The 121896-nt window shown below is 48.5% G+C and overlaps 7 protein-coding genes and 1 non-coding gene across 30 annotated transcripts in view; 6 read left to right on the forward strand and 2 right to left on the reverse strand.

Moving 5' to 3' along the window:
* GLTPD2 (glycolipid transfer protein domain containing 2) overlaps positions 1-907 on the forward strand; it is a 1944-nt gene extending 1037 nt beyond the window's left edge. Inside the window, exon 4 of the mRNA XM_053570364.1 lies at positions 86-907. Coding sequence (XP_053426339.1) covers positions 86-623 — 538 coding nt within the window. The 3' untranslated portion in view covers positions 624-907. The remainder of the gene's footprint in view (positions 1-85) is intronic.
* Positions 908-7154: 6247 nt separating this feature from the next.
* On the forward strand, positions 7155-9731 carry PSMB6 (proteasome 20S subunit beta 6). Its single transcript, XM_053570367.1, has 6 exons — positions 7155-7313; positions 8273-8340; positions 8670-8801; positions 8920-9049; positions 9240-9384; positions 9516-9731. Exons 1-6 carry the CDS (start codon positions 7212-7214, stop codon positions 9656-9658), a joined length of 720 nt encoding a protein of 239 aa, XP_053426342.1. The 5' UTR covers positions 7155-7211; the 3' UTR covers positions 9659-9731.
* A 4313-nt stretch (positions 9732-14044) lies between these two features.
* C18H17orf114 (chromosome 18 C17orf114 homolog) lies at positions 14045-14913 on the reverse strand. The gene is made up of 2 exons (XM_053567945.1): positions 14832-14913; positions 14045-14336 (listed from the first exon to the last, which is right to left on the reverse strand). Exons 1-2 carry the CDS (start codon positions 14902-14904, stop codon positions 14170-14172), a joined length of 240 nt encoding a protein of 79 aa, XP_053423920.1. The 5' UTR covers positions 14905-14913; the 3' UTR covers positions 14045-14169.
* A 5953-nt stretch (positions 14914-20866) lies between these two features.
* PLD2 (phospholipase D2) lies at positions 20867-36321 on the forward strand. 4 transcript variants are annotated; one of them, XM_053569198.1, is made up of 25 exons: positions 20872-21010; positions 21564-21673; positions 21763-21893; positions 21984-22126; positions 22460-22565; positions 22659-22724; positions 23146-23204; positions 23344-23436; positions 23528-23680; positions 24557-24706; positions 30175-30258; positions 30403-30481; positions 31224-31334; positions 31496-31666; positions 32016-32142; positions 32326-32444; positions 32539-32652; positions 32785-32889; positions 33101-33189; positions 33299-33412; positions 33575-33624; positions 33848-33982; positions 34200-34353; positions 35160-35274; positions 35533-36321. In XM_053569198.1, exons 2-25 carry the CDS (start codon positions 21565-21567, stop codon positions 35755-35757), a joined length of 2802 nt encoding a protein of 933 aa, XP_053425173.1. In that variant the 5' UTR covers positions 20872-21010; position 21564; the 3' UTR covers positions 35758-36321. The 4 variants fall into 4 exon arrangements, 3 of the variants coding, with proteins under 3 accessions (XP_053425175.1, XP_053425173.1, XP_053425174.1); XM_053569199.1 differs by lacking the exon at positions 20872-21010 and adding an exon at positions 21028-21145; XR_008375541.1 differs by lacking the exon at positions 35533-36321 and having other exon boundaries at positions 20868-21010; positions 33288-33412.
* A 10781-nt stretch (positions 36322-47102) lies between these two features.
* MINK1 (misshapen like kinase 1) lies at positions 47103-108736 on the forward strand. Of its 16 annotated transcripts, XM_053568801.1 has the most exons (34): positions 47132-47401; positions 89242-89307; positions 91894-91950; positions 92039-92164; positions 94469-94579; positions 94973-95063; positions 95806-95936; positions 96251-96305; positions 96439-96517; positions 96775-96950; positions 97359-97428; positions 97808-98018; positions 100203-100319; positions 100749-100835; positions 101043-101264; positions 101492-101665; positions 101989-102249; positions 102669-102754; positions 102915-103025; positions 103166-103278; positions 103521-103609; positions 103834-103857; positions 103984-104147; positions 104525-104630; positions 104715-104852; positions 105078-105186; positions 105848-106015; positions 106101-106244; positions 106377-106511; positions 106707-106807; positions 106887-107036; positions 107123-107282; positions 107380-107519; positions 107893-108736. In XM_053568801.1, exons 1-34 carry the CDS (start codon positions 47345-47347, stop codon positions 107974-107976), a joined length of 4113 nt encoding a protein of 1370 aa, XP_053424776.1. In that variant the 5' UTR covers positions 47132-47344; the 3' UTR covers positions 107977-108736. The 16 variants fall into 16 exon arrangements, with proteins under 16 accessions (XP_053424782.1, XP_053424786.1, XP_053424785.1 ...); XM_053568795.1 differs by having other exon boundaries at positions 103834-104147; XM_053568796.1 differs by having other exon boundaries at positions 103834-104147; positions 104528-104630.
* Positions 84812-84969, forward strand: LOC128571462 (U1 spliceosomal RNA). The gene has a single exon (XR_008375870.1). It is a non-coding gene; the product is annotated as a U1 spliceosomal RNA (small nuclear RNA).
* A 28-nt stretch (positions 108737-108764) lies between the features above and the next one.
* On the reverse strand, positions 108765-114436 carry CHRNE (cholinergic receptor nicotinic epsilon subunit). Of its 3 annotated transcripts, XM_053568814.1 has the most exons (13): positions 114414-114436; positions 114059-114172; positions 113370-113512; positions 113196-113240; positions 112962-113071; positions 112684-112839; positions 112276-112376; positions 111720-111920; positions 111528-111642; positions 110127-110241; positions 109864-110050; positions 109670-109776; positions 108765-109573 (listed from the first exon to the last, which is right to left on the reverse strand). In XM_053568814.1, exons 2-13 carry the CDS (start codon positions 114069-114071, stop codon positions 109385-109387), a joined length of 1482 nt encoding a protein of 493 aa, XP_053424789.1. In that variant the 5' UTR covers positions 114072-114172; positions 114414-114436; the 3' UTR covers positions 108765-109384. The 3 variants fall into 3 exon arrangements, with proteins under 3 accessions (XP_053424789.1, XP_053424788.1, XP_053424791.1); XM_053568813.1 differs by lacking the exons at positions 114059-114172; positions 114414-114436 and adding an exon at positions 113750-114004; XM_053568816.1 differs by lacking the exons at positions 113370-113512; positions 114059-114172; positions 114414-114436 and having other exon boundaries at positions 112684-112859; positions 113196-113238.
* C18H17orf107 (chromosome 18 C17orf107 homolog) lies at positions 110200-111525 on the forward strand. 3 transcript variants are annotated; one of them, XM_053568818.1, is made up of 4 exons: positions 110200-110493; positions 110624-110833; positions 110927-111205; positions 111287-111525. In XM_053568818.1, the coding sequence occupies exons 1-4, from the start codon at positions 110200-110202 to the stop codon at positions 111383-111385; spliced, it is 882 nt and encodes a 293-aa protein (XP_053424793.1). In that variant the 3' UTR covers positions 111386-111525. The 3 variants fall into 3 exon arrangements, with proteins under 3 accessions (XP_053424793.1, XP_053424792.1, XP_053424794.1); XM_053568817.1 differs by having other exon boundaries at positions 110624-111205; XM_053568819.1 differs by having other exon boundaries at positions 110927-111525.
* Positions 114437-121896: the final 7460 nt, after the last annotated feature.

Here is a 121896-nt window from a genome sequence, read left to right on the forward strand (position 1 = left end):
GCCCCTCCCCCAGCCTGTCTCCTCCTCCTTGTGGGTCCATCGCCCTTTCTCAATGGTTTCCCTCATCTTGCCACCAAACATACAGCTTCCTAACTCCCCTCGGCTCCATCTTCACCTTCGCCACAAGCGAGGCCTTCACCAAGGTGACAGCCCTCGAGGCTCGGGTGCACGGCCCAGACGCGGAGCACTACTGGTCGCTGGAGGCCATGGCGGCGTGGGAGCTACAGGCGGGCCTAGTGGAGCGGCCCGGGACCGTCCTCCAGGACTCGTCCCAGTCATCCGGCTCACGCACGCTGCTCTTGCTGCACCGCGCGCTGCGCTGGTCCCAACTCTGCCTCCACCGAGTGGCGACCGGGACGATCAGAGGCCCGGACGCCGGCACGCAGTGCAGCGACGCCTACCGCACGGCCCTGGGCCCACACCACCCGTGGTTTGTCCGTCAGGCCGCCCGCCTGGCGTTCCTCGCCTTCCCGGGTCGCCGCCGCTTGCTGGAGCTGGCGTGTCCAGGAACCACAGAGGCGAAGGCGCGTTTCGCTCTGGCCCGGGCCGCCGGCACCCTGGAGAACGTGTATAACCGCACCGAGGGCCTGCTGGCCGAGCGCGGCCTGCTCCGGCTGGCCTGAGGACAGCGGCTGCAGGGGACCGGCGGGGAAAGTAGCGTTCGGGGTAGGGCCAGCGAAGCCCAGACTTCAGGCTGACCGCCTAGATAGCCCGCCTCTGTAGTTACGCCACCTCAGCTAAGGCCCGCCTCCGGCGGGGGATGGTTGTGAGTTCCTCCCTCTACCCCAGTCTCAGACAGATGGGAGGAGCTGTGAAGGATAAAAAGTATTCTTTGGCAGCCGTCGATATAGGGCGTGTTGTGTGATGACGGCAGCTGCTTAAGGGAAATAAAAAACAAATGTGGGAAGATGTGTCATCCCTGTTCCCAGCTGCAGAGAGACTCATGCTCCTCCTGGCCTATCTCAGCCACTTCCTGCGGCTTTAGTTGCCAACCATAAGCCAAGTCCCTAGCCCAAACCTGTCCCAAGCTCCACTCCTATACGTCTATGTATGTTTCCCGGACACTTCCACAGATACCGCAAATGCAACATGTCTAACATAGATCTCGCCAACTTCCCCCTAGAAGTGCACCACTTCCTCTGTTCCCTATTTCTGTGGCTAAATGGCAACCTCTCCCTTAAACTACCCTGTGCACCAAAAGGGCACGGTGGCTCATGCCTGTAGTCCTCACCATGGGAGGCCGAGGCAGGTGGATTGCCTGAGCTGAGGAGTTGGAGACCAGCCCGAGTAAGCCCGAGTAAGAACAAGACCCTGTCTCTAACTGCAACAACAACAACAAAAATATATAGCCGGGCGTTGTGGCGGGCACCTGTAGTCCCAGCTACCTGGGAGGCTGAGGCAAGAGAATCGCTTAAGCCCAGGAGTTGGAGGTTGCTGTGAGCTGTGTGACGCCACGGCACTCTACCGAGGGCCATAAAGTGAAACTCTGTCTCTACAAAAAAAAAAAAAATAGAAAAGCTAACCAGGCATGGCTGGCCCCTGTAGTCCCAGCTACCCTGGAGGCTGAGTTTGAGGTTGCTGTGAGCTAGGCTGATGCCACGGCACTCTAGCCTGAGTAACAGAGCTAGACCCTGTCTCAAAACAAACAAACAAACACTTGTGCATCATGCCACACTGGGTAGGTGGTCAAACAAAGTATGTTTATTTAAAGATCTCTTGGTCACTCCCACAATAATGACCATGAAAGAGCTTGACCATTTCATATGCTGATAATTCCCAAATCATAACTCCAACCCACTTTCTCCTGGACTCCAAAATCCTACATGTACAACTGCCTGTTCTCCTAGCCTGAGCAAGAGTGAGAACCCATCTCTACTAAAAAGAGAAAAAACTAGCCAGGTGTTGTGGTGGGTGCCTGTAGTCCCAGCTATTCAGGAGGCTGAGGCAGGATTGCTTCAGCACAGGAGTTTGAGGTTGCTGTGAACTATGACAGCACAGCACTCTACCCGGGGCACAAAGTAAAACTCTGACTAAACAAAAATAAAAGTAAACCTAAAAAACAACTGCCTATTCAGCATTTCCACTTGGATATCAACTAGATATAGCAAACCTAACATATCCAAAACTAAGCTTCTAATAACCACTTCCCCACAAAGAGTTCCTTTCATTGTCTTTGCTAGCTCAGTAAATGACAAATCCATTCTTCCAGGTCCATAGACCAAAAGCTTTGTCACCTTGACTTTTCTGTTTCTCTTTTATCACACTGACATCCAATCTCTGAAAATATGACCATTTCCCACTTTCTGCACTGCTGCTACTCTTGTCCAAGCCAGCCTACTATATCACCTAAACTATTACAATAGTCTCCTAATTCTCTCTCTGTCCATCCCTTCCCTCCCCATAATGTATTTTCAACGGAGCAGTTAAAAGTCATTCTTTAAGATGTAGATCATATCATGTCGCATCCCTGCTCAAAATCTTCCAATGGCTTCCCATTGCACCCAGACTAAAATTTTTGAAAGCTTAAGCAGATTTTCTGGATTGTTTTTAGTGAGAATGCTTTGTAAAGATCCTACATTATCTTTTCTACCCAAATTTACCTCAGTATTCACTGAACATGTCAGGCATGCCCTTGCCTAAAGATTTTTGCATCTGCCATTCCCTCTGCCCAGAATGATTTTCCCTTAAAGAGACAAATGGCTTCCCTTCTTAAACTAGAAAAAGAAGAGAAAACTAAACCTAAAGAAAGCAGAAGGAAGGAAATAAAGATTGGAACAGAGATAAGCCAAATAGAGAATGGGAAAAAAGAAATATCAATAAAACCAAAAGTTGATTCTTTGAAAAGATAAAAAAATTTACAAGCATTAGCTAGATACACCAAGGGAAAAGAGAGAGAAAACTGAAATTACCAAAATCAAGCAAGAAAAAGGGGGCTGGGAGCAGTGGCTTCCTAGCATTTGGGAGTACAAGGCAGCAGAATTGCTTGAGCCCAGGAGTTTGAGACCAGCCTGGACAACATTGCCAGAGCCTGTCTCTAAAAAATAAAATAAAATAAAATAGAAAACTAGCTGGGTATAAATATGCCAGCTACTCAAGAGGCTGAGGCAGAAAGATCACTTGAGTTTAGGCATTAGAGGGTTTATACTGCACTGAGCTACAAGGCTACTACTGCACTCTAGTTCAGGCAACATTACAAGTCCCTGCCTCAAAAAAAACAAAAACAGGCCAGGTGCAGTGGCTCATGCCTATAATCCCAGCACTCTGGGAGGTGGAGGTGGGCAGATTGCCTGAGCTCACAAGTTCAAGACCAGCCTGAGCCAGAGCAGAACCCCACCTCTAAAAATAGCCGGGGGTTGTGTCAAGCACCTGTAGTCCCAGATACTCAGGAGTTCGAGGCAAGAGAATCACTTGAGCCCAAGAGTTAGATGTTACTGTGACCTGTGACACCACCATACTCTACTGAGGGCAACAAAGTGAGACTCTATCTCAAAAAAAAAAAAAAAAAACTCACAAGGAATAAATACAAAAACTATAGACCAATATATTTTATGAAAATAGATGCAAAAAATTCTCAACAAAATATTAGCAGTCCATGTATGTAACAAGGATTACATACCATGACCAAGTGGGATTTATCTTAGGAATGTAAAATTAGTTGAGTACAGCAATATAATACACCATAGTAATAAAAGAAAAAAAACAGCTGGATGTGATGGCTCACACCTGTAATCCTAGCACTCTGGGAGGCTGAGGCAGGAGGATCTCTTGAGGCCAAGAGTTTTTTTTCTTTTTTTGAGACAGAGTCTTAAGCTGTCGCCCTCAGTAGAGTGCCGTGGTGTCACAGCTCACAGTAACTCTTGGGCTTAAGAGATTCTCTTGCCTCAGCCTCCCAAGTAGTGGGACTACAGGTGCCCACCACAATGCCCAGCTATTTTTTGGTTGTAGTTGTCATTGTTGTTTGGCGGGTCTAGGATGGATTAGAACCTGCCAGTTCCAGTGTATGTGGCTGGCACCCTAGCCGCTTGAGCTACAGGCGCCAAGCCATAGTCCAAGAGTTTGAAATCAATCTGAGCAAGAGGGAGACCCCATGTCTACCAAAAATAGAAAAAAACTAGCCAGGTGTAATGGTACATATCTGTAGTGCCAGCTACTCAAGAGGCTGAGACAGGAAAATTATTGAGCCTAGAAGTTTGGAGGTGCAATGAGCTATGATGATGCCACTATACTCTAGCCTGGGCAAAGGAGCAAGACTTTATCTAAAAGGGCAAAAAAATATTAAAATACTTGATAACAAGTATTTCAGTTATTATCAGTTAAACTGGGAACAAATTTAACCAAAGTACAAGACTTTCACACTGAAAACTATAAAACATAGTTGAAAGAAATTAAAGCAGACATAAATAAATGGAAAAAACATTTCATTTTCATGACCTGCTAATCCTAAAATTTGTAAAGAAATGTAAAGGACCCAGAATAACCAAAACAATCTTGAAAAGGAAGAATAAAGTTGGAGGATTCACACCTCCTGATTTCATAAATCATTACATTTAGAAACCAGATATAGTGATTATGATTGCACAACACTGTGAATATACTAAATGATGCTGAATTATACACTTTATGTGTATAATGAGACAGACTCACTTTGTCACCTTCGGCAGAGTGCTATGGTGACAGACTCACTATGAGACAGACTCACTTTGTCACCTTCGGCAGAGTGCTATGGTGTTATAGCTCACAGCAACCTCAAACTCTCGGGATCAAGCAATTCTCTTGCCTCAGCCTCCCAAGTAGCTGGGACTACAGGCGCCTGCCACAACGCCCAGCTATATTTCAGTTGTAGTTGTCATTGTTGTTTGTCAGGCCCAGGCTGGATTTGAACCCACCAGCTCCAGTGTATGTGGCTGGCACTCCAGCCGCTGAGCTACAGGCACTGAGCCTTAATTTTTTTTTTTTTTTTTTTAGAGACAGAATCTCACTTTGTTGCCCTCAGTAGAGTGCCGTCACATCACAGCTCACAGCAACCTTCAGCTCTTGGGATTAGCTGATTCTCTTGCCTCAGCCTCCCCAGTAGCTGGGACTACAGGTGCCTGCCACAATACCTAGCTATTTTTTTGTTGCAGTTTGGCAGGGGCCAGATTCGAACCTGCCACCCTGGCTATATGGGGCCAGTGCCCTACTCACTGAGCCACAGGTGCCGCCTGAGCCTTAATTTTTTAAAATGTACTAAAAACTACAGTAATTCAGGCAGTGTGATGCTGGCATAAGCATAGACATATAAATTATTGGAATAAGACAAAATCCAGAAATAAACTTACACCTGTATGGTCAATTGATTTTTTTTCTTTGTGTGCAGTTTTTGGCCAGGGCTGAGTTTGAACCCGCCACCTCTTGCATATGGGGCTGGCACCCCACTCCTCTGAGCCACAGACGCCACCCCTTGGTCAATTGATTTTTGACAAGGGTGCCAAAGATCTTTTGGTGAGAGGAGAATAGTCTTTTCAATAAATCACTGGAACAACAGGGTATCCACATGTCAAAGAATGAATTTGAACTCCTCCTCCACATCACATTCAAAAATTAACTCAAAATGGACAACAGACCTAAACATGTAAGAGGTAAAACAATAAAACTTTTAGAAAAAAATAAGTATAATATTTCTGCCCTTGAATTAAGGCAATAGTTTTTTGTATATGAACTCCAAAAGCACAAAGGAAAAAATGGACAAATTGGACTTCATCAACATTTTAAAATATGTGCTTCACAGGTCACCAATGAAGTGAAGCCAATCCAATGGAGAGAAAAATACTTACAAATCACATATATGATTTTTATATTGTGAATATAAAAAGAACTTTTTCAACTCAATAAAAAGACAGAGTCAGGCAACAGTGGCTTAAGTTCAGGAGTTGGGGGCCGTGCCTGTGGCTCAGTCGGCAAGGCGCCGGCCCCATATACCGAGGGTGGCGGGTTCAAACCCGGCCCCGGCCAAACTGCAACCAAAAAATAGCTGGGCGTTGTGTGGTGGGCGCCTGTAGTCCCAGCTACTCGGGAGGCTGAGGCAAGAGAATCGCTTAAGCCCAGGAGTTGGAGGTTGCTGTGAGCTGTGTGAGGCCACGGCACTCTACCAAGGGCCATAAAGTGAGACTCTGTCTCTACAAAAAAAAAAAAAGTTCAGGAGTTGGAGGCTAGTGCCTGATGTTCAAGCCTGTGACTACCCACTGCACTCCTGGGCAACAAAGCGATGACCTTCCTCTTTAGAAAATAAAATAAAACTCAAGGCCCGGAGCAGTTGCTCATGCCTGTGATCCTAGCACTCTGGGAGGTGCAGGCGGGTGGATTGCTTAAACTCAGGAGCTGGAGACCAGCATGAGCAAGGGCGAGACCCCTCGCTACTAAAAATAGAAAAACTAGCCGGGCATTGTAACAATGCCTGTAGTCCCAGCCACTGGGGAGGCTGAAGCAAGAGGATATCTAGAGTCCAGGATCTTGAGAGTGCTGTGAGCTATGACACGGTACTCTACCCAGGGTGACAGAGTGAGACTTGGTCTCTAACAAACAACAACAACAAAAAAACCCTCAAATAAAAAAGAACTTGAATAGTCATTGTTCCAAAGCATATGTATATAAATAGCAATTCACATCCAGAAATATGTTCAGCATTACTAATCATGGGGAAATACAAATCAAAACCACAAGATGCCACTTCACACCCACTAGAATGGCTGTAATCAAGACGCGGCACAAGTATTGACAAGGATGTAGAGAAATCAGAACCTTCATACATGGCTGGTGGGAATGTAAAATGGTGCAGCTGCGGTGGAAAACGTTCATCGGCGCCTCAAAATGTTAAACATAGAGTTACCATAGGACCCAGCAATTCCACTGCTAGCCCAAGAGAAATAAAAACATGGTACCGTTTATTCTGACACACTCTCAAATCTATCTCATGGGCCCTTTGAACTGTAACTCCAATCAGATCAGTACAAGCGCAGGCCAATAGGAATGGTTTTTGCAGACTTTTTTTGTTGTTGCTTGCCAACAAGTGCTCACTGTCGCAAAAGAAACGTACCCAGGCGGTACTATGCGTGTTCCTTTTCCCTCTGTCGTCAACCCCAGCGTAGCTTCACTCCGAGAAGGCCTCCCAGGGCAGCTAAAGAGTGACAGAGCGCTTTACGACAGTTGCTTTGAGGCAACACCGGAGGAGGAAGATGGCAGCCACCTTGGTAGCTGCTCGCGGACAGGGCCCGGCCCCGGCCTGGGGGCCGGAGGCCATTGCTCCAGACTGGGAAAACCGGGAAGTTTCCACAGGGGTGAGGAAGGAGTCAGAGTTGATGAGATGTGCATAGAGCCTGACGCGATGGAAAGATAAAACCCGAGTAGTTTGGGAGATCTGGTGGGGACGGAGGGAAGATGGACTGCTTTGTGCTGGAGTCAGGGGAAAAAGTGTCCTGAGGATGTTAGTGTGGTGCGGTACGTTCGTAGCTGAAAGGGTGTATTGAAACGTGGAATTCTGAAGTCCTGCGGGGCGAGGGAAGCCCCTGGGCTTAAAGGAGGGGATGAGTCCTTTCGGATTTGAGCATCGGAATTCTGGTTTTCTGAGCGGTGTTGAGGCCCCTATGAGATTTGAAAAAGGGTCGGCGGGCTTGGCGTCTATGGCTCAAGCGGCTAAGGCACCAGCCACATACACCTGAGCTGGCGGGTTCAAATTTAGCCCGGGCCCGCCAAACAACAATGACGGCTGCAACCAAAAAATAGCCGGGCGTTGTGGCGGGCGCCTGTAGTCCCAGCTACTTGGGAGGCCGAGGCAGGAGAATCGCTCGAGCCCAGGAGTTGGAGGTTGCTGTGAGCTGTGATGCCACGGCACTCTACCGAGGGTGACAGCTTGAGGCTCTGTCTCAAGAAAAAAGAAAGTGAGGCTGAGGCAAGAGAATCGCTTCAGCCCAGGAGTTGGAGGTTGCTGTGAGCCGTCTGAGGCCACGGCACTCTACCGAGGGCCATAAAGTGAGACTCTGTCTCTACAAAAAAAGAAAGAAAGAAAGGGCGGCGCCTGTGGCTCAAAGGAGTAGGGCGCGGGTCCCATATGCCGTTGGTTGCGAGTTCAAACCCAGCCTCCGCCAAAAACTGCAAAAAAAAAGAAAGAAAAGATGGAAAAAGTGTCGGCTGCACACGAATTCCGTATTCCTGGAACATGGAGAGAGGGATCGTTAGGGTTTGTGTATGCTGAAGGATGTGGAAAGGCCCAGACTCACTCATTTCTCCCTTTTCCCAGACCACTATCATGGCGGTTCAATTTGACGGGGGCGTAGTATTGGGGGCGGACTCCAGAACCACCACTGGGTGAGCTCAGGACGTCTTTGTGGAAGGTCTTCCTGCTTTCCTCGTCTTTCCTTTGCTTCCCTGTCTGTCAGGCCACCCTTCCCCTTCACAGACTACTGTGGAAGGGAGGTTTCTTCCTCCCCTAAAGATTTGTCCCAGTTTCTACTACTAGTTCTCCTCACCATTAGGTGAAATCCTTCAAAACTGTTCTCCATCCAGCATATTTCAGTTTGGTTGGGAACTAATAGATTTATACTATAATTCCTATCCCTGACCCTAAGGAATTAGATAGTGATGGATGGAGGTGGGAGGCAGGTCGATCCTTCCCTCACTATTCTGCCATCCTGCAGGTCTTACATCGCCAATCGAGTGACTGACAAGCTGACTCCTATTCACGATCGCATTTTCTGCTGCCGCTCAGGCTCAGCAGCTGATACCCAAGCAGTAGCTGATGCTGTCACTTATCAGCTTGGTTTCCACAGGTGCTTATGGGCAGGGGGGGAGCATGTATCTGAAGGGAATTTGGAACTTCTGAAGAGCTATATGGCCTGACTTCAAGGTCCTCACACTTCTTTCTCTGTGACTTTCCTCAACATCTAGCATTGAACTGAATGAGCCTCCATTGGTGCACACGGCAGCCAGCCTCTTTAAAGAAATGTGTTACCGATATCGGGAAGACCTGATGGCGGGAATTATAATCGCTGGCTGGGACCCTCAAGAAGGAGGGCAGGTCAGACCTTCTCCTGCAGCCATACCTTTGATCCCAAGTCTTTTTTTAAATTTCTCTTTCTGGCCTCTGACCCACTTACTCTTAACTACTAACTCTCTCCAGACCAGTACCGCAATGGAAAAGTTAATATATATGTGTTGGCAGGAGGGTACAGGGTACAAATGGTGACTCTTCTCCCTCCCTCTGGCAGGTATATTCAGTGCCCATGGGAGGTATGATGGTAAGACAGTCCTTTGCTATTGGAGGCTCTGGGAGCTCCTATATCTATGGCTATGTCGATGCTACCTACCGGGAAGGCATGACTAAGGAAGAATGTCTGGAATTCACAGCCAATGGTAAGAATCTGGGCTTCTGGGCTGTGAGCTTAAAGCTTTCCCTCCCCCAACCCAAGCCAGGCCAACATTCCTCATTCCTTGCAGTGATCCCATCATCTGACTCTAAACCCACCTTTTCCTTTTATCCACAGCTCTCGCTTTGGCCATGGAGCGAGATGGCTCCAGTGGAGGGGTGATCCGCCTGGCAGCTATTGCAGAGTCAGGGGTAGAACGACAGGTACTTTTAGGAGACCAGATACCCAAATTCACCATTGCCACTTTACCACCCCCTTGAATCCTGGGACTCTAGAATGCAATATGAGATACCCCATACTAACATAAAATTTAATAAAGTTTGTCAAAGAGAATCTGTGCTTTGGGATTCTTTTGACCTCTAGCATGAATTTATCTGGCCCACAGACTACAGACTATTACACTGATCTCGGAGAGAGAGAGGAGATGAAGAAAGTTTATGAATGCTTTCCATGGGTGGTTTTCAAACCTCTCCTCCAGACCATCTTCCTGCAAACTGTCTTTCCCACCATATCCAGGTTCTTGAGCCATCAGAGTGTGGGTGATGTGGGGGCTACCAGCATTACCCACTGCCTGTTCAAGCCCAAGGTGGAACTCAGAATTCTGACTGATAACTGGGGCCACCTTCCCTCATCCTGCTTCCTGCCAGTACTCTGGAAACAGTCTCACTTTGTCGCCCTCAGAATGCTGTGGTGTTGTAGCTCACAGCAACCTCCAACTCTTGGGCTCAAGTGGATTCTCTTGCCTCAGTCTCCCAAGTAGCTGGGACTACAGGTGCCCACCACAACGCCTGGCTATTTTTTTTTAGAGACTCGGTCTCACTCTGGCTCAGGCTGGTCTGGAACCTGTGAGCTCAGGCAGTCCACCTGCCTCAGCTTCCCAAGTGCTGGCATTACAGGCGTGAGCCACCATGCCCTCCTGCCCCTCTTTTTTTTTTGAGACAGAGCCTCAAGCTGTCGCCCTGGATAGAATGCCGTGGCATCACAGCTCACAGCAACCTCCAACTCCTGGGCTCAAGCGATTCTCCTGCCTCCACCTTCCAAGTAGCTGGGACTATATCTCATCACAATGCCCAGCTATTTTTTGGTTGCAGCCATCATTGTTGTTTGGCGGGCCGGGGCTGGATTCGAACCCGCCAGCTGAGGTGTATGCAGCTGGCGTCTTAGCTGCTTGAGCCACAGGCACCGAGCCACTTTTTTTTTTTTTTAAGGTGAGCATGTAACAAAGTTTATTGAGGAAGAAAAAGGTAGGTTTACAGAGTAGGAGCAAGATATAGACTTATAGAGTAAGATACATTGGCCATGGACACCAAACAAGCCTTCATTGCCAGGGCAAGTAGACAAAGAGGACTGTCAGGACTCTTCTCCAACCCAACCTCATGGTCTCTCTTCACACTTACTCTGTCACCTCATCTTGTGATCAAAGCAACAGTTTGACTTCCTTGGCTTTTGGGAGAAAAGCGGGCCTAGTCTGCAAATGGAATTAAAGTGAATGTTGGGTGGGAGAGGGAAGTCACTAGAAGTTGCTTTAGGCCAGCTTTGGAAGCCACCATTCCCATAGAGAATGTAATAATAAGGCAGTCCTCAGCCACTTGAATGGGAAGCTGAAAATGGGCTCTCTGGCCCCTCTGAAATTGTTCTCACTCAAGCTAGGCACCTAAAGGAGCTCAGTGGTGTATTCCATTGATATAACACATTCTCGGTCTTCCCCTAGTCTTTTCTCCAATCTGTGGATCAAGGAACTGTGGAAGCCACATTTGAAAATGTTCTAGATTATGTCGTCCCCTAGAAGGTTTCAGAGGGTAGGAAGAAGGCTTCCTTAGGAGGTAGAATGCTCTTACATTAAGTGAAGAAGAGCAGAGAAGGACCTCTAACCCCAAACAGTACCTCTAAATTAAATAAAATGTAGAACTTTTGATTTTTGTGCTAAAACCTGTTCCCTCAGTCCTCCCTATTTCAACGCATCCATCTTTGGTCCTTTTTTGTTGTTGTCGTTGAGACTGAGTCTCACTATGTCACCCTCAGTAGAGTGCTGTGACATCACAGTTAATAGCAACCTCAAACTCATGTGCTCAAGCGATTCTCTTGCCTCAGCCTCCCAAGTATCTGGGACTACAAGTGCCCACCACAATGCCCGGCTGTTTTTTGTTACAGTTGTTGTTGTTTAGCTGGCCTGGGCCGGATTTGAACCTGCCAGCCTCAGTGTATGTGGCTGGCGCCAGAACCACTATGCTATAGACGCCAAGCCAATCTGTGATCCTTGTACTCTACATTCAATCAGGACAGTATGTTCTGAAAACTTTTTTTTCTTGAGACAGAGCCTTACTCTTGCCCTAGGCAGAGTGCCGTGGCATCATCATAGCTCACAGCAATCTCAAACTTTTAGGCTCAAGAGATCTTGCCTCAACCTCTCAAATACATGGGACTATAGGCATGCGCCACAACACCTGGCTAGTTTTACTATTTTTATTAGAGACAGGTCTCACTCTTGCTCAGGCTGGTCTCGAACTCCTGAGCTCAAGCAATCCACCCACCTTAGCCTCCCAGAGTGCTAGGATTACAGGCATGAGCCACTGTACCTGGTCTGAAAACTCTGAAAGTATATTTAGAATCCATTTACCTCTCATCATCTCCATACAATGACTTTATTACAGCCACCATAATCTCTTGCTTGGAGGATGATAACAAACTTGTTAATGGCCTTGCTGCTTACACATTTGCCTATATACCATCCTTTCTCCAAATGGCAACCAAAGTGTTCTTTGTAAATGTTATGTCTTGTTCTTTCCCTGCTTAACAGTCTTCATCATCTTCCCATTTCACCTAGAGTAATGTTTTGGTTCCTTGTCCTGGCCTACAGAAGACCTAACAGTTCCCCCAGTCTTTCTTTCTTTCTTTCTTTTTTTTTTTTGAGACAGAGTCTCAAACTGTCACACTGGGTAGAGTGCCATGGCATCACAGCTCACAGCAACCTCAAACTCTTGGGCTTAAGTGATTCTCTTGCCTCAGCCTCCCACGTAACTGGGACTACAGGTGCCTGCCATAACAATGGCTATTTTTTGGTTGCAATTGTCATTGTTGCTTAGCAGCCCTGAGCTGGGTTCGAACCTACCACCCTAGGTGTATGCGGCTGGCGCCCTGCTGCCAGTTCCCTTAATCTTGACACTCTGGTATCAAGATTTTTCTGGTGAACAGCTTTTTTTCTGTTTCCTAGAACTCCCCGGCAAAGTTTTGTGTTGACACTTGGCTGTGTTTTCTGCCTAGGACGGCTCTTCTGTAAATTTTTTTTTTTTTTTTGAGACAGAGTCTGTTTGTTGCCCTCAGCAGAGTTCTGTGGCATCATAGCTCACAGCAACCTCAAATCCTTGGGCTCAAGCGATTCTCTTGCCTCAGCCTCCCAAGTAACTGAGACTACAGGTACATGCCACAATGCCTGGCTATTTTTAGAGACAGGGGCTGACTCTTGCTCAAGCTGGTCTCAAACCTGTAAGCTCAGGCAATCAACACTCCTTGGCCTCCCGAGTCCTAGGATTACAGGCATGAGCCACCGTGCCCAGCTGCGTAACTATTTTTTAAATTAACTTTATTTTTTAGAGCAATTTTACGTTTACAACATACTCGGGCTTCGCTTCAGATCGTATAAATCTTTCGCCTTTTACAACAACATTGAGTGGAAAGTACAAAGATTTCCCATGTGTCCCCTGTCCCCACAGATGCACAGCCTACCCCAATATCAACATCCTGCACCAGAGCTATACATTTGTTAGAATTGGTGGATGGACCTATGTTGGCATCATCTCCCAGTTCTCACGTGACTGTTCATCATTCAGGTCTCAGCTCAAATGTCACCTTATCAGAAAGACCTTTCCTGATCATATGTAATTAAAGAAATACTACCCTCCCCTAACACATTATCCTGTTTAATTCTCTTTTTTCTTTTTTTTTCTTGAGACAGAGGCTCACTTTGTTGCCCTCCGTAGACTGCTATGGCATCATAGCTCACAGCAACTTCAAATTCTTGGGCTCAAAAGATCCTCTTGCCTCAGCCTCCTGAGTAGCTGGGACTATAGGCCCTAGCCACAAGGACCAGCTCGTTTTTCTATTTTTAGTAGAAGTGGGGTCTCATCCTTGCTCGGGCTGTTCTCAAACTCCTGAGCTCAAGTGTCCACCCTCCTCAACCGCTCAGAAACCCTGTTTATAGCACTTAATACTATCTCATATTGTCGGGCTGATTTGTTTACTTGTATATTATTGTCTACTTTCCCCTTCTAGAAAGCTCAGTGAGAAGAGAATTCTTTCTTCCTGGTTCATTGATACATCTTCAATGCCTGGGAAGGGGTAGACACTCAGTATTTATTGAATCAACATGGTCCCTAACCCCATCTTCTGTCTAGCCTAGCCCCCACCCTCCCTAAACTGCTCTCCATACTCAACTCTGAAGCCTGACTTCTGCAAACTCCTACTTTCTTCCTAGCCACAACTGGGCTCTGCATTAGATCAACTGCCTTGTATTCACCATTCCTGTGTCCCCACTCCTACCCCAAGCAACATTTCCCATCTCAGCCCCATGACCCAGTGCTAGCACCTTGCACCCACTTCTGTCTGCACCCCAACCCAACCCCCCCACACCCACATACACACAACACTGGGCAACTCTGAAGGTATTTAATGAAAGGGTTATGAGGGACCCAGGGAACCAGACAATGGGATCACAGAAATATAGGGAAGGAAGGTTGCCAAGCCTTCCTGGAGTTTCAGCCCTTGGTTGTCCTTTTCAAATAGTGGAGTCATTGGCTGATGCTATATCATGCAGCTGGTGGCGGAAGGAGAGCCGGGCTTTCCTGCTGAAGTAGGCACCAGCCTCCGATAAGGGTATCCCTCCCTCAGCCACAGTGGGGGCTGTTGCTGGGCTGGGATCTGGAGGGGCAGCAGGACCCAGGCCTAAAAGGGAGGTCAGAGAAAGAGAAGGAAGTTGTAGGTCAGAGTTCACCCTCCCACCCCACCCCCACCTGGGGTTGAGGAAGAACCAACGTAGGGAAGACACTTAGGGACCTGGGGATGGGTGAGGAATGCTGGTGGCAGTAACAGGGAAATAAAGAGGTGATGTTGCCCAGCAAGTAAGGCTAGCTCACTGGCGTGCCACCTGTGCAGCTGCACAGGGTCCTCCCTACTCAGAAGAGCTGCCATGTTTGCGTAGTGCTCTGCTGTCACCTTCTCGAAATTCTTGAATTTTTAACAAGAGGCTCTACTTTTTCATTTTGTACTAGGCCCTACAAAGTGTTTAGCCAGTCTTGTGAAGACTTGAGGGATCCATCTCCCACCCAGGAAAGAGATGATCCTTTTTCCCTTTGCTGGTTTGACCATTTATCTTTCTTCCCAATGCAATTATCTGTCTGTCTGCCCAATACCCCCTTTTCCTTCATTCCACCCCTGTACCTGCACCTCTTTCAGTCCCCCGCCGTCTTCGGCACCCGCACCATGGGAAACACCATGCCCCCTTCAGACCCATCTCAACAGTGGAGGAGGCTGAGATGCAGGGAATGGCCAGGAGGGCCCCAGGGGCAGGGGTGTGGTTCCTAAGCCCCCCCACCATGGGCAAAACTACCACTTAGCCTTAGAGCCTCAGACCGCCCGGTGATTATAGGCTCCAGGGATGGAAGGAGGAGAGAAGGGAGGGGGGAAGGGTGGGGGATGCTCCCCTTCAAACACCTATTCTTTTGTGCCCCCTTAACTTGGGGGTTCTCTCTGATCCCAATGGAGAAGCAGGAAGAGACTGGGAGGTGCGGTATGGCAGAGACAAACACAGAGGTTCTGGGACAGATGCAGTGGAAGTTCAGCACAAAACCCAAAAATTTGGTGCCAGACTGGACACTGCTGGGGATTTGTTTGTATTTTAGAATGAGAACGGAAGTGCCCAAGATATAAAGTTTTGGTTTATTTTTTGACCGGGGCTAGGTTTGAACCCACCACCTCCGGTATATGGGGCCGGCGCCCTACTCCTTTGAGCCACAGGCGCCACCCTAAGATGTAAAGTTTTAAAGAATTTTTTTTAGAATGATAAACTTTACTAGCCAAGCAGATAGATCTTTATGTTCTCATTAAATGGTCTGATAGCTCTTATCCCATTATAAAGATGGTTGTAACTGATTAATTATGCTGTACCAGGTAAATGCCATGAATTTTTACGTACTATCCCATTTAACCATATCGATGATCTTTTGAGGTAACTGTTATTACTATCTTGATTTTATAGATGAGGAAAGGGAGGCAACTGAGAAATAAATAAATCTGCCCAAGGTCACAAAGACAGTTATCAGCCAAATAGAAACCATGACCCCTCACACTCCTTATCCAGAGTCAATCTGACCCCAGAGTCTGCTCTCTTAATCAGCACTCTGAGCTTCCCAAGCATGTCCACAGTCACTGATGCCCTCAGCCAGGTCCGGGGGTGGCCAGAGCCCAGGCTGGGAGCCTCAGGCTCAGAGCACCCTAGCCAAGGTCTCTAAATGCCCTCCAGTAAAGCTGTATAAATGCTCTATCATTCCCTCCGGGTGCTACCACTCTGGAAATGTTAGGATATACTGCTGATTATATTGTATTGCTTGACTTAGAGAAATCTATGTGGGTTTTGTTTGTTTGTTTCTTTTTTTGTTTGGTTTTGAGACAGAGCCTCAAGCTATTGCCCTGGGTAGAGTGCTGTGGCATCATAGCTCACAGCAACCTCCAACTCCTGGGCTTAAGCGATTCTCTTGCCTCAGTCTCCTGAGTAGCTGGGACTATAGGTGCCTGCCACAACGTCCAGCTATTGTTTGGTTGTAGTTGTCATTGTTTGGCAGGCCCCAGGGTAGATTCAAACCCACCAGTTCTAGTGTATGTGGCTGACACCTTAGCAGCTTGAGCAACAGGCGCCGAGTCTGTGTTTTGTTTTTTAAGAGAACTTTATTGAGGTAAAAATGTACATACAATATCATACACATGTATGTTTCATGTACAGTTTCATGAGTATTAGTCAGTATATACACCCATTCAATTGCCAGTGCTATCAAAAAAATAGGACGTTTTTATTACCCTGGAATGTTCTCTGGTATGCCCCTTAAAGGGACTCTATTCCCCACACCCTGCCTCAGGCAACTACTGATCTGATTTCCATCACTGTAGACTGATTTTGTCTGTTTTAGAACAGACAAATGGAATCTTACTGTATTTCTCAGTGACTGGCTTCTTTTAGCATAATGCTTTTGAAATTTACTCATGTTGTACGTATTAACATTTTATTAATTTTATTTATGTTTTTATAAACAGCTTTATTGAAATATAATTCACATACCATAAAATTCACCCTTTTAAAGTATACAATTCAGTAGTTTTTCCTATATTCACTGAATTATACATCTATCACAACTATACAACATTTTTATCACCCCCAAAAGAAAACCTTGTATTCATTAGCAGTTACTCCCCATTCTCCCTTCTCCCCAGCCTCTGGCAACCACTATCTACTTTCTGTCCCCATGACTTTGCTTATCTTGGTCATTTCATATAAATGGAATCTTACAGAATGTGGCCTTTTGTGTCTGGCTTCTTTCACTTAGCATAATGTTTTCAAGGTTCATCTATGATGGTAGAAGCATGTATCAGTACTTAATTTCTTTTTATGGTTGAATGATAATTCCCTTGTACATGGCTCTGCGCCTGTAGCTCAGTAGCTAGGGCACCAACCATATACACCGGAGCTCGTGGGTTCGAATCCAGCCCGGACCTGGCAAACAACAATGACAACTACAACCAAAAAAGAGCCAGGCGCTGTGGCAGATGCCTGTAGTCTCAGCTACTTGGGAGGCTGAGGCAAGAGAATCACTTAAGCCCAAGAGTTTGAGGTTGCTGTGAGCTGTGATGCCACAACAATCTACTTAGGGTGACTGCTTGAGACTCTGTCTCCAAAAAAAGATACTCCCTTGTATACTACTTTGGGGGGGGGGGTAGAATGGGTAGAATGCCATGGCATCATAGTTCACAGCAACCTCAATCTCGTGGACTAATGAAATCCTCTTGCCTCATATTCCCGTGTAGCTGAGACCACAGGCCCCTGCCATAACACTTGGCTTGGCTAGTTTTTCTTTTTTCTTCTTTGAGACAGTCTCACTTTGTCAACCTCTATAGAGTGCTGTAACATCAAAGCTCACTACAACCTCAAACTCTTGGGCTCAAGCCATTCTCTTCCCTCAGCCTCCCAAGTAGCTGGGACATAGGCGCCTGCCACAACACCCAGCTATTTTTTTTTTTTTAAACACAGTCTCACTGTGCTGCCCTTGGTAGGGTGCTATGGCGTCACAGCTCACAGCAACCTCCAGCTCTTGGGCTTAAGCAATTCTCTTGCCTTAGCCTCCCAAGTAGCTGGGACTACAGACATTGGACACAACGCCTGGCTATTTTTTTGTTGCACTTGTTTAGCTGTCCTGGACCAGGTTCAAACCCGCCGCCCTTGGTGTACGTGGCTGGTGCTGTAACCACTGTGCTACCAAGCCAACACCCAGCTATTTTTTAGAAACGGGGTCTCGCTCTTGCTCTGGCTGATCTTGAACCCATGAACTCAAGCAATCCACCCACCTTGGCCTCCCAGAGTGCTAGGATTACAGGCATGAGCCACTGTGCCAAGCCTTTCTATTTTTAGTAGAGATGGGGTCTGGCTTTTGCTCAGGCTGGCCTCAAACTCCTGAGCTCAAGTAGTCCACCAGGGTCAGCCTCCCAAAGAGTTAGGATTATAGGTGTGAGCCACTGCACCTGGCTACATTTTAGTTAGCCATTTATAAGTTGGTGGACATTTGGGTTATTTCCACTTTTTGGCTATTATGAATATAATGCTGTTGTGAATGTTCATGTATAATTTTTCTGTGGACATAGGTTTTCAATCCTCTTGGGTATATGTACCTAGAAGTGGTTGCTGGGTCATATGGTAACTCAATGTTTAACATTTTGAAGAACTGTTTTCTTTTTCTTTCTTTTTTTGAGACAGAATCTCAAGCTGTCACCCTGGGTAGAGTACGGTGGTGTCATAGCTCACAGCAACCTCCAACTCTTGGGCTCAAGCGATCCTCTTGCCTTAGTTTTTCTACTTTTTTTTTTTAATTGGTAAATAAAAGAGGTTTATTTGGCTCATGGTTCTGCAGACTGTACAAGAAGCCTGGCACCACCATCTGCTTCTTGTGAGGGATTCAGGGAGCTTCCTCAAGACAGAAGGTCAGATGGCGCCTGTGGCTCAGTGAGTAGGGGGCCGGCCCCATATACCAAGGGTGGCAGGTACAAACCTGGCCCCAGCCAAACTATCACACCCTTCATCCAGATCTTAGCAATCACACAAACAAGAAGCCATGTGAGTTTTTCTACTTTTAGTAGAGACAGGGTCTCGCTTTTTGCTCAGGCTGGTATTGAATTCGTGAGCTCAAGCAATCCATCCACATTGGTCTCCCAGAATGCTATGTTTTACAGGTGTGAGCCACTGCACCCAGCCTGAAGAACTGTTTTCTAAAGTAGCTGCACATGGGCAGTGCCTGAGGCTCAGTGGGTAGGGTACCAGCCCCATATACTGAGGGTGGTGGTTTCAAACCCAGCACCAGCCAAACTGCAACAAAAAAACATCCGGCCATTGTAGCTAGTCCCAGCTACTGGGGAGACTAAAGCAAGAGGATCACCTAAGTTGGAGGTTGGAGTTGGAGGTTGCTGTGAGCTGTCATGCTGCTGTGAGCTGTGATGCCATATTTTGGAGGTTGCTGTGAGCTGTGATGCCACAGCACTCTACTGAGGGCGATAAAGTGAGACTCTGTCTCTAAAAATAATTAAGTAAAGTAGCTGCACCATTTTAGATTTTATTCACCTTTATTGCTGAGCAATGTTTTACTATTAGAAGATACCACAGATTAATCAAAATCAAAAACTTCTGGGGCAGCACCTGTGGCTCATAGGAGTAGGGTGCTGGCCCCATATACAGAGGAGGTGTGTTCAAACCGAGCCTCAGCCAAAAACTGCAAAAAGAATAAAAAGTAAAAAACTTCTGTTCTTCAAAAGCACTGTTATTGAGAAAATAAAAAGACAAAGCCACATTCTGGGAGAAAATATTTGCCATACATATATAAAGAACTTGTAGCCTAAATATATAGAGAACTCCTACTATTCCATAATGCTTATACATAAACTCCTACTATTCCATAATATTTATACTAAACCATAAATAATATGGTTTTTTTAATTAGTAAAAGAAGGGCCAACACTAGAGATGGACAAACACTGGCTATGCTGTGGAATAACTGGAACTACCATACATTGATTTTGGAAATGTAGAATGGAACAATTATTTTGAAAAACGGCTTGGCAGTTTCTTACAAGTTACACCTACACTTATATGGTAAACATACACTTTTTTTTTTTGTAGAGACAGAGTCTCACTTTACTGCCCTCGATAGAGTGCCATGATGTCACAGGACTCACAGCAACTTCCATCCCTTGGACTTCCGCGATTCTCCTGCCTCTGCCTCCGGAGCAGCTGGGACTACAGGCGCCCGCCACAACGCCCCGCTATTTTTTTTGTTGCAGTTCGGCCGGGGCTGGGTTTGAACCCGCCACCCTCGGTATATGGGGCTGGCGCCCTATTCACTGAGCCAGAGTGCACTTAAGTTAAACATACACTTGTAAGTTAAACACACACTTATATGACCCCACAACTCCACTCCTAGCTATTTACCCAAAAGAAATGAAAACATATATCCACACCAAGATTGGAATGTTTGTAGGAGCTTTAGTCACAACAGACAAAACTAGAAACAACCCAAATATCTCTCAGAAGAGAGAAAGAAGTATGCTTTTTAAAAAAAGATTGAAATATCTTTTAGTAACAAATAATTTCGTTTCCCCTTGGATTGTAAATCCTAGGAGAGCAGGTTCTTTGACTATTGTTATTTACTACCCACGCTCAAGTGTCTGACACGGAGTAAGCGCACAATTATTGTTTGGTGAATGAATGAAAGAATACAAGCATTCATGCATTAATGAATCTGCAGTCATCATTTTAGGGTCTTTTATCCCCTTTCTTCTCACGTACAAACTCTCTGGGCTAGGGCCGCCCTAGTTAGTAGCCAGCCTGGGAAGGGCACATCGCAGGTCCCGGCTGCGGAGGGGCATCCCCGGTGCCTGGCCCAGGCAGCGCAGGCCAGTGGAGAGGCCCAGGGTCCGGCCCCGGCGGATGAATGAGCGCAATGTTGAGCGCATATAAGCCGGCAGCAGGGCACGCTTGGACCGACGGCGCGGGACAGACGGATGGACCGACACACTGGGGCCCCGGCCAGCCAGATCCAAGTAGCAGACCGCGCGCAGGGCAGGACAGAGGGCGGCCCCAGGCCAAGGGCGGTGCGCGGGACGCCGGGGCGGGCCGAGGGCGGCGAGGGCGGGACAGGACAGACGAGAATCCCGCGGAGGTGAGGCCGGGGGCCGTCCCGCCCCCGAGGGCAGGCCCTGGGCCCCGGCCCCGCCTCACCCCGGGCCGCTGGGGTGTGGGCTCTGGCTTCAGCTCGGTTTTGGCTCCCCTTGCTCGCGAAACCGCGCGGGCGCCGGCTCCTGCTGCCAGGGTGAGGGGACCGGGGAAGGGGCGCCGCGGAGGTCCCGGGCCCCGGAAATCGGGCGGGGACGGGAACTGGCTTGGGCTGCGGGGCCGCCTGACTCAGCTGCAAGCTCAGATTTTGGGTTTCTCTCCCGGGCCGAGAGTGCGTAACTTCCTCATTCCCTCCTGGACCCCCGCTCCTAGCCCTCCTGGCCTGGCTTGAGCCCTGGCATCCCGTCCCGGCTTGACCACCCGGGGCTCCTTCCCCCAGCCTTCTGCGCCTCGGCACTTCGGGGCCATCCAGACTTGGCTGGGTGTTCCCCGAAGCTCTGCTTAGGGCCGGGGGCGGAGACTGAGGGATTGGGATGAGGGACCTAGGTAGGGGATGGAGGTCAGAGGGGCGTCGGCGGAGTATCGCACACTGGTGGGGCCGTAAGGAGGGAAAGTTTAGGAGCCAGTGGGTGCGAGGTGGGAGAGGAGGATGAGCACCTGCGGGAGACGGAGGACTTGTGGGAGGGAGTGAGGATGGGGCCAGGTTCTGCAGGGCACATCACCTCCCTAAGGCTTTCGCATGTTCCTAGGATGACGGCGTCCCCTGTGAACCTCTTCCTTTCTGGGGATGACCTGGACTCCAGCCAGTTACAGATGGGATCCGATGAGGTGGACACTCTGAGGGAAGGAGAGGACCCAGGTACATAAGGAGTAGAAATGGCCTTCAGGGAGGGGACGGAGGAGGTGGAGCCTCCTGGACTCACTCACATGGACTTTCTTTCCCCCAAGCTGACAGGATGCACCCTTTTCTGGCGATCTATGACATTAAGCCTCTGAAAGTGTACCCTTTGGTGTTCGCCCCCGGAGTGCCTGTCACAGCCCAGGTGGTGGGCACTGAAAGATACACCAGTGGATCCAAGGTTGCTGGTTGGCACCAGGGAGTGAGGAAAGGGAGGGCTGGCCAGACTGGGGCCCAACCGGAGCCATAGCTCAGTTCCTCACATCCCCAGGTGGGCACCTGCACTCTATATTCTGTGCGCTTGACTCACGGTGATTTTACCTGGACAACCAAGAAGAAGTTCCGTCACTTCCAGGAGCTGCATCGGGACCTCCTGAGACACAAACTATTGATGAGTCTGCTCCCTCTGGCTCGGTGAGGGGGACCATACTGCCTCCTATGATGGGCAGGTGCCCCCATCCCCCATTCTGGCCACTAGCCCCTCTCCCTTGACCCCAGTCACTAGGAAACCGTCCCTGCTCAGCTCTCCCTGTCCATGGTTATGTGCCAATATCTCAGCAGGGCTGGATGCCCAAAATGCCCTTGGCAGCCTTTCCCTTCTCTTGTCTCCATTCCCAGGGTAGAGGACCTTCTCTCTGCCAGACTCTAGGCCTCCTCCCCTCCTCCAAAATCACATCTCAAGTGCTTCAGGATCCAAGCTCCCAGCCTCCCAGCCCTTCCCTGACCCTCACCCCGTCCCTTCTGCAGCTTTGCAGTTGCCTCTTCTCCAGCCCAAGAGGCAGGTGACAGAGAGATACCTTCTCTGCCCCGAGCAGCTCCTGAGGGCTCTGCCAGACATGCAGCCAGCAAACAGGTGCGGCCAGATATCAGGTCCTCTGAGAAAGTGATTGGTGTGCAAATGGTTCTGGTCTCATCTGTCTCTCCCTCTCTCCCATTCTCACTTCAGAAATACCTGGAGAATTACCTCAACCACCTCCTGACTATGTCTTTCTACCGAAACTACCATGCCATGGTAAGCTCCAGGGACTGGACGCCTGGGTCTTTTGAGGTAGAGCAGGATAGTCTGACCCTCAAGGGGGCAGAGGGCTGGGTTGGTGGGGGATCAGGGGCTGAAAGCCGGGTCTCTTCACTGAACGTTTTTTTTTTTGAGACAGAGTCTCACTATGTTGCTCTCGGTAGAGTGCGGTGGCATCACAGCTCACAGAAACCTCAAACTCAGGGGCTTGAGCAATTCTCTTGCCTCAGCCTCCCGAGTAGCTGGGACTACAGGCACCTACCACAACACCCAGCTATTTTTTGGTTGCAGTTGTCATTGCTGTTTAGCAGGCTCAGGCTGGGCTCAAACTCCCCAACTTCGATGTATGTGGCCAGCACCCTACTCACTGCGCTATGGGTGCTGAGCCTGTCCTCTGAGCTTTTGTCTTCCTCTACAGACAGAGTTCCTGGAAGTGAGTCAGCTGTCCTTTATCCCAGACCTGGGCTGCAAAGGATTGTGAGTATCTGACAGCCTTCACCCAGGCATCTGGAGACATCACTCTAGATTTCTCTCTGCCTGAGAATGGGGCAAGCAGTTCAGGGCGGGTGGGGCTCTGGAGTTCTTATGCAGCACCTCGTCCCAATTGTCCGCATAGAGAGGGAGTGATCCGGAAGCGCTCAGGTGGTCACCGTGTTCCTGGCCTCACCTGCTGTGGCCGAGACCAAGTTTGTTACCGCTGGTCCAAGAGGTGAGGGCTGGGGCTAAGCAGCTGGGCAGTGGCTGGGTGAGGAAGGAGATGGCGAGGGCAGGGAGGAACGCACGGAGCCCTTCTGCTCCAGGTGGCTGGTGGTGAAGGACTCCTTCCTGCTGTACATGTGCCTCGAGACTGGCACCATCTCATTTGTTCAGCTCTTTGACCCTGGCTTCGAGGTGCAAGTGGGAAAAAGAAGCACAGAGACACGGTATGGGGTGCGGATCGACACCTCCCACAGGTAAGGCCTTCCTGGTGTGAGAGACACCTGGTGAGTAGAGAGGAAGCCCGTAACCCTGAGGGAAGTTGAGTGGGAGAAACGACAGAAAAGAGGAAGGCTTTTCCACCCCCTTGTACCTGGCCATAGTTTTGCAGTTTTTTTTATTTTTTTGGCTGGAGCTGGGTTTGAACCCACCACCTCTGGCATATGGAGCTGGCGCCCTACTCCATTGAGCCACAGGCGCCACCCCTGGCCATAGTTTTGAACCAGGGAACTTATCTAGGTAGATGCTTGAGACTGCTCTTAGGTCTGGGCTTCAAGAAAGGGGGTTAGTAGAAGCCCAGGAGAGGAGCTCCCAATATAAAAGAAAAAAAAATTAGGCCAGGCACAGTGGCTTATGCCTGTAATCCTAATACTCTGGGATGCCAAGGCAGGAAGATTGCTTGAGCTCAGGAGTTCAAGACCAGCCTGGGCAAGAGCAAGACCTACCCCATCTCTACTAAAAATAGAAAAACTAGCGGGGCATTGTGTTGGGCACCTGTAGTGCCAGCTACTTGGGAAGCTGAGGCAAGAGGATCACTTGAACCCAGGAATTTGCAGTTGTTGTGAGCTATGATGCCATGACACTTGAGCCTAGGGCAACAGAATGAGACTTTGTCTCAAAAAAAAAAAAAGAAAAAAGAAAAAGAAAAATTCCATTCTTTCATTTGTTCATTCCACAAACCTGAGTGACTGGTACAATACTTAGTTGCTGAGGATCCAGCTGTGAATGAGGCAGAGATAATAGGCCAGTGATTAAGGACTAAGGGAGGAAGTGGGAAAGAGGGGTGGGGTCTCTGGGCAGGAGCACAGTATGGAGAATGAGGATTAGTGGTCCTTCTGCTTCTTCCTGTCCAGGTCCCTGATTCTCAAGTGCAGCAGCTACCGGCAGGCGCGGTGGTGGGGCCAGGAGATCACTGAGCTGGCACAGGGCCCAGGCAGAGACTTCCTACAGCTACACCGGCATGACAGCTATGCCCCGCCCCGGTCTGGGACTTTGGCCCGGTGGTGAGACACTGACATCCCTTCTGGGCTTGTCTATGACCCTTTGGTATTCTCTGAGCCCTTGATCCTTTCTTTTATGTCCTCTGACCCTTCTCTTGTGACTTCTCTAATCTTCCTGATTCCTGACTTCTTTAATCGTGTTGGTCTCTCTGATTTCCCTCTGATCGTTCTGACTCCCAAATTTGGTAATCTCTTCTGACCTTCTTATAAGAGTGCCCCCTTTTCTTTTCTTTTTTTTTTTTGAGACAGAGTCTCAGTATGTCACCCTTCACTCTCAGAAGAGTGCCATGGCATCACAGCTTACAGCAACCTCAAACTTTTGGGCTTGAGCGATTCTCTTGCCTCAGCCTTTCCCAAGTAGCTGGAACTATAGGTGCCCCCCCACACACACACACACAAATGTCCTGTTGTCGCTGCAGTTGTCATTGTTGTTTAGCAGTCCTGGGCCGGGTTTGAACCTGCCAGCCTTGGTGTATGTGGACGGCATCCTACCCACTGAGCTACGAGCGCTGCCCAGAGTGCCCCTTTTAAACTCCTTTACCACACTGACCCTCTCTGTTCTCTATGATTTCAAATCTCTCCTTTATTCCTTTATTTAATAAACATTTTTCCAAGCAGGTACTATGTGCTTAGAATAGATGCCCGCGGCGTCTGTGGCTCAGTGAGTGGGGCGCCAGCCCCATATGCCGAGGGTGGTGGGTTCAAACCCAGCCCTGGCCAAATTGCAACAAAAAAATAGCCAGGCGTTGTGGCGGGCGCCTGTGGTACCAGCTGCTTAGGAGGCTGAGGCAGGAGAATCACATAAGCCCAAGAGTTAGAGGTTGCTGTGAGCCGTGTGACACCACGGCACTCTACCGAGGGCGGTACAGTGAGACTCTGTCTCTACAAAAAAAAAAAAAAATGAATAGATGCTGGCAATAAGACACAGACTTCTCTGGTTTAGGGAAAGGGATGATCTTGTCATGAAACAATGTGGACTTGCCATACGGGGTAACAAGCACAAAGCGGGAGCAGCTACCCCAGTGTGGGGCTGTCGGGCGTCCAGGAGGTGGTAGCCCGGAGGATTGCCTTAGCAAGATAGAGAAAATGGGGAAGAACATGGGCCGGGCTTGGTGGCTCACACCTGTAATCCTAGCACTCTGGAAGGCTGAGGCAGATGGATTGCTTGAGCTCATGAGTTGGAGACCAGCCTGAGCAAAAGTCAGACCCCAGCTCTACTAAAAATGGAAAAATTAGCTGGGTGTGGTGGTACATGCCTGTAGTCCCAGCTAGTCAGGAGGCTGAGGCAAGAGGATTGCTTGAGCCCTGGAATTTGAGGTTGCTGTGAGTCATGATAACACCATGGCACTCTACCCAGGGCAATAGAGTGAGACCGTGTCTCAAAAACAAACAAAAAGCAAAACCAAAAATTAAAAAAAGGAAAATGGGGAAAAACAGTCCAAGCAGAGAAGATAGATGGAGCCTGGCGTGTTTAGGTACCACCAGGAATGATTGTTGTTGCAGAGTGAGGAGGAGCACTCAGAGAGTCAAGGAGTCAGCAGGATCCTGATCAGTGGGCTAAACTGAGGAGGCTGAACAGGCAGAGGGAGTCATGAAGGAATTTTTTCTCAGAGATGCTGTTGGTGTGTGTGTATACATATATTATATATACATAAATATGCATATATAATATGTGTATATATATACACACATGTATATATATACATATAATATGTATATGTACATATTTTTTTTTTTAGATAGTCTCACTCTGTAGCTCTGAGTACAATACTGTGGAGTCATAGCTCACAGCAACCTCCAACTCCTGGGCTCAAGCAATCTTCTTACCTTAGCCTTCCAAGTAGCTAGGACTACAGGCAACCACCACAATGCCCAGATAGTTTTTTTTTTTATATATTTAGTAGAGATGGGGTCTTGCTCTTGCTTAGGCTAGTCTTGAACTGCTGAGCTCAAACAATTCACCAGCCTCAGCCTCCCAAAGTGATAGGATTACAGGCATGAGCCACCACCATGTCAGGCCTTGATGTGTGTGTGTGTGTGTGTGTGTATATATATATATATATATATTTTTTTTTTTTTTTTGGCCAGGGCTGGGTTTGAACCCGCCACTTCCAGCATACAGGCTGGCGCCCTACCCCTTTGAGCCACAGGTGCTGCCCCTTGATATATATATATATATTTTTTTAACATAGAAGTAATAGCCCAGGCTTGGCCTGTGGTAGTAATCATACTATGCACCAGGAACTAAGTGTTCTACACCTATTAATCTATTGGATCCTCATAACAGCTGTGTGGGGCAAGTACATTAGTTATCTCTACTTTACAGATGAGAAAATGGAGGCAAGGGGAGGTTAAGTAATTTGCCCAAGGTTATACCTTGTAAACAGTAGAACAAAGTTTCAAATCTAGTCAGGCTAGGTCAAGATTCTGCTCTTGACTGGGTGTGGTAGCTCAGCCTGTACTCCCAGAGCTTTGGAAAACTGAGGCAGGATTGCTTATGAGGCCAGGCATCTGAGAGCAGCTTAGGCAACATAATGAGACCCCCATCTCTACAAAAAATAAAAAAAGTAAATTGTATATAAAACTAACCACATTGTACCCCATGATTGCATTAATGTACACAGCTATGATTTCATAAAAAATAAAAAAAGTAGCCAAGCATGGTGGTACACACCTGCAGTCCCCACAGCTCAGGGTGAGGCATGAGGATCACTTCAGCCCAGGAGTTCAAGGTTGCTGTAAACTATGATGATGCCTCTGCACTCCAGCCTCTGTGACAGAGCAAGACTCTCTCTCTTTAGAAAGAAAAAAGACTCTGCTGGGTGGCGCCTGTGGCTCAGTGAGTAGGGCACTGGCCCCATATACCGAGGGTGGCGGGTTCAAACCCAGCCCCGGCTAAACTGCAACCAAAAAATAGCTGGGCGTTGTGGCGGGCTCCTGTAGTCCCAGCTGCTCGGGAGGCTGAGGCAGGAGAATCGCAGAAGCCCAAGAGCTGGAGGTTGCTGTGAGTCCTGTGACATCATGGCACTCTACCAAGGGCGGTAAAGTGAGACTCTGTCTCTACAAAAGAAAAAAAAAAGAAAAGACTCTGCTTTTAACCACCATGCTAGACACCAGGTATTAAAAATTCAATACAATTGGCTCAGCACTCATAGCACAGTGGGTATGGCACTAGCTACATACACCAAGGCTGGTGGGTTTGAATCCGGCCTGGATCAGCTAAACAGCAATGACAATTGTAAACAAAAAATAGCTGGGCTTTGTGGCGGGCACCTGTGGTCCCAGCTACTTGGGAAGCTGAGGCAAGAGAATCGCTTAAGCCCAGGAGTTTGAGGTTGCTGTGAGCTGTGATGCCACAGCACTCTACCAAGGGTGACGTAGTAAGACTCTGTCTCAAAAAAAAAAAAAAGAAAGAAAGAAATTCAATAGAATAATACATTGAGTAAAAATGTAAAGGTCCCACTCACCACACAGCTCTTTACCCTCCTTACTCCTTCCCTGTAACCCCTCCTGACAACTCCATTTTCCTTCATGAAAGTAACCCTAGAAGTAGTTTAATATTTATCCTCCTAGAATCTGGGGCCTAGATCTTTCCCTGCATATTTTGTACGTGCATGCACATGTTACGTTTTGTTTGAATTTAAATGAGATCATGTACCCCTTTTGTCCTTTATTTTTTTGTGTGGTTTTTGGCCGGGGCTGGGTTTGAACCCGCCACCTCCGGCATATGGGACCGGCGCCCTACTCCTTGAGCCACAGGCGCTGCCATCCTTCATTTTTTTCAATTAATACATGTGTAGAGATTAGACATTTAGGCTATTTCCCATTTGTCTTGCTTTACGAACAATGCTGTGATGAATATAATCTTTGCCTAAGCATGTTATAGGATGAATACTAGAAATAGAATTACTATGAGAGTTTAATGGTATTAAAGGGTGTGTGCATTTAATATTTTGATAGACACTGTCAGATTGTCTTCTAAAAGGTCTAAATAGGCGGTGCCTGTGGCTCAGTTAGTAGGGTGCCGGCCCCATATACCGAGGGTGGCGGGTTCAAACCCAGCCCTGGCCAAACTGCAACAACAACAAAAAATAGCCGGGTGTTGTGGCGGGTGCCTGTAGTCCCAGCTACTTGGGAGGCTGAGGCAAGAGAATCGCCTAAGTCCTGGAGTTGGTGGTTGCTGGGAACTGTGTGACGCCATGGCACTCTACCGAGGGCAATAAAGTGAAGCTCTGTCTCTTTTTTTTTTTTTTTTTTTGTAGAGACAGAGTCTCACTGTACCGCCCTTGGTAGAGTGCCGTGGCGACACACAGCTCACAGCAACCTCTAACTCTTGGGCTTACGCAATTCTCTTGCCTCAGCCTCCCGAGCAACTGGGACTACAGGCGCCCGCCACAACGCCCGGCTATTTTTTTGTTGCAGTTTGGCCGGGGCTGGGCTTGAACCTGCAACCCTCAGCATATGGGGCCGGCGCCTTACCAACTGAGCCACAGGCGCCGCCCTGAAGCTCTGTCTCTTAAAAAAATAAAAAATAAAAAAAATAAAAGGTCTAAATAACAAGTATATATACCTGTAGTTTATGAGAATACCTGCTCTCCCCTATGCTAATATTGAATATAACCAATGATTTTAATTTTTGCCAATTTGGTAGATTTTTTTTTTTTTTGAGACAGTCTCACAATGTCACCCTCAGTAGTGTGCTGTGGCGTGACAGCTCACAGCAACCCCCAACTCTTGGGCTTAAGCAATTCTCTTGCCTCAGCCTCCCAAGTAGCTGGGACTACAGGTGCCCGCCACAACACTTGGCTATGTTTTTTGTTGTTGTTGCAGTTGTCATTGTTATTTGGCAGGCCCTGGGCCGGGTTCGAACCCGCCAGCCCTGGTGTCTGTGGCTGGTACTCTAGCTGCTGAGCTACGGGCACCAAGCCCTGGTAGATTTTTATTTTTTTTTCAGTTTTTGGCTAGGGCCAGTTTGAACCTGCCACCTCCGGTATATGGGGCCGGCGCCCTACTCCCTTGAGCCACAGGTGCCACCCCTAGATTTTTTTTTTTTAATTTTATTTCATTTTAATTTCAGTGTCCTATTTACTAGTGAAACGGAACATCATTTCTCATGGACCATTTTAATTTCCTCTGTGACCTGTCAGTTCTTAGTCTTTGCCCATTTTTCAGTTGGCCTATATGTCTTTTTCTTATTGATTTGTTGAAGCTCCTTACATATGATGTATTAATTCTCTCAATCTTTGGTCAGTTTCTTTCATTTATTGCATCCTTTGTAATTTTTATTTTGATTTAGCTCATACTGGCAATCCCCACTTTGATATATCTGATATCATCTGTCTGTCCTCTCTGATCATTCCTGATCTTTGACTCTGCTGTCACCTCTGACCTATGGCTGTCCTCCGGTCTTCATTCCCCAGAGCTTTCTGGCTTCTGGCTCCCCTGACCTCCTTGGCTTGGGCTCCCCCCAGGTTTGTGAATGGGGCAGGTTACTTTGCTGCTGTGGCAGATGCCATCCTGAAAGCTCAAGAGGAGATTTTCATCACAGACTGGTGGTGAGTATGGAAAGGCCTAAGCAAGAAGGGGCAACATCGGGCCTGGGACCGATCAGCATATGGGTCAGAGGAGGGAGGGGAAGAGGAGGTGTGACTGGTTATCTGTGGCTTAGCTTGCCCCTCAGCCCCTGTTCTCAATCCCAGGTTGAGTCCTGAGGTTTACTTGAAGCGTCCAGCCCATTCAGATGACTGGAGACTGGACATTATGCTCAAGAAGAAGGCGGTGAGGAGAGTGGTCAGGCTGTAGGGGATGGGGTTGGCCTGTGGGTAGATGTTGATGAGAAGGACTGCAGTGTGGGAGAAGGCAGGGAATCTGAGGCTCCAGGGGAGGAGGACATGACCATCTTGACTCAGTGCCTTTCAGACTTCACCTCCTCCCTCTCCCTCTTCCCTGAGGAGGACCAACACTTCCTCTTCATGCTCCCCTTCATAACATATACTGTGTTACTTGTTACTCTCACTGGACTAATTCATATTAGTAGTTCCAGTCCAAGGCACAGTGCCTTCCATGTAGGCGGCATGGAAGGACCTGTGGTTGTTGATGGACTGGAGGAAGCATACATGGTTGAAGGAGGGTGGGTGGTAAGTGGATGGATAGATGAAAGAAAGGGAGGTGGATGAGAGGATAGGAGTTGGAAAAGTGGAGGGACAGGAGGGTGAGGGTAGATGGATGGATGGATGATAGACAGTAGATGAGGGGTGAGTAAATGGTTGGAAGATGGATGGATAGATAATGAAGAGTAGGTGGACAGATGTGTAGATGGATGAGTGGGAGAGCAGACAGATGACATTCAATCTAAGTTTGCTGCACAGAACAAAGCAGGGTGTATGTGGCAGAGGCTCTAGGATCTCCAGGCAGGATGGAGAGATATGCAGGAATCCTGAGCACAGGAAGGGTTTGGGAGGCTGGAAAGGGGCCTCCACTCTGGGAGAGCCACTAGGATCTAATTCCTCACTCACCACAGGAGGAGGGCGTCCGTGTATCAGTACTACTGTTTAAGGAGGTGGAATTGGCCTTGGGCATCAACAGTGGCTATAGCAAGAGGGCGCTAATGCTGCTGCATCCTAACATAAAGGTAACCCTCTCACACTAGAGCCCTCCTTACCACATGTTCCCAGCCCCCAACCCTCCCTCTCCCAGAAGGTCTCATCCTTCCATCTTCTTTTTCTCCCTCCTAGTGCCCCCATCTTCCCTCACCTAAACCCAGCCTCACGAATGCCTCTATACCTGCTCCAGGTGATGCGCCACCCAGACCAGGTGACACTATGGGCTCATCATGAGAAGCTCGTGGTGGTGGACCAAATAGTGGCCTTCCTGGGGGGGCTGGACCTCGCCTATGGCCGCTGGGATGACCTGCAGTACAGACTGACTGACCTTGGGGACTCCTCTAAATCAGCTGTCTCACAGGTAGCTCCCCAGAGGCCTTCCTGAGTGCCCCCAAACTCAGATAACCTGGATCCACATCCCTTCCCAGCTCCAGTCTTCCCTGAACCCCGTCACTCCAGGTGCTGCCCACCTGAGAGTTCCTCACCCTTTCCGGGACTGAAGAACACACTTAGAGAAACTGTAACCCAGCGCCTTCCCCATTCCTCTGAGGGTATTGGATGCAAGTGCAGCCAAAGGGGAGGGCTGAGGACGAAACTCTCTCTCCATCTCTTTCCCACTCCTTCAGTGCTCCTATCTTCTCTTTGGCCCTGGCTCTGTCTGGACCCCATGACCTTCTCTCATCCCTGGCTTGGATGTATTTCCCCTGTAGACCCCTGACCCCTGCCCAGATTCTCCATCCACCCCAGACCTGTCTCACAACCAGTTCTTCTGGCTGGGCAAGGACTACAGCAATCTTATCACCAAAGACTGGGTGCAGCTGGACCGGCCTTTTGAAGGTAAGCCTCGCTCCTCCAAAGACCCCCAGAACTGGAAGCAGCGGCAGAAGTTGGGGCTGGGACTGAAGATGGGCCAAAAGTAGGGCAGCCTTCCCTCTAGCAGGCTCATCCTCCTCCTCCCTGCCCTAAGTATCACTGAGAGACCAGCTCCAGCCACTCCCCTGACTCTCCCGAGACCCCCAGATTTCATCAACAGGGAGACTACACCCCGGATGCCATGGCGGGATGTTGGGGTGATTGTTCATGGCCTGCCTGCCCGGGACCTCTCCCGGCATTTCATCCAGCGCTGGAACTTCACTAAGGTTCTCACCCCTTTGGGATAGGGGGGCTGGAAGTCTGGAGGGAGGCAGGGTCAGCTTACCAGCTCCTGCTGACCCTGCCATCCCTCCACCTCAGACTACCAAAGCCAAGTACAAGACACCTATGTACCCCTATCTGCTGCCCAAGTCTACCAGTACTGCAAACTTGCTCCCTTTCACACTCCCAGGGGGACAGTGCACCACTGTGCAGGTAAGGCTCTCCACTTCAGCCAGCACCCTCCTTCCTTTCAGCCCAGCACGCCAGCCCACTCTGCTAATGTATAAACCCCCCATATGACTCCTCTCCTGGGGTTGGGAACACTTCATATTCACTGTCCCCTAGGTCTTGCGATCAGTGGACCGCTGGTCAGCGGGAACTCTAGAAAACTCCATCCTCAATGCCTACCTGCACACCATCAGAGAGAGCCAGCACTTTCTTTACATTGAGGTCTGCCTGGGTGAGGGTGGGGGCAGACAATGGGTGGGATGTCCCAGGAGAGAGGCCTGGGAAGTCAGTAGGGCCTGTCATGGAGGGCTGCCGCAGCTGGGCTGAAACCTAGGCATGGAGAGCTGAGAGCTGAGCATGGGGGACAGGGCTGGGAGTTGAGGGCAGGGCCCAGGGCCAGGCTGCTGATGTCTGTCTTGGGTTCCTGCTACAGAATCAGTTCTTCATTAGCTGCTCAGACGGACGGACGGTTCTGAACAAAGTGGGTGATGAGATTGTGGACAGAATCCTGAAGGCCCACAAGTAAGGTTCACTGTCAGGAAGGTAGGGGCTGTGAGCGTGGCTCAAGCCCCAGTGGGGGGTGCTGGGGTTTGAGGGACCGGTCACACCTCTGATGCCAGCCTCTCCCCAGACAGGGGCAGTGTTTCCGAGTCTACGTGCTTTTGCCCTTGCTCCCTGGCTTTGAGGGTGATATCTCCACAGGTGGGGGCAACTCCATCCAGGCCATTCTCCACTTTACTTACAGGTAAGCCCTCCCCCACAGGCTGTCTGTGCCTCACAATTCTCCCCCACCCACTGTACCCTCTCCTGACGCTGTCCTGAACCACCTCTGCCCTTTGAGGGCCTTGTCTCTTCTGACCTGTCCCCTCCCCAATCTGTACCTCCTTCACTCTTTCTTTTCTCTCAGGACCCTGTGCCGTGGGGAGTATTCCATCCTACACCGCCTCAAAGCAGCCAGTGAGTGCCAGAGTTTCCCTGGGGAGAGGGAGATTGGGGCACTGGAGGCCTGCGAGTGGGGAGAAAGGGGTGGTCCTTCTTATGTGCCTCTGAGGCTACTAAGCCCAAAGATGGCCTTTCACTGTAGAAAGGATTATATACACTAGACTGTATTAAGGGCTCCTAAAGTGAGAAGAGAGAGCACTTAGCTCCTACACCTCTATCCCATCTCTCTTGTGCACAGTGGGGACTGCCTGGCGAGACTATATTTCCATCTGTGGGCTTCGAACTCACGGAGAGCTGGGCGGCCATCCGGTCTCAGAGCTCATCTACATCCACAGCAAGATGCTCATTGCGGATGACCGGACAGTCATCATTGGTCAGAGCTGGATCTGGGCCCCTGGCAGTGACAGGAGTGCAGGGAGAGGCAGAGGGATGAGGGGGTGGGATGACAGGATGACAGGGACTGTGGCTGAGGTTCACTTTAGGGTGGAAGTGAAAGGAGGTATGTTGCCCACAGGTCATTGCTCTGGTAAATGGAGCATAGGGGTGTCCCCCTGGGCCCAGACAGACACATGTCCCACACCTAACCCCAGGTTCTGCAAATATCAATGACCGGAGCTTGCTGGGGAAGCGGGACAGTGAGTTGGCTGTGCTGATTGAGGACACAGAGATGGAATCATCCCTCATGGATGGGGCAGAGTACCAGGCCGGCAGGTTTGCCTCGAGTTTGCGGAAGCACTGCTTCAGGTAGAGTCTGACCACAGGGTGGGGTGCAGTGGGCTGCCTTTTGAGCCAGATGTGATGGCTGCTTAGAGGTGGTACTGGCAGACACCCAGCTTAAGGTATGAGCAAGCCACTAAGGCGCCAGCCACATATACTGACCTGGCTGGTTCAAATCCAGCCCGGGCCTGCCAAACAATGACAGCTGCAAACAAAAAATAGCCAGGTGTTGTGGTGGGCGCCTGTAGTCCCAGCTACTTGGGAGGCGGAGGCAGGAGAATTGCTTGAGCCCAGGAGTTGGAGGTTGCTGTGAGCTGTGATGCCACAGCACTCTACCCAGGGTGACAGCTTGAGGCTCTGTCTCAAAAAATAGTAATAATAATAATAATAGGGTGGCACCTGTGGCTCAGTCGGTAAGGTGCCGGCCCCATATACCGAGGGTGGCAGGTTCAAACCCGGCCCCAGCCGAACTGCAACAACAACAAAAAACAGCCGGGTGTTGTGGTGGGCACCTGCAGTCCCAGCTACTTGGGAGGCTAAGGCAAGAGAATCGCCTAAGCCCAAGAGTTGGAGGTTGCTGTGAGCTATGTGATGCCATGGCACTCTACCTAGGGCCATAAAGTGAAACTCTGTCTCTACAAAAAATAATAATAATAATAATAATTAAAAAATATCAAAGTAGAGAGAAATCAAAGTCTGTTGGACTCTTCCACTTATCTTACAGTTTTATATTGCATTTATTTCGAGTTACCTGAGTGGGGACAATATAACTTCTGGTACTCAGTTTCTCTCAGTATCTTAATCTGGCCCTACTGGGACCCTTTCTCCTGTAGTGTGATTCTTGGGGCACATGCCCGGCCAGACCTGGATCTCCGAGACCCTATCTGTGATGACTTCTTCCAGCTGTGGCAAGAGACCGCTGAGAGAAACGCCAATATCTATGAGCAGGTGGGAGCTCAGGGGGATGGCCTGGAGATATTTGTGGATTATCCTGCTCAGGGTGGGATGGAGAGAAGCCTCGCCACATAGTCATCCTCGAAAGGGGAAAAGTGTGGGGACATTTGCTACTAAAGGTTTCAGTGGCCCAGGGTCAGTGTCGCAGTGTTCAGAGGTGGTATCAGGAGTGTACCAGTCCCCCCCAGTGGGGCTTGGATTCTTGGGAGAGTCTCCTTGAGCTTCACTGGCTTCCATGCTCCCTGCCCACAGATCTTCCGCTGCCTGCCATCCAATGCCACACGTTCCCTGCGGACACTCCGGGAGTATGTGGCCGTGGAACCTCTAGCCACAGTCAGCCCTCCCTTGGCCCAGTCTGAGCTTGCCCACATCCAGGGCCACTTGGTACACTTCCCCCTCAAGTTTCTGGAGGATGAGTCTTTGCTGCCCCCCCTGGGCAGTAAGGAGGGCATGATACCCCTAGAAGTGTGGACATAGCTGAGGCTCCACATCAGGAGAGGTCACCAGATGCTGGGCTCTACCAGATCTGGCTCCCTGCCCTTCACCCTGAGGACAGAGGGCAGTGAGATCTTTTGAGATCTGGGAGGACAAGAATCCCTGAATGGGACTAGAGAAGTCACAGAGGACCCTTACCTGAGAAGCAGCCAAAGAGGGTACTCCCAATACAAGGCTGGGAAGGCAGGAGAGGATCCAAGAGAAGCTCATCCACAAGGCTGCCTGGTTCAAACCACTACTACAGAAGAAAAGCACAACTCCTGCCAGGGTGATGAGGGTCAAGCCTCTTACTCCAGCAGGAAGGGACTCTGCACTAGGCCTTCCCCATTTCCACCTTCCTCCTCCTGCCCTTGAACTCCCTCCCTGCCCCAGGGCCTCTCCCCGCCTAGTGCTGCCAAGGTGGACGGAAGGATAAAGCCATTTTTGTCCTTAGCCTCCACCAGGGGTGGGAAGGAGGGTACACTAATTCCCTGTACCAACCTGCTGACAGAGACACTAACTTTGTATCAGTTCAGTAATCATTTCATAAATAAAACTGTAGAAAAGTGTGTGTCTATTCCTTGGAGGAGTGCTGCTCTCGGCCTCCCCTCGCTGCATACACAAGGTACTAGTCCCCTCGACGTTATCTCCACCCCACTCCTTTCTTCTCTCTCCTGTCTCCACCTCTGTCCTACTTGTCTGTGGTTCTGGGAGCTTCGCCACCTGGCTCCTGAGAGGAGGTGTTCATGCAGTGCTGCCTAGGCAGGGGCCATACCAGGGGAACTGCAAAGTTAACACTGCAGCTACAGATGAGGGAGGTGCACTGAGAAGGGCCTGTTGAGGCTTCTTCAAGTGAGGAAGTCCTCATGGAGGCTGCTGCTGCCTTTTTTTTTTTTTACTAAACCATTTTATTTATTTATTTAGAGACAGACTCACTATGTAGCCCTCGGTAGAGTGCCATGGCGTTATAGCTCACACCACCTCAAACTCTTGGGCTTAAGCGATTCTCTTGCTTCAGCCTCCCTAGTAGCTGGGACTACAGGTGTCCACCACAATGCCCGGCTATGTTTTATTGCAGTTGTCGTCGTTTAGCTGGCCTGGGCTGGTTTCGAACCCGTCAGCCTCGGTGTATGTGACTGGCACTGTAACCACTGTGCTACAGGCTCCAAGCTCCTTGTAGAGGCTTCTGGAGGCCCCTTTGGGAGTGGTTAAGAGTATAGGCTTGAGAACAGGGAGAACTAGGCCCAAATCTTAGACTCGTCAGTTGGAATTTAGATGACCTCGCAGCCCAATTCATAATTGCTAGGTCATGGAAAAAGCCCAAGTGCCCATTGATCCATGAATGGATTAATAAATTGTGGTATATGTACACCATGGAATATTATGCAGCCTTAAAGAAAGATGGAGACTTTACCTCTTTCATGTTTACATGGATGGAGCTGGAACATATTCTTAGTAAAGTATCTCAAGAATGGAAGAAAAAGTATCCAATGTACTCAGCCCTACTATGAAACTAATTTATAGCTTTTATATGAAAGCTATAACCCAGTTATAACCTAAGAATATGGGGAAAAGGAGGGGAGGGGAGAGGTGAAGATGGGCAGAGGGAGGGTAATTGGTGGGACCACACATACGGTGCATCTTACAAGGGTACATGTGAAACTTAGTAAATGTAGAATATAAATGTCTTAACACAATAACTAAGAAAGTGCCAGGCAGGCTATGTTAACCAGTGTGATAAAAATATGTCAAATGGTATATAAAACCAGTGTATGGTGCCCCATGATTGCATTAATGTATACAGCTATGATTTAATAAATAAATTTTTTTTTATTTTTGTAGAGACAGAGTCTCACTTTATGGCCCTCGGTAGAGTGCCATGGCCTCACACAGCTCACAGCAACCTCCAACTCCTTGGCTTAAGTGATTCTCTTGCCTCAGCCTCCCAAGTAGCTGGAACTACAGGCGCCCGCCACAACGCCTGGCTATTTTTTGGTTGCAGTTTGGCCGGGGCCGGGTTTGAACCTGCCACCCTCGGTATATGGGGCTGGCGCCCTACCAACTGAGCCACAGGCGCTGCCCATAAATTTTTAAAAAAGAATTAGATGACCTCATCTAGTCACATCACTTCTCTGGGCCTTAGTGGTCCCCACTGGGAAATGAAAATAATACTTACATGACTGGCTTATTGTAAAGACTCAGTCACTGGCTGGGCATGGTGGCTCATGCCTGTAATCCTTGCATTCTGGGAGGCTGAGACAGGTGGATTTCTTGAGCTTAGGAGAGCTCAGGAGATAGTGACCAACCTGAGCCAGAGCAAGACCCCGTTTCTACTAAAAATAGAAAAACTAGCCCAGCATTATGGAGGTGCCTATACTCCCAGCTACTCAGGAGGCTGTGGGCAAGATGATCTCTTGAGCCCAAGAGTTTGAGGTTGCTGTGAGCTATGATGCCACAGCACTCTACCCACAAAGACAGCGTAAGACTCTGTCTCAAACAAAAAAAGTCTCAGTTGGGGGTGGTGCCTGTGGCTCAAGGAGTAGGGCGCCGGTCCCATATGCTGGAGGTGGTGGGTTCAAACCCAGCCCCGGGCAAAAACCACAAAAAAAAAAAAAAGTCTCAGTCGGGTGGCACCTGTGACTCAAGGAGTAGGGTGCCGGCCCCATATACCGGAGGTGGCAGATTCAAACCCGGCCTGGCAAAAAAAAAAAAAAGTCTCAGTCATTGACTACCTTCTATTTGCCAAGTCCCTACCTTCTTTTAACCAAGTCCCTACCCTTGTGGCACTTATGTCCAAAGCTTCAACTTTCCAATACAGTAGCCACTAGCCACATTTGGCTATTTCAATTTAAATGAATTAAAGTGAGAAGAATTAAAAATTGAGACCCTCTCTCATACTCCCCACATTTCAAGTGCTTAGTAGTCACTTGTTGCTAGTAGCTAGCATATTGGACATTACAACTATACACCATTTCTGCCACTGCACAGGGAGAGCACTGGTTCAGAGGGAAGAGATGGAACAAATGGCACAGTCTGTAAAAAAGCACAACACACACTGAGTTGAGGATGGTTACCTTCCAGGAAAGGTATAGTTGGTAACTCTCATTTCTTCTTTTCTTTTCTTTCTTTTTCTTTTTTTGTAGAGACAGAGTCTCACTTTATTGCCCTTGGTAGAGTGCTGTGCCGTCACAGCTCACAGCAACCTCCAGCTCCTGGGCTTAGGCGATTCTCCTGCCTCAGCCTCCCCAGTAGCTGGGACCACAGGCGCCCCCCACAATGCCTGGCTATTTTTTGTTGCAGTTTGGCCGGGGCCAGGTTTGAACCCACCACCCTCGGTATATGGAGTTGGCGCCCTACTCACTGAGCCACAGGTGCTGCCCAAGTAACTCTCATTTCTTAAGCTGATTAAGTAAGTGGATTTATACACACCAAACACACACACACAATTTTTTGAATGTCTGAAATACACGCATATACATATATACATATGTATATATATATACTTTTTTTTTTTTTGAGACAAGTCTCTGTGACCTGGGTAGAGTGCATGGCATCATAACTCACAACAACCTCAAACTCTTAGGCTCAAGCAATCCTCTCGCCTGAGCCTCCCAAGTAGTTGGAACTACAGGTGCCTACCACAATACCTGGCTAGTTTTTTCTATTTTTTAGTAGAGACAGGTCTCATTCTTGCTCAGGCTGGTCTTGAACTCCTGAGATCAAGCAACCCACCTACCTCGGCCTCCCAGAGTGCTAGGATTACAGGCATGAGCCATGGTGCCCAATCTGTCTAAAATATTTTTTGACTAGAAAAGTTTAGGACAGGCCAGGAGTGGTGTCTCAGCACTTGGATGGCTGAGGCAGGTAGATTGCCTGAGCTCACAAGTTCGAGACCGGTCTGAGCCAGAGCAAGACCCCCATCTCTAAAAAATAGCCAGGTGTTGTGGCAAGAATCTGTAGTCCGAGCTACTTGGGAGGCTGAGGCAAGAGGATCACTTGAACTCAAGAGTTTGAGATTGCTATGAGCTAAGACACCACAGCACTCTGCCAAGGGTGACCAAGTGAGACTCTGTCTCAAAAAAAAAAAAAAAGTTTAGAATAGGTCCTGACTCTCTCCCCTCACCCCCAAGGCTCACTCCCTGAGTCTCAGACCATAGAAGCAAGAAAAAACCAATGAGTATAAAGTAAGGACTTTAGGAAGCCTTCCTCGAAGGGGACTGTGCTGGGTGGGTGATGATGTGAAGAAAGAGATAATTAGGCCGGGTGCAATGGCTTACACCTGTAATCTTAGCACTCTGAGAGGCCAAGGTGGGTGGATGGCCTGAGCTTTCGAGTTGGAGACCAGCCCGAGCCAGAGCGAGGGAGACCTCATCTCTAAAAAAAAATAGCTGGAACCTCAGCCCCAGCTGAACTGCAACCAAAAAATAGCCGGGCGTTGTGGCGGGCACCTGTAGTCCCAGCTACTCGGGAGGCTGAGGCAGGAGAATCGCGGAAGCCCAAGTGCTGGAGGTTGCTGTGAGTCCTGTGACATCATGGCACTCTACCGAAGGCAGTAAAGTGAGACTCTGTCTCTACAAAAAAAAAAATAGCTGGACATTGTGGCAGGCGCCTGTAGTCCCAGCTACTTGGGAGGCTGAGGCAGGAGGATCCCTAGAGCCCAAGAATTTGAGGTTGCTGTGAGCTGGGACACCATAGCACTTTACTGAGTACGACAAAGTGAGGCTGTGTCTCAAAAAAAAAAAGAAAGAAAGAAAACAAAACAAAACAAAAAGAGAATTGTTGTCTTGCCCCATCCAACTTCCTGGCTCAAGGCTTGTAGCATGTGATTATGGTGCTGGCCACATACACTGAGGCTGGCAGGTTCAAACCTGGCCTGGGCCAGCTAAACGACGACGACGACTGCAACAACAACAACAAAAATAGCTGGGCGCTGTGGCGGGCACCTGTGGTCCCAGCTACTTGGGAGGTGTGAGCTGTGATGCCATGGCACTGTACCAAGGGTGACATAGTAAGACTCTGTCAAAAAAAAAAAAAAAAAAGGGCGGCGCCTGTGGCTCAGTGAGCAGGGCACCGGCCCCATATACCGATGGTGGTGGGTTCAAACCCAGCCCCGGCCAAACTGCAACAAATAAAAATAGCCGGCGTTGTGGCGGGCACCTGTAGTCCCAGCTACTGGGAGGCTGAGGCAAGAGAATCGCCTAAACCCAGGAGTTGGAGGTTGCTGTGAGTGGTAATGTCATAGCACTCTACCAAGGGTGATAAAGTGAGACTCTGTCTCAACAAAAAAAAAAAAAAGCCACTTCCAGCAATAAATCCCCCCTCCCACATATACTGGTCTCTAGGTACTAATTGGTACTTTGTTAATTAGCCTCATTATCAGCACTAACTGCCTCTTTTCCTGAGGGGACAATTACCTCATTAACTGTGGAGTAGGGCAGAGGGAGCAGTGCCCCAGGCTGGGCCAGGGAGTAGGTGGGTTTCTGCTCCACAATGTCCATCTGTCCATCTGTCTTCCCCTCCTTAGTCCTGGAGTTTCTTTTCTTTTCTTTCTTTCTTTTTTTTTTTTTCCAAACAGAGTCTTACTTTGTCACCCTGGGTGGAGTGCCCATGGAGTCACAGCTCATAGCAACCTCAAACTCTTGGAATTAGAGATTCTCTAATTCTTAAAAATTAGATTCTCTAATTCTCTCTTTTTTTTTTTTTTTTTTTTAGACAGAACCTCAAGAGATTGCCCTGGGTAGAGTGCTGTGGCGTCACAGCTCACAGCAACCTCAAACTCCTGGGCTTAAGTGATTCTGTTGCCTCAGCCTCCCAAAATAGCTGGGACTACAGGTACCGCCACAACACCCAGCTATTTTTTGGTTGTAGTTGTCATTGTTTGGCGGGCCCAGGCTGGATTCGAACCTGCCAACTCTGGTGTATGTGGCTGGTGCCTTAGCCGCTTGAGCTACAGGTGCCACCTAATTCTCTAACTCTTAAGTGATTCTCTTGCCTCAGCTTCCCAAGTAACTGGGACTACAGGTCCCCACCACAACACCCGGCTATTTTCAGAGACGGGGGTCTCACTTTGGCTCAGGCTGGTTTTGAACTTGTGAGCTCAGGCAATCCACCCACTTCGGGCTCCCAGAATGCTAGGATTACAGGTGCCAACCACCACACCCAGCCCCTATTTATTTATATTAGAGACAGAGTCTCACTATGTCACCCTTGGTAGACTGCCGTGGTGTCACAGCTCACAGCAACCTTGAACTCTTGGGCTTAAGAGATTCTCTTGCCTCAGCCTCCCAAGCAGCTGGGACTACAGGCGCCCACCACAGCACCAGGCTATGTTGTTGTTGTTGTTGTTGTTTGGCAGGCCTGGGCCAGGTTCGAACTGGTTCAAACTCCCTACCCCCTGTGTATGTGGCTGGCGCAGATCCTATTTATTCATTTTAGACAGAGTCTCACATTGTTGCCCCTGGTAGAGTGCTGTGACGTCATAGCTCATAGCAACTTCAAATTCTTGGGCTCAAGTGATCCTTCTGTCTCAGTCTCCTGATTAGCTGGAACTACAGGTGCCCACCACAACCAGCTATTTTTAGAGATGGGGTCTTGCTCTGTCTCAGTCTAGTGGACAACCTTAAATACATATGAAAGTAGAGAATAGGGCGGCACCTGTGGCTCAGTCGGTAAGGCGCCGGCCCCATACACCGAGGGTGGCGGGTTCAAACCCGGCCCTGGCTGAACTGCAAACCAAAAAATAGCTGGGCATTGTGGCGGGTGCCTGTAGTCCCAGCTACTCAGGAAGCTGAGGCAAGAGAATCGCTTCAGCCCAGGAGTTGGAGGTTGCTGTGAGCTGTGTGATGCCATGGCACTCTACCGAGGGCGATAAAGTGAGACTCTGTCTCTACAAAAAAAAAAAGAAAGTAGAGAATAAACCCTCACATATCCAGGTATATACATGTATCCATACTCCAGCTTCAATAATTATCAGCATAGGACCACTCTTGTTCTCTGTCCTTCCCACCCTGAGATTACATTGCCTCTTAGAGCTGTGTTGGTCATTTATCCCATCTTCATGATCTTGATCTGCTCATTCACTCATTTAGTATCTATCTAGTAAACATTCTACAAATCGAGCTTAGTAAATTTATTGAGGACCTCGTACATGCCAAGTGCTTTACATACATAATTTTATTTTATCCCAACCTCCCTATTATCTCTACTTTACAGATGATAAATTTGAGCCTCAGAGAGGTTAATGATATGCCTAGAGCACTAATTTCAGATTCTGGGCTTTTCCTACTCTGCCAACATCTTGACCTTGAGGTACTACAATGCCTCCCTAGACAACAGATGCCTTCATTAACTGATTTTCTAGTAGGTGTCAGGCCCTATGTTGAACAAGACTGACATCATTCCTGCATTTAAGGAGAGTCAACAGACATTTACAATTCACAGTGTTAAATATTAATATGGCAAAAGCCAGGCAGCTGAAACAGAAGAGACGAACTCAGTCTTGGTGGGTTAAGGAAGGCTCCGCAGTAGATTTTTAGACATGTAGGACAAAGCAAAGGCCAGTGAGTATGGGTGTAGCTGAGAGGCTAGGGAATATTCCAGGGAGAGAAAACAGAAAGTGCAAAGGCTCGGGATAGAATATTGATCTGGGTACTGCAACCAGAGTATTTCAGTATGGCTGAAAGATGTGAGGTTAAATAGTGGTGTATTTAGCCAGGTGTTGTGACGGGTACCTGTAGTCCCAACTACTTGGGAGGCTGAGGCAAGAAAATTGCCTAAGCCCAAGAGCTCGAGGTTGCTGTGAGCTGTGTGACGCCACAGCACTCTACTGAGGGTGGCAAAGTGAAACTCTGTCTCAAAAAAAAAAAAGGGCGGCGCCTGTGGCTCAGTGAGTAGGGCGCCGGCCCCATATGCTGAGGGTGGCGGGTTCAAGCCCAGCCCCGGCCAAACTGCAACAACAACAACAACAACAAAAAAATACTGGAGTATTGATAAATAAGGCAAAAAAGAAAAAATAAGGCAGGAGAAGTTGGTAGAATCTTGAAAGGTCTTTGCTACTATACTTTAATCAGAAGACAGTGGGAGCCAAGAGTCTTTTTTTGAGAATGAGAGTCCAACTGTCCCCCAGTCTAGAGTGCTGTGGCATCATAGCTCAGAGCACTTCACACTCCCACACTCCTGCCTCAGCCTCCCAGGTAGCTGCATCAACAGGCATGCACCACCATACCTGGCTAATTTTTCAATTTTTAGTAGAAAACAGTAAGAGGCAATGTAATCTTAGGGTGGGAAGGACAGAGAACAAGAGTGGTCCTATGCTGATAATTATTGAAGCTGGAGCTCAAGCAATCCACCTGCCTCATCCTCTCAGAGTGCTGAGATTACAGGTATGAGCCTCTGCACTTGGCCAACAAAGAGTCCGAAACAGGAGAGTGATACCAAATTAAATTTCTTGGAAAAATCACTCTTATGAAGAATTGACTTGAAGGTGTTTGGCAGGGAGACCAAGTAGGATATACTAATGGAGGTAAATGGGGATTGTAGCTTGGAAAGGACAATGGCAAGCAAAATGGGTTGGGGTGGGGGGAGGAGGACAACAAGATTGAATGTGCATCCAGATGCTAAGAAGAGTCCAGTAGGAGAGTGTTCAGCTCTCCTCATTAATTTTCCGGCAAATGAGAAGGGTAGTGGACTTGAGGATCACACAAGCTCAGGCAATCTCATTCTGCCTTCCCACTCTAGAGTACTCTGGAGCTCACAGCAACCTCAAACAGTAGCTGAGACTACAGGTGCCCATCACAATGCCCGGCTAATTTTTCTATTTTCAACTTTTTCCCCAATTTATTTAATTTTTTTTTTTTGAGACAGAGCCTCAAGCTGTCACCCTGGGTGCATCACAGCTCACAGCAACCTCCAACTCCTGGGCTCAAGCGATTCTCCTGCCTCTGCCTCCCATGTAGCTGGGACTACAGGTGCTGGCCACAGTGCCAGGCTATTTTTTGGTTGCAGCTGTCATTGTTGTTTGGCTGGCCAGGCTGGATTTGAACCCACCAGCTCAGGTGTATGTGGCTGGTGCCTTAGCCGCTTGAGCCACAGATGCCAAGCCAATTTTTTTTTTTTTTTTTTTTTTTTAGTAGAGATGGTGGGGGAGGGCTTGCTCTTACTCAGGTGGTCTCAAACGCCTGAGCTCAAGCAGTCCACCTGCCTCGGCTTCCCAGAGTGCTAGGATTACAGGTGTGAACCACCACACCTGGCCTATGAGCTATCTCTTTAAAACCCCCTCACCCAGGCAGTGCCTGTAGCTCAGTCGGTAAGGCACCCGCCTCATATACGGAGGGTAGTGGGTTCTAAACCCAGCCCCGGTCAACTGGCAACAAACAAATAGCTGGGCATAGTGGTGGGCACCTGTAGTCCCAGCTACTCTGGAGGTTGAGGCAAGAGAATCGCTTAAGCCCAGGAGTTGGAGGTTGCTGTGAGCTGTGTGATGCCACAGCACTCTACTGAGGGCCATAAAGTGAGACTCTGTCTCTACGAAAAAAAAAAAAAAAAAGCCCTCACCCTTTTTTGGGAATTAAAACCTGCATTGTTGGGCAGTGCCTGTGGCTCAAAGGAGTAGGACCAGGGCCCCATATGCTGGAGGTGGTGGGTTCAAACACAGCCCCCGCCAAAAAACTGCAAAAAACAATACAAAACAAAAAACCCTTCATTGTTGCCTGAGGTCAGTAATCCAAGGGGAAGGGGAGTGTTCTTGTTCTTTGTACCACTGGAGATGGTAGAGGTCATGAGGTTGTCTTCACCCAGGTAAGGATGGCTTCACTGAAGATGCTCTAAAGTTTAGAGCATCTAAACTGTTTAAAGTCTGGGTGGCACCTGTGGCTCAGTCGGTAGGGCACCGGCCCCATATACCGAGGGTGGCGGGTTCAAACCCGGCCCCGGCTGAACTGCAAACAAAAAAATAGCTGGGCATTGTGGCGGGCGCCTGTAGTCCCAGCTACTCAGGAGGCTGAGGCAAGAGAATCGCTTAAGCCCAGGAGTTGGAGGTTGCTGTGAGCTGTATGATGCCACGGCACTCTACCGAGGGCCATAAAGTGAGACTCTGTCTCTACAAAAAAAATAAATAAATAAACTGCTTAGAGTCTAAGCAGCAACAGCCTGAAGCTGAAACCCTCTTTGAACACTCTGTATTTCTGCTTATAGTTAAGACAATGAAAGACTAGAGTCCACTATCCTTATTTGCTGGAAAATTAATAAACTTCTCTTACCTTTCCTTCACCTCAAACCGCTTGTGCTCCTTAGGCTGCGTTGTGTTTATTTGGCTGTGGGACAGGACTCCAACTTTGAGTAACAGGGTGGGAGTTTTTTCAAAGATACTGTTGGTACAGGAAGAGATCTTGAGGATCACACAGCATTCCTCCTCAACATCACAGTAAAAGAAAAGCCCAGGGACGCGAAGCAACTTGCTCAAGGTCAAACAGCATGCCAGTGGCAGAATAACTCCTTGTTCTTACATAGCATTACTGAGCCTAATAGCTGGGGGTGCAGTGCCAATATGACTAGATCTAAGGTGACCCAAGACTTGAAGGGATTGAACACAGATTTCTCCTCTTCCCCTCTGTTACCCCTTTCACCACGTGCCACTCCAGGAATGGTCAATGAGTAATTGTTAAAACAGTTCCTTTGCTGCAGAACACTTTGTTAACAGAGAGGTGCACTGATGCAGCTCTGCGGTAGATCTCAGCTCTATCCTGAGATCTCAGATCCCCTCTTTACTCCCCACTCCAGCTAGGGAAGGGAGTAAAGGGCATTCCTGAGACAGTCAGTGCCCTCCCCCACCTCCCACGTGGTTTCTCCAGCCAAGTTTTCAGAGAGGCCCCTCCTTCAGGGTTCCACTGTTGCCATGGCAACTGGGTGGGTGGACAACCCGTCCTATCTGGAGGCCACCCAGCCCTCGCGTGGGGAGTTACCATAACAACCCCCCTAGTAATAGAGGGGGTTGGGTCCCGCCTCCCTTCCCCCGCAAATAGAGAGGTGGGTGGCTTGATTGGCAGCTGGCACACGGAAAGAAGGACGGAAAGGGAAGAAAAGGCGTCAAAGGAGATCCAAGAAGGAAACAGGGGAGAGAAGGGGCAAAAAGCAGGGACGTGAAAGGAAACGCGTATGCGCACGCGCCAGCTGGTGGGCGCGCTCCGCGGCCACCTCGGCCGCCGCCCACTTCTTTCACGCCAGGCTCGCGCGGCCGCTCAGTCCTCGCGCGCGCCTTTCGCTGTCGGTGCTGCGCCTGCGCGCAGGTGTCGCCGCCTAGGGGGAGGGGGACCCGACGCGCTCACGTCACGTTCGCTCTTCCACCCTCCCTGGGCGCCGTCGCTCCGCGCCTGCGCAGGAGAGTGGGGAGGCTCGGGTTGCAGGCTCTGGGGCGATATAGCTCCTGTCAGTGGGTGGGTCGGTCCTTCCGCCGGCCCTCCCCTCCCCGGTCTCCGGGGGAGGCGCGGTGGAGTCCCCCCCAGGGCCCCCAGATGGGGGAGAAGCGGCGACGGCGGCAGTGGAATAATCGAGCCGGAGCGTGAGCGGCCCCGGGGCTCAGTTCCCCGCGGAGGCCATGGGCGACCCAGCCCCCGCCCGCAGCCTGGACGACATCGACCTGTCCGCCCTGCGGGTGAGCGCGCCGCCCCCCCCCCCAAGCTTCGCTCAGGGTCGCGTCCCAGCCACAAGGGAGGGAGCTGGATGGCTGCACGCCTCACGTTCTCCCTGGGCGCCCCCTCCACCAGCTTGGTTCCCATCGGCGACCCATTCCCCTTTCCCGGGCTCCCGCCGCTGCTGGGCGCCCGCCCTCTGCTCCCCTTCTCACCACTCACTGCAGATTCTGAGAGCGAGTTCGGTCCCCACCCTGTGGTGCCCCGCCCCCACACTTCCCTGACATCCCTGCCTTTACTCTGGGGTTCAGAACCCCTTCTCCAACGTGTTTGAGGCTCAACTTAGCCCCCTTTATCACCTGCAGAATCTTTACTGTGGCCTCTTGGCCCTCTTTCCACCTTTGCTCTTACTTACATCTCCAACCTCCCCCTCTTTCTTTGCTCCTGGAATTTTGACTTTGCAACTGTTTGACGCCTCCCCCTCATCCCTCTTTCTCTTCCTCGCCTACCCCTGAATTGTATCCCTTCCCTGGTCGGAATTTCAGCCTCCCCGCCCCACCCCACACCTCCTGCCTCAACCCCGTGTTCAGTTTTCCCTGTCTCTTCTCTCCTGTTTCAAGTGCAGCAGTCCAGGACCTGGCATTTCCGGTCTCAGGGTCCCTGAATATTACATTGCCAACTCTGCAGCATTGTGGCGCTGGAAGGGCAGACAAGTACGCTGGGGGGAGAAGGGGAAGCATTTATTCTTTTTGGAACTCTAGCCCTAGCCTGGGCTGGGAAGCGGATGTTTATATATGCACACACAAAAAACACATACTGCATGTGGTCAGGCTGGAGGTTTGGAAAAGCTGTGGGTGGGTATTTATTTGTATGTTCGCTGAGGGGTGGAAACAATGGAGATCTCTCAGGAGAGGGACTAATTAGGAAAGGAGTTGTGAGGAAACAACTGCAGGAGGAATTTCTTCGAGATACCCATTTATTGTCCCTTGTGGGGCACTTACATGCTCTGGTTTGGGAGCTTTCAGCAGCATTTATGTGTTTTTCTTCAGCAGGGAGCTTTGGCTTTAGGAGCAACTTAGTGATTTCAAGGTGAACACTCAAAACCATTACCCAGGTGGTGTTTTGATCCTGTGCCCTTTCTAGCTCTGAACAGGCCCGGGTGTGGGGAGAGCAGGATTTCCCATGTCTAGGTCACTTGCTCTGGAGGCCTCTGTTCAAATTGTCTTCTGGCTTTTGAGTTAGCCAGGGAATATGGCCAGTTGTGGGAAAAGGCGGTCAGCCACATAGGTGCCCCGGATAAGACTGGAGGGGAGAGGGGAATTGAAGAGAGCAGAGTCATGTTGTTAATTGGGTTTCTCTAGGTGACACAGTTTTTTCTTGCCATTCAGGTCATAATTTGTTTGGTGCAATGTTGGGCTATGAGACCTGACTTGCTGGAGATAAGAGGTTGGGAGGGAGATAAAGCATTAAATTTCTTTGTGTGTGTGTTGATGGGGAGAAAGTCTGAAGGCTTTAGGGGGGGAGATTCTTAAGATCAGTTTAGCCAGGTTTAAACTGAGATGCTCACATCAGTGGGGATATAAGATGGAAATCCATACTCTGAGTAAAAGTCTCTTAATGTGCTCCACTCTGGGATGAACCCCCACTTTTCTGTCCTTAGTTGTTGATTAACTCCGGCTACAGTTCCTGTGGCTGTGTTGACTGAAATATAATAAAAAAATGGGTAGGTCTAGACCATGACCTTTGTTTTGAACCTTGTGGGACTCTGCTTGGGCTTCTCTTTTCTTTTAGCCTCTTCTGGTAGTTTGGCCTGTACCCTCAACATGAGATTTCCAGCAATTCTGCAAACACCTTCTGACCTTGGATATAGTGTTTCCCTTCTGGACTTGAAGCATTGTTAGCTTCCTTCTTCAATTGCCTTCTCCCTTATTCTCTTTTTGCTCTGCTCAGGAAGCTGGGTGGCCTGCTCCCAGTACGTCTGTCTGTCCTGCCTTATGCTTCTTAAGGAAGCATTCTGTGTTCCCTGCTTCCACCTCAGTAGTCCAGGGCTTGAGGAAGAGCTGTACTTTCTTTTAAATGGCCTAGAGAGAGCCTGCTTTCTCTTTTCTCCTTGCTGCCGACCTTTTCTCCTGTTGTCCCCTCCACTCCACCTAAGAGGGCAGCTGTGGCACTGTAGAGCACTCAGTCATCTTTTGTTTCTGTTTTCCAGTGAGAAATGATATCTCTCTACTAAACCATCTTGTGTTGGGGGCTGGGGAGGGGGATGGCAGAAGAACATATTCAGCATTTGTTAGCTGTCCTGAAAGAGTCCAAAGTGCCTTTCTGCTCTTGTTTTAAGATAAGGCTTGGTTTTCACTGCTGGTCAGAGTAATAGACTGATATTAAGGAAGACTGAATTGTATCATTCTCTTAGCCACATATGGGGAGTCCAGTGGACCTCCCCACTTTGTGACCACACCCACACTTCACCTCTTTGAGGCTCTTTTTCTCTACTAGCATAGTAGTATGGCATGGCGAGAGGAAGCATGGGGTTTGCAGTTGTATTCCTGAGTTCAAATTCTGGCTTCCTCACTTACTTACATCTTTGGCCTTGCTCCCCTTACTGTAGATTCTGCCAAGAGTCTTACCTCTCTTAAGCTCCATTTTCTCCTGTTTAGTGGGTGTGGTAATAGTAGTAAAATCAGAGTTGGTGAGGATTAAATGAAATACTGCACAGTAAATGCTTAATCCAGTTCTGAGCAAATAATGATCATATATGTGGTAGCCCTTATTGTGGTTATTGTTATCAAATTGCAATTAGAGAAGGCTTCCAGAGCAACTCTGTCTAAAATAGCACTCCTTCCTTTGCTTTATTTTCATATAAAATTTTATGTAGCATTCCCTTAGTCTGCTTTATCTTTCTTTATAGTATTCATCACCAGCTGGCATATATATTTATTTCTGTCAACACCAACAAAAATGGGGGGTGGCACCTGTGGCTTAGTGAGTAGGGCGCTGGCCCCATATACCGAGGGTGGTGGGTTCAAACCCAGCCCAGGCCAAACTGCAACAACAACAACAAAAAAAAAAAAAATAGCCAACAACAAAAAAAATAGCCAGGCGTTGTGGCAGGTGCCTGTAGTCCCAGCTACTAGGGAGGCTGAGGCAAGAGAATCGCCTAAACCCAGGAGTTAGAGGTTGCTGTGAGCTGTGATGCCACGGCACTCTACCGAAGGTGATAAAGTGAAACTGTCCCTAAAAAAAAAAAAAAAAAAAACCAACAAAAACGTAAGTTCAGTGAAATTCCCAGTGCCCATACCAGTGTTTTTACACATAGTGGGGGCTCAAATGTTTGTTGAATAAGTGTGTATTTGTATTATAACAAGTGAAAGTTCTTAGCGTAATACTTGCTTAGAGAAAGTATTGAATAAATTTAAGTTTATTCTCAGCCTTCCTCTTGCCCTTCCCTCTTTTACATATACATTAAGAATATTTCCTTTCTGAGATGTTTTTGGAATCAGATGTTGTCTAGTAGTAAATAGGGTTCTAGAAGCCTTCATATGAGTGTTGCCTTTGAAGTAAAGCTAGGACCATCCAAGAGAAAATTTGGGCCTCTTGTTTTAAACCTTCTTTGTGCCCAAGCTTGGTTATATTCCAGAAGAATCTTCTGATTCTTGGCTTCTCACAAAAGATAAATATCGGCGGAAATAGATGGGACAAGGAGAGGCAGACCCCAGGCTGACTGCTTTCCTTTCACATTGCTCCTTTTGGTTGACCCACTTCATAAATCAAACAGCTTCTTTCTACTGTCCAACTTGTTAGAAGTTTTAGACTGCAGTGTCCTTGAGACTGTGGAGTTGTGTTTCATGTCGCTATATTGAAATAATACCATGGAGCACATTGAAGAAGGACTTGTTGCTAGGTGGTAACTGCTGACAGAGATGTTCTTTTTCTTTTTTTTTTTTTTTTTTTGTGGTTTTTGGCCAGGGCTGGGTTTGAACCCGCCACCTCCGGCATATGGGACCGGCGCCCTACTCCTTGAGCCACAGGCGCCACCCGAGATGTTCTTTTTCAAGTGATATTTTGTATTGTGTCCGTTCTTTGGAGAAGTCTCCTTGCCTTCCTCCTCTCTTCATGCTGCTGTAGAGCCAGCACACTTGGAAACTGGCAGTTCTGGGCATGTATTTCTAGGCTGCTGAGCAACATGCGACTGATACTGTGTTCTGATGCGCTTGCTGTCCAAATGTTGACGACAAATGACTTAGTTAGGGGAATGGAAAGACTGACCTCCCGCAGCAGAAGTAAGTGCTTTATGTGGTGACTTTTTCCCCTAGAGAAGTGCATGTGCAGGCTGGGCCATTTGGGGAGCTTGTGGCATTTGGCGTGAAGTGAAATGCTGCTTTGGTAAAATGATGGAAGAGAGATTCTGTAGAACTTTGCTAAAACTGTTGAGCGATTCCCCAACACCATCTTTCATGCTATGGATTAGGACAGATTGCTGTGGTCCTTAGTGATATACATGGAGGGGAGGTTCTTGGGGAAAGTGAGGGGTGTTTGTTTGTTTGTTTTCTGGGACAGAGTCTCACTTTATCACTCTCTGTAGAGTACTGTGTTGTCATAGCTCACAGCAAGCTCAAACTCTTGGGGACAAGTGATTCTCTTGCTCAGCCTCCCAACTAGCTGGGACTACAGGTGCCCACCACAATGCCTGCCTATTTTTTTTGTTTTTGTTTTTGTTTTTGTTTAGCAGGCCCGGGCCAGGTTCAAACCCACCAGCCCCCTGGTGCATGTGGCTGGCACCCTAACCACTGAGCTACAGGCACCCCCCCTGTTTTTTTTGTTTGTTTGTTTTTCTTTTCTTTTCTTTCTTTCTTTTTTTGAGAAAGTTTCGAGCTGTTGTCCTGGGTAGAGTGCTGTGGCGTCACAGCTCACAGCAATCTCAAACTCCTGGGCCCAAGCGATTTTCTTGCCTCAGCCTCCCAAGTAGCTGGGACTATAGGCGCCTGCCACAATGCCCAGCTATTTTTTGGCCTGAGCTGGATTTGAACCTGCCAGCTCCAGTGTATGTGGCTGGCACCCTAGCTGCCAGAGCTACAGGCGCCAAGCCTGTTGTTGTTGTTTCTTTCTTTCTTTTTTTTTTTTTTTTTTTTTTGAGACAAAGTCTCACTCTGTCACCCTGGGTAGAGTGCTGTGTCCTCATAGCTCACAGCAACCTCAAACTCTTGGGCTCAAAAGATCCTCCTGCCTTAGCCTCCCAAGTAGCTGGGACTATAGGTGCCTGCCACCATGCCTGGCTAGTTTTTTATTTTTAGTAGAGACGGGGTCTGGCTCTTGCTCAGGCTGGTCTCAAACTCCTGAGCTCAGGTAATCCACCTGCCTCGGCCTCCCAGAGTGCTAGAATTAAAGGCGTGTACTACTGTGCCCGACCGGGGAAAGTGAGTTTTGATAATTAAAGATAACAGTAAGATAGCCGGGCGTTGTGGCGGGCGCCTGTAGTTCCAGCTACTTGGGAGGCTGAGGCAAGAGAATCGCTTAAGCCCAGGAGTTGGAGGTTGCTGTGAGCTGTGTGAGGCCACGGTACTCTACCAAGGGCCATAAAGTGAGACTCTGTCTCTACAAAAAAAAAAAAAGATAACAGAATATCAGCAAGAGTCCACTGGTCCATCCCTATCCTCTCATCCCAAGAACTCCATTAACCTATGTTGTATAGAACTCCAATTTCAAATCCAGCTTCCATTCCTCTCAGCTTTGGGCTGTGTACCTATGCTTGGACATGGAGAGCATCCTAGTTTGTCATTTAGGGACATGTTAGCAGGAAGTGTGCAACAGTTCTTGATAAGATTGCATTCTGGGCCAGGCTCCAAAGCAGAAGGATCAATTGATCTTAGGAGTTCAAGATCAGCCTGAGCAAAGTGAGACCCTATCTCTACTAAAAATAGAAAAATTAGCTGGGTGTGGTGGCGCATGCCTGTGGCCCCAGCTACTTGGGAGGGTGAGGTAGGAGGATGGCTTGAACTCAGGAGTTTGAGGTTGCTATGAGCTAGGCTGATGCTGTGGCACTGTAGCCTGAGCAACAGAGTGAAACTGTTTAAAAAAAAAGAATGCATTCTGGCATATTTCTAAAAATGAGGAAAACAGTAACCTTTCAACATAGAAATGTAAAATTCTTTTGCACTGAAAGCATCTCTAGACACCCTCTTCAAGTCTATCTAATCTTTCTGTCTCCAGACAAAATTGAATCAGAGAAAGTTATCAACAATATCTTTTCCTTTTCCAGTCACCAAGCATTGTCAAGCTACTGTATGGAAAAATTAGGTTTTCTCTCAGAGGTGGGGAACCTGTGGCTTCAACTCACATGATACTATGGCAGTGGTTCTCAACCTTCCTAATGCTGTGGCCCTTTAATACAGTTCCTGTGGGTTAAGACCCACAGGTTTAGAACCGCTGTACTATGGGAAGAAGGCAATATTGTGCGCAATACTAAACAAAGCTATTTAACCAGAACTCAGGAAGCATCTACCTAAGAAATGCCTTTGCAATCTTACACTCTGTTTTCTTTACTGTTACTGCTTTTCTCAGTATCTTAGAACCCTAATGGGTGGGACATTTTGTTAAATCTGATTGCCATGAATTACACTCATTTTCTGTTATCCTATGGTCAGTCCTCTTGAAATCTGATGCTCGGTCCCCACTCACTTCAGCACTCACTTTTTACCACTGTCCCTCTCAGTCTTTTATTCCCTACATAGAAGAGATAGAACAAAAAGTAATTGTGTTAATGAGTCAATTCCAAAAGCATTTCTTGAATGCCCACGGAATATAGGAAAATACATAAACACCACTTGGTAGAAGTCTTGGACCCTGTCCACAATTCACATGCATTTTCTCCTCTCCAGTTTTTCTAGCCATTTTCCTCCTAGCCACCAGCCAGTCGTGGAGTATGGGTTTCTCCCATCTATGGGAAGTTCCTCATGAGGGTATCCAATTTGCAGTCTATGGGCTGCTTGTGTATTATTTGGGACCTGTTTTGCTTATCTGTGGTGTCAGATATTATGGAAATTGTGCGTGGACCTTTTTTATTTTTTTTGCGCTCATCAGCTTTCGTTAGTGTTTGTGTATTTAATGTATGGCCCAAGACAACTCTTCTTCATCCAGTGTGCAGCAGGAAAAAAAAAGTTAGACACCTTTCTACAGGGTAGTTGAAAAGGTTCTTGGGGGTGGCGCCTGTGGCTCAGTGAGTAGCTCACAGCCCTCAAACTCTTGGGCTTAAGCCATTCTCTTGCCTCAGCCTCCCAAGTAGCTGGCACTACAGGTGCCCACCACAACGCCCGGCTATTTTTTTTTTTATTGTAGTTGTTGTTGTTTGGCAGGCCCGGGCTGAATTTGAACCTGCCAGCTCTGGTGTATGTGGCTGGTGCCCTAGCTACTTGAGCTATAGGCGCTGAGCCAGAATGGGGCTATTCTTAAGGTGGAACATTTGGTCAACAACCAAGGGCCAGGAGCCTGAGGATGGGGCAGAACCTCCAGGCTTAACTTCCAAAAGGATTTCTTCTGAACCTTTTTGTGAGAAGGATAAAAAATTGTTTCAAAAGGTAAAGACATGTATATGGAAAGGGCATATAATTCGTGCATATCACCCTCATTTTTACTTACTGGGAGAAGAGTCTGTGGACTTACATGTGACTCTGCAGAGGAGGGTGTATGAGGGAGAAGAATGTATCACTACACATGTCATAAACCTAAGTGGTGACTAGGGCTGGGAAGATAGGTGAGTTTCACAGAAATAAGAACAAGTAGGCCCAACCCTGGGCTTAGCTCTTGTGGTCTGTGGGAAGTAGGATTCTTTCTAATATTAGAAAGAATATAAATAGATGAATATATAAAAGTATATAAATAGATGAAAGTCTGAATTTACATTGTATACAAGTAAAGCTTGAGTGGGGTGTGTAGGGGGAGTGTTAACTGATTTTGCATGTTTGAAATGAAACGAGTTGGGGAAACCACTAGTCTTTGACTTCTTGGAGGAGCCAGACTCCAGGAGCAGCTTGAATGTCAAGAGGACAGCAACATAGAAGGTGGTGGGGTGGGTTGTGAGAAAAGTTTGGTAGTACAGCCTGTGGTAGGGGCCCGAGTAGCTGGAGAGAAATGAATGGAGGAAGTGGGGGCCATTTGCCTAAGGGTAATTGGGAATACTGGGAGCCATTGGAGCAGTGGTTCTCAACCTTCCTAATGCTGCAGCCCTTTAATACAGTTCCTGTGGGTCACGACCCACAGGTTGAGAACTGCTGCATTTAAGGATGGGATTTTAAGGGCTTGGATTACTTGCACAAAAGTAAGTAATCTGTGCATATCACCCTGTGCTCCTGGAGCCACAGGCTTAGAGGAGTTTTCCATGAATAGCTGTCCTTACAGGGACAGATTGAGAATTAGTAGAACTGAGTAAGGAAAATTTCACCTCTTTAAAGAGCCACCTCAACTTCTGTTTTTTTTTTTAACTTCTGGATTTTTTTAATACCAAGCCTCCCATGACTATGCCAGCCTTCATTGATCAACTTATCCACTTTCTCATAGACCTTATCATTTGCCATTTGATTATCTATTGCCTTATATGGAATAATGTCTTATGGTCTGATTTTTCTTACCACTTCTTTTGGTATAAGGACTATGATCCATATTTCTTATTGATCCCTCACTGTGCCCCTAAAAATGCTAAACACACAGTAGGAGTTTGGTAATTATTGCTTCGTAAGAAATACGGATCTAAGTATTTCTGCGACTGATCCTTCCCTACTAGAATCAGTGCACTAACAATACAGGATGCCAAGTATATGCTGGGCCCCAAGGGATACAAAATAGTACAGGCACTGACTCTCAGCCAGGGTGCCTCTGCCCTCTGGGGGGTGTTTGGAAGTGTTGGGGAAAGAGGCTGAACTGTCACATTGCCTTGGGAGCACAAATGGCGTTTAAGGTATCAGGGATGGTAGTCATCCTGCAATGTTGGGAAGGGAATAGTCCACCGAAGAATTTTTTTTCCACCCAGATTGCTGTTAGTGTCTCTTGTGAACTTGTTATGGACATGAGAGAGGCCAGGAGAAGGGCTGGACAGGTTTCCTTCATGAAGTAGGAAGTAGTTCCCAACTCTCCCTGGTTTACTTCTTTCTGGATGGAGAGAGGAACGTAGGTTCTAAATTACTTTTGTGCATGGCACATATCACCTTGAACAGCTTTTATTTGTCTGCCAGCATACCTCTGAAGGTAAATGGGTAGGCTCCCAGCCAGACTGTAAGGAAGATTTTCATGTTCTCTTTTCACCACCCACCCACTTTCTTTCAAGGCACATTTGTACGAAAGTGGCTGCAGCATGCAGTACTTGGTCTTTAATTCAGAGTGGCTCAGGGAAGCGTCTTCAATAAAACAATTGGACAGGGACCCCGAAAGCTATAAGCAGCATGAGGCAGATGCAGGCATGTGCATGTGGGGCTTGAGAGAGGGGCCAGTGCATTTGTCTTTTTTTGTGGGTATTTTCATTGCACAGTTGTACTTTTTTTTTTTTTGTAGAAACAGAGTCTCACTTTACCGCCCTTAGTAGAGTGCCATGATGTCACACGGCTCACAGCAACCTCCAGCTTTTGGGCTTACGCGATTCTCTTGCCTCAGCCTCCCGAGCAGCTGGGACTATAGGCGCCCGCCACAATGCCTGGCTGTTTTTTGGTTGCAGTTTGGCCGAGGCTGGGTTTGAACCCACTACCATCGGTATATGGGGTCGGCGCCCTACTCACTGAGCCATAGGCGCCACCCGCACAGTTGTACTTTTGAAGATTGAGGGGTGGTGCATGAATATCATTGCTCACATTGCAAGGGAGTGACCTAGGCAATGTGGGAAGAAGAAGGTACTTTGCCCAAGTGTATCTTTTGGAGGGTGGTGGCTGGGAGCAGAGCATCCAAGCAGGACATACTGAACCTGCCCAGCAAAGCTGCTATCCACATCTCTGTGACTCCAGATCTGAGTCAGGAGAGCAGAAGTTGATCGGCTCCTGGCCTTATCTAGCTAAGGTATGGAGAAGCTGGAGAGAGTCCCTCTAACCTTAGCAAGTCCATTCCTCACAGTGGGACTACCCTGTGCCAAAGCAGCATAGGAGGAATAGGACGTGTGTGGATCAGAGTTGATTGGTTCTTTATCCTTCTAGACCTCTAGGAAACCCTATATTTTGCATCCTAACAACCTGGATGGCTCAGGAGAACATTCTCCTGAGTAAAGGATCACAAGATTGGGGAAAAAAGCATCACATGTACTCAATACCAATTTGAAATTGGGGATTAATAATCGCAAAGCAAAGAAAATCTCAAATTCAAAAAGGGGGAAAATGGAAAGGGGTTCAGGTTCAATAGCTTCCCACCCAGTGGTTACAGTGCATGGATATGTGGCACACTCCCTGGGTGTAGGACACAGCTACAACTCTGACTTTAACCTTTTTTATTTATTTATTTATTTTATTATTATTTTTTAATTAAATCATAGCTCTGTACATTAATGCAATTATGGGGGTACAATGTGCTGGTTTTATATACAATTTGAAATACTTTCATCAAACTGGTTAACATAGCCTTCACCTCATTTTCTTAGTTATTGTGTTAAGACATTTATATTCTACACTTAGTAGATTTAACATGTACCCTTGTAAAATGCACCATAGGTGTGGTTCCACCAATTACCCTCCCTCTACCCATCCTCCCCCCCTCCCATCCTCCTCCTCCTTCTTCTTGACTTTCATGTGTAATTTATACAACCCAATTGTTTGTACCCTTATATTAATCTGAAGTAAAAAAAATTCATTTTTAAAAATAACGTTTTCCAGGCAGCCCCTGTGGCTCAGTGAGTAGGGCGCCAGCTCCATATACTGAGGGTGGTGGGTTCGAACCCAGCCCTGGCCAAACTGCAACAAAAAAATAGCTGGGTGTTGTGATGAGCACCTGTAGTCCCAGCTACTCGGGAGGCTGAGGCAAGAGAATCACCTAAGCCCAAGAGCTGGAGGTTGCTGTGAGCTATGATACTACGGCACTCTACCGAGGGTGACAAAGTGAGACTCCGTCTCTAAAAAAAAAAACATTTTCAAAGGCCGGGCGTGGTGGCTCATGCCTGTAATCCTAGCACTCTTGGAGGACAAGGCGGGTGGATTGCCTGAATTTACAGGTTCGAGACCAGCCTGAGCAAGTACAAGACCCCGTGTCTAAAAAAGCCAGGAGTTGTGGCAGGCACCTGTAGTCCCAGCTACTTGGGAGGTTGAGGCAAGAGAATTGCTTAAGCCCAAGAGCCTGAAGTTGCTGTGAGCTGTAATGCTACTGGCACTCTACCGAGGACGACAAAGTAAGACTGTCTCAAAAAACTGTTTTCATTTCAAAAGGGGACGTTGGGGCTGGAATAAGAATAGCAATGAAAACTTGCTATGTGGTAGGTTATTTCTTTATGTAATCTCATTATCCCTCACAGTAACCCTTTGATTTAAAGGGTATTGTCCTCATTTTCTAGATGAAAGAACCAAGCTTAGAGAAGTTAACTTGGAAGTTAATTAACTTGCCTAAGCTTGGACAGCCAGTAAGTGGCAGAGCCCAGTTTCAGACTCAAGTTTGACTCATTCCAGAATGGAGCTTGTGTTCACTCACTGGCTCCCCGGTGGCAGGGTATATGTGAGGATAAGGCAGGAGGGCAGTCTGCAGCTAGCATTCTAGACTATGTGCCACTGGTGTTGTTTTCTGTGTGATTTAATTACAAATGTGTAATTTCTGTGACCTGTGGTAAACAGGCTTTTTGGGTTGGCTGAGGGCTATAACACCATCCATGATGTTTCTTGGTAAAGTATTTGGAGACTTTTGGATTATGGCTTGTTTTGTGGATTGAAGACAGCCTGTATGAGAAATAGTTGCGCCCTCCAGGAGCACGTGATCTAGATTGGTGTCTTGGTAGAGGATTAGAGGACAGGTTTTATTCTTTTTTTTTTTTTTTTTTTTTTTTGTAGAGACAGAGTCTCACTTTATGGCCCTCAGTAGAGTGCCATGGCCTCACACAGCTCACAGCAACCTCCAACTCCTGGGCTTAAGCGATTCTCTTGCCTCAGCCTCCCGAGTAGCTGGGACTACAGGCGCCCGCCACAACGCCCGGCTATTTTTTGGTTGCAGTTTGGCCGGGGCCGGGTTTGAACCCGCCACCCTCGGTATATGGGGCCGGCGCCTTACCGACTGAGCCACAGGCGCCGCCCAGGTTTTATTCTTATACCTGGGACTTTTTCTGAGGTTAGAAGGGAGTAAATGCCTTCAGCCAAGGCTTTGGGAACTTCTGCTGGACTGGCATTGGTGGGCACATACTGGGAGTACAAAGCTGAGTGGGGTTTGTGTCCTGAACTGACAGATTTCTGAATGTTTGGCTTCTTAGCAGAGCATTCTGATGACGAGAAGTACATGCAAAAGAATTCAGAAGATTTAATCTGGAGGAAACAGAGTTGAATAATTCATAAGAAAACCTGTTATTCCAAAGGAGGAGGAGTTTTTTTTTTTTGCTGTGGTTAAATGTACATAAGACTTGCCATTTTAACCACTTTAAAGTTACAGTTCTGTAATGTTAACTATCTCTAGAACTTTTTCATCCTCCCCAAATAAAACTGTCCCCATTAAACACTGATGCTACATCCCCTCCTCTCCCAGCCCCTGACGTCCACCGCCCTGCATCTCATTTTCTTTTGGGTATGCAGAGTTGAGCAGAGGGTCTGACATAGCAGATTCTTAATATTTGTCGAGTGAGGCAAGGTAAACAGAAGTCCATGTGTCATCAGCCAACCCAGAACACACCCCTTCCTCCTGGCTCTAATGCCAGAGGATAGGCCTCTGTAAGGGATTTTTTTTTTTTTTGTAGAGATAGAGTCTCACTTTATGGCCCTCGGTAGAGTGCCGTGGCCTCACACAGCTCACAGCAACCGCCAACTCCTGGGCTTAAGCGATTCTCTTGCCTCAGCCTCCCGAGTAGCTGGGATTATAGGCGCCCGCCTCTGTAAGGGATTTTAAATGAAATGGCTGCCTGGAATCACGAGGCGATTGGGTACAGCAGAAGAAGTTAGGGTTTCTCTTCTGCATTCAGCTCCTTTTACCATCCGCAATCTATGACTCGCTTTCTGGTTCTTTTATTGTGCTTCTTGCTTGTTTTCAGCCTCTTCATCTCATCCTGGGGTCTAGTGGGCAGGTGCTAGAGGAAATTGGAAAGGAGGGATGAAGATAACATCATCTAACAGCATTTTTTTTTTTTTTTTGAGGTAGTCTCACTTTGTTGCCCTTGGTAGAGACTGTGGCATCATAGCTCACAGCAACCTCGGATTCTTGGGCTCAAGCGATCCTCTTGCCTCAACTTCCTGAGTAGCTCAGACTATAGGCTCCTGCCACAATGCCCAGCTATTTTTTTTTTTTTTTAAAGAGATGGGGTTTCTTGCCTCAACTTCCTGAGTAGCCGGGACTACAGCTGGCTATTTTTTTTTTTTTTTTCAGTAGAGACAGGGGTCTCGTTCTTGCTTAGGCTGGTCTCCAACTCTGAGTTCAAGCAATCCAGCCGCTTCAGCCTTTCAGAGTGTTAGGATTACAGGTGTGGGCCACCACGGCCAGCCATGTAACAGCATTTCTACATTTGTGTGTGAGGGGTACATGTGTTAAAAGGGGAGCCCCCCTCCTGGACCTCCAGACCTGTACAGTTCAGAACCAGGTCAGGCTTTGTTTCCCTCTATGGTGTCCATACTTCTGGACAGACTGAAAGGATGACCTAAATTGAGTTGGAGTTTTCTTTTGTTAAAGAGATAAGGTCTCATTTTGTTGCCCAGGCTGGAGTGCAGTGGCTATCCACAGGTGGAATCATAGCTTGCTGCAGCCCCGAACTCTTGGGCTCAAGCCATCTTCCTACCTCTGCCTCCTAAGTGGCTGGGACTATAGGTGACCAATTTGATGGCCTGCCTGGCCTCCTTACTTTCCCTCATCCATACCATTTGTGGTTTCATCATTGACCTTCAGAGTTGTGAAGGGGAAAAATGAGGGAGAGACAGGCTTGGTATTCAAGTGATCTACGAAGAGGAGAAGGTAGGAGAGACCTCTGTCTTAGTGGTCAAAATCCAGGCCACATAGGTCTCCAGCTGGCAAGATTGGGGTAGTTTATTAGGGTACACTATTTAGGTTTGTGCCCCTAGATTACTAGGCAAAAGCCTGCAGCACAAGAGACCTCTGCATTTCCTCAAAATAATGTCAAATATCAAGGATTGAGGGAAAGCTTAAAGACTCATAAGGTCCTCTGTCTTCTGTGTACAACCTGAGAGGAGGCTGCACGTATTTAACATTACTCTACGGTTGCCCAATCCTGAATGGCCCTTCTCACCACAGTTCCTCTCACTGCAATCTCAAGTCTACTTTTTCTTAGATTGAGCCAGGTGTGAATTGGGATCAGTTGTTTTCTTTGGACTGAGTCTAGTTTTCCCAACTCTGGTGGCTCAACACTTAAATGAAGGAATGTTGCAATTGCTGACTGGTAGGAATAGTAACATTCTTAGGTGTTATCCCATAGTCTGGCATTAAGGACTGCTTGGATATTGTTATCATCACCATCACTAGTAAAAGTAAAAAGTGTCAGCCTAGGCAATAGCAAGACCCTGTCTCTGTAAAAAAAAAAAAAAAAAATGACAAACTGGCTGCACATGGTGGGGCACTGGATCTCTTTTGAGCCCAGGAGTTTGAGGTTGCAGTGAGCTATGGTCACTCCACTTTACTCTAGCCTGAGCAACAGAGTAAGACCCTGTTAAAACAAAGTGGGGAGGGGGGGCGCGGGATGGAGGTGCCGGGTGCCGGGTGCCTATAGCTCAAGCAGCTAAGGTGCCAGCCATATACACCAGAGCTGGAGGGTTTGAATCCAGCCCGGGCCTGCTGAAACAATGACCAACTACAACCAAAAAATAGCCGGGCATTGTGGCGGGTGCCTGTAGTCCCAGCTACTTGGGAGGCGGAGGCAGGAGAATCGCTTGAGCCCAGGAGTTGGAGGTTGCTGTGAGCTGTGACAGCACAGCACTCTACCCAGAGCAACAGCTTGAGGCTCTGTCTCAAAAAGAAAAAAAAAGAGATAAAAAGTGATTTAAGTGCTTTAAAGCACAGTATCTGGGGGTCATCTTGCATTTTAAGACGTGCCAGCTGGGCGGTGCCTGTGGCTCAGTCAGTAAGGCGCCGGCCCCATATATCGAGGGTGGCAGGTTCAAACCCAGCCCCTGCCAAACTGCAACCAAAAATAGCCGGGCGTTGTGGCGGGCGCCTGTAGTCCCAGCTACTCGGGAGGCTGAGGCAAGAGAATCGCTTAAGCCCAGGAGTTGGAGGTTGCTGTGAGCTGTGTGAGGCCACGGCACTCTACTGAGGGCCATAAAGTGAGACTCTGTCTCTACAAAAAAAAAAAAAAAAAAGACGTGCCAGCTGTAGGCCAAGTTCTCAGAGCTAGTTAGAGCTGATTTTACATACTCCCGTGCTTAATCACCCTGCTGTATTGCCCAGTCCCCACCAGGAACGAAGAGCTCACATGACATTAGTCAGCTCAGGGTCTCAGGTGCAGTCTTCGCAGATTAGGTGTGTATTACAGTTAATGATGAATGCCCCAGCTGTTACCCCATTCCTGCCCGGATCTCATAATCTCCTCTGATGGATGAAACTGACTGTCTCTAAAGAACTCTCAGTTGAAGGCCTGCTGATGCTGGGGCTATTCAGCTTTAGTAGCTGCTTTTGAGGCAACATGATCCATGGAGTGAGCATGGTTTTAGGAGCCAGGAGACCTGGCACTAGTTTCAGTTCTATTTCTATCTATGTCTTCTGGGACTTGGTTTCCTCACCCACAAAACAAGGGGATAGGAATTCAGTGGCTTTATGTTAGCAGCTCAATCAGAATCACCCTGGGTAGCCTTTTAAATCTACATGTACCCAGGCCCTGCCCCAGAGGTGATTCAGTGGATCCAGGGTGGGGTCCTGGTGTGTGTGCTGTCCCTGTTGAGCTGATGCAAGTTTCCTGCTCAGAATTACAAGACCAGATGATCCCTAAGATTCCTCCAGGCACAGGAGTCATTCTTTCCTACCTTCCTTCCAAAACATCTTTGAGTGCCTACTATGTGGTTGCACTGTTTGTTCTCTCACTGAGTTTAACATGAGTGGATCAGATGTGCAATTTGCAGTGTTCTCTGTAGAAGGAAAGGTGCACGTGTGAGTTGATGATTGGAGTGGAGAGAAACAGTTGTGGGTAGGGTGCTGCCCAGGGTGGGACAGTGTCTCTGAGCTGGTCTGGGAAATGTCAGTTCCTACTGCATGGAGATCTCAGGGTGGCACGAGGCCGGAGTGTGGGTGTGGGGCCAGGCATCTGTGGGAAGGACATAAAATAAAGGAACAGTTCAGAAAAAGGTCTGAAGGACTATTTGAAGTATGATCTTCAAAATATGTACACTCCCGAGACTATTTCCCAGGTCTGTTCCTGCTGAGGAAGAAGAGCAGTCAGAACCAAGTGGGAATTAGCCTGGAAGATAGGAAATTTTCACTTGGGTTTTGAAGTCAGGAGGGGACCTGGAGGGAGCCCCCCAGGTGGGGCCTTCCCCTACCATCATAGCAGCAGAGGCCCTGGAGACAGACTTGGATTCACATCCCAGGTCTATCATCTACTGCAGCCGTTCTCAACCTTCCTAATACCTCGACCCTTTAATATAATTCCTCATGTTGTGGTGACCCCAACCATAAAATTATTTTTGTTGCTACTTCATAACTGCAATTTTGCTACTGTTATGAATCGTAATGTGATGTAAATATTTGATATGCAGGATGTGTTTAGGTGACCCCTGTGAAAGGGTTGTTCGACCCCCAAGGGGTCACGACCCACAGGTTGATTTCCTGTGTGATGTTTGGTTAGTAATTAATACCCCTGTGCCTTATTTTCATCCTTTGTAAAATAGGCCCACCTAATAGGGATATTAAGAGGATTAAATAGAAGTGATGTAAAGCTCTTAGTCTGGTAATGTTCATTGGATAGGTGGTAGCTACCCAACTGCTTTCATAGAAAGTGCCCAGAGAGGGTGTCTCCTGGGGTTCTGTTAACATTCCTGTGCTCTTGACTTAGTGTTTTGTTTAAGAGAAAACCACCCAACCTATTGATTTCAATCTTAATGGCTGTAGGTGAGTCACTGAGCCCCAGATTTTGTGGGCCTGGCTTCCCTTTTCTTGTCCTAGAGCCTTCTGTCATCTCCTGAAAGTCTTCCAGCATCACTGGAAGAAAGAGTAACTTCAAAATCTTGTATCTGAACATGAAACTCCTGTTTGTCCTGCCCCATGAGTCAGGAATTCCAGCAATCACTGGACCGTCCCTTTGGCCCTGCTTTGTGAAAAAGCTCCATACCCCACCCAGAAGAAGCCCTCAGCCTGGGGGAAAACTGTGCTTCACCTTTGGGGGGGCTTTCTGATGGAGATGCAGGGTTTTGTTGGGATGTTTGAGACCAGACACAAAGTGAAGAGCTTTATGGAAGGCACAGAGTCAGGACTGGGTGGTTCTATGGTGTGGCTCCCCACACTGCCTTTTCTGGATATTGAATACCCTGCTCCCTTAGACTCTTGGGCCCTTCCCAACCCCACCTTTGTGTGGTTAAATTCTTGCTTGTCCTTTTAGCCTGGGCCTAAACATGACTTCCTTAGAAGGTCTTCTCTGGCCTCCTTCCCATCATGACCTCCCCTTAATCTTTCTGATGGCACTCCATACTCTTTCTTCAGTCCTTCTTTGATGTCTGCTTCCTTGTCTAGACTGTAAGCTCCATGAGAAAAGGGACCATTTCTGTTTTGCTCATTGCCACATTTTGGTATCTAGCAGTGCCTGGTGTACAGCAGACACTCAGTATTTGTTGAATGAATGCTTGAACTGGTTCATTGGATCCTAGAATTGGCATGAAAGGAATCAGGGAAAGTTTCTTAAGAGAAAGAGCAGAGACAGGCTTGGTGAAGAGTTCGTGAACATGTTTGCTCCATCCTGCTGGTCTCACCTCTGTCTCTTCAACTGTAATTTATTCTGGGTTGGTTCTTGGTAGAGCTGGAGAGATATCTAGTCTCCACGCTTTGGAGAGTAACCCTGGTCTTCCTTTCAGAGTGTGTGATTCAGACAGTCCTTCCTCCTTTCACTGCTGCCCCCACCCTCCACCTCTCCTTCTACTGCTGACTCAGATTTGCTTTTACTATCCTCTTGTCTTTCATAGCCTGTCTCCCAAGTTCTCTCTCATGGCATCTTGGTCTTCTAATGGAGTTAGAAGCCATTTGGGGGCAAGACAAGTCACAGGTTTTCTTGGTTATAAAGCTTCTCCAGTCTCTTCCCTTGACTCACAGAAAGAGGACACTTGACTCCCACAGAAAGAGGTTGGCAATGAGGTCAAATGATTTGTTTGTGCTACAGTTGAAAACCAGCAGTGAGAACCCTTATTATTACCCAGCCTGTGATAACTGTGCTGTCCTCCTCCATTAGCTTGGATGGGCCTGGTTCTCCCTTCCTGCTTCCATGCTGTGACCTTCCTTGCTCTCTGGGGGTCTGCTCCCCAGGGATAGCCCCTCCTCCCTGCTCCTGTCAGCCCTGCCTCCAAGGCCACACGTCCTTTCTTCTCTCTTCTCTTATACCTGCCTTCTCAACTATACTTTTTTTTTTAGTGTTGTTTCTTCTCTCCTGAGCTGCAACTTCTCACTCTAAATCTCAGTAACACTAACAGCCTTAATATATCACCTTTTGCCACAGTTTTTCCTTGCTCTGTGGGAGCCAATTTCTTCATAATGAGTCTATTCAAATTTGCAGCACTTTATGGATTTCAAAATGTTTTTACATCCATGAATTGTGAGATGAGATCGGGTAGGTAAGGAAAAGAGGCTCCTAGAACTTAAGTGATTTGCTGATTTGCCTAAATTATATGGAAGAATCAGGCCAGGATGCGGTGGCTCACTCCTATAGTCCTAGCACTCTTGGAGGCCAAGGCGGAAGAATCCCTTGAGGTCAGGAGTTCAAGACCAGCTTGAGCCAGAGCGAGAAGACCCCATCTCTACTAAAAAGAAAAATGGTGGCAGGCCCCCGTAGTCCCAGCTACTCGGGAGGCTGAGGCAGGAGGATTACTTGAGCCCAGCAGTTTGAGGTTTCAAGTAAGCTGCGGTTACTCCATGGCACTCCTGGCAACAGAGTGATACTGTTTCAAAAAAACCCAAAACCCCCCCCCCAGTTAATCAGAACCAGCACCTAGGACTTCAGATTCTTACTGCAGTAAACAGTAACCATTTCCTTTCAGTTCATTTCATCCCAGTCCTGACTTCTTTTCTGCTTTAGCTAAGAAAAACTGCTCTTATACCTTGAACCTTCCCTTAAAGTGTCTTCTAACTGAAGTGGGCTGGTTTCTGCCCTTTTCACCCAACCCAGTCTCTTGCAATTTCTCCTTTCCAAAATGCTGAACTCTTTTCTCCAGGAAGCCTTCTTTCATTTCTTCTTGCCCTGTTGCCTACTATGGTCTTTGGGCCCTTATTAGTCTTCCTGTTTGGTTTTTGCTGATCACATAGGATTTCCCCTGCTTTAAGAAAGTCCATTTTCTTGTAAAACATATTTACCACGCTTATAAATTTTAGGGTGCTGATTCACATGACGAAAAGAAGATTCACTTTTAGTAGCTGCCTTAATGCATTCACTTAAGTGAATATTCAAGGATCATTTTGGAAGGTTGGAGATAATTAAAAACTAATGTTAGTAACCACTGCATTGGCCGGGTGTGGTGGCTCACAGCTGTAATCCTAACACTCTGGAGGCTGAGGCAGGTGGATTGCTTGAGCTCAGGAGTTACCAGCTGGAATAAGAGTGAGACCCCCCCCATCTCTACTATATATAGAAAAACTAGCCAGGTATTGTGGTAGGTGCCTATAGTCCTAACTTCTCAGGAGGCTGAAGCAAGAGGATCGCTTGAATCCAAGAGTTTGAATTTGCTGTGAACTGTGACACCACAGCACTCTACCCCAGGGCGACAGAATGAGACTCTGTCTCAAAAAAAGAAAGGAGAAAGAAATACTGCATCAGGCTGCATTCAGTGACTCACGCCTGTAATCTTAGCCCTCTGGGAGGCCAAGGTGCAAAAATCTCTTGCTCAGGAGTTTGAGACCAACCTGAGCAAGATCAAGACCACACCTTTACTAAAAATAGAAAAAATGATCGTGCTCCTGAGTCCCAGCTACTGAGGAGGCTGAGGCAAGAGGATTGCTTGAACCCAGAAGTGTGAGGTTGCAGTGAGCTATGATGACTGCACGCTAGCTGGGACAATGAGAGAGAGACTCCAAAAAACCCCACTGCCTTAAGGAATGAGTAAGGTCTTTCTAGATAACACCAACTTTCTTTTATTTCTGTATTCATTCATTCCACAGACAAGTATTGAGTGAGCCCTGACTTTCAAGAACTTAGAGAATCAATCACAGAAATGTAAGTGCAAATGTCAGTACAGGATATTGCGGGAGCCAAGGATACTCAGGGGCACTTCCTGGAAATGTCTCAGCAGAGGTCTGGAGGGATGAGCATGAGGCATCCAGGTAAAGAGGAAGGGAGTGGTGAATTGGAAGAGTGAGAAAGGGCATGGCATATTAGAAGAACTAAGAGAATGAAGTGAGTGCAGGGCTTCCTGTCCCTCTGCCTGGCCCCTTCATCAGTAAGAAACAAAAGGGCACTGAGGTGGGGATTGGTCAGACTACCCATAAATTACACTTGGGACAATTATCCGTAAGGCATTTACATTTGAGACTGAGGAAGAACCTCTCTAGTCATAGATGGTAAATGGAATTTAGGAGAAAAAACTTGGGGTAGAGGGCGGTGAGGAGTGTGCCACAAGAAGGCTAAACAGGCTTGAGTTCTCGCTTCACCTTCACAAACATACCACTTGTCAGAGTCTTGGTCTTCTTCTCTGTGGAATGGGGTGATAATTCCTGCCCAGCTTCCCTGTGGGTTAGAGTTGTAACTGTGATAATGACTGTGAAAGCACCCTGTACCAATGGTGTCCAATCTGCAACCTGCCGCCTGCTGATTTTGTGAGGACGTTTTTTACCTGTGGTGTTGGATATCATGAAAAGTATGCACAGACCCTATATTTTTTTGCTAATCAGCTTTCGTTAGCGTTTGTGTATGTGATGTGCGGTCCAAGACAATTCTTATTCTTCCAATTAAAAAAAAAAAGACAGAAAAAGGGCGGCGCCTGTGGCTCAAAGGAGTAGGGCACCAGCCCCATATGCTGGAAGTGGCAGGTTCAAACCCAGCCCCAGCCAAAAACTGCAAAAAAAAAAGACAGAAAAAAAGGTTGGACACTCCTGCTTGTAGACTATAAAGTGCTGAGCAATCAAGTGGCGCCAGAGGTGGCAGCAGCCATGAGAGGATGTAGTTGACTCTGCTGACCACAGACAAACTGAATTTTGTGGAGGGAGACAGAATCAAACTGCTCTGACAACGTTAACATTTTAAAAGCTACAGGCTTTACAGTTCCCTGGGGTGAGACTTGGGAAGGAGCACTGGAAAGATAAAGGCAGGAGACCATCTCAGCTGCCTAGAAGACTTTGCAGAGTCCTCTGCTTGGGGACTGTAGAATGACCTCCTGCACTCTTCAGACTCTAGGCTAGGGCTGCCCTCCCAGGCCTACAGTTAAACTGTATTTTCTCCTAGAAGGTTCTAGAGGCAGGCAGAACCTCAGGGGAAGGAAAAAAAACAAAAGCTGTTTATTTTTTAGGTTTTTCGGTTTATTTTTAAATTTCTGGCTGTGGTGGTGTTTATTTTTTCCTTTTCCCTTTCCCCACTTCCCAGCTCAGCATCAGAAAGGGACCATCTGTCTCTTGCCTCGCTTGTGGCCATTTTAGAACCAGTGCAAGGCTGCTCAGTGCTGGTCCCCTCTTTTTCCGTCCCTCCCTCCCTCACTGCCTGCCTTTCTCTGCTCTGCCCCCATCACCTCATCTTGCTCCCAGCATGTGTCAGCTACCCACCTTCTCTAGGCCTCACCATCTGTGGAGACCTCCAGGTTGAATAAAGCCTCCAGCCCAGGGACCTGGTTTAAGGCGGACAAATCTGTGGGGAACTAGACACTGAGGTTGCAAAATCAACTTATGGAAGGAGGAGGGGAATTTTTGTTGACTCCTTGCTCCAGGCAGGGCCCCCTCTGCTCTGACAGGTTTCTGATGAGAGTAGAGAATGGTATTTGTGTTCACGGATGTGTCAGGTCCTAACTCGTTTCTGCTGCTGCATGTATCTGCAGGTCTACGCCATGTGTGTTTCACACATCCTTCTGGCTAGAGACCGGGAGGAGTGAGTTATAAACCACCCCTCTTCCTGTACATGAGTACTTTTCCTGGTTTCTTTCCCTCCTCTCTACTCTTAGAACTTGACTGATTTCCTTCCCTCCTGTGCTTCATTCCTGTAAAAAAAAACAAAAACAAAAAAAAAACACTTCAAAACATGGATAGCAGTCGGTAAACAGAGGACTAGTACTTCTCAGTGTGCAGTCAGAATAAAGGGAGCTGATGGCTTTCCACAGTGTGAGAGGTTAGCCGCGTGGAGAGTCAGTTTAGAGAATAAGGAAAGCTGGGGAAAAGAGTTTTTTAAGTCTTTATTTAAAAAAAGAGTGCAGTGTATTATGGTATGTGATGAACAATGGGAAATTGTTGGGTTTCAACCTTCTCTTTTCCTTTTGGTTTATTGGGTCAGTGAAGCGGTGCTCTAAAGGGCCGGGCGTGGGGGCTCACGCCTGTAATCCGAGCACTCTGGGAGGCCAAGGGGGATGGATTGCTTGAGTTCACAAGTTCAAGACCAGCCTCTGAGCAAGAGTGATACCACCCCACCCCACCGTCTCTAAAAAATAGCCAGGCATTGTGGTGGGCACCCATAGTCCCAGCTACTCTGGAGGCTGAGGCAAAAGAATCGCTTGAGCCCAGGAGTTTGAGGTTGCTGTGGACTATGACGCCACAACACTCTACCAAGGGTGACAGAGTGAAACTATGTCTCAAAAACAAGAAAAAAAAGGTGCTCTGATGGTTCCCCTTGGTCCTTCCTTTCTCAGTACAGGAGTATTTAATCTGCCCCTTGCTTGGCTTTGAAAGGGTAGATGGGACTTCCTCAGGCCCTGGGTCGGGGGTTACAGCCTGTTGCCAAAGTCCTACATCTGGCTCTCTGCTTTCCTTGTGGGTTCTTGGGGGCTGTGCCTGGTATCTCTGCTTGGGTAGGAAGGGAGGATGTGATCTCATAAGTCTTTTCTTGACACTTCCCAATCCCCACTCTTGTTTTCTCTCTCTTACACACACACTCACACTCTTTCTCTCACATACACATCCTCCTTTTTTTGTTGTGTGCTCATGTGCACGTATACACATATCCTTTAGCTGCTCATACCTAATTGAAGGATATCTAAGACTCAGCCCCCGTACCAAAATACTTGCCCCTTCTTCCGCATCTCTGCTGTTACTGGGTAAGGCTCTGATTATGGCTTCAGAATATCTCCTGTAGAAGGGGTTTAGGGTTAGTAATCTGCTTAGTAGGACTAAGAAATGGGTTTTAATGCTGGCTAGTGTTGATAGTAACAGTTTGCACTATGTACTGGGTGGGACTAAACCCACATTCTAGATGTGGTCCCCTATTGTATGTGCAGTTATGTCTACTAAGGGGGTTTCTGCAGTTGACATCACTGTTGTCTCTTTCCATCTGCACAAAGCAATAGGAGTCATTATACATTGCAAATTTGCATAGCAGTCACTGTTTTAATACTTAGATTGTTGGACTTTTTGGAGTGGCTTTGAGAGAGCTGATGACTTGAAGGGAGGTTGGAGGCCCCTCTCGCAAGCTGTCCCTTGATACTGCCCTGCCTTTGCCCCCATCTTCTTTTTTGTCTGGGCCTTCTGGATTACAGGAAGAGCTCAGGAAAACAGGCCTATTGTTTTCATCCAGGAGAGAGGGAAGGCCTCTGCGTCCAGCCCAGGCTCACTCTCCTCTGAAATGGCACCAAATAAATAGAGGCTCCAAGGCCTTGGCAGCCAGCTCTTCCAGGGCAAGGGAGTTGTTTGACTCAGGACTTTATTATGCCAACTCGTTTTGGTTCTCTCTTTAGACCACAAGTTCCCATTCTTTCCCTAGTGGCCCCCTTGGTTTTCTCTCCCTTCTCCATCTGTTTTTCTCTGAGTTTTTTTCATCCTGTGTGTGGTCCTTGTGCGGCTGGTAATAGGAGAAAGTCTGCCTTTTGCAAGCGTGAGGAGATGAGAGATGAGGGTCTTTCCCAGGCAGGAGGAGTTTCCCCACCCTCTTGCCTTACTTTTGGCTTACTGTGCCTTATCCTCTTATCCCTCTGCACGCAGGGCAGCCCCACCTCCTGGCACTATTCCTCTTTTGGGGGTGGGATGGCACTTTACCTGGCTGGGCAGCAGCAGGACCTGCCTGGGCATATCTGAATGAATAATCATTGCCTGGCTCGAAGCACAGGAGAGACCAGTCCTTCCCTTGTCTCCACTGGGATTTTTTATGTTTCTTGCCCAAGAACTTTCATTTGTTCCCCAGACTTATGGTCCCAGTTCTTCCTACCATCTAGCAGCTTCCTAGAATCTCCTGGAATGTTTAATGGCCCCTTTCAGCTCTGAAATTGTATAAGACTGATGAATCAGCAACAAAGTGGGGGATGCATTTTCTTAACCTATCTGCTTCTCCTGCAGTTGTTTCACCTGCAGTCTTACCCTTTATATTTTAGTGCATGTAACTCAGGTCATTAATTCTTTTTTCTCTGTGTTGGTATCAGGTTTTTAAGTGTCCAAAAGGTAGAGTCAGGCCTTAAGAAATTATCTATTGCCAGGCATTTAATAAAAATGCTGGCTAATGTTGATAGTAACAGTTTGCACTTGCTTAAAATAAGAAAAAAAAAAACAACTTTACCCCTCAAGGGATTTCATCTACATGCAAAGCCAACAAGCACAGAGATTACCTTGACCATCTGGAGACAGGTAATCTAGTATGAAGGGAAGGAGCATATTGTTAAAGGAGGTATTATTAGTGGAATGAGGACTGGCAGCTAGAGATCTAACCTGCCAACGCTGGACTACTTCCAGGAAATTTTACCCTGAGCCTCAGGTGCTTGTGTCCTTTTGCTTATTCTATCATCTACCCTTTTCATCCCCGCCCGTGCATTTCCTGGTTTCCACATGCTCATTGTGAGGGTTATCAGTGGGGTTTTCTCCTCCTTTCTCCTGGCCCCACAGCTTTGGCTGGTGCCCCCTAGTGCTGAGCTTCCCTTAGTATCCGTATCCCCACTTCACCCAGCCTCTAACCCAGACTGTGTTTTTTTTTTTTTTTTTTTGTAGAGACAGAGTCTCACTGTATCGCCCTCGGTAGAGTGCCGTGGAGTCACACGGCTCACAGCAACCTCCAACTCTCGGGCTTAGAGTGATTCTCTTGCCTCAGCCTCCCAAGCAGCTGGGACTACAGGTGCCCGCCACAACGCCCGGCTATTTTTTTGTTGCAGTTTGGCTGGGGCTGGGTTTGAACCCACCACCCTCGGCATATGGGGCCGGCACCCTACTCACTGAGCCACAGGCACCGCCCCCAGACTGTGTTTTGATAGTCTGGAAACAATTTATGTATAAATCTTTCTGCATTTTCTCTTGGGAAATAGGCAAACCTTTGACCTAATCTTAAATCTATCCTACTATTGCATTAAAATGACTTTTTGGTTTTGGAGAAGAGAAAGGAAAATGTCAGTTGATGCTGGCCCCAGGCCTTGGAGGTAGAGTATGCTTTTATTTCCCCCTTGTTCTTTCTCCAAGTGTGAACTGTGGAAGAACTCCAAGGATCCCCCTGAGGACCACCAGTGAGGAAGAAAGAGCTCAAGGCCATTTGTGTCTGGTTCTCTCCTAGTCAGTTCTAGGGAGTAGAGTCAGAGCGAAGATTAAGTCAGTGTCGAGGGAGGGAGGAAGGTACTGTGCCTAATCCTTGTTCAGCACCAATCAGGCCCCAAATGCTGGTGAGATTCTGAGGCATAAGGCAGTGCCTTCAGGAAGTCCTGGGGGCTGTAGCTGGGAAGACTAACACACTTGAGGTAATTAAAGAGGGGATGTGAAACAGAGGAGCACAGTCAAGGGGAGAGCTTGTACCCTCTTGTCCCTTACAGGCTGTAAGTTTCCTCTTTACCTGCCCAGTTTTGTGCGACTTCTCTCCTTACAGCCCTTGAGCCTCACCTTCTTCCAAAAATCTTCCTTGACCAAACCCATTTCTGCCTTGCATTGTCTGGCATTTAAGTGTTACATTGATGAGCATTTGAGTACCTGGTATGTACTTAGAAACATACCTGGAGCTTCGCAGGAAACAGAGGAACAGAAAATAGTTCCTGAGTGAGGCAGGGTGATGTCTGAGGGAGCTGCACATCACTGACTGTGTGCCGGGTGGGACTAAACCCACATTCTAGATGTGGTACCCTATTGTATGTGCAGTTATGTCTACTAAGGGGGTTTCTGCCGTTGACATCACTGTTGTCTCTTTCCATCTGCACAAAGCAATAGGTGTCATTATACATTGTAAATGACTTCATACGGTGCAAAGCACAGTGCCAGGTAACACCTCCCTATAACTGTTTTGATCCACAGTAGGGGTCTGTCTGTTGTCATGGAGCCCCATCCTTCAATAATTGAGTCTAATACTTACAGTGCTTCTCCATTACCAAAGGCTTCATGAAATTTTAATATATGTAAAATATGGGAAGATAAGAAAAGCTTAGTAATATAAGCTCTAGTGAGTGAAAGAAAACAGCCACAAACTGTTATCCCACATGTTCACTATGCAACAAGAATAGTTTTGTATAAGCTACAGATTGAGAGCTGCATGGAAAAAATACTGCTATTCTTGTGTAGGCAACCATTCTCAGTCCAAGTCTGCATAACTCTCATACTGTGTGTTACCCCAGTACCACCTCGACATGGTTCCTGCCCCTCTCAAAGAGCTGCTCTTCTTGGGGAGATGAGACATAATCCCTTGAGAGGTCGAATAGTGATGTTGTGATTTGGCGTGTTTGGTTGCAGGGAATCTTCTCTAGCTAGCCAAATAAAGGAATAGTTGGGAGGCATGGTGGCTCACGCCTATAATCCTAGCACTCTGCGAGGCTGAGGCAGGTGATTGCCTGACCTCACAGGTTCGAGACCGGACTGAACAAGAATGAGATCTTGTCTCTAAAAATAGCCAGGCATTGTGGCGGGCTCTTGTAGTCTCAGCTACTTGGGAGGCTGTGACAAGAGAATCACTTAAGCCCAAGAGTTCTCTGTGAGCTGTGATGCCATGGCACTCTACCAAGGGCAACATAGTGAGACTCTGTCCTCAAAAAAAAAAAAAAAAAAAAAGAATCTTGTAGGAATCTGGGCACCAGAACTGCAGCATAGACAGTTCCTTGCTGTTTCTGGATTCATGGTAACACTGGGGATGGCTAAAGTCAATCAGTCACTCACTTTTGTACTTGTCTCCTCTGCAGCTCTCATTCCCTCTCTGTCTGCTGAGTTCTCTATAGTCTGGCCCTCTGTGCTCACACAGGGCTCCTGCTTGCCTTTACCTGAGATAATAATGGCCTCCCTACCCCTAACCCTCTTATGCATTTACTATCTAGCATCTACTCTCTTAGTTGACCGGGGTCAAGGGGAAATTTGCCCTAGGTCATCTTTTCCCTTCAGTTTTGGACCAACAGCCTTGGGTCAAGAACTCACCTCTTGGACTCTTGCTGGGGCAAAAAAGGGGACCAAATAGTTGAAAACGTGGTCTGTTAGGCAACAGGAGCTATGTCTGGCAAAGCACACTACAGGCCTTGGAGTCAAGTTTTTTAGGTCACATCTTGGCTGTAATATTTCCAAGCTATTTGTAACCCAGGGCAAGTCATTTAATTGCAATAAATTTCCTTCCCCTGTGAAATGAGTGTAACAATAGTACGCACCTCAGCGTTTTTTGTTAAGATTTCATTTTGTCTGTCTCTTTCTCTTTTTTTTTTTTTTTTTTGAGACAGTCTCACTATGTTGCCCTTGGTAGAGTGCTGTGGCATCACAGCTCACAGCAACCTCAAACTCTTGGGCTTAAGCGATTCTCTTGCCTCAGCCTCCCAAGTAGCTGGGACTACCACAACGCCTGGCTATTTTTTGTTGCAGTTGTTATTGTTGTTTAGGCTGGCCCGGACCGGGTTCGAACCCACCAGCCTCCGTGTATGTGGCCAGCGCCATAACCACTGTGCTATGGGCACTGAGCCTCTTTCTTTCTTTCTTTCTTTTTTTTTTTTTGTGGTTTTTGGCCAGGGCTGGGTTTGAACCCGCCACCTCCGGCATATGGGACGGGCGCCCTACTCCTTGAGCCACAGGCGCCGCCCTCTTTCTTTCTTTCTTTCTTTTTCTTTCTTTTCCTTCCCCTCCCTTTCCTTCCCTCTCTCCCTCCCTTTTAGAAAAGGAGAGCTTTATTCCTGCATATCACATAAGAACCATACTCAGGGATTAAAATGAGTGCTTGAGTGTATTACAATTAGGTCGTATATCCCAGAAGGTGAAGCAAGGGCACAGGGCACTCAAATGCATATCAGCTCATAATTGATGGTCTCTTGGGAGGAATATTAGATGAATTAGAATTGTCTCAGTATTGCTTATCCCAAAGGCCAGTGCTTGTTTAGCATTTATGTGCACCTTGTTCTTTCCTCAGATCTTGAAAATATAAACAAATGTTTCTTTTTTTTTGTTTGTTTGTTTTTTTTTGTTTTTGGCCAGGGCTAGGTTTGAACCTGCCACCTTCAGCATATGGGACCGGCGCCCTACTCCTTGAGCCACAGGCACCACCCTAAACAAATGTTTCAACAAGTGATGATTCTTCCTATGTCCTGTACAGAAATCTTTATGAACCCTCAGTTTCTTCTGAGATTATATTTTCTAAAGGTCTCAGCCATACCAGGAGCAAAGAAAATGCTCAAAAAGTACCAGTTGTTACAGTTATTAAGGGGACTATGGAGAGAGTGGGCAATAGGAGTGATCTCTGAGACACCAAGATAATGAAGATAAGGGCCAGAGGGATGGGACAGACACTGGCACTCATTCAGAGGAGGGTGCTGGGAAGGCTTTTTAGATTGCAGCTTAAACTTCTCTTCAGAAGAGACTCTCCTGATTCCCCAGACTTGGTCAAGTATGTGTTCTCTTGGCACCCTGTACTTCTCCGTACCACGTAAGACTTACCACAGCTATAATTAAATAATTAATTATAGAGTTATTTAATATCTGCCTCCCCCATCAGAATGTAAACACCAGAATGGCCAGAACTGCCCCATTTTATTCATTGTTCTATTCCCCAGCCTCGGACAGTTTCTGGCATACAATAAGGAAGGAATAGTCTTTAGGTTGGCAGTTTCATGGAGTGTGGACCTGAGAATTTGGAATCATAGAGTTAGAATTGGAAAGTTTTCTTATCTTTCTTTTTTTTTTTTTTTTGGCGGGGGCTGGGTTTGAACCCACCACCTCTGGCATATGGGGACGGCGCCCTACCCCTTTGAGCCACAGGCGCCGCCCTTTTTTTTTTTAGACAGTCTCACTGTGTCCCTCTCTGTAGAGTGCAATGGCATCACAGCTCACAGCAACCTCAAACTCTTGGGCTTAAGCGGTTCTCTTGCCTCATCTTCCCAAGTAGCTGGGACTATAGGTGCACATCGCCTGGCTGCTTTTTTGTTGTTGTTGTTATTGTTATTGTTATTATTGTTTAGCAGGCCTGGGCCAGGTTCAAACCCACCAGCCCCAGTGCATGTAGCCAGTGCCCTAACCACTGAGTTACAGGTGCCAAGCCAAGTTTTCTTATCTTGTTGAAAGGGAACCCAAAGAAGTTAAGTGGCTTGCCCCTAAAGAAAAAGAAACCTGGCTAAGCACCTGTAGCTTAGTGGTTAGGCCACATACATTGAGGCTGGCAGGGTCGAACCCAGCCTAGACCTGTTAAACAACAATGACAACTACAAGAAAAAAAATAGCTGGGCTTTGTGGCAGGTACCTATTGGTACTGGGAGGCTGAGGCAAGAGAATCGCTTAAGCCCAAGAGTTTGAGGTTGCTGTGAGCTGTGATGCCATGACACTCTACTGAGGAGCAACATAATATTCTATCTGAAAAAAAAAAAATGAAAAAATTGCCTAACTCTTAATCATATGAGTTACTATATTTTATTATTTTCCATGCTTATCTCAGGACTTTTTTCATGTATTACATGTTCAGAAACATTTTATGGGTTTCCTTCCATGTTAGTAGAGTAGCTTTCCTGGAGTGGAAACTCTCATTAATAAACAGTAATTTATTGGCCGGGCATGGTAGCTCCCACCTATAACCCTACCATTCTGGGAGGCTAAGATGGGAGGATTGCTCGAGCTCAGGAGTTTGAAACCAATCTGAGCAACAATGAGAACCCATCTCTAAAACAACAAACAATAACCAATTTATTGAGCACTGTGGTAAGTGCTCTTAGAATTTTCTTTATGTTTTTACAAAAGCGATACTTAATTGTACATATTTATGAGGTCTGTGATATTTTGATACATGCACTCAATGTGTAATGAGCATATATCAAGGTAATTGGATATCCACCACCTCAAACATTCATTTTTTTTTTTTTTTTTTTGAGATGGAATCTCACTCTGTTACCTGGGCTAGAGTGCAATGGCTCAGCCTAGCTCACAGCAACCTCAAACTCGTGAGCTCAAGCGATCCTCATGAGTAGCTGAGACTATAGGCAGGTGCCACCACCCCTGCTAATATTTCTATTTTTGGTAGAGATGGAGTCTCACTCTTGCTCAGACTGGTCTCGAACTCATGAGCTTAGGCAATCTACCCATCTCGGCCTCTCATATTAGGATTACAGGCGTGAGAGGTATGTGTGATACAGGCCCAAATGACAGGATTTTCATTATTTTTTATGGCCAAATAATATTCCATTGTGTATATGTTTGTGTATGCACACACACATACATAGGGGGTGCCAAAAAATGTATACACATTTTAAGCAAGAAAAAAACTATCAAAATTATAATACTCAAGTCACGTTTGACTTCTGCAGTTACATGAGATATATGACTTTTACAGTTACATGAGATTTATCAGTATATATTGAATATTGAATTTTATTTTATTTATTATTTATTTTTTTTATTGTTGGGGATTCATTGAGGGTACAATAAGCCAGTTACACTGATTGCAATTGTTAGGTAAAGTCCCTCTTGCAATCATGTCTTGCCCCCATAATATGTGACACACACTAAGGCCCCACCCTCCTCCCTTCATCCCTGAATATTGAATTTTAATACAGTTTTTTTCCTTAAAATGTGCATACTTCTTTGGCAGGCACACACACACATTTTCTTTATTTATTCATTCATTCATTCATTGATGGACATTTAGGTTGATTTCATATTTTAGCTGTTGTGAGTAGTGCTGTGATAAATAATGAGAGTGCATTCATGTTTTAAAAGAGGCTTTATAAGGGTGGCGCCTGTGTCTCAAGGAGTAGGGCGCAGGTCCTATATGCCGGAGGTGGCGGGTTCAAACCCAGCCCCAGCCAAAAACCACAAAAAAAAAAAAAAAAAAAGAGGCTTTATTAAAAAAAATGGCTAAACATGAAAGTGCAGATATTTTCTTTATTTGGAGCACATATACCCAGCAGTGCAATTCCGCGATCATTTGATAGTTCCATTTTCAGGTTCCTTTTTTTTTTTCTGAGACAGAGTATTGCTCTGTCACCCTGGTTACAGTGCAGTGGTGTCATCATAGCTCACTGCAACCTCCAGCTCCTGGGCTCCCAATAATACTCCTGCCTCAGCCTCCCAAGTAGCTGGGACCACCATGAACCACCATGCCCAGCTAAACTATTTTCAGTCTTTTGGGGAACTTTCATACTGTTCCATAATGGCTATACTAATTTACATTCCCACCAGCCGTACATAAGAATTCTCCTTTCTCTGAAACCTGGTCAGCATGTTATTTTTTGTCTTTTTGCTAATAGCCATTTAAATGGGGTGAGATAATAGCTCATTGTGGTTTTGATTTGCATTTCCCTGATGATTAGTGATGTTGAAGGATTATTATTTTTAATAGCATCTTTATTGAGGCATAATTCACCATAAAATTTACCCCTTTGAAGTATTTTTAAGTGGTTTTTAGTAAACTCACAGGCTTGGCTAACAATCACCGTATGTATTCTGAACATGACACATAATGGACCCATGTAATATGTGGCCTTTTCTGACTTGCTTCTATCATGTTACAATTTCTACCAGTTTCTCATTCCTTTTCATTGCCAATAATAGTTCATTGTATGGATATACCACATTTATCTGTTTATTGGATTAGTTGAGCACTTGGATTGGTCCTACTCTTTGGCTATCATGAATCTTCTTGCTGTGAACATTCACAAACAGATTTTTTTTGTGGACATAAAAGTTTTTAATTCTCTTGAGTGTCTAGGAGTGGAATCCCTGGGTCATACAATAACTCTGTTTAACATTTGAAGAAATAACTTGTTTTCCAAAGTTGCTGCACCATTTTACTTTCCTGTCAGCAGGGTATAAGGTTCCAATTTCTCCACAGTCTTGTCAAACTTTGTTAGTGTCCTGTCTTTTGATTCTAGCTACCCTAGTGGGAGTGAAGTGGTATCTCATTGTGGTTTTGATTTGCATTTCCCTAATGAGTAACAATGTTGAACACCTTCTCATGTGCCCCTATTGGCCACTATATATATCTATTTTATTTTATTTACTTTTTTTTTTCTTGAGACAGTCTCACTTTGTTGCCCTGGGTAGAGTGCCGTGGCATCATAGCTCACAACCTCAAGCTCTTGGGCTCAAGTGATTCTCTTGCCCCAGTCTCCCAGATAGCTGGGACTAGAGGTTTCCTCCACAATGCCTGGCTATTTTTAGAGATGGGGGGGTCTCACTGTGGCTTAGGCTGGTCTCGAACCTGTGAGCTCAGGCAATCCACCCACCTCAGCCTCTCAAAGTGCTAGGATTACAGGCATGAGCTACCACACCTGGCCCCAGAGGTATAGCAACACCCACCTACTTATATTTATTTATTTTGATACAGAGTCTCACTTTGTTGCCCTGGGTAGAGTGCCAGTGGCATCATAGCTTACAGCAACCTCAAACTCTTGGGCTATCGCCTTGCCTCAGCTGTTACTAGCTGTTACTGCAGGTGCCCACCACAGTGCTTGGCTATTTTTTTTTTAGAGTCTGGGTCTCTGTCTTGCTCAGGCTGATCTTGAACTCATGAGTTCAAGCAATCCACCCACCTTGGCCTCCCAGAGTGCTCGAATTACAGGCGTGAGTCACTGTACCTGGCCTTTTTAAAAACTTTTTTAGAGATAGAGTCTCTCTCTTGCTCAGGCTGGTCTCATGAGTCTCTTGCTCAGGCTGGTCTCAAACTCAGGAGCTCAAGCAATCTACCTGCCTCAGTCTCCCAGAGGGCTCGGATTAACAGGCATGAGCTATCATACCTGGCCTTTGTAAAAACTTTTTTAGAGATAGGGTCTCACTCTTTCACAAAGGCTGGACTGTAGTAGGATTATCTTAGCTCACTGCAGCCTCCAACTCCTGGCCTTAATTAGTTCTCCCACCTTTGCCCCACAAAGTAGTAGGATTTCAGGCGTGAGCCACCATGCCTGGCTGGCCACTATATGTATATTTTCTTTGAAGAAATAATCATTCAGATTCTTCGCCCATTTTTCATTGGATTATTTTATTGTTGAGTTGTAGGAATCCTTTTTATATTCCAGATATAAGTTCCTTATCAGATAAATAATTTTCAGATGTTCTCTCCCATTCTGTGAGCTGTTTTTTTCTGTTTTTTCATCTTCCTTTTTTTTTTTTTTTTTTAAGATAGAGTCTCACTTTCTTGCCCCCAGTAGAGTACTGTGGAGTCATAGCTCACAACAACCTCAAAGTCTTGGACTCAAGTGATCCTCTTGCCTCAGCCTCCCACGTAGCTGTAAGTATAGGCACCCTCCACAATGCCTGGCTATTTTCAGAGACTAAGGTCTCACTCTTGCTCAGGCTGGTCTCGAACTCATAAGCTCAAGCAATCCACCTGCTTTGGCCTCCCAGAGTGCTAGGATTACAGGCATGGGCCACTGCACCTGGCCCTACCTTTTGATCTTCTTGATGGCATATTATGAGGCACAAAAGTATTAAATTTTGATGAGGTCTAATTTATCTTTTTTCCTTTTTTTGCTTGTACTTTTTATGTCATGTTACATATGACATAAAACCATTACCTAATCCAACGTCATGAAGGTTTACTGCTGTTTTGAGATTTTTATGATTTTGGCTCTTACATCTTATAGATGTACAGTTTTACATCTATAATTAATTTTGAGTTAGTTTTTGTATATGGTGTGAGGTTGAAATCTAACTTCATTTTTTTGCTTGTGGATCTTCACTTGTCCCAGCACCATTTGTTGAAAAGACTATTGAATGGTCTTTATACTCTTACTGAAAATCAATTGACTATAAATGTAAGAGTTTATTTTTGGTTCTCAATTTTATCCCTTTGATCTATATGTCTGTTATTATGCCATTGTCACACTGTCTAAATTACTGTAGCTTTGTAGGGAGTTTTGAAACTCCTACAAAGGGAAATAGGAATCTTCCAACCTTGTTCTTCTTTTCTGGATTGTCTGTCTCTTCTGGGTCTCTTGTATTTCCATATGATTTTTAGGATATTGTCCATTTCTGCAAAAAAAAGTCAGCTGGAATTTTGATAGAAGTGCCTTGACTCTCTAGATCTTAACAATATTAAGCCTGTGATCCATGAACATGGGATATCTTTCCATTTACTTAGGTCTTTAATTTCTTTCAACATTGTTTTATGGTTATCACTGTACAAATCTAACACTTCTTTGAACTTAACTCTTTTAGATTCTATTGCAATTAGAATTGTTCTCTTAATGTCATTTTTGGGTTATTCATTGGAGTGTGTAGAAATATAATCAATTTTTATATATTAATCGTGTACCCTGCGACCTTGTTGAACTTATTCTAATATATTTTTAGTGGATTTCTTAGGATTTTCTACATTTAAGATCATGTTATCCAGCTACTCGGGAGGCTGAGGCAGGAGAATCACTTAAGCCCAGGAGTTGGAGGTTGCTGTGAGCTGTGTGACACCACGGCACTCTACCGAGGGCCATAAAGTGAGACTCTGTCTCTACCAAAAAAAAAAAAAATCATGTTATCTACATATAGAGATACATGTTATCTACATATAGAGATAGAAATTCTTCCTCTATAAACTAGTTGTCTTTTATTTCTTTTTCTTGCCTAACTACCCTGGCTGGAACCTCCAATACAATGTTGCATGGAAGTAGCAAGAGTGGACATCCTTAGATTATTGGATTATTTTAATACACACACACATACATACATACTTGGTTCTAAATAGGATCTACTCAAGGTAGGAATGAGATTAATATGTAAAATTGAGGTGGAAATTTATGGATGAGATAGCTTGTGGTGAACTAGAGTAGCTAGGAGAGATTTCCTGGAAAACAGTTGATCTTTGGCTTGGCTGACAGGAGAAAGGTCATTTTTAAGCAGGGTTGGCCACATGAATGTAGAAAAAAATGGACATGAGTTGTGTGCTTGGGAAGTGTCAGTGATCACAGAGGTGCTATAGATCTGTCTTAGGGGAGGGAATAGTAGTTAATCACAAAGTGCTATGGTCAGCCTACCAATACCCATCCCCACTGCTCCAGGACATCCTATACCTGCCTAGGCACTCTCTAGAGCAGTGACACTCTGTGTTATTATCACCCAGGATATCTGGTAAACAAACAGATTCCTGCTCCTCACTGCAGACCTGCGGCGCAAAATCAGAATGTCTGGAAGCAAATCCTAGGAGTCTGTTTCCCATGTGATTTTCTTTTTTTAAAACAGAGTCTTACTATGTTGCCCTCAGTAGAGTGCTGTACATCACAGCTCACAGCAACCTCCAACTCTTGAGCTTAAGCGATTCTCTTGCCTCAGCCTCCCTAGTAGCTGGGACTATAGGCACCTGCCACAATGCCCAGCTGTTTTTCTTGTTGTAGTTGTAGTTGTCATTGTTGTTTAGCAGGCCTGGGTCAGGTTCGAAGCCGCCAGCCTTGGTGTATGTGGCTGATGCCCTAACCACTGAGCTATGGGCGCCAAGCCTGCTTCCCATGTGATTTTTATGTATCCTGTAGTTTGAGGGACCTACCATAAAGTATGCCAGATAGCATCTATTCCCAAGCTTTGCCACTTCATTCTGAGTCCATTCCTACTTAGAAGATGGTCTTCGCTCTGACTTGATCATTAAAGTCATGGTCATTGAGTATTTATTGCATTCCCTTATCTTTTTTTTTTTTTGAGACAGAGTCTTACATTGTCACCCTCGGTAGAGTGCTGTGGTGACATAGCTCACAGCAACCTCAAACTCTTGGGTTCAATTGATTCTCTTGCCTCAGCCTCCCTAGTAGCTGGGACTACAAGCACCCGTCACAATGCCCAGCTATTTTTTTTTTTTTTTTTTTTTTTTTGAGACAGAGCCTCAAGCTATCGCCCTGGGTAGAGTGCCCACATCACAGGCATCACAGCAACCTCCAACTTCTGGGCTCAAGCGATTCTCCTGCCTCAGCCTCCCAGGTAGCTGGGACTACAGGCGCCCACCACAATGCCTGGCTAGTTTTTGGTAGCAGCCATCATTGTTGTTTGGCGGCCCGGGCTGGCACCCTAGCTGCTTGAGCCACAGGCGCCAAGTCAGCTATTTTTTTTTTTAAGAGATGGGATCTCACTCTTGCTCAGGTTGGTCTCAAACCTGTGAGCTCAAGCAATCCACCCGCCTCGGCCTCCCAGAGTAGGATTACAGGCGTGAGCCACTACACCCAACCTCCTTATCTTCCTTCCTCTTTACCTCAACAGACCACTGTCTACATGTCTTTCCTTCCTCCTCTCTTTATTCACCCATGTACTCGTTCTCATCTCTTTCCATCTTCCAGCAGCTGGCTGGATAAAAACCAGATTGCTGAGGAAGAGCTGGAGAAGGTGTACAACCGTGTGCTACAAAGCTGTGCCAGGGCTGCCCAAGGCTCCCCAGGAGCAGAGCACCACCCTCTGGAGGCTCCTCTTTAAGGGTGACGAAGAACAAAGATGCAGTGTTTGAAGGGCCCACATTTGTAGGCAAATCAATGCACAAATCACACTGGAACTGCATGCATTATGTATCTCTGGGCATTCTGAATTCTTGGATATGTGTGTTGTAGAGAAATGTGCCTTATTGTATTTTATCACTACTGTAAACCCGTGGAAGACATAGTTTATATTCTGTGGAATGAAAACTTATATACCTACACACACATACACACATATTATTAAAAAATCAGTTCCTCATACTTACCTGGCAGGGGAGATACCATAATCATGAAGGTGGTTTTCCCAGGGCGAGGCTTATCCATTGCACTCAGGATGTGCTGAGCCCTGCAATTTCCCCAAATGTGGGGATCTCGACTGCATAATTTTGGGGGGACTGCGTTCATGCTTTAAAAAAAAAATAAATGAGAAAAAAAAATCAGTTCCTCAGACATCCTCCTTTTTTGGCTTCTTCCCCTTCGCAGGTGTAAGAGATTTTCCCTATTTTGAAAACCCTCTTGTCTCACCCTGCTGCTCCCTCCAGCTGTCATCTGATTTACCCCACCCTCTCAAGGTTAGACTTCTCCAGAGAGGGTGCTTTCCCTAAAGCCTTCACTTCCTCATCACACCCTTGTCTCCCCAAGCCCCAGATCTCTGCCTTCTGCTCTCAGAAGTATAGTTCTTACAAAGGTTCCCACTGGGAACCTTGGTACTAAGGCCAGTGGTATTTGGTTGCACTGCCCTCTGACCACTCTGCAGCATTCCAGGCCATCATCACCTTGTCCTTCCTGCAGGGTGGCCTCTGTGACCATCTCTTCCTCTGGTGTCTGTTCTCCTTTCTTTTTTCTTTCTTTCTTTCTTTTTTTTTTTTTGTAGAGACAGAGTCTGACTTTATTACCCTTGGTAGAGTGCCGTGGCGTCAAACAGCTCACAGCAACCTCCAGTTCCTGGGCTTAGGAGATTCTCTTGCTTCAGCCTCCCAAGTAGCTGGGACTACAGGCACCCGCCACAACGCCTGGTTATTTTTTTGTTGCAGTTCAGCCAGGGCCAGGTTTGAACCCACCACCCTCGGTATATGGGGCCAGCACCCTATTCACTGAGCCACAGGCGCCACCCAGTTCTCTTGCTTTCTAACATGGCACATGGTCACTCCTCAGAGGCTGACCTTGGCTCTTTTTTTTCTGCTTTCCCTGTGCACTCTCCTTGGATATCTTTTCTGTGTCTCCACCCCTCCCACTCGTGAATGCCTCTAAATTTGATCTCCAGATCCTTGTTTGTAACTACCTGATAGACACATACTCCTGTGCATACCCAAACATCTCAAGAGTCAACATCCAAAACCAAAATGGCTGTTTTTTTTTTTTTTTCTTCTCTGAGACAGAGTCTCATTTTGTCGCCTTCCGTAGAGTGCCATGGCATCATACCTCACAGCAACCTCGAATTCTTGGGCTAAAGTTATTCTTTTCCCTCAGCCTCTTGAGTAGCTGAGATTACAGGTGACCACCAGGTAGTTTTAGAGATAGGGTCTCTCTCTTGCTCAGGCTAGTCTTGAACTCCTGAACCCATGCAATCCACCTGCCTTGGCCTCCCAGAATGCTAGGATTATAGACATGAGCCAGCGTTCTCCACTCTTAAATTCCTATCCCCAGGTAGAAACTTAGCCAGCCTCCAAAGCCCAATTCAAACACCATCTCCTCCAGGGAGCCTGCCTGAGATCCCCAGCCAGAAGTAATTCTGGCCCCTGAAATCATAAAACAGACGTTTCACCCAATTCAACATCCTTGCAGCTTATGGGAGGCAAATGAGACCCCAAATAGGTAAATATTTGCTCAGGAACACACAACCAGTGCCAGAGTTCTCACTAGAAAGCTACTCTCCAGTGCACTTTCTACCATACCAGTTTCTTAATGGCTTTAGTGCTTTCAGTTATTCTTATGACGTTTTCTCATATACCGCTGCATATTCATATTTGGGTACTTGGCCTATTTATAAAATGATATGGTTATCTGTTTCTCATTCACCATTGAGCTCCCACTGTACTTAGTTCAGGAGTTGTTACATAATTAGTGCTTGATAGATAATTTCAGGGATGAATTAAATAAAGGTTGCCTGACAGATTTTCTCTCATTAGGACCAAGCCCATTGCAGGGCAGATGGAGGCACATGCTTAGAATGTATTTATTGGTCGGTTAATGCTGGGGTAAGTTTAAATATTAGGCTGAGGAGTTTGGACTCTCTAAGCATCTAGAGCCATGTGGGTTCTAGGGCAGGAAAAAGCATGTCTTAGGAGGGTCCAATTGAGCAGTAGCAGCAGAAGGAAGACATGGTGAGGGGAGAGCTCCAGGAAGGAGACACAGGGATTGGCATGAGCTAGCAGCTTCCAGTACTAAGGAACTGGGTGGCTGTGATGGCAGAAGTAAGGAGGAGGAGCAGGAATGAGAGGTGGGATTTCGGTGGGGGAAAGATGCTGCTGAAAAGCACAACAGGGTGGGGCCCGTGCATGACATCTTCTGCAGAGGGTGTGGGGTACCATGACCACAGCATGACTCCCAAAATTGCCCTTTCAAGTAGGTGTGGTCAGGAAGCAGGCTTGAAACTCATGAGATGTTATTATCTGAACCCAGTGGGCCTCACCTCAAAGATCTTGCCTTCATCCTTAGGTGCCTCCCAAGCATATAGGAATGAGACAGATTAGGAGTTAAGGTTACAGAATGAAAATGTATTTGTACTGATTTGAGTTGATGGTGGCAGATATTTATGACTTAAACAGGACCATCATGTTTTCCCTCCTACTTGAGGAAACTTCCAGAAGATGGACCAAAACCATGAACCTAAGTCCTTTTTCTGTCTCCCCTCCATCTCAGAAAGAATTAAGTTAGATCCAAAAAAGTACTTTCTAACAATCAGAGTTAAGAGTCCCCAGAATGGATGAGCTCTTCCCTTGGGGAGATCTTTAGGAGATCTTTAACCTCAAAGTCTAAAATTGCAGTTAAATGACTTATAGGTTGCTTGCAGCTCTCAAGTTCAAACATAACTAGTCCTACCTGCAGTGACAACGCCGCCCTTTCCTGTGGGTCCTACTGTTTCTTTTAGACCTATTAAAGAATTTTTTTAATAACCTCAGCTGGAGATAAAGAGTTAAACACAGACCCATGAAGTTCTCGGTTTGGTCCACCCAGGCCCCTTCAGGGCACACAGAGGGAACCCTTTTTCAACCCCTGTTGAGTCTGCCTTCTGAGCAGGTTGGGATGTTCAGTGAGCTGTGAGCCGAGCCTAGGTGAGGTGCTGCTGAACAAAGCACCAAGTGCTTGGTGAACAAAGAGGGTCAGTTCCTGTCTCCAGGGCATTTGAGACAAATCAGTGTACAGGCACAGTGTACTGTGATACATGCTGTGATGCACAGGAAGCCAGGGGCACATTTCCTGTCCTTCAGTTCCTTTCTAAGCAAATGGGCAGACAGTGCTCAGTGAAGATGTTCTTAAAAAGGCTCAGGCTGCTGTCTCCATGGTTGCGAACATGCCCGGTTCATCTTCTATGTGCCAATCACTTCAGTGAATGAAGGAGTTGTATTGGCTTGTTTGTGGGGCGTTTTGGTTGTGGGTTCTCCACTCTCCAGAAATCCTATATTGGTTTTCAGAATCAGGGAGAAAGGAATTTCAGATTATGTACTTTTAGGATTATCAGCACAGAGGCCCATGTGTTGCCTGGAGAGTTTATTTGTAAGTGCCATCCTCATGTTCTGCCTCTGTTCTTGGTCCCAGCAGTCAGAGGGGAGAGGGCCTGCCCTATGAAATGCCAGAATTGTCATTCCACAGGAGGTGCAGGAGCACGGACAGTGCTGGATTAATACCTCTCTCCAGCTTGCAGCTCCACCTCCCAACTTCTCTTTCTCTCAAAAAACACCCCCCAAACAGTTCCACACACAAGGGTAGCCTTGCACACACCCTCTTGGTGGAACTGTTTTGGGGGTGTTTTTTGAGAGAAAGAGCTATGTTACTGAGGCCAGGCCTGCCCATTCATGGCCCAGGTAGAGGATGAGCCTCTTTGGAGGCTTTGTTCAAGCCCTTCAGGCCCTCTCCTCCTAGCACTGCTTGGCTCAGAAAAGTAGGAACAGAAAGTTCTCCCTTCTCCTCTGCCCTCCCAGAGGCCCTCTCTCACCATCACCTGTTCTCTCTCTCCTTGGAGGTCCATTCTGCCTCCAAACGCTGGCCTGAAAGCCCTCAATCTCAGGAGGACTGGGAAGGGTAAAGGAGGACAAAGGATGGTGGCTTTTATATTCCTGTTCCTTGCTAGCTTTCCTCATCTCTGCTTTTTATTCCTTTTTTCTTTTTTGAGATAGAGTCTCTCTCTGTTGCCTGGGCTAGAGTGTCATGGCCTCAGCCTAGTTCATAGCAACATCAAACTCCTGAGCTCAAGCAGTCCTCCTGCTTCGGCTTCCCAAGTATAGCTGGCATTGCAGGTGCCAGCCATAACACCCAGCTGATTTCTGTATTATCTCTGAACCAATCCAGGGAAAGGGCAGCTGGCTACCAGGGTTCCTGCTGCAAGCCCCCTCCTAATATGTAATATACTAGTGTTCACTTTCATATCCTGACTGAACATCCCTCTCCTCCCCTCTAGCTTCATAATCCTTTTCTGAAGTCCTGATACCATATTCTTTCTTTTCTCCCTCCTACCCTCTTCCCCCCAGGACCCTGCTGGAATCTTTGAGCTGGTGGAAGTGGTCGGCAATGGAACCTACGGACAGGTGTACAAGGTGAGACTCAGATGGTGCAGAAGCACAACTTCCACATCCACGGGCTCTCTTGAGAGGCATGGAGGAAGTGGGTTCCCAGTCTGGAGGTCTCAGTGGAGTTGTGTGGGTCTACCAAGGCTGGGGCCCTGGGAAAGGGAGGAGGGGAACTGGGAGAGAAGTGGGAAAGGAAAGAGTGGCCAGAAAGGGAGCATTTGTACTGGCCTCTGTTTCTGAGTGTGGACCTAGCCCTGGGCATGGTAGAAGCAGGTGTGTAGCCGGGCAGGGTGTGGGACAGGGAAGCATGAGTGCAGCCTGGAGAGCAGTGGGAAAGGTATGGGGACTTGTGTGTCAGAACTCACCTGGGAATTCAGTGCAGAGCTAAAGCAGAAGGTATGAGGTAGACTTCTTCCAAGACCACAGAGATCCCCAGGACTTAGAGGTGGTAGGATCTGCTGCAGAGGGGAGTAGTGTTCTTGAGCTCCTGCAGCAGACTGGAGCCAGAGCTCAGGCTTTCTGCTTTTGAGGCTGAAAGTGACATTTTCTCAGTCACTGATCATAACTTTTAGCCTGGCCAGCCCAGCCCTTTCAGTGGCCTGACTACCCCTCACACTTGGATACAGGGATATGGCTGCAGCAAGGAGTGGGGATGTTCAAGGTGGGTGCTGGCTCTGAGCTAAAGGCCCCCCTGGAGCACACAGCCTGCTGCTTCATCTCCAGACACAGTGCTTGATATCTTCACAAGTCCCTTGTGTCTCTGTGGCCTTTTGTTTCCTGGATCACTGGGAGCACTCACTTTTCTGTTGCCCTCCTTCCCCTGTGAGCTCTGGGGAAACAGGCACCCCACCACCACCACCACCACCAATTTCTTGCCTAGTTGTTGCCATGGAAATAGTAGCTCTGTGTGCTCCTGCTTCTCTGGGCTTGGGGTCTTGAATGGCTGCTGAGGATAAAAATAATCCATGGGCTGGCAAAACTTTGTCCCCACTGTGAGTGGCTGCCTTCCCCCACCCTGCTCTTCCCCAGGAAGGCTTGGACTTTTCTATCTGTGCCTTACTTAGATCATTCCTGCTAGGAATTTCAGAAGGATGGTGGGGAAGTGAGGAATGGCTGGGCACACTCAAGAAGTGGAAGTTTGCCATGAAGGCTATGTTAACCAGTTTGATGAAAATATTTCAAATTGTATATAAAACCAGCACATTGTACCCCATGACTGCATCAATGTACACAGCTATGATTTAATAATAAAAAAGAAGTGGAAGTTTCTTTCCATTAGGACTGGTGACTCAGGGTAGGGGGACATTGGGATATGTCAGCTCTTATTTACTCGAGTTCCCTAAAATCTCAGCTCTGTCTCTGTTCTTTCCCTATTCACAGCAATAAAAAGCTTTAGGGATAGGGTTGATTCTGAGAGAGGCCTCCTGTATGGGTCAGGAAAGCACCTGGTGTTTTTGTCTTGCTTAGTAGGAGGTTGTGGGGAGAGAAGAAAAGCCCCCCCCACACCCCTCCTTCAATCTCTCCGGCTTTGATTAGGATGGAGAAATATCCCTCCCTACTCTAACTTTCTTTCTTTTTATTTCTTTTTGTAGAGACAGAGTCTCACTTTATGGCCCTGGGTAGAGTGCCGTGGCATCACACAGCTCATAGCAACCTCCAACTCCTGGGCTTAAGTGATTCTCTTGCCTCAGTCTCCTGAGTAGCTGGGACTACAGGCATCCGCCACAACGCCCGGCTATTTTTTTGGTTGCAATTCAGCCGGGGCCGGGTTTGAACCCGCCACCCTCGGTATATGGGGCCGGCGCCACCCCCCTTCCCCCCCACTCTAACTTTCAAACTGTAGAAAGTCCAAGCCAGAGGGGCTGGAACAAAACATAAATATCTCTCATTTGTCTCTCTTGAGGTTTTTTTTTTTTGGGGGGGGGGGGAGGTTTGTTTGTTTGTTTTTTAAAACAGAGTTTCGGCACCTATGGCTCAAAGGAGTAGGGCGCTGGCCCCATATACTGGAGATGGCAGGTTCAAACCCAGCCCCGGCCAAAAACTGCAAACAAATAAAATAAAAAAAAAAAACAACGACAACAACAAAAAACTAACAGAGTTTTATCTTAGTTCACTGCAACCTCAAACTCCAGGGCTCAGGTGATCCTCCTGCCTCAGTTTCCCAAGTAGCTGGGACTATAGTTGTGCTCCACTGCGTCTGGCTAATTTTTTCTATTTTTGGTAGAGATGGAGTCTTGCTCTTGCTCAGGCTGATCTCAAACTCCTGAGCTCAAGTGATCCCCCTGTTGTGGCCTCCCAAGAGTACCCAGCCTCTCTTGAGTTTTTACGAAAGTTTGTATGTAGAAGCAGACAGTTTTTAATATATCCTCTTCATCTTTATTGAGCTTATGGCTTGGAAGTCCAGCCAAGGTAGTTTTTCTGTTAGCCATTTTTCTGGCTCAGGAACTCTCTTCTGTTCACTCCCGTGGCTAACATACAGAATGAGGTAGCAGCCGTAGTGATGGGCACTTTCTAAGCTAAAAAATGGCCCAAAGATGTGGACTCCCCCAGAATCATGCCTTCTCTATGTTCTGCTCCCTGAGACCCCTCTGCATTTGGTTCTCTGTCTTGCAGGGTCGGCATGTCAAGACTGGGCAGCTGGCTGCCATCAAGGTCATGGATGTCACAGAGGTAGGGAACAGGGCTGGACAGAGAGAGGGAGCCTTGGGGAGGGAGGATGTGGGGGAGCCAAAAGGCTCAGCTCCTCGCATCCACCTAGGATGAGGAGGAAGAGATCAAGCAGGAGATCAACATGTTGAAAAAGTATTCTCACCATCGAAACATTGCCACCTACTATGGAGCCTTCATCAAGAAGAGTCCCCCTGGAAACGACGATCAGCTCTGGGTGAGAGATGCCCTCTCCTCCCCTCTCCACACTTGGCTGTGTCCAGGATGCTCCTGAGGAATTTGGTATCGGTGCCCAGAGCCTCTTCCCTCCAGCCCTCCCTTGGTCTACCCAGCCTCTCCTGTCTGTGGATGCAGAAGGACCCCATGCCTCATAGGAGCCCCCACTCCAGCCCCACACTCACCCTGCAGGTTTTCTGTCTTCTGTTATTAGCTCTGACCTTCGCCCTAACCAGTCCTCACATTGAATCTGACAGGCACTTAGTAAATACCAAGCAAGACAATTCTGGTAAGAGCTAGAAGAGACCATGGGGAGGTTAGTCCATCCATTTTCCTGCCTTCAAACAAGGTTCCTGGCAAAACAACAGAACCAAAATATTTGTGGAACGTGTCGTGGCTCAGACCCCTTTAAGCAGTGCAGGGTCTTTCTAGATGGTTATTCAAATCAGAACCTGCTGTAGCTGTTTTGGGTCTCCCCTGAATTTCTAAGAGTCATACCCCTCTCTATCCTGGGCACCCAGCGGATTCTCCCAGCCTCACCTTTCATGGTACTGAGCCCAGCCAAAGGAGACAGCAGTAGGGCACATGGCAATGACTATCAGGAGTTTGGGAGCTCATGCCAGGTTTCCGCTTGTAGCAGTCAGCCAAACAAGTACTTATTAAGCAATTTCTGTATACGCTGCACAGATAAAACATGAGCCAGCTTACAAGGCCCTTAGGCTTTTTGGGGGGACACACACAAATAGAGAAAGGTGAGTAACAAGTAGGTGTACCTGCCAGGTGTACAGTGGAGATCATTGAGAGCCAGAGGGTAGGCACTAGTAAGTGGGTGCCCTCCTTCTGGACCTATTGGGTACAGTCTTCCCCTCCTCCCTGCTGTGCTCTGCTGTCCGAGGGGCAGGCACATGCAAATTACTTTTGCATATATAAATATATATCTCCTCCAGCCTTGTTCTGCATTAGTTTTAGTGAAAACTTGGGCAGGATTGCTGATTCCTAGAGGGAGAGGATGGAGCCAGCTTCCCATTTGGCCCCTGAGTCTCTGCAGCTCTTCTCTAGAGTTGCAGGCTGGTCACTCTTTGTGCTTGAGGAGCTTCTCCCAAGGCCTGCCCAGGTTCTCTGCTGTAACAGTCGAGGTAGACCCCATGCACTGTTTATGTCTGTAGCAAGCCTGGAGAATTGCGGATTCTTTGTCCCTTTCTTGCCTCTGAGTCAGGAATGGCAAACTTATTCTGTAAAGGGCCAGGTAGTAATTATTTTAGGTTTTGTAAGTCACAACTCTGTCACAGCTACTTAATTCTGCAGTTGTACCATGAAAGCAGTAATAGACTATACATAAACAAAAGATCGAGGCTGTATTCACAAATATGGGGTTATGAACATGATTGGTTCTATGGGTTTATTCTTAAGTTGAATTTTTATGATACATTTACCTATTACCTGTAATAGTCTCTGTTCATACTTGGAAATTGTACATAAGTTGAATGTTTGTAACTCAGAGACTACCTGTACTTTTATTTAGGTCACTAAAATTCAAATTTTATGTCACTTTCATGTGTCATGAAATGCAATAATTCTTTTGATTTTTTTCCTAACCATTTAAAAATGTAAAAATTACTCATAGCTTTTGGTTGGCTGTCAGTAACTGACCCCTGATCCAGAGAGTAATTCTTTTTTTTTTTTTTTTCTTTTTTGAGGCAGAGTCTCAACTCAGTCACCCTGGGTAGAGTGCTGTGGCATCAAAGCTCACAGAAACCTCAAACTCCTGGGGCTCAACCAATCCTCTTGACTCAGCCTCCTGAGTAGCTGGGACTACAGGCCCCTGCCACAATTCCTGGCTATTTTTTTTCTATTTTGAGTAGAGACAGGGTCTCTCGCTCTTGCTCAGGCTGGTCTTGAACTTGGAGCTGAAGTAATCCGCCTGCCTCCAGCCTCCCAAAGTGCCCAGAGCAATAGTTCCTAACCATTTGGGGGTTTCAGGTTCCACTGAGAACCTGATGAACACGTTGGACCCTTCCTCAAGGAAAATGCACATACCTACATCATTTTCTCTACAGTTTTAGGAATTCCTTGGATTTCCCACTCTGGACCCAGCCCCACTCTGCCATTTTTCTCCCTCTATATTCCCTTTTCTTCCTGGATCTCAGGAAGTCCTGGGGCCTTTGTGAGGGGCTCATGTGCCTGTGTTCCCCAGCTCATGCCAGTTATAGCCCCAAGGCCTCTGGTCTTCCTCCAGGGTTCTAATGAGGGGACAGGGCAGGCCTTGCCTGATACTTTCCTTTCTGGTACCTTCCTGGGACTGTAGCTGGTGATGGAATTCTGTGGTGCTGGTTCAGTGACCGACCTGGTAAAGAACACAAAGGGTAACGCTCTGAAAGAGGACTGCATCGCCTACATCTGCAGGGAGATTCTCAGGGTGAGTGCAAGCCCTTCCCCTGTCTCCTAGTCCTGTGCTACCCTGGCTGGAGCTTCCCTATGGACAGAGCCCCTCCCTAAACTGAGGAAGAGATGCAAAAGCTCTCTGGAGGGAGCAGCAAGCCTGTAGGGTGGGGGAGTGAAGACAGTGTTCCAACCTTGGGAGTGCTCAGGCTGTTGGAAGAAATAAGCCCCTCTCTTGCCAGGCTCTGCCACTTTTCCCCTTGTAACCTTGCACTTGTAAGGAGTTCACCTGCAGCTACTTCTCTGAGGAAGCTCCTCAGCCCAGCCCTGTCTAGACCAATAACTCCCTCACCTCTCAAGCCACTCCCACTCCTTGCTCTTGCCTGCTTCATCCACACTGCTGCTAATTTTCCCTACTCTCCTGTCCCAGGGTCTGGCCCATCTCCATGCCCACAAGGTGATCCATCGAGACATTAAGGGGCAGAATGTGCTGCTGACAGAGAATGCTGAGGTCAAGCTAGGTGCGCTGCTTCCTTCTGAGGCTCACTGGGCCCTTTCACCTCCAAGACAGAGAATAAGGGGTTTCTTTTCCCCCCTGGTGGCTCAGGTCCAACTGCCTGTCTGCTAGGGAGGCCTGCTCTCTCCCTTTTCCCCTCTGCTCCCCTAGGAGGCCCTGCCTCCTGAAAAACCCTCAAGAGCTGTACCTGCCACCTATTCACTCCCAGTGCTGAGCAGGTCCCTCTGGGGAGGTGGGATCTGATGACCCCTCCTGCCTGGGATGCTGTCCCTTGGTTTTCCTCCAAGATGTAGGAAGACTGAATCAGGTTTTTTTTTTTTTTTTTTTCTGAGACAAAGTCTCATTTTGTCACCCTCAGTAGAGTGCCATGGCATTATAGCTCATAGCAACCTCAAACTCCTAGGCTCAAGTGATTCTCTTGCCTCAGCCTCCCAAGTAGCTAGGACTATGGGCGCCTGCCACAACGCCCAGATGTTTTTAGAGACAGGGTCTTGCTCTTGCTCAGGCTGGTCTTGAACTGGTGAGTTCAGGCAATCTATTCAGCCTCTCAGAGGGCTAAGATTACAGGCATGAGCCACCATGCCCGGCCTTGGATCAGGTTCTTCAGGATGTCAGTGGGGTAAAAGAGAGTGCGAGGGTGTCTGGGTTGGGCAGAACCTCAGGTGAGGTGTACACATACACACAGTGGTGTAAGGCCCGGGAATGGTATGACTCCTGCGCTGACCCCTGCCTCCACATCCTCACAGTGGATTTTGGGGTGAGTGCTCAGCTGGACCGCACGGTGGGCAGGCGAAACACTTTCATTGGGACTCCCTACTGGATGGCCCCAGAAGTCATCGCCTGTGATGAGAACCCTGACGCCACTTACGATTATAGGGTATGAGGTGGAAAGTTGAGGGGGCTGTGAGGGCAGGAAGCAAGATAGAGATGATGGGACTTGAGCAGGCTGGGGAACAAAGGGAAGTCTGATGCCTGTTAGCCTACCAGGATTGGGGTGCCTTTTATGGCAAGGAAAGTAAGAGTGGGAAGATGGGATAAGCTGGAGAACTGTGCAGGGTAAAAGGACAGGGCCTCAGGAAGGGGTGCCACTCAGCAGGGTGTTCCAGAGAGACCAGGGGTGAGGAGTGGAGAGAGAGGTTACTGGGCAGAGTTGTCAGAAACATTCACGTGTCTCTTCTCTCCCCTCTGTAGAGTGACATTTGGTCTCTGGGAATCACAGCCATCGAGATGGCAGAGGGAGCCCCCCGTAAGTGCTGAGTCTGCTGGGGTAGGATGGGAGAGAAGTGGGGCCTAGAAAGCAGCTAAAGGGAGGTTCTGTTGAGGGGCCTTTTGGCTCTCAGCATGGTGAATAGGGCTGATGGCATTTCTTCTGTGCCCAGCTCTGTGTGACATGCACCCCATGCGAGCCCTCTTCCTCATCCCTCGGAATCCTCCACCCAGGCTCAAGTCCAAGAAATGGTAGGTCTTTGAGAGTTTGGTCTCTGGGACAGAAATCCTCTCTACAAGGCCACTCTGACCTTCACACCCCTCTCTATTCAGACTTGGATCTTCACTATAGAAGAGGTGCTGGGGGGGGCCAGGGGCAGCCACTGGTGCTGGGATATGGCAAAGATAGGAGGAAATTGAGGTGGCTTTTGGATGAATGATCCACCCCTTCCTACTGTGAGTCCCCTTCTGAGGGGGGCCCTCCTAGTGTGAGCTACCACTGTTTCCAGGTCTAAGAAGTTCATTGACTTCATCGACACATGTCTCATCAAGACTTACTTGAGCCGCCCACCTACAGAACAGTTACTGAAGTTTCCCTTCATCCGAGACCAGCCCACGGAGCGGCAGGTCCGCATCCAGCTCAAGGACCACATCGACCGGTCCCGGAAGAAACGGGGTGAGAAAGGTCAGTGGGCAGTCTTAGGCGAAACTTTGGCCCAGCCTCTTCCTCCAGCACTGACCAGCCTGGCACCCCTGTCTGAGATTTCCTTTCCCACATGCCAACCCCTAGTCCACCTTCCTAAAGGGACCTCCCTTTCACATCTTCACAGAAGCTCCATATTGAGCACATGTGTGTAAGTGCATGCACACGTGTTACCACAGCCTACCTCCTTTGGGATTGAGTCCTAGTCTCTCTGTCCAGGCTCAAACCTGAGACCCACTGTCTTCCCCCGTTGCTCCAAGAAGGTGGGTGGTAACCATCATGCTTAGTCATCCAGATGGACCTTATTAGTTATCCTCATCTAAGGTTTCCCTACCCCGGGGTGGGGTCTGGGACACTGGGTAAAGAAACAGCAGCAATCTTCCCCTACAGAGGAGACAGAATACGAGTACAGCGGCAGTGAGGAAGAAGACGACAGCCACGGAGAGGAAGGAGAGCCAAGGTGGGGTTGGAAAATAAAGGTGGGAGGGTGGGGATAGCAGTGGTCCTCAGCTTTGGGACTGTCAGTCTGGTGGTGGTGGGCACACAGAGGTAGGGACAGACCCATATAAACCAAATCCTTGAGCTAAAAAGTGGGACAAATGAATGAGCCAGAGGTGGGGAGATGGTGATTCAGGGCTGAAAGTGGAGTTCAGGCAAGAATATCAAAAGTGGGCAGGGCCAACAACTGGGCAGAAGGGGGGACGAATTTTCTGGTCACCTGGGAATGGCCAGGGGCAGACTGGTCCAGTTAAAGCACCCACTCAGGCAGGCTCCCCAGGGATGAGAGTGGGAACCACAGGGTTCTGACCCCAACCATTCTTTGTGCCACTTTGACCTAGCTCCATCATGAACGTGCCTGGCGAGTCCACACTACGCCGGGAGTTTCTCCGGCTTCAGCAGGAGAATAAGAGCAACTCAGAGGCTTTAAAGCAGCAGCAGCAGCTGCAGCAGCAGCAACAGCGAGATCCTGAGGCACACATCAAGCACCTGCTACACCAGCGGCAGCGACGCATAGAGGAGCAGAAGGAGGAGCGGCGGCGTGTTGAGGAGGTGGGGCTGTCCTGGAAGGGCCTGAGCCCCGGTCTGGAGCAGCTTCCTGCTGACCTGGTCCATCCCTGGTTCTAGCAGGGCTGAAGGAGAGACAGGAAGCGAGCTGGGGCTTCTCATCCCCTTTTCCAGACTTTTATGGAAAGGCTCTCTCCTCTGTTATCAGAAGCTGGATCCCCAGGCATTGGCCCCCTGCCTAGTTGTATGTGGATGGTTGTGCCGTCAGTATCCCTTGAGCAGAGCCATTTCTTTAGAGTCATATCCATTCCCCATGACAGGACTCTCTCTGTCTTGGTTTCTGCATGTAAACCTCTACTCCGAGTTTATCCTACTCCCACACCTTCAGTCTGGGTAGCTGGGGGAATCTGTGCACAGAAGCTTCAGTGCACCTATCAAGCAGGTGTTGGTCTGAATGTGAAAGGATCCTTTTAAAGACCCTCCTTTTACTTTTAGTTATTTTGGCTCAGATTTTTTTGTGAAGTACAGTCTTGTCAGTTTGGACTAATTAGAGATGGGTGGAAGAAAGTCATTTTAATTAATAGAGAATCCTATTTTTAAGTAAGTGCAGTTTTCTTTTTAAAATATCACCAGTTTATATATGAGTGTGTGCGTCTCTGTGTGTGTATACAGATACATATATAGGGTGGCCATAAAGTTTGTATGCAATTTAAAAGAGTCTGTTTTAAATTGCGCATGATCTTTGTGGCCACCCTGCATATTTGAATTTATTTATTTTGTAGAAGGGCATAGTGGGGAAGGATAGTTATTGTTTTTTTTTAAATACCTTAAATTATGATATCTTTGTTGACCCAATTACATGATTTCAAAGTTCATGCATTGGACTGAACAAAAAATTTGTCTAAATAATAGGCACTAGACCATAGCATCCACACTGTCCTTCTGCGACTCCACGAAGTAGGCTACTATCTTTGTTAAACAAACAATAATTTCCTGGCGGCTCCTGTAGCTCAGTCAGTAGGGCACCGGCCACATACACCAAGGCTGGTAGGTTCAAACCCGACCCGGGACAGCTGAAACAACAATGACAACTCCAACAAAAAAATAGCTGGGCATTGTGACAGGCGCCTGTAGTCCCAGTGACTTGGGAGGCTGAGGCAAGAGAATTGCTTAAGCCCAAGAGTTTGAGGTTGCTGTGAGCTATGACGCCATGGCACTCTACCGAGGGTGACAACTTGAGACTCTGTCTCAAAAACAAACAAACAAAACCCCCAACAATTTCCAAGAAAACCTACTTCAGAAGAGCCTTGTTCAGGTTTTTTTAAAAAAAGTAAATAAGCCAGAGCAGTGGCTCACGCCTGTAAATCCTAACACTCTGGGAGGCCAAGGCAGGTGGATTGCCTGAGCTGACAAGTTTGAGACCAGCCTGAGCTAGCCAGACCTTTTCTCTAAAAATAGCTGGGCTTTATGGCTGGTGTCTGTATTCCCAGCTACTCAGGAGGCTGAGGCAAGAGCATTACTTGAGCCCAAGAGTTTGAGCTTGCTGTGAGCTATGATGCTACAGCACTCTACCAAGGGCATCAAAGTGAGACTCTTGTCTCCATAAAAAAAGTAAATATAGTACTCTGACAGCAGAGTAATAATAAAATCATGTCTGACAAAGCTTTCCTGGAGAAGGCCTGCCAGCAACTTCATCAAGAAATAGGTGCAAGTTCCCACAAGTGTGAAAATACAAGACCCCCTTAGGGCTTGAGCTTAACTTTTATTTTTTAATAGAGTCTCGACTCTTTGAGACAGATCATGAAAGTCAACCTGGCTCCAATTCAACCTGGCTCCAGAGGAGTTAGGGTTAGGGTTACTCCTTGACCTCCTCATTAAATCAGAAGGGTGCTTTTCTGTGTGCGGGTACCTGGTGCCCTCTTGTGACCAAAGGGTATCACTACAGCCCATTCGTTTCAGACTTTAATGGAGAGGATTTGAGACCAGTAGCCGTTGGTTTTGTTGTTTGAGGAGCATGGGTAAGGGAAGATGTCCCATTCATCCCACTCCAAGGGTAGAAGTCAGCCTTGCGGCCTCTTTCTTCATGTGCCCACAGCTACCCCAAGCACGCCCTGTGGGCTCTGGCGTAGAGTGGGTGTATTTGTAGAAGGGAGCTCCTGGTTCCCCCTACCCGTCGGTGCTGTGGCAGTATCTAGGACAGACCCTAAGCCCTCCTGCCTCTCCCCACAGCAACAGCGGCGGGAGCGGGAGCAGCGGAAGCTGCAGGAAAAGGAGCAGCAGCGGCGGCTGGAGGACATGCAGGCGTTGCGGCGGGAGGAGGAGCGGCGGCAGGCGGAGCGAGAGCAGGTACCCGTCCCAGCCAGCGCACCGCACACTCCCGCCGCCCTCCCGCCCGCTCCTGCCGCCTGCCTCCTGCCTCCCTGCTCCCCAGTGCCCTCCCCTTCTCTCCCCACTCCCAGATTCCTCCTATCTTTTCTAGCTTCACTCTTTCTCTCTGTTTTCTCCCACCCTTCAACCCCTACCCTGGCTCCCCGCCCTCCTGTCTCTGTGTCTCATTCCGTCTCTGCCCCTCCCTCACTGCCCCCACCGGGCCCCTACCCCGCTTCCTCCTGGGCTTACCCATGGGCCACACTGCCCCTCGGGGCTCATCCCCTGCCCTCTCTTACTCTCCCTGCTCCCTGCCCTCCTCTTCCAACTCCAACTCGCTGCTGCTGCCTCTCCTCTGCCTCTTCCTCTCTCCCTGCCCTTTCCCCCACCCCCACCCCCACCCCCCAGGAATATATCCGTCACAGGCTAGAGGAGGAGCAGCGACAGCTCGAGATCCTTCAGCAACAGCTGCTCCAGGAACAGGCCCTGCTGCTGGTAACGGGGTCCCTCAGCGTCCTCTGGGCAGATGCTTTCCAGAGCTGCTTTGCTGGATTGGGATGGGAACACATCAAGGGAAGGGATTCACCCAAGGCATCAAGGGAAGACATCTCCTCTCTAGGCAGTTGGAGAAAAGAAAGGGCATGCCTGCTCTGACTCCCAGGACCACACCCTGCTGAGCCTTTCTTCCTACCTTGGACCCAGGAATACAAGCGGAAGCAGCTGGAGGAGCAGCGGCAGTCAGAACGTCTCCAGAGGCAACTGCAGCAGGAGCACGCCTACCTCAAGTCCCTGCAGCAGCAGCAACAGCAGCAGCAGCAGCTTCAGAAACAGCAGCAGCAGCAGATCCTGCCTGGGGAGAGGAAGCCCCTGTATCATTATGGTCGGGGCATTAATCCCGCTGACAAGCCAGCCTGGGCTCGAGAGGTACTTGCTGCCTCCTTTGTCTCCTAACACTCTATCTTCCCAGTCTCATTGCCTGAGTCCTGGAGAGTTGGCAAAAAGCAGTTGTTTCACAGTAGCAGGCACTGAGAAGGGGAAAGTGACACACATAGTACAGGCTGCAGGGCTAGAGTGGTTAGAGCAGGTGGGGACCTAAGTTTTGAGAACAGGGAGGAGACAGCTGGCTGGCTTGACATCATTTTGCATCACAGGTAGAAGAGAGAACAAGGATGAACAAGCAGCAGAACTCTCCCTTGGCCAAGACCAAGCCAAGCAGCACAGGGCCTGAGCCCTCCATCCCCCAGGCCTCCCCTGGACCCCCAGGACCTCTTTCTCAAACTCCTCCTATGCAGAGGCCGGTGGAGCCCCAGGAGGGACCACACAAGGTGAGTCTCTCCCCATTCCCATCTTAAGTTGGAGACACAGGGAGCTTCACTCAGAGTACAGGTACACACGTGTGTCCACGTACCACACACACATTCACTTAGTTCGTAGCCAGGATCATGGACTGCAGGATGCACAGGCAGAGACAGTCACCTGCCTGCTGCTGCATGTGTTTGTTTTGTCCTGCCTGTTCTCAGGCTTTAGAAACCTTCTGTCCTTTGATGGAGAAAGGGGCATGTAATACCCTTCCCAGCCCAGACCCAGACTTGTGGGTGGGGATATGCCACGGAGCGGGCAGCCCACCCTCCCTGGTCTCTCCCTGCAGAGCCTGGTAGCACACCGGGTCCCACTGAAGCCATATGCAGCACCTGTACCCCGATCCCAGTCCCTGCAGGACCAGCCCACCCGAAACCTGGCTGCCTTCCCAGCCTCTCACGACCCTGATCCTGCCATCCCCACACCCGCTGCCACGCCCAGTGCCCGGGGAGCTGTCATCCGCCAGAATTCAGACCCCACCTCTGAAGGGCCTGGCCCCAGCCCCAACCCCCCAGCCTGGGTCCGGCCAGACAACGAGGCCCCACCCAAGGTAAGGACAGCCCTGTGGGTCTAGGAAAAAAATGGAGAAATAATAACAAGAGGACAAGGAGGGAGAGTAAAGCAGTGGGGGAGGTAGAGATGGCATTCAGTGTGGGAAGTGAAGGAGAAGCTAAGGTATCTTCAACCTGAGGGTTGACTGTCAGTGGGTGGATGGTGCGCCGATCCCCACGGGGAGTATGGGGATGGAGAAATGGCCAGGATGTTTCAAGAGCACTAGGGGACAGACTTTCTGGGTTAGGATCCCAGCTTTGCCATTTCTACTTCATGATCTCAAGCATATTTATTAACTTCCCCAGGCCTCTCAGTTTGCTCACCCATAAAGATAGGGGACATACCTCTCAGAGTTGTAGGGGACTGCCTGGCATAATGCTGGCATGGGGTACGGTGACCCCCACCTCCTCTTCACAGGTGCCTCAGAGGACCTCATCTATCGCCACTGCCCTTAACACCAGTGGGGCCGGAGGGTCCCGGCCAGCCCAGGCTGTCCGAGCAAGGTAACGCCTGACTGGGGTCTGAGGGCAGACTAGGGAATTGGGGTTGGGTGGGTAATGGGGAACTTGACTAGATTACCCGCTTAGGGGTGGGCAAGCCCCAATCCAATCACTGTAGCCCCCCACCCCCCCGCCCGCCGGCATCCCTGTGCTCGCTCCACAGACCTCGCAGCAACTCCGCCTGGCAAATCTATCTGCAAAGGCGGGCAGAGCGGGGCACCCCCAAGTCTCCAGGGCCCCCTGCTCAGCCCCCTGGCCCGCCCAACGCCTCTAGGTAATGGGGTGTTCCCCACTCATGCCCACCTCTCACTTCTGCCACTTGCTTCCCTGGTGATGGCTCCCTCTGCAGTGCAGCGTGATGCCCGGGGGGGGGAGCAATGTGTTCCCTGACCCTGGCTCTGCTCCCCCCTTCAGTAACCCCGACCTCAGGAGGAGCGACCCTGGCTGGGAGCGCTCAGACAGTGTCCTCCCGGCCTCTCATGGGCACCTTCCTCAGGCTGGCTCACTGGAGCGAAACCGTGTGGGAGGTACGTAATCCAGGGCTGGGGCAGCCTACTCTGGGTCTGGCCATGGTCTTGATCAGGATGGACCCTGCCTTTGGTGGCTTTGGACCAGGACAGCTGCAGGGCCAGGGAGGACCTGGGCAGGCATGGAATGTGGCATTGAACTGTGGGGTTCAGGGCTAAAGGTAGTCAGCTGAGGTGTGGGTTTGAGGCTACCCCCTGTTCAGGTATCAGTGACCTCCTTTCTCCCACCCTACTATATCCAGCCTCCTCCAAACTGGATAGCTCCCCAGTACTCTCCCCTGGGAACAAAGCCAAGCCTGATGACCACCGCTCCCGGCCAGGCCGGCCCGCAGTGAGTCACCTGGTGGCAGGCATGGCCCTGCTTTGTCCTGTTTGAGGGCTTAGGGGCTGGACCTGGAGCCTCTAGAGCCCCTGGGGAGTTGGGAGCAAGGGCAGGGCCCCACTAATCTGAGAAGAAGTGTGGGGAATCACAGGGCTGGCACTTCTCAAACCACTAACCTTTCCAACCTCTCTCCTGCCTCTCCGGCTGCCTTTCTTGCCCGCGGCCCCTCCCAGAGCTATAAGCGAGCAATCGGTGAGGTTAGTGAGGTGGGGCCTGCTTGTGGGAGCCCTCTCCTGCTACCCTGCCCGGTCTCCTCTCCTCCTCTGTACCACCCCGCCAGAGCCCATCTTCTGCCCTTCCCTCATACATCTCTTCCCTTGCAGGATTTCGTGTTACTGAAAGAGCGGACTCTGGATGAAGCCCCTCGGCCTCCCAAGAAGGCCATGGACTATTCATCATCCAGTGAGGAAGTGGAAAGCAGTGAAGAGGATGAGGAGGAAGGTGATGGCGAGCCATCAGAGGGGAGCAGAGACACCCCAGGGGGCCGGTATGGGGGCATCCTGGGGGTGGAGTCTACCTGCTCAGAGGCCCAGGGAGAGGAGGAATGTGAGCAGAGGAGGGGACGGGGCATGGGCAAGTCTGAAGGAAAGCGGCTCCTCTTCTCTAGAGAATGGGGCAAGGGTGCTGATGTCCTGTCTCTCTCCTGCTGTCCTGTTGTGGATGAGCCTTTTCAGGTGCCTCTCTGCCCCTGGCCTTTGTGCCATGTAGGGTATACCTAACAGTGGAGCAGAGTGGGGCTGTTCAGTGAAGACCAAGCAGGTCACATTTTGAATACGGGCTGAAAGCTCTAGTCTCTGTCTGCTTCCTGTGGCACTTGTGTGACAGGCAGGACCTAGGGGGGCCACACCTTCCTCTCTCCCACAGCAGTGATGGAGACACAGACAGCGTCAGCACCATGGTGGTCCATGACGTTGAGGAAATCCCTGGGACCCAGCCCCCATATGGGGGCGGCACCATGGTGGTCCAGCGTGTGAGTGGGCCTCCCCCACCCATGCCCAGTGCCCTGTGTGTGTCCTTCTTGGCCCCAGTGATGACCTTTCCCTCTGTCCTATAGACCCCTGAAGAGGAGCGGAGCTTGCTGCATGCTGACAGCAACGGTTACCCAAACCTGCCTGATGTGGTCCAGCCCAGCCACTCACCTACTGAAAACAGCAAAGGTCAAAGCCCACCTTTGAAGGATGGAGGAAATGATGTAAGTAGGCTGGATGCAGGTCTGTGAGAGAAGAACCTGGCAGTGTTCAGGAAATCAGGGTGCTGGATCACTGCAGTGTGTGGGAGGGGACAGAGCACTTGAACTGTGTAGCCAGAGATTCCGATGGGGGAAGTGGGGCCTGGGGACAAGAGCTGGGCAGCGCCATTGGCTGGGGTTGCACTGATTTGCCTGACTGCTGCACAATCGCCCCCCTCCGCCCCACAGTACCAATCTCGTGGGCTAGTAAAAGCCCCTGGCAAGAGCTCGTTCACGATGTTTGTGGATCTAGGGATCTACCAGCCTGGAGGCAGTGGGGACACCATCCCCATCACAGGTGAGGATGGGAAGACAGATCTGCTATGAGGCTGAAGTCCAGAGGTGGCCTGGAGGGGAGCAGGTGGTCCTCTGAGGATGCAGCTTTCCAAAGTGCAGGACTTTTGAGATCCCTGGGCAGAAAAGGAAAAATGCTCAGAAAGACCAAGGGCAAAGGTTTAAAACTAGTGACAGGCTCAGTGCCTGTAGCACAGTGGTTACAGCAGCACTGTGTACATACAATAAAGGTGGTGGGTTCGAACCCAGCCTGGGCTAGCTAAACAACTGCAACACAAAAATAGCCAGGTGTTATGGCAGGTGCCTGTAGTCCCAGCTTCTTGGGAAGCTGAGGCAAGAGAATCACTTGAGCCCAAGAGTTGGAGGTTGCTGTGAGCTGATACCACAGCACTCTACTGAGGGTGACAAAGTGAGACTCCGTCTCAAAAAAAAGAAAAAAACTAGTAAGTGACAGAACTAGGACTTGAGCCAGGCCTTTGACTTGGAGTCCAGAGCTCTGTTGCATCTTCCTTGTACCTCCTCTGTTCTCCAGTCTTTCCCCTCCCTTCAGAGTACTTTGAGACACTAAGGCTACATTTAGGGGGATTGGGATAAAGAGGCACCAAGGCCACATGTAAGGGTAACAGGGCTACAACCCATGTTCCCTCTTCTTCCTCTTCTGGCAGCCCTAGTGGGTGGAGAGGGTACTCGACTTGATCAGCTACAGTACGACGTGAGGAAGGGCTCTGTGGTCAATGTGAACCCCACCAACACCCGGGCCCACAGTGAAACTCCTGAGATTCGCAAGTACAAGAAACGATTCAATTCTGAGATCCTCTGTGCAGCCCTTTGGGGTAAGCTGGGGCTAGGATGACTGACGGGTCTGGTCAGGTGGGTGCCTGGCTTGGCTTCTGACCTGCCAAAGGGCTCCTGTTGCAGGGGTCAACCTGCTGGTGGGCACGGAGAATGGGCTGATGCTGCTAGACCGAAGCGGGCAGGGAAAGGTATATGGACTCATTGGGCGGCGACGCTTCCAGCAAATGGATGTGCTGGAGGGGCTCAACCTGCTCATAACCATCTCAGGTAGGCAGAGTATGAGGGACAGGACTCAGCTCCTTGGGCTTCTGTCACTGTCTCCCTTGGGAGGAGGGAAGCCTTGGTCCAGCAGCTGGACCTAGGATGAGGATGAGAGTATGTGATGTGTCTGTTCCTCAGGGAAAAGGAATAAACTGCGGGTGTATTACCTGTCGTGGCTCCGAAACAAGATTCTGCACAATGACCCAGAAGTGGAGAAGAAGCAGGGCTGGACGACTGTGGGGGACATGGAAGGCTGTGGGCACTACCGAGTTGGTGAGGATGCCACAACAGGGTGGCCAGGGCATGCTTATTTATGAGAAGAGAGAAACAGTCCTGGGCCATATGACTAAGAAAAGCTTGAAGCCAGAGACTCATGGCATGGGATGGGCTAGTGTGGTGACAACTGCCAGGAGGGGCTGGCAGCCCCAGAAAGGAAGCTTTGACATCCATCTTCTCTCCTTTTCCCAGTGAAATATGAGCGTATTAAGTTCCTGGTCATTGCCCTGAAGAACTCTGTGGAGGTATATGCCTGGGCCCCCAAACCCTACCACAAATTCATGGCCTTCAAGGTAATCTCATCCTCAGCCTACCAACTCTGCCCCAAGGCTCAGCTCCTCTCCCTGTGCTGAGCCCTTCTCTCCTCCACAGTCCTTCGCTGACCTTCCTCACCGCCCTCTGCTGGTTGACCTGACCGTAGAGGAGGGACAGCGTCTCAAGGTCATTTATGGCTCCAGTGCTGGCTTCCATGCTGTGGATGTCGACTCGGGGAACAGCTATGACATCTATATCCCTGTGCATGTGAGCTGGGTGGAGATGCAGGAAGGCTGGGAGCAGCCAGGCTGGGCACCAGATGTGGGGGCTCCAGCACACCTTCTCTTCCTCAGATCCAGAGCCAGATCACGCCCCATGCCATCATTTTCCTCCCCAATACTGATGGCATGGAGATGCTGCTGTGCTATGAAGACGAGGGGGTCTATGTCAACACATATGGGCGGATCATCAAAGATGTGGTGTTGCAGTGGGGAGAGATGCCCACCTCTGTGGGTAAGCAAGTTGGCACCCTCAGAGCTGTGTGCCCAGAGCAACCTGGGACAGGGGCTGGGCTGCATCTACTCAGCCCTCAACTGCCTTGTCTCCACAGCCTACATCTGCTCCAACCAGATCATGGGCTGGGGTGAGAAAGCCATTGAGATCCGCTCTGTGGAGACAGGCCACCTGGATGGGGTCTTCATGCACAAACGAGCCCAGAGGCTCAAGTTCCTGTGTGAGCGGAATGACAAGGTGGGAGGCTCTTTCCCTCTTGAAAGGGCTGTGCTGTGCTGACTCCCATGACCCGAGACCCTAAGCAGGGTTCTGGGTGAGGGCTTGGTGATAGTCTTTCTGAAAGGTGGCACCCTGGGGATACAGTGTGCAGTCTATCCTTCTTTGCCTTCCATTTTTAAGAACTCTGCAGATGCTTTCACTGAGGGTCTGGTAGTTTACCCTCTTCCCCAGCATTTCAGCCTTTCATGGGGATGAGGAACATACTCTGAGGGTCTCATTCTACAGTTTATCTCTGTCTTTTTCTCTGTCCCCCACTCCCTCTCACCCAGTTTCCATCTCCCAATTAATTGATACCCCAACCCTTGGTGACGACTTCTCCTACCCTATTCAGGTCTTTTTTGCCTCAGTCCGCTCCGGGGGCAGCAGCCAAGTTTACTTCATGACTCTGAACCGTAACTGCATCATGAACTGGTGACAGGGCCCTGGGCTGGGGCTGTCCCACGCTGGACCCAGCTCTTCCCCCAACAGCCAGACTTCCCAGGCCTCTCCTTTTTCCCCCCTCCCTGGGCTTTTGCTTTTACTGGTTTGATTCACTGGAGCCTGCTGGGAACATGACCTCTGACCCCCAATGCTTTTGTGATCACGTGACCATCCTCTCCCCAACATATTCTTTCCCCAAAACTGTGCCCCTCTCCAACTTCTGGGGAGGGACACAGCTTCCCCTTACCAGGAATCAAATGGGCCTAGCCCCACCTCCCTTTTCTCCACTTCAGAGGAAAGTGCTGGGGTTTGGACCCCTTAACCCACTGCTGCTGACTGGGCAGGGCCCTGGACCCCTTAATTTGCACGTCAGGGGAGCCGGCTCCCCCCTTGAATGTACCAGACCCTGGGGGGGGTCACTGGGCCCTAGGTTTTTGGGGGGTCACCAGCCACTCCAGGGGCAGGGACCATTTCTTTATTTTCTGAAAGCACTTTAATGATTCTCCTCCCCCCAAACCCCAGGGAATGGAGGAGGGACCCCGCCAACCAAAACATTCCCCCTTCCCAAACCAGATCCCCTCTATTGGCCTCTGCCCCTCCTTGGAGTGAGGGAGTAGGATGCTCTCCCCTCCAGCCCCCCTTGCTTGCATCTGTACATAGTGTGAGCAGCAAGTAGCCCTTTTCCTCCTCCCTCCCCCTTCCTCAATGTAGTGGCCTTGGATATCCCGTTTGTTAATAAAGACAATTCAACCAGCTCCCACCATTTCAGACCCTGTTTATTCTGTTTTCCCTCACAATCCTAGATACTAACCAGAGAAAGCCTGCAGAGTTAGGATGAAACAAAGGTAGGGTCAGGGTAGGGTAGGATCAGCAATGAGTGACTCTTAATGGGGTAGAGTAGGGTAGCAGTAGGGTGGTATGCCAAGAAATGCTAGAAGAGATGACTGAAGGAGGGCCTCTGGGCCTGAGGACCACCTGTGTTGAGAGTATTTGGTCCCTGCCACTCCAGCAGAGCCAGGCCAGAGACCGACAGGGCTTCTGTCTCCATCCTCCCTATGTGCAAGCCCTGCAAAGAGGTCTGTCTGGTTTGGCTGTCAGATGGACTAAGTAGCTTAAAAGCTCATAGGTTCCAGAATGACGTGGGGCTGGGGCTGTGCCTGTAAAGCTGGGAAGTCAGCAAGGCTGCATGAAGAGCAGGCCTTACTTTCTGAAGGATTGGTGCCAAAGAGCCCACCTGAACCATCTGCCTTCTGCTGAGCCCTGCCCTGGAGCCAGACCTAAGCATAGTAGCGCACACCATTGGGAAGTAGTGCACACTCTTGGGAAGTTCAGAACATACAGATGTATCAGCAGTGGAAAGGATCATAATACAATGACGACAGTGGCTTTTTTCATAATATTTCCTACTGGAAGTGAGGGGGGGGAGTTGGTGCTGGCGCAGATTGGATACAAGGTGGAAAGGGGAGATCAGGCACTTGGTTGAAGTAGCCCCCAAGGAAGATGAAGCTGGAGCCCACGCCGAAGAGCACCAGAGCAGCCCAGAAGCAGATGTTGTCAAGAGCCTTCCCTATACGCACCCAGTCGGACACCTCCTGGGGAAGGAATAACACAAACTGAGTCCGTAAAAGAGCAGCTGCAAGAGCCAGCGGCAGGCCCAGGAAAAAGTCGGGACCTCTGCGGTGTCCCACCTCGCCGGCGGCCTCCTGATCTCTCATGCTCTCAGCCACGAAGTTCACGGCATCCACACAGCAGCGGATCTCGGGGGCAGCGGACCCCAGGCTCTGGCAGAGGGCAGCTGGCAGGGGCAACACCGGGGGTGGGTCATTAGGAGCCTCCCCCGCTGCAGGCGCCCCTGTTGGCCTTGCGGGTCCACCGTGCTCACCGGTCCGGGTCCCGTGCCGGTGTCTCTGCCCCTCAAACACGAGTTCACTCCGCGGCTTTTTCAGTATCAGCTCCTCCGCTCGGAGCAATAAACCCACTGATGACGCCCGCCTAGGGGGCGAGGCGGCCTGGTGAGCCTCGGACGGCGACTCGGTGCCCAAGATGCGTGGCAGCAGCTCCAAGAAAACCTAGGGTCGGGGTTCGGGGCGGGGATTAGCTCGAAGCCCCTCCTCCTGCCCCGGAGCCGCCCCGCCCCGTGCTTACGTAGCGCAGCCGAGAAGACATGGTGTGAGTGGTGGGCGTCCTCAAAGACACGTTGAGCACAAAGACGCAATTCATGACAATAAGCGTGGCAACCACCATGACGAAAATAAGGTACCTGGGGAGCCCGGAATGTGTGATGTCACAGCCTCCCACTCCCCTAGCCACAGAGGGCGCTGCTGGTCCTCTGAGCTCACAAACACTTTCTCTCCGCCTGGGCTGGAGCACGTCCTCGAGCTCTCCCCCTCGTCGAGGCCAGACGCTTCCCCTGGCCCTTCTGCCCCTTCTACCACCGGTAGCGGCCATGAAGGGGACCCCCAGCTCCCTGGACACCCTACTGTGGGTCTACCACTTCCACAGCTCCACGGAGGTGAGGCTCCATCAATGGCCCCGCACAAGGGCGGCGACACCTTGACACCCTCTGGGTAGGTTTTCAGTGCTAACCCCATACCCGTGACCCTCGGCCTATGGAACTGACACTACTACCCCGGCTTCACCAGGTGGCTCTCCAGCCCCCGCTTCTATCTTCCCTGGAACTCTCTGTGGCCGCAGCCCATGAATATCTGGAGCAGAGGTTCGGAGAGCTGAAGTCCCTGGAGCCCCGGCAGCCGAAGGAGCCAGGGGAGTCTCCTGCACCGAAGCCCACACTGGGGCTGGTGCTGAGAGAAGCCGCGGCTAGCATCATGAGCTTTGGAGCCACATTATTGGAGGTGGAGAGGGGAGAGAAGGGGTCGAGGAAGGGGGCTAGGGCGGCGGGAGCTGGAGCCTCTGAATCCTCACTAACCCCTGCACCCACAATCCAGATCTCAGCCCTATGGCTGCAGCAAGAGGCGCGGCGACTAGACGGCGGCGACGGCAGCTGGGGCCCAGCCCCCGATGCCGGGGATCCGGGTGCAGCACTGGCCCGGGTAGCTCAGGCTGTCAGACAGGGGGCTCTGCACGCTTGGGCTTTGGCGGGCACGAGCTCCCAGCTCCTCGTCCAGGGAGTGTGGCTATGCCTATGTGGACGGGGCCTGCAGGGGTCCGCCTCATTCCTGCAGCAGTGGCGACGGCAGCTGGGCCTCAGAATCCCCGGGAAATCGGTGAGTTCAGAATGGGGAGGTGAAGTAGGAGGCCAGAGGCCGCGAGGCTGGTAGGCACTGACCCGGGCCGTCCTCCAACAGAGATACTCAGGAGACCTCCAGGTAGCGTCCAGCAGCAGCGCGGAGGACAGGGGACCGGAAAATCCATCACCATCCCAGCCCCACCCCGCGTCCAAATAAAGACCAGCAAGGAGAGGAGACAGCCAAAGCTTCTCCAGCTGTCGCTTAGTTCCGAGGCGCCCCTACACCAGACGCCACTTTGGCGCCGCCTTCCATACTGGCCACGCCCCTGTGGGCACAGCGCGGCCCACTCCGCCCTCACCTGCCCAGCAGCGGCACGCTCAGAGACGTCTCTGGGATTTTCTGGGCTGTTAGGAATAAGAAGACCGTCTGGGCGAGCAGGACGTTGATGGAGACGGTGCATTTCTGGCCACCGGCTGGAAGGAGCACCCAGTAAGAGTGGGTCTCTCCTTCCGGGAACGAACTCGGGTTTAGGGTTGGGGCTACTGCTTACCCTGCGCCGGCAGGAAGTAGGCGAGCAGCACTAAGCCCGAAATAAGCACACAGGGCACGATGATGTTAATGATGTAGAAGAGAGGCTTCCTGCGGATAATCAGCGTGTAGATGACGTCAGTTTCCCCAGGGCTGTCAGCAGAGCTACCTTTGTAGTGGCGGATCACCCCGGGACAGAAGTCAATGGCCCACTCCCCGTTCTCTGCAGGACAGGAGGTGCGGTTAGCTTATTTGGGACCCGCACACCTGACTGCAGAAACCTGTAACTCCGGGCCAGGGAGGAAGATGCAGCTGTCTGGGCCAGGGTGAACTGTTTGGGCCATGGGCCATCAGGATGGGGGCAGAAAAGGGCATTCCTGATGAGGTTATGGAAAAGACCCCCAGCGAGAAGGGAGGACTCGAGTGACAGTCAAGAATGATCTCAGGGAAGGAAGGGGCTAAAAGCCCGGTTGCCAAAGTCAATTCCCCTATCGTTTATCTGGAGCAACACTACTCTGCAAGTCTCCTCCCTGGACCCTATCTAGAAGCGCGTTTTTCGAAGCAGGCGGGGGCTTCACCAGTATAGGCCTTAGTGTCGATGTCGATCTTGTCCACGGTCTGTCCGTCATAGTCCACGCCAAAGGTGAACTCCACCTCTTGGGCATTGTACGTCTGAGACCTGCGGAGCCAGGGAGAGTCCCGGAGGGTCCCGCCCCCATCCCCACCCCAGAAGCTCAGACCTGGGCCCCAGCCTCAGGCCCAGCCCTGGAAGTGTGGACCTTGCAGAGTAATAAGGCTCCATGCCTTTATTCAAGCCCAGCCTGCAAGCCTCTTTCCACCCCTACTTGGAAACCACCCTATTCCAAGGCTTGGCTCTGCCTCCTGTGCAAAGAGTCCCACCTCAGGGATGCCACTTTCCTCATCTGGCTCCGCCCCTACCTCAGGTCCCTCCCTTAATCCTGGGGCCCCTGGGTAACTCTTCCCACCGGAAAATGAGTGAGCAGTTCTGCCAGTCGAAGGGAAAGTAGGTGACCTCCACGGTGCAGGTACTGCGGTAGATGGCCGGAGGCAACCAGGTCAGGAAGCCGCCCTCAGAGACTAGCACGTTAGCGTAGTAGGCTACCCCGAACTGGCCATCAATACTGTAGGGAAAACGGGGTTTCTGCACAGATCCACAATTCTTCCAAGCACCCCTGTCCCAACCAAGTCCAGCCCAGCCCCCCAGGCCAAATTCCCTCCAGCCAGGCTCCAGCCGGGTCCTCACTTGTTTTCCAGCACAATCTCTGGTAGCCATACAAGTTTTGAAGGGACCCGCAGGGTTTTTATGCCCCCAAAGTTGTCCTTGCTGTAGTTGAGTCGGTAATCTTGCCAATCCTAAGGGGTGGGGGACCGATATTGTGTGGCCCTGCATCTCCCACCTGGTGCTGCCTGGGAGAGAAGTTCAAGTGAAAGGGGTCCCCTGGGCAAGACTTCACATGGTTCCCCAGTTTTGACTCACAATTCCAATCCAGATGCTAGTGGTTAGAGTCTCCTCTTTCTCATTCTGGAGGTAGGGAGAAGATTGGAATGATTGAAGTGGGATTTTGCTGCCAGAAATGAGCTTTAGGACAGAGCTCAGTGGTTGCGGCCAGAAGTAGGATTTCAGGCTTTGGGTGAGAATGGGAGATCTTACCAGTGAGATGAGATTTGTCAGGGTGACCTTGAGGGTGACAGTGACAGTATCCTCAGGCTGCTTCACTGGCCGGCTTCCTGGGTCATAGTTGTCGAAGAGATGGTGATAAAGACGCAGCTCCTCATTTTTCCCCTCACCGCTGCCTGTGATGGGGTCAAGAAAGAAGGGGCATTGGAGATGAAGAGGCAGGAGCGCCCCTCCTCTGGGACTGCACAGGTCTCTGAGGCTGTGTATTTTTCTGTGTCTGTCTCCTGAACCAACACTGTTGCCCCTAAGGACCAAGTATCTTGTCCCAGACTATTCCTTGGTCTGTGTCTTCGCTCTCCTTGTCCTATGTCAGTGTCTGCGTGTCTCCTTGCTTCCCCTGACCCCGTCCTTACCAAGAAGCCCCAAGAGGAGCAGGGCACCAAGCAGAGCCCCCATCACCCTGCTGTCTGATTCTCAGGGTTATTCTGAGCTTCGTCAGGCTTGGAGCGGGCAGGCCAGGGTGCATGTGTGAAGGGGAGGAGGGTGTTAGTTCCGGGCTAAGTTAGGGGACTGTCATCTAATCCTCTTTCCACCTCTGCTGCAATTGGGGATATTTTGGCTGCTTCCAAAGACAGCTGCCCCATCCTGAGTTTCCTGCTCCCTGTCCCCACCCTATCCCAGCATCCTTTGTTTGGTCTTCAGCCAGCTCCCCAGCCTCATACCTGATCCTTTCATGAGAAGAGCAGGCCTTTAATAGCACCTGGACCTACAAGCCTGGCAGCAGGAATGGGGGACACTGCTTTCAACATGCAATGGCATCCTTTAAGTAAGCTGCCCTGTGCAAGTGATTCTGCCTGATGAACATGCCTGGGGATGTGACTCCCAGCTATGTGGAACACACACTATCACCACCCACAGCCCATCCAAAGTCACACCAATGCAGTTGCTGCTGGCAGAGTTTGGCAAAAAGCAGTTTCTATAAAGACCTAGGAATAAGACAAATGGCCAAAGAGGATTAGCCTGCAGTAACAGAGTCTCCACCAGGCGGAGGAGATCAGGCTGCAGTACAGGGTCCACCTCCTTCTCCAAGCAGATCCCTGTGGCTGCGGGTGCCAGTCCCTCTGGGTATGAACACCTGCCACACTTGTTTCTCCTTGCCTCTCTCTGCTGCCACCTTGTGGCCACAGATGACAATACTGTCTTCCCCACCCCACAACCCAAAACACATACACACCTTTTATTGACACTTTCAGTGTTTCTCAAAGTCTTCTTAAATCACTATAATTAATTACCTGGGGTGCTTATTTAAAATTAAGATTTCTAGGTTCCATCCCCAAAGAATCCTGATTTAGGGAGATGGCATTCTAGGACTATGGTTTTTTCGGGGAAGGTGGTTGTTATTTTTGTTGTTTTGAGACCGAGGCTAGAGTGTAGTGGCATCAGCATAGCTTACTGCTGTAACCTCAAACTCCTGGGCTCAAATGATCCTCTTGCCTCCGCCTCTGAGTAGCTGGAGGCTTGCACTGCCATGCCTGGCTAATATTCCTACTTTTTGTAGAGACAAGATGTTGCTCAGACTGGAATCTGTATTTTTTATTTTTATTCGGGGATTCATTGAGGGTACAAAGAACCAGGTTATACTAATTGCATTTGTCAGGCAAGGTCCCTCTTATAAAGGTGTTCCTCCCCCAAGAGGGTGCCAAACACGGTGACCCTCCACCCACCTCCCTCCTTCCCTCTCTCGCTCCCCCATTCCCTGACCCTACTGTGTACTAGGTCATTAATTGTCCTTATATCAAAATTGAGTACATTGGATTCTTGCTTCTCCATTCTTGTGATGCTTTACTAAGAAGAATGTGTTCCCCCTCCATCCAAGTTAGTACAAAAGATGTATAGTCTTCATCTTTTTAATTTTTATTTATGTATTTATTTATTTTGAGACAGAGTCTCACTATGTCGCCCTTGGTAGAGTGCCATGGCATCACAGCTTACAGCAACCTCAAACTCTTGGGTTTAAGCAACTCTCTTGCTCCCAAGTAGCTGGGACTACAGGCACCCACCACAACGCCCAGTTATTTTTTGGTTGTAGTTGTCATTGTTCTTTGGTAGGCCTGGGCTGGATTTGAACCCACCAGCTTGAGTGTGTGTAGCTGGTGTCCTAGCCGCTGAGCTACAGGTGCTGAGCTGAGTCTCCATCTTTTTTAGTGGCTGAATAATACTCCGTGGTATACGTATACCACAGCTTGTTAATCCATTCCTGCACTGGTGGGCATTTAGGTTGTTTTCACATTTTGGTGATTGTAAATTGAGCTGTAATAAACCTAGTACAAATCTCCTTATAATAAAAGTTTTTTTTTCTTCTGGGTAGATGCCCAGTAATGGTATTGCAGGCAAATGGGAGGTCTAGTTTGAGTTCTTTGAGGATTCTCCAAATTTCCTTCCAAAAAGGTTGTATTAGTTTGCAGTCCTACCAGCAATTTTAAAAGTGTTCCCTTCTCTCCACATCCATGCCAGCATCTGCAGCTTTGAGACTGTGAAATCTGTATTTTTAAGAAGCTACCTAAGGGCTCGGCACTTGTGGCTCAAGCGGCAAAGGCGCCAGCCACATACACCTGAGCTGGCAGGTTCAAATCCAGTCCGGACCCTCCAAACAACAATGACGGCTGCAACCAAAAAATAGCCGGGCATTGTAGTGGGTGCCTGTAGTCCCAGCTACTTGGGAGGCGAAGGCAGGAGAATCACTTGAGCCCAGGAGTTGGAGGTTGCTGTGAGCTATGATGCCACAGCATTCTACCCAGGGTGACAGCTTGAGGCTCTGTCTCAAAAAAAAAAGAAGAAGAAGCTACCCAGGTGTTCCTCATGGGGAAGGAGAGGGTAGACTAAGCACTTTTTACGCCTTGACACCTCACTTTCTCACACCAGTCCTGCAAAGCAATTATCATTGTCCTGAATGCAGGAAAGAAAGCCCTTCAGGTCAAGGTCCAAGATCACACTAGATTGACAATAATGCATGCACCTTAGCAGTTAACTACATGGCTCCTGTATACCTGGGTTCATTGTACATTTCACGGAACACTCATGTCCATCCTTTGGAAGTCTCCTATCTTTACTTATGAGGTCCCTCATAATGTTGGAAGTGAAAACACCAAAGACCACAATGTCCATGCGGCTCCTATCCTTATTTCTGACAAATCCTTGAAGCCTCTGCTCCCACTGCCAGCTGTCTTCTTAGCCCGTGTTTTCCAGTTCAGACCCCCAGAGAACATCTCTTTGACCCAGGTTACTTCCTTGCATGGGTGTTGACTCTCAAATCTTTGCCGCTGCTTATTCCGCAGCCTCTGGGTCAGGGCCTGGGCTGAGAGTTGTTGTGATAAATGCAAATGTTTATTCAAACATTAGTGGGCCCCTACAAGGTTCCCCTCGTGGGCCAGGTGCTGTGGTTATGGAGGTGAACAAGACAGGCCTCGAGGAGTTATCATCTAATAGGCAAGACCTATAAATAGTGAGTGACACTAGAACTGGGAAAAGAATAGAAAATGTAAACCAGTATGCATGTTCTCTCTAATTTGTCCCTTTTTGACTGTGTGGTTTTGCATCATTTCACCATGGTCTTTGTCCCAAATTGACTTTTGGCTTCTCTCTGCAGATATAGCCAATGTACCTTTGCTCCCGCCACTGCCTGCCTGATGCTATGAGGGCTGGGGGCACAGACACCAAAGGGTCATGGGTTCCCCTGAGATAGTCCCGTTTACCAAGGCAATAGGGTGTGGCAGGCCCTAGGAGCCACAAGTCTGGTGCCTTTCACCCCCTCCCAACCCAGCCTGTTTCCTACATAATCACTTCCCAGAATATCCTGTCAAAATCCCCTTCTCACTGCTACAACTGAAATTTCAATATATCTTCCCCACAAGATTGAAACTTGAAATATTGCTTCCGAAAGTGACTGTGGCAGAGGCCCTTCAAGGAAACTCAAAACCCAGAGTCCAGTGTCCTCTGGTTTAAGTGCATTTTCACCCAAGTGTGATTTCCATCCATTCTCCAAATAATGGGCTGAATCCTTAGTTTAAGCATTTTAGGACATCACGTACATGGTGTATAAACAGTACATCAAACACCCCCCACCCACCCACCGTAACATACAAAATGCAATAGTGGGCAGAACTTCATCTGGACAACCTGCAAGAAGGAGAGGAGATTGGGGTGGGGGGTAGAGTGAGTAGAAATCCTCATTTAGACCCACATACTGCAGCATGGGCCATTGGTCCCAGTCATAGATCACAGTCACAGGAGAGCACCTTGCTGCAAAGCCCCTGGCTGGAGATGTAACTTGTAGGTGAAGATCTTGCAGAAACAGTGAATCTCACAGATTCTCCTGTAGAGCCAGCACATCAGATATCCTTCCCCTAGAGAAGTCTCCAGGAGGGGCTTTTGGCATCACCACCACCCCCGGTAGCACATTCCTGCCAGGGCTAGGTGCAGAGCTGAACTACCCATCTTTTCTCGGTTCAGTTTGCCCACAGTGAGGATCACCGGAGGGGCTGACATTCCCTGTGCAGTTGGTGGAGTCAGGCACAGGCCTGTTAGCCAGGCTTGGGTTTTGTATTCTTATAATGAAAATTCCACAGAAACTTAGTGGGCTGTCTGACAATATTTTTCCCCCAGGGATGCCTTGACTTACAAGCTAGATCCAGAGATCTCAGCTCAACAGGAAGCCACTCCCTTCACCGACTGGCTCTTGGCTAGCAAGTTGCAACAGCTGCAGCCACCCCCAGCCTCCAGGCTGCCAGACTGCTGGCTTAGCAATCAGTGCCTTCACAGTGGAAATATCCTCAAGCTGGTTAGATGAGGGCCACCTCTGCATTTAACACAAACACCTGCTCTTTCTTTTGTAAACAGGGAGAAGCAGGTTTGGCTAAGCCAGGACGTGGAGGTATAGTAGGCACTAATTTCTAGACTGCTTCCCTCACCAGAACCTAAGCTGACTGCTGAAACCATTCAACACATAGCACACAGCCTGGCACATAATAGGTGCTTGATAACTATTTAGTGAACAAATGTACAAAAGAAGAAATGAAGGAATGAGTGCTTTATCTTCCAGTACTCTCCCTCCTACTGAAAACTGTTCTCCAATCAGGTGACTCCCTAGGACCAACCAGGTACTTAGAGACCCCATCTTCTGGCCAGAGTTGATTGGTCTGGAAGAGGATCCCTGACCCAAGCCAGGCCAAAGAAAGTCCTTCCCTAGGAATTTTCTCAAACAGGAACTCAGAAAGGCAGAACCTTTCTGCTACCACAAGACATTTCAATGCATGAGGCAGCTTATGTTCATTCATTCCTTGTCTTTTACGTGGAGTGAGAGAGAATGCAGTTGACGCACAAAGACAAGTAGAGGCAAGGAAGGGCCTTCAGTATTGCAAACCTGGTCCCTGAAATGCCAGAGGCCCAGCTGTGCTCAATTCCTTCTATGGGCTGATTGTCTAATTGTCATCCTTTGATTAAATGAGGTACCTCAGCATCTTTCCAATGACTCCCTCCTTTGGCTGGGTGAGGTGGCTCATGCCTGTAATCCTAACAATCTGGGAAAGTGAGGTGGGTAGATTGCTTGAGCTCAGGAGTTCAAGACCAGCCCGAGCAAGAGCAAGACCCAGTCTCTATCAAAAATAGAAAAATTAGTCCCAGCTACTTGGAAGTCTGAGGCAGGGGAATCACTTGAGCCCAGGAGTTCGAGGTTGCAGTGAGCTGAGATGATGCCACTGTACTCTAGCCAGGGCACTGGAGTGAGGCTCTGTCTCAAAAAAAAAACCCTTTTCTTTGTTTAAAAATACTAGTATTTTTAAGAAGAAAATAGTATAAAGAAAACCCAAAATATCCCATAATATAATAACCAGAAAATTTCTTCTGAAAACAAATAGTACACTCATTTCTAGGAAAATTCAAGACTGTATAAAGACACAAGAAAAATTAAAAGCTTTCCTCTTTCCAGAAAGTTCCTCTCTCCAAAGATTAATAGCTTTTGAGGGGTAAATCTTTCTAGACCAGTAGTTCTCAATCCTCCTAATGCTGCAGCCCTTTAATACAGTTCCTGTGGGTCACGACCCACAGGTTGAGAGCCACTGTCTAGACCAGGGGTCCTCAAACTGCGGCCTGTTGGCCACATGAGGCGGTGTGATTGTATTTGTTCCCATTTTGTTTTTTTACTTCAAAATAAGATATGTGCAGTGTGCATAGGAATTTGTTCATAGTTGTTTTTTTTAAATTATAGTCCGGCCCTCCAGCAGTCTGAGGGACAGTGAACTGGCCCCCTGTTTAAAAAGCTTGAGGACACCTGGTCTAGATTGAAATCCAACAAGACTCTGTGTGCGTATGTGTATGTGTGTGTGCATGCGCGCAAAAAACAGCAGACTGTGTTTCTCTTAATTTTTTCTCAATATATTGTAGAGACTGACTTCCTCAATTTTTTTTTTTTTGTAGAGACAGAGTCTCACTTTATGGCCCTCGGTAGAGTGCCGTGGCATCACATAGCTCACAGCAACCTCCAACTCCTGGGCTTAAGCAATTCTCTTGCCTCAGCCTCCCAAGTAGCTGGGACTACAGGCGCCTGCCACAACACCCGGCTATTTTTTTTGTTGTTGTTGTTGGAGTTCGGCCGGGGCCGGGTTTGAACCCGCTGCCCTCGGTATATGGGGCTGGCGCCTTACAGACTGAGCCACAGGTGCCGCCCACTCATTTTTTTTTTTTATTTGAGACAGAGTCTTGCTCTGTCATCCTGGGTAGAGTGCTGTGGCATCATAGCTCACAGCGACCTCAAACTCTTGGGCTTGAGCAATCCTCCTGCCTCAGCCTCCCAAGTAGCTGGGACTACAAGTGCCAGCCACCATGCCCAGGTAATTTTCTCTATTTTTATCAGAGGTGGAGTCTCACTCTTGCTCCAGCTGGTCTTGAACTCTTGAGCTCAGAGTAGGGTACTGTAGATTGCACCTGTAATCCAAGCTACTAAAGAGGCTGAAGCAGGAAGATCACTCAAGACCAGGAGTTGGAGACCAGCCTGGGCAACATAAGAGACTGTCTCTAAAGAACAAACAAACAAAAAGTTAAAAGTCAATTTTGAAACAAGTAGGAATGTAAAAGAGACAAACACTTTGGAAAACTGGCAGTTTCTTACAATGTTAAGCATGCACTTCGCCCATGACCTAGGAATAAATTCCTGGGTATTTATCCAAAAGGAAGGTAAAGATACGTCCACAAAAGATTTGCCCACATGCCTGTGGCTCAGTCTGTAGGGTGCTGGCTCCAAATACGGAGGGTGACGGGTTCAAACCCGGCCCCGGCCAAACAGCAACAACAAAAAAATGGCCGGGCGTTGTGGCGGGCGCCTGTGGTCCCAGCTGCTCGGGAGGCTGAGGAAAGAGACTCGCTTAAGCCCAGGAATTGGAGGTTGCTGTGAGCTGTGTGATGCCACGGCACTCTACCAAAAGCGACAAAGTGAGACTGTCTCTACAAAAAAAAAAAAAGATTTGCTTACAAATATTCATAGCAGCTTTAGGGATAATCACTAAAAACTAGAAATAATCCAGGCGGTGCCTGTGGCTCAAAGGTGTAGGGCGCCATCACCACATGCCAGAGGTGGCAGGTTCATACTCAGCCCCGGCCAAAAACTGAAAAAACAAAACAAAACAAAACAAAAAACAACTAGAAATAACCTGAATACCCATCAACAGGATAATGATAGACTGTGGTAGACACAAACAATTGAATACTGGTGGGCGGAGCCTGTGGCCCAGTGGGTAGGGCGCCAGCCCCATATACTGAGGGTGGAAGATTCGAACCCTGCCCCTGCCAAACTGCAACAAAAAAATAGCTGGGCATTGTGGCGAGCACCTGTAGTCCCAGCTACTCAGGAGGCTGAGGCAAGAGGATCAACTAAGCCCAAGAGCTAGAGGTTGCTGTGAGCTGTGACACCACGGCACTCTACCAAGGGCAACAAAATGAGACTCTGTCCCAAAAAAAAAAAGGAATACTGGTGCATTAAAAGGAACACTGTGCCCAACTACATGAACTGTACACAACACAGAGAAATCTCAAAAATGTTGCACTGGCCAGGCATGATGGCTCATGTCTAATCCTAGCACTTTGGGAGGCGGAGGCAAGAGGACTGTTGAAGCCAGTAGTTCAAGACCAGCCTGAGCAACGTGGTGAGACCCCCATCTCAACAAAAAGCAGAAAAATTAGTCAGGGTGGGGGAGAGTAGTGGTGCACATCTGTAGAGAAGCTGAGCTAGGAGCATTGCTTGAGCCCAAGAGTTTGAGGTACCAGTGAGCTGCGATCATGGTACTTAACTGCACTCCTGACAAAGTGAACCCTGTCTCAAAAAAGAAGAAGAAGAGGAAGAGGAGGAGGAGGAGGAGGAGGGGGAGAAAAGGGGGAGGAGGAAGAAAAGGAAAGAACAAACAAAAATAGAAACAAAAAATAAAAATGAAAACTTTTTAAAATCAAGTAATAACTTAAATGCAGAGAAATACACCAATCTCAGGTGGATGATTACATGAATTTTGGCAAATGT

Source organism: Nycticebus coucang, chromosome 18 (assembly GCF_027406575.1).
Source record: "Nycticebus coucang isolate mNycCou1 chromosome 18, mNycCou1.pri, whole genome shotgun sequence".
Taxonomy (NCBI): domain Eukaryota; kingdom Metazoa; phylum Chordata; class Mammalia; order Primates; family Lorisidae; genus Nycticebus; species Nycticebus coucang.

Coding starts and splice junctions, on each gene's coding strand:
- PSMB6 (XM_053570367.1), top strand. CDS start 7,212: ATGGCAGCCACCTTGGTAGCTGCTCGCGGACAGGGCCCGGCCCCGGCC. Junction 8,802..8,919: donor TATCAGCTTGGTTTCCACAG/GTGCTTATGGGC, acceptor CTCAACATCTAG/CATTGAACTGAATGAGCCTC. Junction 9,385..9,515: donor TCTGGAATTCACAGCCAATG/GTAAGAATCTGG, acceptor TTTTATCCACAG/CTCTCGCTTTGGCCATGGAG.
- C18H17orf114 (XM_053567945.1), bottom strand. CDS start 14,904: ATGGGTCTGAAGGGGGCATGGTGTTTCCCATGGTGCGGGTGCCGAAGA. Junction 14,337..14,831: donor GGGGACTGAAAGAGGTGCAG/GTACAGGGGTGG, acceptor CCTCCCTTTTAG/GCCTGGGTCCTGCTGCCCCT.
- PLD2 (XM_053569198.1), top strand. CDS start 21,565: ATGACGGCGTCCCCTGTGAACCTCTTCCTTTCTGGGGATGACCTGGAC. Junction 21,674..21,762: donor GAGGGAAGGAGAGGACCCAG/GTACATAAGGAG, acceptor CTTTCCCCCAAG/CTGACAGGATGCACCCTTTT. Junction 32,653..32,784: donor GACAGTGCACCACTGTGCAG/GTAAGGCTCTCC, acceptor ACTGTCCCCTAG/GTCTTGCGATCAGTGGACCG.
- MINK1 (XM_053568795.1), top strand. CDS start 47,345: ATGGGCGACCCAGCCCCCGCCCGCAGCCTGGACGACATCGACCTGTCC. Junction 89,308..91,893: donor CCTACGGACAGGTGTACAAG/GTGAGACTCAGA, acceptor TCTGTCTTGCAG/GGTCGGCATGTCAAGACTGG. Junction 100,320..100,748: donor GGCAGGCGGAGCGAGAGCAG/GTACCCGTCCCA, acceptor CCCACCCCCCAG/GAATATATCCGTCACAGGCT.
- C18H17orf107 (XM_053568817.1), top strand. CDS start 110,200: ATGACAATAAGCGTGGCAACCACCATGACGAAAATAAGGTACCTGGGG. Junction 110,494..110,623: donor ACTTCCACAGCTCCACGGAG/GTGAGGCTCCAT, acceptor CGGCTTCACCAG/GTGGCTCTCCAGCCCCCGCT. Junction 111,206..111,286: donor TCAGAATCCCCGGGAAATCG/GTGAGTTCAGAA, acceptor GTCCTCCAACAG/AGATACTCAGGAGACCTCCA.
- CHRNE (XM_053568813.1), bottom strand. CDS start 113,792: ATGGGGGCTCTGCTTGGTGCCCTGCTCCTCTTGGGGCTTCTTG. Junction 112,840..112,961: donor GAGATTGTGCTGGAAAACAA/GTGAGGACCCGG, acceptor TTTTCCCTACAG/TATTGATGGCCAGTTCGGGG. Junction 112,377..112,683: donor AACTGCTCACTCATTTTCCG/GTGGGAAGAGTT, acceptor CTGGCTCCGCAG/GTCTCAGACGTACAATGCCC.